This window comes from Bombina bombina, chromosome 1, assembly GCF_027579735.1.
Source record: "Bombina bombina isolate aBomBom1 chromosome 1, aBomBom1.pri, whole genome shotgun sequence".
Lineage (NCBI taxonomy): Eukaryota > Metazoa > Chordata > Amphibia > Anura > Bombinatoridae > Bombina > Bombina bombina.
The window spans coordinates 1,554,746,432-1,554,873,900 of NC_069499.1; the positions used below are offsets into that span (position 1 = coordinate 1,554,746,432).

A 127,469-nucleotide genomic window follows, 5' to 3' on the forward strand; every position below is an offset into this window, starting at 1 on the left:
GCTATCCGATAGCGATACATACAGACGACTACCGGGCAATCCAAAAGGATCATTCAAGAATAGAATTGACAACTATCTTGAATTTTTACACCAACAAGGCATCATTGACAAAGTCCTGAGGGATTATCTACAGATTGATCATCCAATTGTCCCTGTGATCTACACGTTGCCTAAGGTGCATAAAAACCCCACCACCCCTCCAGGAAGACCAATTGTGTCAGCTAGGGGATCTATTTTACAACCCCTGGCTACTTTTGTGGACACTATCTTACAACCAATTGTGAGGCACACTACCTCTTTTCTCTTGGACTCAATTGAGCTCATTCAGCTGCTGAAGAACTGCCAATCATGTGGTGAAAATGACATTCTGGTCACATTGGATGTGACCAGTTTATATACCGTGATTCCCCATGAACAAGGGATGGCTGCGGTTCTCTATCACCTTTTAAGGTACCCCTATATTGGCCCGCCTGTTGATGTGATGACCGAATTATTGGATTTCTGTTTGAGGTGCAATTATTTTAAATTCGAGAGGGACTTTTTTCTACAGATATCAGGAACAGCGATGGGGTCCAATGTGGCCCCATCTTATGCGAATCTTTTTATGGCTCATTTTGAAACCATCGCTACCACTGCCTTCTATGACCACAGGGTCAAGATGTACCGACGGTACATAGATGACCTTTTTCTCATCTGGGGTGGTACAGTGGATGAACTGTTGGTGTGGTATACCGAATTGAATGGTGTAAATCCACAAGTGCAATTTAAGATGACCTACAATGCAAGCACCATTGATTTCCTGGACCTAAGGATTTACAGAGAGGGTACAGGTATCAGCACTACCCTGTACTATAAAGAAACCGACAGAAATTCGCTACTGGACGCCACAAGCTGTCACCCTCCAAGCTTGAAGAAATCACTATCGAGGTCACAGTTTAAGAGAGTGGTACGTAATAACAGCAATCAGGAGAAGAAGGAACAGCAATTACATGATATATATAAGAAATTTAAAGATCGTGGGTATGGATCTAAATATCTTGATCAGGTCATTATTGGAGGCATCGGGACTTACTCAGGAACAAGCACTCACTAAGGTGGAGAGGGATAAGAGTGAGAAGAAAATGATTTTTACCACCACTTTCTCACCTGAAAAATTACAATTCTCTCAGATCTTGAAGGAACATTGGGACATTCTTGAGAGTGATAAATCCTTACCCTTTGCATACTGTGTGACACCACTTGTTGGCTTCAAACGTGGGAGATCACTTAAGGATATGCTGTTAAGACCTGATAATACTGAGAGTTACATGCCAAGTACATAGTTAAGCACCACCAAAAAGGGTTGCTTCTGCTGCAGTGGATGTACTACCTGTGGTGGTTTAACCCAGAGCAATACATTTCTACATCCATGGTCTAACAAAAAGTACTACATTCAACATAGGGTTACTTGCACAACCCCGTACATTGTCTATTTATTGCACTGTCCGTGTGGCAGGTTTTACGTGGGCAAGACCCAGGATGATCTCAGGACGAGGATGGCGAACCACCGGTCAGCAATTCGACTGGCAATTAAGAATGGTGATTCGGACCAACCGGTGGCTCGCCATTTTTGTACCAGTGGCCATGCTGTGTCTGATCTTCGTTACATTATCATAGATCATATACCAAAAAACTCTAGAGGTGGCGACAGGGGCAGACGTCTACTACAACGGGAGTCCCAGTGGATTTTTAATTTGGATACCATGTATCCAAAGGGACTCAATGTCCAGTTGGACTATCAGTGTTTTCTATAAGGGTTGTGGTGGATATATGCTCTCTGACTCCTATCTTTTAGTCCAGATGATAGGGATATTGTTTATTTAGTATTTGTGGGCACATTTTTAGTGGGCCATTTCTTTTATTGAGTTTCTGACACTATTTGGGGTACTCTTCAACCTAGGGCTCCTAACAGTAATGTTTATGTCAATCTAAGGAGCAGGGTATCAGGTATCAAGTATTGAATATGTCTAACCAAGTAGTGTTGATGGTCTGAGTGTAGGTCTCAAAAGAGGACATATCAGGTCTGCCTGTTCTAACTATGTGTTTAACTTCGTATGATGCTTACTTGTATGACAGCTTTAACTATGTGCTTAATTTCAGACTGTGGTAAAAGAATATTACATATGTAGTTATTTGAATACATGTGGTCAACCCCTTTAAAACATTTTGGCTAACAGGATGAAGTTTAGGTAATTGTTAGACATATATTATATTAGCCAGTGCAGGGGTCTAATGACGATTAGTATAATTTACAGTGTGTTTAGCCTAAGGCAGGAAAACTAATATGTAGATCAGCACTGGCATTAGTTCTATAGTTATGTATCAATGTCTGCATTGTTTTACTTGTATGTGATTAGGATTACTATTTTCACTTTTGCTTTTTAGTTTGTCCCCGTTGGCTCTCCCTATTTCCGGGCGCGCATGCGCAGTTGCGCTACACGGAGGCTGGGAGACTGATGGCGGTATCTCACGGTGGGGGTAAGTAGTTATTTAAGGTGATGTGTTAATGTTTGTAAGTGGTCTGAGGACGGGGGAGACCCCGAAAATGTTTACCATTAAACTGTTTTGTAAACGGAGAGTGCCTTCTTTGGTATTATTGGTATTTGATTGTTTGGAAGCGCACCCCGGCAGCTGAATGAGAAAGTGTGCTGGTTCCCTGCTTGTGCCTGAGTTTAATTAATCAGTAATTAAGATGTGTCCTAACTTACTTTTTAATGTTGCGCTGAAATTCTAATACCCTGCTCTCCTGGTATGTGAGCCAATGGTTTGAACTGTTCTCCAATCCACGTTCTAGCAGTACGGCACTCGCACAATTTATTTTTTTGTAGCTATAGCGCCAGTTAGAAAACAGTTCAAAACCGTTGACTCAAAAAATATAATTTATGCTTACCTGATAAATTCATTTCTCCTGTAGTGTAGTCAGTCCACGGGTCATCCATTACTTATGGGATTATAACTCCTCCCTAACAGGAAGTGCAAGAGGATCACCCAAGCAGAGCTGCTATATAGCTCCTCCCCTCTACGTCATATCCAGTCATTCGAACGAAACCATACGAGAAAGGAGAAACTATAGGGTGCAGTGGTGACTGGAGTTTAATTAAAATTTAGACCTGCCGTAAAAACAGGGCGGGCCGTGGACTGACTACACTAAAGGAGAAATGAATTTATCAGGAAAATGATATTTTCTCCTGTTAAGTGTAGTCAGTCCACGGGTCATCCATTACTTATGGGATACCAATACCAAAGCTAAAAGTACACGGATGACGGGAGGGACAGGCAGGATCTTTACACTGAAGGAACCACTGCCTGTAGAACCTTTCTCCCAAAAACAGCCTCCGAAGAAGCAAAAGTGTCAAATTTGTAAAATTTTGAAAAAGTGTGAAGTGAAGACCAAGTTGCAGCCTTGCAAATCTGTTCAACAGAGGCCTCATTCTTAAAGGCCCAAGTGGAAGCCACAGCTCTAGTAGAATGAGCTGTAATCCTTTCAGGAGGCTGCTGTCCAGCAGTCTCATAGGCTAAACGTATTATGCTACGAAGCCAAAAAGAGAGAGGTAGCCGAAGCTTTTTGACCTCTCCTCTGTCCAGAATAAACGACAAACAGGGAAGAAGTTTGACGAAAATCTTTAGTTGCCTGCAAATAAAATTTCAGGGCACAGACGACGTCCAGATTGTGCAAAAGTCGTTCCTTCTTTGAAGAAGGGTTAGGGCACAATGATGGAACAACAATCTCTTGATTGATATTCTTGTTAGTGACTACCTTAGGTAAGAACCCAGGTTTAGTACGCAGAACTACCTTGTCTGAATGAAAAATCAGATAAGGAGAATCACAATGTAAGGCCGATAACTCAGAGACTCTTCGAGCCGAGGAAATAGCCATTAAAAACAGAACTTTCCAAGATAACAGCTTGATATCGATGGAATGAAGGGGTTCAAACGGAACACCTTGCAGAACGTTAAGAACTAAGTTTAAGCTCCACGGCGGAGCAACAGTCTTAAACACAGGCTTAATCCTAGCCAAAGCCTGACAAAAAGCCTGAACGTCTAGAACTTCTGCCAGACGTTTGTGTAAAAGGATAGACAGAGCTGAAATCTGTCCCTTTAATGAACTAGCAGATAAACCCTTTTCTAAACCCTCTTGTAGAAAAGACAATATCCTAGGAATCCTAACCTTACTCCATGAGTAACTCTTGAATTAGCACCAATATAAGTATTTACGCCATATTTTATGGTAAATTTTCCTGGTAACAGGTTTCCTAACCTGTATTAAGGTATCAATCACTGACTCCGAGAATCCACGCTTTGATAGAATCAAGCGTTCAATCTCCATGCAGTCAGCCTCAGAGAAATTAGATTTGGATGTTTGAAAGGACCCTGAATCAGAAGGTCCTGTCTCAGAGGCAGAGACCATGGTGGACAGGACGACATGTCCACTAGATCTGCATACCAGGTCCTGCGTGGCCACGCAGGCGCTATTAGAATCACCGATGCTCTCTCCTGTTTGATCCTGGCAATCAATCGAGGAAGCATCGGGAAAGGTGGAAACACATAAGCCATGTTGAAGACCCAAGGTGCTGTCAGAGCATCTATCAGCACCGCTCCCGGGTCCCTGGACCTGGATCTGTAACAAGGAAGCTTGGCGTTCTGGCGAGATCCGCCTCCCAGTTCTCCACGCCTGGGATGTGGATCGCTGACAGGTGGCAAGAGTGAGACTCTGCCCAGCGAATTATCTTTGAGACTTCCATCATCGCTAGGGAACTCCTTGTTCCTCCTTGATGGTTGATGTAAGCCACAGTCGTGATGTTGTCCGACTGAAACCTGATGAACCTCAGAGTTGCTAACTGAGGCCAAGCCAGAAGAGCATTGAAAATTGCTCTTAATTCCAGAATGTTTATTGGAAGGAGTCTCTCCTCCTGAGTCCATGATCCCTGAGCCTTCAGGGAATTCCAGACTGCGCCCCAACCTAAAAGGCTGGCGTCTGTTGTTACAATCGTCCAATCTGGCCTGCGGAAGGGCATCCCCTTGGACAGATGTGGCCGAGAAAGCCACCATAGAAGAGAATCTCTGGTCTCTTGATCCAGATTTAGCAGAGGGGACAAATCTGAGTAATCCCCATTCCACTGACTTAGCATGCACAATTGCAGCGGTCTGAGATGCAGGCGCGCAAATGGTACTATGTCCATTGCCGCTACCATTAAGCCGATTACCTCCATGCACTGAGCCACTGACGGGTGTTGAATGGAATGAAGGACACGGCAAGCATTTAGAAGTTTTGATAACCTGTCCTCCCGTCAGGTAAATTTTCATTTCTACAGAATCTATAAGAGTCCCTAGAAAGGGAACTCTTGTGAGTGGCAATAGAGAACTCTTTTCTACGTTCACCTTCCACCCATGCGACCTTAGAAATGCCAGAACTAACTCTGTATGCGACTTGGCAGTTTGGAAACTTGACGCTTGTATCAAAATGTCGTCTAGGTACGGAGCTACCGCTATGCCTCGCGGTCTTAGTACCGCCAGAAGAGAGCCCAGAACCTTTGTAAAGATTCTTGGAGCCGTAGCTAACCCGAAGGGAAGAGCTACAAACTGGTAATGCCTGTTTAGGAAGGCAAATCTTAGATACCGGTAATGATCCTTGTGAATCGGTATGTGAAGGTAAGCATCCTTTAAATCCACTGTGGTCATGTACTGACCCTCTTGGGTCATGGGTAAGATGGTTCGAATAGTTTCCATTTTGAACGATGGAACTCTTAGGAATTTGTTTAGGATCTTTAAGTCCAAGATTGGTCTGAAGGTTCCCTCTTTTTTGGGAACCACAGATTTGAATAGAATCCTTGCCCGTGTTCCGACCGCAGAACTGGGTGGATCACTCCCATTAGTAAGAGGTCTTGTACACAGCGTAGAAACGCCTCTTTCTTTATCTGGTTTGCTGATAACCTTGAAAGATGAAATCTCCCTTGTGGAGGAGAAGCTTTGAAGTCCAGAAGATATCCCTGAGATATGATTTCCAACGCCCAGGGATCCTGGACATCTCTTGCCCAATCCTGGGCAAAGAGAGAAAGTCTGCCCCCCACTATATCCGTTTCCGGATCGGGGGCCCTCACTTCATGCTGTCTTAGGGGCAGCAGCAGGTTTTCTGGCCTGCTTGCCCTTGTTCCAGGACTGGTTAGGTTTCCAGCCCTGTCTGTAGCGAGCAACAGTTCCTTCCTGTCTTGGAGCGGAGGAAGTTGATGCTGCTCCTGCCTTGAAGTTACGAAAGGCACGAAAATTAGACTGTTTAGTCTTTGGTTTGGCCCTGTCTTGAGGCAGGGCATGGCCCTTACCTCCAGTAATGTCAGCGATAATTTCTTTCAAGCCGGTCCCGAATAATGTCTGCCCTTTGAAAGGAATATTAAGCAATTTAGATTTAGAAGTCACATCAGCTGACCAGGATTTAAGCCACAGCGCTCTGCGCGCTTGAATGTCGAATCCGGAGTTCTTAGCCGTAAGTTTGGTTAAGTGTACTACGGCATCAGAAATAAATGAATTAGCTAGCTTAAGGGCTTTAAGCTTGTTCATAATCTCATCCAATGGAGCTGTGCTAAGGGTCTCTTCCAGAGACTCAAACCAGAATGCCGCCGCAGCAGTGACAGGCGCGATGCATGCAAGGGGTTGTAATATAAAACCTTGTTGAACAAACATTTTCTTAAGGTAACCCTCTAACTTTTTATCCATTGGATCTGAAAAAGCACAGCTATCCTCCACCGGGATAGTGGTGCGCTTAGCCAGAGTAGAAACTGCTCCCTCCCCCTTAGGGACCGTCTGCCATAGGTCCCGTGTGGTGGCGTCTATTGGAAACATTTTTCTAAATATAGGAGGGGGTGAAAAGGGCACACCGGGTCTATCCCACTCCTTATTAACAATTTCTGTAAGCCTTTTAGGTATAGGAAAAACGTCAGTACACGCCGGTACCGCAAAATATTTATCCAGCCTACATACTTTCTCTGGAATTGCAACCGTGTTACAATCATTCAGAGCCGCTAATACCTCCCCTAGTAATACACGGAGGTTCTCAAGCTTAAATTTAAAAATTTGAAATCTCTGAATCCAGTTTACTTGGATCAGATCCGTCACCCACAGAATGAAGCTCTCCGTCCTCATGTTCTGCAAATTGTGACGCAGTATCAGACATGGCTCTACTATTATCAGCGCACTCTGTTCTTACCCCAGAGTGATCGCGTTTACCTCTTAATTCTGGCAATTTAGATAGTACTTCAGTCATAACATTAGCCATGTCTTGCAAAGCGATTTGTATGGGCCGCCCTGATGTACTTGGCGCCACAATATCACGCACCTCCTGAGCGGGAGGCGAAGGTACTGACACGTGAGGAGAGTTAGTCGGCATAACTTGCCCCTCGTTGTCTGGTGATATTCTTTTAACATATAAAGTTTGACTTTTATTCAAAGTAACATCTATACATTGAGTGCACAAATTTCTATTGGGCTCCACATTGGCCTTTAAACATAGTGAACAAACAGATTCATCTGTGTCAGACATGTTTAAACAGACTAGCAATAACACTATCAAGCTTGGAAAAAACTTTTAAATAAATTTACAAGCTATATAAAAAACGCTACTGCGCCTTTAAGAAACATAAAAATGTGACAGTTGAATTAACAATGAACCAAATATGTTAAAACAACCAAATTTTAACAGAAAATGTATAAAGTTAGCAGAGGATTGCACCCACCAGCAAAAGGATGATTAACCCCTTAATACCCAAAACGGATAACAGTTGAAATAATAAACGTTTTTATCACAGTCAAACACACTGTCACAGGTCTGCTGTGACTGATTACCTCCCTCAAAACTAGTTTTGGAGACCCCTGGGCTCTGTAGAGACGTCCTGGATCATGGAGGAAGAAATAGGAAGACTGTGACTAAATTTTTACTGCGCAATAAAGCGCTAAAATAGGCCCCTCCCACTCATATTACAACAGTGGGGAAGCTCAGTAAACTGTTTTTATGCAGAAAAAAACGACAGCCATGTGGTAAAAATCATGCCCATAAAGTTTTATCACCAAGTACCTCAGAAAAAACGATTAACATGCCAGTAAACGTTTTAAAATTGAAAATTATGAAGTGTTATTAATAAGCCTGCTGCTAGTCGCTTTCACTGCAGTGCAGGCTCAAATATTACTTTAATATTGACAGTATTTTCTTAGTGAAATTCCATTCCCCAGAAATACCTCAGAGTATACATACATACTTATCAGCCTGATACCAGTCGCTACTACTGAATTTAAGGCTGCACTTACATTACATCGGTATTAGCAGTATTTTCTCAGTCAATTCCATTCCTTAGAAAATAATTTACTGCACATACCTCCTTGCAGGTGGGCCCTGCATGCTATCCCCTGTTCTGAAGTTACCTCACTCCTCAGAATGGCCGAGAACAGCAAGTGGATCTTAGTTACAACCGCTAAGATCATAGAAAACTCAGGCAGATTCTTCTTCTAATGCTGCCTGAGAACAAACACACTCCGGTGCCGTTTAAAATAACAAACTTTTGATTGAAGAAATAAAAACATAATTTATGCTTACCTGATAAATTCCTTTCTTCTGTTGTGTGATCAGTCCACGGGTCATCATTACTTCTGGGATATAACTCCTCCCCAACAGGAAATGCAAGAGGATTCACCCAGCAGAGCTGCATATAGCTCCTCCCCTCTACGTCAGTCCCAGTCATTCGACCAAGAAACAACGAGAAAGGAGTAACCAAGGGTGAAGTGGTGACTGGAGTATAATTTAAAAGATATTTACCTGCCTTAAAACAGGGCGGGCCGTGGACTGATCACACAACAGAAGAAAGGAATTTATCAGGTAAGCATAAATTATGTTTTCTTCTGTTATGTGTGATCAGTCCACGGGTCATCATTACTTCTGGGATACCAATACCAAAGCAAAAGTACACGGATGACGGGAGGGATAGGCAGGCTCATTATACAGAAGGAACCACTGCCTGAAGAACCTTTCTCCCAAAAATAGCCTCCGAAGAAGCAAAAGTGTCAAATTTGTAAAATTTGGAAAAAGTATGAAGCGAAGACCAAGTTGCAGCCTTGCAAATCTGTTCAACAGAGGCCTCATTCTTAAAGGCCCAAGTGGAAGCCACAGCTCTAGTGGAGTGAGCTGTAATTCTTTCAGGAGGCTGCTGTCCAGCAGTCTCATAGGCTAAACGTATTATGCTACGAAGCCAAAAAGAGAGAGAGGTAGCAGAAGCTTTTTGACCTCTCCTCTGTCCAGAGTAAACGACAAACAAGGAAGAAGTTTGGCGAAAATCTTTAGTTGCCTGCAAGTAGAACTTGAGGGCACGAACTACATCCAGATTGTGTAAAAGACGTTCCTTCTTTGAAGAAGGATTTGGACACAAGGATGGGACAACAATCTCTTGATTGATGTTCCTGTTAGTGACTACCTTAGGTAAGAACCCAGGTTTAGTACGCAGAACTACCTTGTCTGAGTGAAAAATCAGATAAGGGGAATCACAATGTAAGGCTGATAACTCAGAGACTCTTCGAGCCGAGGAAATAGCCATTAAAAACAGAACTTTCCAAGATAACATTTTTATATCAATGGAATGAAGGGGTTCAAACGGAACACCCTGTAAAACGTTAAGAACTAAGTTTAAACTCCATGGTGGAGCAACAGCTTTAAACACAGGCTTGATCCTAGCTAAAGCCTGACAAAAGGACTGGACGTCTGGATTTTCTGACAGACGTCTGTGTAACAAGATGGACAGAGCTGAAATCTGTCCCTTTAATGAACTAGCTGATAAACCCTTTTCTAAACCTTCTTGTAGAAAAGACAATATCCTAGCGATCCTAACCTTACTCCAGGAGTAACCTTTGGATTCGCACCAGTATAGGTATTTCCGCCATATTTTATGGTAAATCCTTCTGGTAACAGGCTTCCTAGCCTGAATCAGGGTATCAATAACCGACTCAGAAAAACCACGTTTTGATAAAATCAAGCGTTCAATTTCCAAGCAGTCAGCTTCAGAGAAGTTAGATTTTGATGTTTGAATGGACCCTGTATCAGAAGGTCCTGTCTTAGAGGTAGAGACCAAGGCGGACAGGATGACATGTCCACTAGATCTGCATACCAAGTCCTGCGTGGCCAAGCAGGTGCTATTAGAATTACTGATGCTCTCTCCTGTTTGATTTTGGCAATCAATCGAGGAAGCAGCGGGAAGGGTGGAAACACATAAGCCATCCTGAAGTTCCAAGGTGCTGTCAAAGCATCTATCAGAACTGCTCCCGGATCCCTGGATCTGGACCCGTAGCGAGGAAGTTTGGCGTTCTGGCGAGACGCCATGAGATCTATCTCTGGTTTGCCCCAACGTCGAAGTATTTGGGCAAAGACCTCCGGATGAAGTTCCCACTCCCCCGGATGAAGAGTCTGGCGACTCAAGAAATCCGCCTCCCAGTTCTCCACTCCCGGGATGTGGATTGCTGACAGGTGGCAAGAGTGAGACTCTGCCCAGCGAATTATCTTTGATACTTCCATCATTGCTAGGGAGCTTCTTGTCCCTCCCTGATGGTTGATGTAAGCTACAGTCGTGATGTTGTCCGACTGAAACCTGATGAACCCCCGAGTTATTAACTGGGGCCAAGCCAGAAGGGCATTGAGAACTGCTCTCAATTCCAGAATGTTTATTGGAAGGAGACTCTCCTCCTGATTCCATAGTCCCTGAGCCTTCAGAGAATTCCAGACAGCGCCCCAACCTAGTAGGCTGGCGTCTGTTGTTACAATTGTCCAGTCTGGCCTGCTGAATGGCATTCCCCTGGACAGGTGTGGCCGATGAAGCCACCATAGAAGAGAATTTCTGGTCTCTTGATTCAGATTCAGAGTAGGGGACAAATCTGAGTAATCCCCATTCCACTGACTTAGCATGCATAATTGCAGCGGTCTGAGGTGTAGGCGTGCAAAAGGTACTATGTCCATTGCCGCTACCATTAAGCCGATCACCTCCATGCATTGAGCTACTGACGGGTGTTGAATGGAATGAAGGACGCGGCATGCATTTTGAAGTTTTGTTAACCTGTCTTCTGTCAGGTAAATCTTCATTTCTACAGAATCTATAAGAGTCCCCAAGAATGGAACTCTTGTGAGAGGAAAGAGAGAACTCTTCTTTTCGTTCACTTTCCATCCATGCGACCTTAGAAATGCCAGAACTAATTCTGTATGAGACTTGGCAGTTTGAAAGCTTGAAGCTTGTATTAGAATGTCGTCTAGGTACGGAGCTACCGAAATCCCTCGCGGTCTTAGTACCGCTAGAAGGGCACCCAGAACCTTTGTGAAGATTCTTGGAGCCGTAGCCAATCCGAATGGAAGAGCTACAAACTGGTAGTGCCTGTCTAAGAAGGCAAACCTTAGATACCGGTGATGATCTTTGTGGATCGGTATGTGAAGGTAAGCATCCTTTAAATCCACTGTGGTCATGTACTGACCCTCTTGGATCATGGGTAAGATTGTCCGAATAGTTTCCATTTTGAACGATGGAACTCTTAGGAATTTGTTTAGAGTCTTTAAATCTAAGATTGGCCTGAAAGTTCCCTCTTTTTTGGGAACCACAAACAGGTTTGAGTAGAACCCTTGTCCTTGTTCCGACCACGGAACCGGATGGATCACTCCCATTGTTAACAGATCTTGTACGCAGCGTAGAAACGCTTCTTTCTTTATCTGGTTTGTTGACAACCTTGACAGATGAAATCTCCCTCTTGGGGGAGATAATTTGAAGTCTAGAAGGTATCCCTGAGATATGATCTCTAGTGCCCAGGGATCCTGAACATCTCTTGCCCAGGCCTGGGCGAAGAGAGAGAGTCTGCCCCCTACTAGATCCGGTCCCGGATCGGGGGCTCTCGGTTCATGCTGTCTTTGGGGCAGCAGCAGGTTTCCTGGCCTGCTTGCTTTTGTTCCAGGACTGGTTAGGCTTCCAGCCTTGCCTGTAACGAGCAACAGCTCCTTCCTGTTTTGGTGCAGTGGAGGTTGATGCTGCTCCTGTTTTGAAATTCCGAAAGGGACGAAAATTAGACTGTCTAGCCTTAGCTTTGGCCTTGTCTTGAGGTAGGGCGTGGCCCTTACCTCCCGTAATGTCAGCGATAATTTCTTTCAAACCGGGCCCGAATAAGGACTGCCCCTTGAAAGGTATATTAAGTAATTTGGACTTAGAAGTAACATCAGCTGACCAGGATTTTAGCCACAGTGCCCTGCGTGCCTGTATGGCGAATCCTGAGTTCTTAGCCGTAAGTTTGGTTAAATGTACTACGGCCTCCGAAATGAAAGAATTAGCTAGTTTAAGGACTCTAAGCCTGTCCGTAATGTCGTCTAGCGTAGAGGAACTAAGGTTCTCTTCAAGCGACTCAATCCAAAATGCTGCCGCAGCCGTAATCGGCGCGATACATGCAAGGGGTTGTAATATAAAACCTTGTTGAACAAACATTTTCTTAAGGTAACCCTCTAATTTTTTATCCATTGGATCTGAGAAAGCACAGCTATCCTCCACCGGGATAGTGGTACGCTTAGCTAAAGTAGAAACTGCTCCCTCCACCTTGGGGACCGTTTGCCATAAGTCCCGAGTGGTGGCGTCTATTGGAAACATCTTTCTAAATATTGGAGGGGGTGAGAACGGCACACCGGGTCTATCCCACTCCTTAGTAACAATTTCAGTTAGTCTCTTAGGTATAGGAAAAACGTCAGTACTCGCCGGTACCGCAAAGTATTTATCCAACCTACACAGTTTCTCTGGTATTGCAACAGTGTTACAATCGTTGAGAGCTGCTAAGACCTCCCCTAGTAGTACACGGAGGTTCTCCAATTTAAATTTAAAATTTGAAATATCTGAGTCCAATCTGTTTGGATCAGAACCGTCACCCACAGAATGAAGCTCTCCGTCCTCATGCTCTGCGAGCTGTGACGCAGTATCAGACATGGCCCTAGCATTGTCAGCGCACTCTGTTCTCACCCCAGAGTGATCACGCTTGCCTCTTAGTTCAGGTAATTTAGACAAAACTTCAGTCATAACAGTAGCCATATCTTGTAATGTTATCTGTAATGGCCGCCCAGATGTACTAGGCGCCAAAATATCACGCACCTCCCGGGCGGGAGATGCAGGTACTGTCGCGTGAGGCGAGTTAGTCGGCATAACTCTCCCCTCGCTGTTTGGTGAAATTTGTTCACATTGTACAGATTGACTTTTATTTAAAGTAGCATCAATACAGTTAGTACATAAATTTCTATTGGGCTCCACCTTGGCATTGGAACAAATGACACAGATATCTTCCTCTGAGTCAGACATGTTTAACACACTAGCAAAAAACTTACAACTTGGTTATAATCTTTTTTAGCAAAAAACGTACTGTGCCTCAAAGAGGTACTAACGATTAAATGACAGTTGAAATAATGAACTGAAAAACAGTTATTGCATCAAATTTTAAAACAACACAACTTTTAGCAAAGGTTTGTTCCCATTAGTAAAAAACAACACTAATTAAATTTGTACATAAGAAAACAAAACAACGTTTTTTTATACACAGTCACTATAAGAATTCTCACAGCTCTGCTGAGAGAATTTACCTCCCTTCAAAGAAGTTTGAAGACCCCTGAGATCTGTCAGAGATGAACCGGATCATGCAGGACATATAAAAGTAGCTGACTGGAATTTTTTGATGCGTAGCAAAGAGCGCCAAAAACGGCCCCTCCCTCTCCCACACAGCAGTGAAGAGAAACGAAACTGTCACAATTAAAGCAAAAAACTGCCAAGTGGAAAATAATGCCCAAACATTTATTCACACAGTACCTCAGCAATGTAAACGATTCTACATTCCAGCAAAAACGTTTAACATGAGAATAGTTATTAAAAGGATTAGTGACCTTAACACAGTAGTTCCGGTGAAATACCATCCCCAGAATACTGAAGTGTATACATACATGTCATTTTAACGGTATGGCAGGCTTTTCTCATCAATTCCATTCAGAAAACAAAAACTGCCACATACCTCAATGCAGATTCATCTGCCCGCTGTCCCCTGATCTGAAGCCTTTACCTCCCTCAGATGGTCGAGAACAGCAATATGATCTTAACGACTCCGGTTAAAATCATAGTAAAAAAATCTCTGTCAGATTCTTCCTCAAACTCTGCCAGAGAAGTAATAACACGCTCCGGTGCTATTTTAAAATAACAAACTTTTGATTGAAGTCATAAAAACTAAGTATAATCACCATAGTCCTCTCACACATCCTATCTAGTCGTTGGGTGCAAGAGAATGACTGGGACTGACGTAGAGGGGAGGAGCTATATGCAGCTCTGCTGGGTGAATCCTCTTGCATTTCCTGTTGGGGAGGAGTTATATCCCAGAAGTAATGATGACCCGTGGACTGATCACACATAACAGAAGAAAACTAAGTTTAACACACCACAGTCCTCTCACGCGTCCTATCTTTAGTTAGGTGCAAGAGAATGACTGGATATGACGTAGAGGGGAGGAGCTATATAGCAGCTCTGCTTGGGTGATCCTCTTGCACTTCCTGTTAGGGAGGAGTTATAATCCCATAAGTAATGGATGACCCGTGGACTGACTACACTTAACAGGAGAAATAATAATACATTGTTTTTATATATATGTGAGCGGCCAGAGCGCAGGGTATTAGACTGTCACGGCTACAGTATAGCGCATCTGCATTACAACTGATGAATTAAACTCATCTAAACTATCAATAACATTACAAATTTGTTTATACAAAGAAGAAATGGGGGACCTACAGGAATAATATGCTTAAAGGGACATGAAACACATTTTCTCTTAAGATTCAGAAATCACATGCAATGTTAAACAATTTACTTCTATTATCTGGTTTGTTTTGATATCTTGGAATCCTGTGTTTAAAAGCTATCCTAGGTAGGCTCAGGAGCTTCTGATTGGTGGCTGCATATAAATGCCTCATGTTATTGGCTCACCCATTTGCATTGCTGTTTCTTCAACAAAGGTTACCAATAGGATGAAGCAAATTAGATAATAGCAATAAACTGAAAAGTTGTTTCAAAAATTGCATTCTCTATCTGAACCATGAAATAAACATTTGGGTTTTTATATCCCTTTAAAAGGGATACAAAACCCAATTTTTTTTCTTTCATGATTTAGATAGAACATGTGATTATAAACAACTTTAATTTATTTCTGTTCTCTTGGTATCTTTTGTTAAAAAGCAGTGATGTAAGCTCAGGAGCCAGCCCATTTCTGGAGCACTATTCGGCACAATTTAGCAAGATTGTAATCCATTTGCAAGAACACTAGAGGGCAGCACTATTTCCTGTCATGTAGTGCTCCAGATACTATCTAGGTATCTCATCAACACAGAATATCATGGGAACAAAATTTTATTTTATAATAGATGTAAAATTGGAAACTTTTTTTTAAATTGTATGCGCTAAACCACGAAAGAAAAGGTTTGTGTTTTAGATTTCTAAGTCATTCCAATACCAAACTTGATATATACATCTTGCTTACGATTTCAACTTTGATTTCATAAATGTTTCCATGAAATTTAAGGACTATTTTTAATGGAATAATATAAATTAACAATTTGCAGTAAGTTTTTAAGACACCCATTTGGATATGAACAGTTTATACAAATTTTTATGCGTAATATGAATCCGGTTTTAACAGCGTACATTAAATAGGTTTTGAAAATGCTTAGTTTATCGAGTTTTTTCCTGCTTGTATATATCTTGCTATTGCACAGCTCAAAGTATAAAATGTGTCTTTAGATCATAGTGTCAGACTTTATAGCACTCACTGATTATTTTTAGATCATATTGAGCAGAGAGCATTCTATCATCCAGTCCAATGACCTGCACTCACCTTATTGCTAAGAGCGCCACCAAATACGATGTTAACTAAAGGTCTAACGCCAAAAAAATAAACCCACAACTCTTTTATATGAGAAAAACAAAATTTATGTTTACCTGATGAATTTCTTTCCGGATATGGAGAGTCCACGACGTCATTCCAATTACTAGTGGGAATATTACGCCTGGCTAGCAGGAGGAGGCAAAGAGCACCACAGCAAAGCTGGTAGGTGTCACTCCCCTACCCATAGTCCCCAGTCATGCGACCGAAGGTAAATGGAAAAACAATTTATGTAAGAACTTACCTGATAAATTAATTTCTTTCATATTAGCAAGAGTCCATGAGCTAGTGACGTATGGGATATACATTCCTACCAGGAGGGGCAAAGTTTCCCAAACCTCAAAATGCCTATAAATACACCCCTCACCACACCCACAAATCAGTTTAACGAATAGCCAAGAAGTGGGGTGATAAGAAAAAAGTGCGAAGCATAAATATAAGGAATTGGAATAATTGTGCTTTATACAAAAAAATCATAACCACCACAAAAAAAGGGTGGGCCTCATGGACTCTTGCTAATATGAAAGAAATGAATTTATCAGGTAAGTTCTTACATAAATTATGTTTTCTTTCATGTAATTAGCAAGAGTCCATGAGCTAGTGATGTATGGGATAATGACTACCCAAGATGTGGATCTTCCACGCAAGAGTCACTAGAGAGGGAGGGATAAAATAAAGACAGCCAATTCCGCTGAAAATAATCCACACCCAAAACAAAGTTTAAATCTTATAATGAAAAAAACTGAAATTATAAGCAGAAGAATCAAACTGAAACAGCTGCCTGAAGTACTTTTCTACCAAAAACTGCTTCAGAAGAAGAAAACACATCAAAATGGTAGAATTTAGTAAAAGTATGCAAAGAAGACCAAGTTGCTGCTTTGCAAATCTGATCAACCGAAGCTTCATTCCTAAACGCCCAGGAAGTAGAAACTGACCTAGTAGAATGAGCTGTAATCCTTTGAGGCGGAGTCTTACCCGACTCGACATAAGCATGATGAATTAAAGATTTCAACCAAGATGCCAAAGAAATGGCAGAAGCCTTCTGACCTTTCCAAGAACCGGAAAAGATAACAAATAGACTAGAAGTCTTTCGGAAATTCTTAGTAGCTTCAACATAATATTTCAAAGCTCTAACTACATCCAAAGAATGCAATGATTTCTCCTTAGAATTCTTAGGATTAGGACATAATGAAGGAACCACAATTTCTCTACTAATGTTGTTAGAATTCACAACCTTAGGTAAAAATTTAAAAGAAGTTTGCAACACCGCCTTATCCTGATGAAAAATCAGAAAAGGAGACTCACAAGAAAGAGCAGATAATTCAGAAACTCTTCTGGCAGAAGAGATGGCCAAAAGGAACAAAACTTTCCAAGAAAGTAATTTAATGTCCAAAGAATGCATAGGTTCAAACGGAGGAGCTTGAAGAGCCCCCAGAACCAAATTCAAACTCCAAGGAGGAGAAATTGACTTAATGACAGGTTTTATACGAACCAAAGCTTGAACAAAACAATGAATATCAGGAAGATTAGCAATCTTTCTGTGAAAAAGAACAGAAAGAGCAGAGATTTGTCCTTTCAAGGAACTTGCAGACAAACCTTTGTCCAAACCATCCTGAAGAAACTGTAAAATTCTCGGAATTCTAAAAGAATGCCAGGAAAAATGATGAGAAAGACACCAAGAAATATAAGTCTTCCAGACTCTATAATATATCTCCCTAGATACAGATTTAAGAGCCTGTAACATAGTATTAATCACAGAGTCAGAGAAACCTCTTTGACTAAGAATAAAGTGTTCAATCTCCATACCTTTAAATTTAAGGATTTGAGATCCTGATGGAAAAAAGGACCTTGAGACAGAAGGTCTGGTCTTAACGGAAAAGTCCACGGTTGGCAAGAGACCATCCGGACAAGATCCGCATAAAAAAACCTGTGAGGCCATGCTGGAGCCACCAGCAGAACAAACGAGCATTCCTTCAGAATCTTGGAGATTACTCTTGGAAGAAGAACTAGAGGCGGAAAGATATAGGCAGGATGATACTTCCAAGGAAGTGACAACGCATCCACTGCTTCCGCTTGAGGATCCCTGGATCTGGACAGATACCTGGGAAGTTTCTTGTTTAGATGAGAAGCCATCAGATCTATTTCTGGAAGACCCCACATTTGAACAATCTGAAGAAATACCTCTGGGTGAAGAGACCATTCGCCCGGATGTAACGTTTGGCGACTGAGATAATCCGCTTCCCAATTGTCTATACCTGGGATATGAACCGCAGAAACTAGACAGGAGCTGGATTCCGCCCATACCAGAATTCGAGATACTTCTTTCATAGCCAGAGGACTGTGAGTCCCTCCTTGATGATTGATGTATGCCACAGTTGTGACATTGTCTGTCTGAAAACAAATGAACGATTCTCTCTTTAGAAGAGGCCAAGACTGAAGAGCTCTGAAAATTGCACGGAGTTCCAAAATATTGATCGGTAATCTCACCTCCTGAGATTCCCAAACCCCTTGGGCTGTCAGAGACCCCCACACAGCTCCCCAACCGGTAAGACTTGCATCTGTTGAAATTACAGTCCAGGTCGGAAGAACAAAAGAAGCCCCCTGAACTAAACGATGGTGATCTGTCCACCACGTCAGAGAGTGTCGTACAATCGGTTTTAAAGATATTAATTGAGATATCTTTGTGTAATCCCTGCACCACTGGTTCAGCATACAGAGCTGAAGAGGCCGCATGTGATAACGAGCAAAGGGGATCGCGTTCGATGCAGCAGTCATAAGACCTAGAATTTCCATGCATAAGGCTACCGAAGGGAATGATTGTGACTGAAGGTTTTGACAAGCTGATATCAATTTTAGACGTCTCTTGTCTGTCAAAGATAGAGTCATGGACACTGAATCTATCTGGAAACCTAAAAAGGTTACTTGAGTCTGAGGAATCAAAGAACTTTTTGGTAAATTGATCCTCCAACCATGATGTTGAAGAAACAACACAAGTCGATTCGTATGAGATTCTGCTAAATGTGAAGACTGAGCAAGTACCAAGATATCGTCCAAATAAGGAAATACCACAATACCCTGTTCTCTGATTACAGACAGAAGGGAACCGAGAACCTTCGTAAAAATTCTTGGAGCTGTAGCTAGGCCAAACGGCAGAGTCACAAACTGGTAATGCTTGTCTAGGAAAGAGAATCTCAGAAACTGATAGTGATCTGGATGAATCGGAATATGCAGATATGCATCCTGTAAATCTATTGTAGACATATAATGCCCTTGCTGAACAAAAGGCAGGATAGTCCTTACAGTTACCATTTTGAATGTTGGTATCCTTACAAAACGATTCAATATTTTTAGATCCAGAACTGGTCTGAAGGAATTCTCCTTCTTTGGTACAATGAAGAGATTTGAATAAAACCCCAGTCCCTGTTCCAGAACTGGAACTGGCATAATTACTCCAGCCAACTCTAGATCTGAAACACATTTCAGAAATGCTTGAGCCTTCACTGGGTTTACTGGGACACGGGAAAGAAAAAATCTCTTTGCAGGAGGCCTTATCTTGAAGCCAATTCTGTACCCTTCTGAAACAATGTTCTGAATCCAAAGATTGTGAACGGAATTGATCCAAATTTCTTTGAAAAAACGTAATCTGCCCCCTACCAGCTGAGCTGGAATGAGGGCCGCACCTTCATGTGGACTTAGGAGCTGGCTTTGATTTTCTAAAAGTCTTGGATTTATTCCAGACTGGAGATGGTTTCCAAACTGATACCGCTCCTGAGGATGAAGGATCAGGTTTTTGTTCCTTGTTGTGACGAAAGGAACGAAAACGATTATTAGACCTAAATTTACCTTTAGATTTTTTATCCTGTGGTAAAAAAGTTCCTTTCCCTCCAGTAACAGTTGAGATAATAGAATCCAACTGAGAACCAAACAATTTATTACCATGGAAAGAAAGGGAAAGCAGAGTAGACTTAGAAGACATATCAGCATTCCAAGTTTTAAGCCATAAAGCTCTTCTAGCTAAAATAGCTAGAGACATATACCTGACATCAACTCTAATGATATCAAAGATGGCATCACAAATAAAATTATTAGCATGTTGAAGAATAATAATGCTATGAGAATTATGAACTGTTACTTGTTGCGCTAAAGCTTCTAACCAAAAAGTTGAAGCTGCCGCAACATCCGCTAAAGATATAGCAGGTCTAAGAAGATTACCTGAACACAAGTAAGCTTTTCTTAGAAAGGATTCAATTTTCCTATCTAAAGGATCCTTAAAGGAAGTACCATCTGCCGTAGGAATAGTAGTACGCTTAGCAAGAGTAGAGACAGCCCCATCAACCTTAGGGATTTTGTCCCAAAACTCTAATCTGTCAGATGGCACAGGATATAATTGCTTAAAACGTTTAGAAGGAGTAAATGAATTACCCAAATTATTCCATTCCCTGGAAATTACTTCAGAAATAGCACTAGGGACAGGAAAAACTTCTGGAATAACTACAGGAGATTTAAAAACCTTATCTAAACGTTTAGATTTAGTATCAAGAGGACCAAAATCCTCAATTTCTAATGCAATTAGGACTTCTTTAAGTAAAGAATAAATAAATTCCATTTTAAATAAATATGAAGATTTATCAGCATCAACCTCTGAGACAGAATCCTCTGAACCAGAAGAACCATTATCAGAATCAGAATGATGATGTTCATTTAAAAATTCATCTGAAAAATGAGAAGTTTTAAAAGACTTTTTACGTTTACTAGAAGGAGGAATAACAGACATAGCCTTCTTAATGGATTTAGAAACAAAATCTCTTATGTTATCAGGAACACTCTGAGTATTAGATGTTGACGGAACAGCAACAGGTAATGTAACAGTACTAAAGGAAATTTTATCTGCATTAACAAGTTTGTCATGACAAACAGTACAAACAACAGCTGGAGGAACAGATACCATAAGTTTACAGCAGATACACTTAGCTTGGTAGCTCCAGCACCAGGCAGCGATTTTCCAGAAGTATCTTCTGACTCAGTTTCAACGTGGGACATCTTGCAATATGTAATAGAAAAAACAACATATAAAGCAAAATTGATCAAATTCCTTAAATGACAGTTTCAGGAATGGGAAAAAAATGCCAGTGAACAAGCTTCTAGCAACCAGAAGCAATAAATAATGAGACTTAAATAATGTGGAGACAATAGTGATGCCCATATTTTTTAGCGCCAAAAATGCCGCCCACATTATTTGGCGCCTAAATGCTTTTGGCGCCAAAAATGACGCCACATCCGGAACGCCGACACTTTTGGCGCAAAAGAACGTCAAAAATGACGCAACTTCCGGCGACACGTATGATGCCGGAAACAGAAAAAAAATTTGCGCCAAAAAAGTCAGCGCCAAGAATGACGCAATAAAATGAAGCATTTTCAGCCCCCGCGAGCCTAATAGCCCACAGGTGAAAAAGTCAAATTTTAAGGTAAGAAAAAAATGGATTTATTCATATGCATTATCCCAAATATGAAACTGACTGTCTGAAATAAGGAATGTTGAACATCCTGAGTCAAGGCAAATAAATGTTTGAATACATATATTTAGAACTTTATAAAAAAAAGTGCCCAACCATAGCTTAGAGTGTCACAGAAAATAAGACTTACTTACCCCAGGACACTCATGTACATGTTGTAGAAAGCCAAACCAGTACTGAAACGAAAATCAGCAGAGGTAATGGTATATAAATAAGAGTATATCGTCGATCTGAAAAGGGAGGTAAGAGATGAATCTCTACGACCGATAACAGAGAACCTATGAAATAGACCCCGTAGAAGGAGATCATTGAATTCAAATAGGCAATACTCTCCTCACATCCCTCTGACATTCACTGCACGCTGAGAGGAAAACCGGGCTCCAACCTGCTGCGGAGCGCATATAAACGTAGAATCTAGCACAAACTTACTTCACCAGTTTGTAAAACTGATTTGTGGGTGTGGTGAGGGGTGTATTTATAGGCATTTTGAGGTTTGGGAAACTTTGCCCCTCCTGGTAGGAATGTTTATCCCATACGTCACTAGCTCATGGACTCTTGCTAATTAAATGAAAGAAAAGTAATAACAAGGTGTAGAGGTGCCTTAGGTTTAGTCAAAAATAACGGTCTTAATTAAGGGTGGGGTCGTGGACTCTCCATATCCGGAAAGAAATGTATCAGGTAAGCATTAATTTTGTTTTCTTTCCTAAGATATGGAGAGTCCACAACGTCATTCCAAATACTAAAGGGAACCAATACCCAAGTTAGAGGACACAATGAACAGGGAGGGAGAACAAGACAGGCAGACGTAAACAGAAGGCACCACCGCTTGAAGAACCTTTCTCCCAAAAGAATCCTCAGCTGAGGCAAAAGTATCAAATTTGGAAAAAAGTATGCAGAGGACCAAGTTGCAGCCTTGCAAATCTGTTCCACAGAAGCTTCATTTTTGAAAGCCCAAGAAGGAGACAGCCCTTGTGGAATGAGCTGTAATTTTCTCAGGAGGCTGCTGACCAGCAGTCTCATAAGCAAAACGAATTATACTTCTCAACCAGAATGAAAGAAGTAGCAGTAGCCTTCTGACCTTTATACTTTCCTGAGAAACAAACAAACAGGGCAGAAGACTGGCGAAAACCCTTAGTCGCCTGTAGGTAGAATTTAAGAGCATGCACAACATCCAAGTTATGCAACAGACGTTCCTTATGAGAAGGAGGATTAGGACAGAAAGAAGGAACAATAATTTCCTGATTAATATTTTTATCCAAAACAACTTTAGGGAGAAACCCCAATTTAGTATGAAGAACCGCCTTATCCACATGAATGATAAGGTAAGGCGAATCACACTGCAAAAGTGGAGAGTTCCGAAACTCTCTGAACAAAGGAGATAGCAATAAGAAACAAAACCTTTCAAGATAGCAACTTAATTTCTATGGAATGCATTGGCTCAAACAGAGCCTGCTGCAAAACTTTAGGAACAAGATTAAGGCTCCAAGGAGGAGCAACAGGTTTAAACACAGGCCTGATTCTGACCAGGGCTTGACAAAAAGATTGCACATCTGGCACATCCGTCAGACGCTTATGTAAAAGAATAGATAATGCAGAAATCTGACCTTTCAGAGAACAGACTGACAATTTCTCCAGACCTTCCTGGAGAGAAGACAAAATTCTAGGAATCCTGACCCTACCCCAAGAGAAGCCCTTTGAGTTACACCAATAAAGGTATTTATGCCATACCTTATGGTAAATGTTACGAGTTACAGGCTTGCGAGCCTGCAGCATGGTCTTAATGACTGACTCAGAAAACTCACACTTAGCCAGAACTAATGGTTAAATCTCCAAGCAGTCAGCTTCAGAGAAACAAGATTTGGATGGAGGAATGGACCCTAAGTTAGAAGGTCCTTCCTCAGAGGTAACCTCCAAGGTGGTAGAGATGACATCTTCACTAGGTCTGCATACCAGATCCTGCGAGGCCATGCAGGAGCTATTAGAATCACCTATGCTCTCTCCTGTTTGATACGAGCAATGACTCGTGGAAGGAGCGCAAACAAATATGCTAGACCCAAATACCCAAGGAACCGTCAGAGCATCTATCAAAGCGGCCTGCGGATCTCTTGACCTTGAACCGTACCTTGGCATTCTGCTGAGACGCCATCAGATCCAACTCCAGTACCCCCCCCCCCACTTGAGGGTTAACCAAAAGAACACCTCCGGATGGAGAGCCCACTCTCTGGGATGAAGCGTCTGTCTGCTCAGGAAATCTGCTTCCCAGTTGTCCACTCCTGGAATGTGGATGGCAAAAAGATAATTGTGAGCTTCCGCCCACTGAGTAATCCGAGTCACCTCCTTCATGGCTAAAGAACTTCTTCTCTGGTGGTTGATGTAAGCCACTGAGGTGATGTTGTCCGACTGGAACCTGATAAACCGGGCTAAGGACAATTGAGGCCAATCCATCAAAGCATTGTAAATCGCTTTCAACTCCAAGATATTTATGGAGAGAGCAGACTCCTCCCGAGTCCATAGTCCCTGCACCTTTAACGAGTCCCAGACTGCTCCCCAGCCAAGCCTGCTGGCGTCCGTGGTCACAATCACCCAGAAAGGTCTCCGGAAACATGTGCCCCGAGACAGATGGTCCTGAGTAAGCCACTACGGGAGAGTCTGTCGACTGGTCTAGATCTATCCTCAGACAGATCCGAATGGTCTCCGTTCCATTGTCTGAGCATGCATAACTGCAGAGCACTCAAATGAAATCGAGCAAAAGGAATGATGCCCATGGAAGCGACAATCAGACCAATTATCTTTATACTTTGAGCCACTGATGGCCGAACAGTAGACTGTAGAGATAGGCAAGAGGAGAGAATTTTGGATATTCTGACCTGCATCCAAATTTTTTTTTATAGATATGGAGTCTATTATGGTCCCTAAAAAATACCCTTGTAGCTGAAACAAGGGAACTCTGTTTCCAGATTCACTTTCCATCCGTGGGAATGTAGAAAAGTCCTGGTAGGGCGCCACTGCCATACCCAGAAACCTGATCACTGTCAAAAGAGCCCCCAGAACCTTTGAGAAAATTCTGGGAGCTGTGGCAAGGCCAAACGGAAAGTGCTTGCCTAGAAAAGCAAATCTCAGGAATTTGTGATGATCCCTGTGGATGGGAACATGAAGATATGCGTCCTTCGGGTCTATAGTCATCATGAACTGACCCTCTTGGACCAAAGGAAGAATGGAACGAATGGTTTCCATTTTGATGAACGGTAGGTACCCTGAGAATTTTGTTGACACACTTCAGGTCTAAAATGGGTCGAAAAGTTGCCTCTCTTTTGGGAACCACAAACAGATATGAATAAAATCCAAGACCCTGTTTCCTTACTGGAACAATCACTCCCAGGGAGGAAAGGTCCTGAACGCAGTTCAAGAATGCCTCTCTTTTTACCTGATCTGCAGATAGTCTTGAGAGGTGGAATCTGCCCCTGGGAGGGAAAGATTTGAATTCTATTTTGTAACCCTGAGATACTATGTCCACAGCCTAAGGATCTGGGACATCTCGTATCCACGCTTGACAAAACAGGGAAACTCTGCCCCCCACTTAAACCGATCCTGGAACGGGGGAAGATCCTTCATGCTGACTTAGATTCAGCTGAGGGTTTCTTTGGTTGCTTCCCCTTGTTCCAAGACTGATTGGGCTTCCAAGAAGACTTGGACTGCTCCTGGAAGAGGAAGACTTTTGTCCTTTGAAGTTACGAAAGGAATGAAAATGTCCTTTAGGTCTGTTCTTCTTGTCTTGAGGTAAAAAGACCCTTTTCTACCCGTAATATCAGAAATTATTTCTGCCAGACCAGGTCCAAACAAGGTTTTACCTTTGTAAGGAAGAGCAAGAAGCCTGGACTTGGAGGTAACAACAGCTGACGAAGACATTAGCCACAATGCCCGGCGGGCTAGGACAGTGAAACCAGACATCTTGGCTCCCAGTCTAATAACTTGCATGTTGGCATCAGAAATAAAGGAATTGGCTAGTTTGAGAGCCTTAATCCTATCGCTCTCAACTCCAAGATGTTTATGGGGAGAGCAGACTCGTCCATAGTCCCTGGCCCTTTAACAAGTCCCAGACTGCGATAACAAGATCTCTGTATGAGATTTTGCTTGTTGAAAAGATGGCACCTGAACCATTATGTCGTCCAGGGAGGGCGTCACTGCAATACCCTGAGAACTGATCACTGTCAAAAGAGCCCCCAAAACCTTTGAGAAAATTCTGGGAGCTGTGGCAACATCAGCTGACCAAGACTTTAGCCACAATGCCCAATGGGCTAGGACAGTGAAACCAGACATCTTGGCTCCCAGTCTAATAACTTGCATGTTAGCATCAGAAAAAAGGAATTGGCTAGTTTGAGAGCCTTAATCCTATCTTGGATCTCCAATAAACGGAGTCTCTACTAAAATAGATTCAGAAAAGGCATCGCCCCAATAAGATGCAGCACTTGCTACTGTGGCAATACAAACTGCAGGTTGCCACTTTAGACCCTGATGAACATACATCTTTTTCAAATAAGCCTCCAGCTTCTTGTCCATGGGATCCTTAAAGGAGCAGCTATCCTCTATAGGGATCGTAGTTATCTTAGCCAGAGTAGAAATAGCCCCTTCTATTTTAGGCATTGTGCGCCATGAATCTTTATTGCAGTCAGTAACAGGAAAGATCTTTTTAAAAACGGGAGAAGGGGAGAAAGGTATCCCTGGCTTCTCCCATTCCTGTGAAATAATCTCCGTCACACGGTCTGGAACAGGAAATACTTCCACAGAGGAAGGAACATCATAGTATTTATTAAGTTTACTAGATTTCTTAGGGTTGACAACAACAGTATCGGAGTAGTCCAAAGTAGCCAATACCTCCTTTAACAATACACAAAGGTGTTTAAGTTTAAATCTGAAGTTTACTTCTTCAGTATGAGATGAAGGAATTATGCTGTTCGAATCTGAAATTTCACCCTCAGAGACTTATGAGGGAGGACAAGCTGCGTAGCAGCAGACGGAACACCTTACACTCTGAATTTTTTTTAGATTTCCTCTTGCGCTTCCCCAACATGGGAAAAGCAGATAATGCCGCAGATATCGCAGAAGATATCTGTGCTGCAAAATCTGATGGCACAAAAACTTCTCCAGGAGGCTGAGAGAATTGCAGGGCACTATATGGTGTAACCATTGAGGCTTGGGACGTTTGTTGAGAAAGCTGTGGCATTGCCTGAACAGCATCATCCTGAGAAACATGAGGCTCAATAAGTTTATCTTTACATTTTAAAGTCTTTTGTAAACACGAGGAACAAAATTGCATAGGGAAAACAATTTGGGCCTCAAGAAACAATAAGCATTTATCCATAGGAGCAGTCAACTGATACATGTCCATGAGAAAAATAATGCCCAATTAATTGGAATAACCAGAAACTAAAATGACACTGCATCTTTAATCTTTTTTTTTTTTTTTTAACTTCCTCAGAAAAAGATCACAGAAAATTGATTAGTTTATTTGTTATCTTACAGATAAAACAGTACCTCTACACCTCAGATTGACTGAGGTGCCCTACTTGACCCTTTGATCTTAACATAGACCTCTCACCACCAAGAAAGAGCTGAATAAATGATCCGACATTCAGAAGCAGCTTAAAATGGCGACGCTCCGTTCAGGAACTAAGCCGGGTGAAAGGGCAGGGTCACGTGACCGGCAAAAATTTTTTTTTAAAAAATGCACAGTTGACAGAGCTAAATATAACGATCTTGCCCAAATAACGGTCCCAAAGTTTAAAAGTCTTATTTTTAATTCCTCAGACTAATTAAAACTTATATAGACAGCCTCAGGGGAAATATCCCAAAACGTATATGAAAATGAACCCCTTAGTCTCACACATATACCAAGTGCCTGCACACAGCCAATTATAAAATCCTTTCTAAAGGATTTATACGTCTTAATAAATACTGTAGTAAAACTTCTCAGTGCAAGTCTCCATTGACACCTAGAAGACAAAAGGCACTTACCTGCAGGAAGACAGCTCACAACCTGTGAAAGGACACATACTCCTCCTTACAGAGACCTGTAGAAAAAATAAAGAACAGAGTATCCAACTCTGGCTTTTTATAACTAGGGCAGCGATATGTTAGGAAGTTGTGAGGTGGTCCTTACTTTGTTTCCTAACTGCTTAAAAGCCACCACTATTCTACTGAAGACATTGACGTGGACTAAGCTAATCCCAAATCCTTGCTTGCAGGAAAAAGAACCCAAAAAAGGAATACATTTCTTCCGACATCAATTGTCACCTCCTCCATTGACAGAGGCAAAGACAATGACTGGGGATTATGGGGTAGCTTTGCCTCCTCCTGCTAGCCAGGAGTGATATTCCCACTAGTAATTGGAATGACGTTGTGGACTCTCCATATCTTAGGAAAGAAATATTCAACTAAAATATTTAAGATTAAAATCAGAGGATTTACAGCAGGAAAAGTGAAGATTGGTGTGGTGGTCAGTGGCTTACTGTTAGTTTTAAGTAACAAGTTTCATATAAATTGAGCAGAGACATAATTTTAATTTATCAAGCCTGCAAAATTGTTTAAACATTAAATTAGCAGAAAAAAAAATATATATATAAAAAAAAAAAATATATATAAATTCACATAGCACTATACACATTTCAAAAGCACCACAATTTTACAGCATTTTGGTTCAGAAAGATTCATTCCCAGCAGTTAAATACTGTACAAATCTGCCAGGCAATGACCATGTATATGGTTCATGCCTTGCTTTTAACCCCTTCTGCCCTGAGAAATTTCATGGAGATTAGCAAGGGTATAAGAAGAGGGAAATTAAGCACAAAATAACTACAGTTTTTCTAACTTCTGGAGCAGATAATGCACTTAAATAATTTGGTATAGGAGGGGGCAGGAGGGGAAATATTATCCATCAATATAATAACGTCCAGCTGCAGAGACATATCATCAGAATGTGCTGCAGAGGATTCTGTTACTTGCATAAAGGGAGTTTGGTGGTGGCAAGTTATTAATACCAAATATCTAATGATGTTCACATAGGAAAGTTAATTTTATTTTTTGTTTCCATGAAATTAACACAGGCCTGGATAGGTCGCAATATCAGGGGGAAAGGGGTTAAATATTTTTTTTCTTTAATAAATAAAAAGAGAAATCAGAGCATTTTATACATAGTTTAACCTCTTGAATGCCAAATCAATCACTCCATAACATCTGGTTCTCATAAGCATTTATAGTCACACAGCCTAGTCTAAAGGCCCACTCATGCGCTCATCTCTGCACCTTTTGTAAATAGTTTATTATGCATTATTTAAATATTACATACAGAAGAGATACAACAGGGATAGTAAGGGGGCAGGTCATAACCCTCCTCCTGTATTTATTTCACATTATTGATGAGGAGGAGGTGGGGATGGAAGTAAATTGTAAACATGCCTAAGTGTAAGGCAGCGTGTGGTGCGGTGATGGCAGGAAAGGGTTAAGTAACAAGGCTTGGATACATGTAGCCTTGAGGTCCTGCATCTGCATGGCAGTGTGTCGCCTATACACATTATACAGTCATGTACACAAGTATGTGTGTAAGGTTGCGTAAGGATGATGCAAGTGACGCGATAGGTTCTGCTTAAATCAATGCACTAATATTCAGGATATGAAGATGTACCACTGTACGCTGTCCCTTTATGTCAGTGTATTCACATAAAAATAAAGAGGTATAGCTGTCCACAGATCTGTAATCATTGTTGCCGATAGTAACCTGCATTTCACAGCACTCCTGGAAAAGAGACTGTTCTTTAACACAAGGACCTAAAAAACATAATTATAGCTAGTATGTGCCAAGGCTACGCTTATAAGCGGCTCATCCTTTTATGTGGAACACTTTCTTTTGAAAGCCCATATAAATTAACATGTCTGCAAAGTTCCGATTGAGACAAGGGTCAGATCTACTAAATTATGCTAAACTTCATTTAACGAGTGAGGGGTTAAAATTAGAGCCTATATGCTTTTTAAAAAGGGACATTCTAATGTAAAAATAAAATTGCTCTAATTAAATCACACTGAGTTTACTCACCAGCTTCAAAGCATGACACAGCTGGAAAGCCAATTAGGAATAGCATATGCACGTATCTACTAATCACAGAACTTTAGTGTGCTCTAACAAATGAAATAGTATGTTTTTATTAGAATGTCCATTTAAAGTGACAGTCCCCAGAATGAGCTTAAGATAACATTACGATAAACTGGTAGAAGGGTTTGGAGTTTACTAATTGGTGGTTCAGACATTTAGTATTTTTATTGGAGGCTTTTACATAGCTACACTATATTGCCTTTAACCACAAAAAAAGCCAAATAAACTGCTTTTAGTAATAAAATGAAAAACCTTTATGGTCGGGCCAAAAGCAGTGACTAAATCGTGAATTCAGGCTAAGTTAAATTTAATGCAGGTACTTAACAGACCTTAAACTGTTCCAATTTGTGTGTGGGTGGGGGGGTTTCCTTACAGAAACTGCCCAATTTAACAGTAGCTTGTAGTGATTACATATTTTGTTATCTTTTCTTGCACTTTGCGTTACAACTAAAGAAGCACTTCATGATCCGTTCCCCTGCATCATACTGTGACGCAGTATAACAGACTTGCAGTAAAGGTTAAAGGGAGTTGCTCTACAGAACATCGCAGACCCCTTTAATTGAAAAAGGTACACAGGAATTCCTAGATCACTAGGAAGGGCAATGCAAAGCAAAACACTCCATCCCATAGCAGCAAGGCACGCTCCAAACCAAGATATTAGGAGCCAGGAAACCAAAAGGGAATAGCACAATAGGGATTTGGGGGACATTTCAGCCCTGATTACTAACAGAATTACAATCTTGTTCTGTCTCATTATCTACCGAAGAGGCTAAGTTTTGCAGGTCCATTTGTACTAGACCCTATTTTGTCGGACCCTCCTGGCAGCTGAAAAGTTCAGGAGGTTTGTATAATATGCATGAGCTGGGGCAGATGGGTATGGAATGCAGCACATGCCCCAAGCTGCTCTTTTCTTGTCCTTACAATGGAAGTGATAGTTTCCCTTCACGGGGCTCCAAGATGCCAGCTTCTAGCAGTGAGGCCCTGTAATGCCGTAGTACACCATGCATGCTTTTTATAAAGCCTTTCGACAAAGGAAAAAGGGGGAAGCCAATGTCAGGGTAGCCCCTTTTGTCAGGCAGGAAGCTACGATAGCTCTTTCTGCGTTTCTTTGGTTTAACGCTGGGCTGTCCTCCCCCTACCGCTCCCCTGTGCTCCTCCACAGGGCTGCTTACAGCCATCATTCCCTTGCCTGTGCTCTCAGAGTCAGAGTATTGCTGGGTATCCCCAGGTGCCAGGGTTGAAGCACCACATCCTGAATCATCCAAGTCCTTAGAATCCAGAGTTGGATCCGGCGTGCAATCTGGCTCAGTGGGGCTGTAGGGTACAATGCATGGGTGGTCCTGGCCATTGGACAGCTCACCTCCCTTCTCTACTATCGAATTAGTCTCCAACCATGTTTCTATACGATGTACCAGACGCCAGCCATTAGCTTGGAAGTGTTCCCGGATCTCTTGTTCAAAGACCTCAACTGGCTTTCGCAGCAATTGTGTCATGGACTGAACTACACGGATCAATGCCATCTCATTGTAGCAGCGGCTATTCTCGTAGCCTTCCTGTAGGCCTCTGTCACTGTCGAAACCAGCTTCATTATAGTACGGTTCATTTACCAAAATCAGACCTGAGTAGGGGTGGAAAGAAGAGAATTTGATCAAGATAAAAGTGAACAACAACTGCACAATTCCAAACTGTGCAGCAGGTACCACTGAGAAAAGGGTAAAGTGATTGGGTCAAAAGTTAAACTAACCTTGAATAGAAATCAACACTTGGAGCAGACTGGACTTGCTGGTCCATCTTTCAGTGCCCTAAATGAGAAAAAAAATATTACATTAGATGAGGCCTCTGATTAAATATGCACTTACGATAACATATTACATTCTGGAACATGCACAAGTATCTAATTCTGAAACAAAGCACACATATGTGAATTTAGCACATATCAAGTGGAGTCCTCCTGTAGTCAGGTCAATTAATCCCATACACCTCCCACTATCAAAAAAAAACTCTCAACACTTAGTACTGTAGTGCTAAAGCTGCGGACATTGTTATTCACAAACCGCAGCCCTGCAGAACACAGCAATCTCATCCCAAGCTTCAGAGACCAATATAAAAAGGTCAATTTAAAATGCAGCCCTTATTAAGACTGGGATTTGTTTGGTCAGTATAAAATGAACCTGCTTTGGGTCTCTTGGTAAAGACAAAATGGGCAGTCTCATGACAGACGATCAGAGAAAGAGAGGCCAGTAGAGTAAATATTGCTTGCAAATGTATAATTTCTGAGTGATGAAGAAGTGGTTAAAAGGGCTCTTTCCACCTAAAGTTTTTAGTGGAGATTTCAATGAGTGACTATGTCTACACAAAACCAATGTTCACCAAAAGCTGCATGAGATTACCAAGGAGGATAACCACAACAATTTGAATGGCACAAGTCTAACAGTAACATTTACAATCAAGAGCACAAACCTCATTCCCCATTATAGAGATGCCATTCAATATGATAGGTGAAGCACCAGAAGTTAGTAGAGAAATTGCATTTTATTCTTACCAAGTTCTCCTCCTGTACAGTAAACTTGATAAACAACCTTGTGTGACAGAAAAGGGATCTAGGATCTAACATTGTGCTCACTTTTGCTGAGAATGATAATGGTTTTGCAAGAACTGGCACTGATTGGTTCATATGAAAGTTTGTAAAAAGCAAAGAGATAAGGGGCAGTCTGCAGTGGCTTAGACAAAGCTAATTAGAAGTACAAAGTATATGAATATAACAGTGTTGGTTATGCAAAACTGGGGAATGTTTAATAAAAAGAGATTATCTTTTTAAACAATAAAAAAAATCAAGCAGACTGTCCCTTTAATTTGAAGCTGCTGTACATTACTTGTTTGCTGTACATAATTAATTACTTTCATGATCTATTACTTTAGTACAATTATTCTGGACCATGTTAGAGATATTCCCAGTTGAGAAATATGGCTTTGTTAATAATGACTAACATTTGCCACAACATCACCAGCAACTGGCATCCAAGTAATAAGTGGCACTGAAGGCTGAATGGCATCTTACCTTGCCTATCCAGGTGCCCAGCAGGCTAACGCACACTTTGCCATTGTCATAGAGGTTGGGATTGAGCCTCCCGCTGCACTGGGACAAGTAACGGAAGAGAGGAGGCACCGCAGGGTAGATGTTAGGGAGCTGGATGTCAAAGAGGAACAGTCCATCTTCATAAGGAGTTCTTGTGGACCCTTTAATGAACGCAGAGAAGAGATCCTAAAAAATTGGAGAGGGGAGATAAAAGATGCCCCCTATTATAGATGACTTGCCGATGTGGTGCAGGAAAATGGCTACTTAAAAGCTTTGATTCAACATATCTGTTCAATGCATATTGAAAAAATAAAAATGAAATAGTGTACTAAATGAATATATTACAATACAACGATAGGATTATCATAAGTTTGTCATTAGTTTTGTTCACATCTACACAAGAGGCAGATAAAATATAGAAAATGGAAGTTACCATACGGTCTTCAAAAGTCTTCACCATGATCCCGTCGGGCAGGGATGTCGCTAGCAGGGCCATTTCCTTGCGCACAGTGCTGAAGAACTTTTTGGCCTCTGGCGGCTGGAACTCCAGCTTCTTGAAGGCATGGCTCTCTAAGTAAGAAAACGGAGAGGTCAGGAACCTTGACCATGGCTGCAGGAATATGAAAACCACCTACCCAGTGTTTACATTTCCCCAAATGTGTTAAAAAATCCAAAGCATAACGTATATCTGCCTTGGGCGAGTGTTTAAAGCTACTTTTATCACAAGCATGTATAAAATCATTTGTATGCTTTTATAGTACCGGTAATTTGTTTTCTTCTGTGCCCCAGATTCTTTAACTTATAAATAGTTAGGACCCCCCCAAGGTCAGTATTCATTTTGAAACCCCAAAGGGAATGTGCAAGTGGCTTGTATGTAGTGAAGTATACTGTAAGGTACTCTGGGTAAAGCTAAAAGAAGGCCGACTCTGCAAAGCTATTTCTGTAGGGCATGCAAAAATAGCGCAATCTCACTATTTTGAGCAAGATCGCGGCAGAAAGAAGCCCAGGACTGCAGCGACGTACAAGAGCACTGGATGGCAGCATTATTTCCTGTCATGTAGTGCTTCAGGCATGTGCATGCTACCTACCTAAGTATCTCTTCAACAAAGAATAACATGAGAATTAAATAAATTTGAAAATAGAAGTTGGAAACTTTTTTTAAAAATTGTATTCTCTATTTGAATTATGAAAGAAAAAATTTGGGTTTAATGTCCCTTTAAGCACTAGAGGCACTGTGCCAGTGTTAAAGGGACATAATACTCATATGCTAAATCAATTGAAACTGATGCAGTGTAACTGTAAAAAGCTGACAGGAAAATATCACCTGAGCATCTGTCAGTTTACCTCACAATTTCCTCAGCTCACCAGAGTAATCTCTGTGTAAAAAGTTATACTTCACCTGCTCCCAGCTGCAGGTAAAAAAAAAAAATGAAGACATGAACAGCAGCCAATCAGCATCAGCAGTGCTGAGGTCATGAACTCTTACTGTGATCTCATGAGATTTCATAGTAAGCTTCCTTTACCTGATTGGTGAAATAATATGAGAGTGCACGATGCTCATCCCTTCAGATGTCCCAGGACAGACACACTAAAATGCTGCTTAGAAATCCTTTACAATGGGAGGTGGCTACTGAGGAACTTTTGAGGTAAAATATCTTTCTTTTTTACATAGAGATGTTCAGGAGATATTTTCTAGTCAGCTTTTTACAGCTATGCTGCATCACTTTCAAGTGTTTAAACATTTGGGTATTATGGCCCTTTAATGTAATTCAAGTTAAGGAATTAAAAACTTTATAAATATTGAAAGCAAACAAATATCAAAGCAGGTTGTGAAGAGAGGGCTATGTAGATCTGGGGCTAACTGGACAAATCATTTCTTCAGAAGAGATTTGCCTGGCATTTTTGTCTTTTTGGGTGGGATCAATAGTAATATACTAGAGGAAAGATTTCTTATGTGAAAGGCATACGTGAGCTAGACAGTAGCATGAGTGGGTACCTACCATAGGGCAAGCTGTTTTCAACCCCAGCTGAGTGCTTCCCTTTACTAGTTGTGATCTCTAGATAAAGCAGACTTCGCAACAGAGGAGACAATCATCTCCTGCCATTTTAGATTTGCCTCCTTTAAGATGATTCAGGTACAATTCTTTTTATATTCCAGTATTTATAAAAATAAGAGAATAAAGATTAACAAAAGGACACACAGACTCACCGGGTGCGGAGTCCAACACAGAGAAAACTTCCCCTTTGGCGCTTGTGAAGATGACCCCAGGTTTGCCCCCGCTCTGCTGGCACAGCACAGGTGTATCACTTGGCCACTCAGATCGCGCTTGAGCTTGTGATTCTGCCTTATCCTCTCTCTCTGCTTCAGGAGCAGATTCCATCTTTTCTTCTTCAACAATGGCTACGTTATCCAGAGTTTTCTTCAAATTTTCCTGCAGCTTTTTGATGTCATCAAGGAACTTTTTCTCCCGTGTGAATTTCTCTGGTTCAACAGTAGGGGAGGTTGGTGAACCAGTAAGCAGCTGCTCAACTGTCATGTTCTTAAGACTTTCCAGTATCTTGATAGCTTCTTTTAGCTCCTTGAAGCTCTTTGCAATTCCTTCTTTCCCAGCCACTTTCTCTGCTAATCCTGGAAGGGACAAGACCACAGCTGCTGCCGCTGTGGCATTCTGCTCTGCCTCATCTTCGGCTGGTTTCTGCGCCTGTTCTGCTGTGGTCGACTCACTTTGTGCCGCTGAGGCTTCATCCACTGAGGACTTCAGGAGTTCATCCTCTGTTAAAGCATTGTCCGTCTCCCAGCTGTCACTGTCATCCTCCCACTCATCTGAGGATGCGCCACTGGAGCTGCTGTCCACAGAGTCATAAAATGATTCTTCTAGTTCTGATTCCACATTGTACAGATGCTGAATGTGAAGAGAACACATGAAAACATCTGAGCGTGGGTAGGTGTGAGGTGCAAGCAATGATATAAAGCCAGGGTTCACAAAGGAGGTAAAGATCACAACATACTGCAATAATGAACACTACAGTCAACATATCTAAAGAAAGAAAAAAAACGCACAACAAGTGGGAGAACACAACAGTATTAAAGTATATTACAGCTATAAAGAGACAACAAAATAAAAAAAGTGTATATAAAATACTTTTCTAAACCAATTTATTTAAAGGGACACTCAAGTCAAAATTAAACTTTCATGACTCAGAGAGAGCACACAATTTAAAAAATATATTAAAATTCACTTCCATTATCTAATTTTGCACAATTTATTTATATTCACCTTTGAGGCACCAGCTCCTACTGAGCATGTGCACAAGCACACAGGGTGTATGTATACTAGTCTGTGATTGGCTGTCACATGGTACAGAGGGCTGGCAAATGGGAGGGAAACAAATTGCCAGAAAAAATAAATCAGCGTTATTGAATAGTCTTTTTATAATGCACTTGTTAATTATGAAATTCTACTTTAATTTAGTGGTCCTTTAATAAGGGTAAAGAGATCTACGCCTTAAAGGGACATGAAACCCAAAAAATGTATTTCATGATTCAGATAGAGAATACAATTTTAAACAACTTTCCAATTTACTTTCATTATTTCATTTCCTTCCTTCTCTTGTTATCATTTGCTGAAATGTTTATCTAGACAAGCTCAGGAGCAGCAGAGAACCTAAATTCTAGCTGTTGATTGGTGGCTGCATATACATATTGAATGTGATTGGCTCACCCATGTGTTCAGTTAGAAACCATTAGTGCACTGCTGCTCCTTCAACACATGATACCAAGAGAATGAAGCAGATTAGATAATAGAAGTAAATTAGCCACCATAAAGTCAGATATTCTGAAAGCTCCTGATCAATATGCTTTTTGCATTACAGAGTCAAATCTACTGTTAATAATGAACGTTTTGTCCTGCTCCGTTACTTGATGAAATGTAGCCTCTCTTACCGTTTTTCTATTTGGCTTATTTGACTGGCAGGTCTTTCAGCCAATCAGAGCCCCAAGTATGCATAATAAGTATTCACAGCACGGTCCCGTGCTTGTAACACTGTCTGCAAGAAGAACTGCGCATGCGCAACTCACTACGCTATTTACGCAACAGAAACAGTGAGGCTGCTTACAATTAACAGTTGCGCAAAAAGCATATCAATATGCTAGTTAGGACAGGAGCTTTCAGAATATGTGACTTTAAGGTGGCAAATTTACCATCACTTTTATGATCAATAGCAGCTGTGTCAGTTCCCCAACACTATCTAAAACCATGGAGCAACTAATTGTTTATGTTGCATCATGAAGAAAATACAGTCTAATAGCGAACCTTGGCACTCCAGATGTTTCAGAACTACATTTCCCATAATGCTTAGGCACTATGATGTCAAGTATCGTGGGAAATGTAGTTCTGAAACATCTGGAGAGCCAAGTTTCGCCATCATTGCACTATTATATATATATATATATATATATATATATATATATATATATATATATATATATATATATATATATATATATATATATATATATATATATATATATATATATATATATATATATATATATATATATATATATATAATGAATAAAGAAAGGCACTCTCCGTATTAATCACCAAACTTTTACTTAGGTGAACGTTTTTGGTGTTGCCACCGTCCTCAGACCTTACACAGCAAAAAGTGAACAAACAATTTATGTGAATTACCTGGTGCTGATCCTGCTAGTGCGTGTGGCGTCTCCTCTGCGCAACTGCGCATGCGCAAGAGACTTTACAGAGGCCCTAGAGGGTCAAAAAGTTAACAAGTGCAAAACATAAGTTAAAACGTACAAAAACCTCAACTTCCCCAGCGTATAATGTCATATTAAAAAATAGCAGAGTATTGTATGTATGTTGTATAGACCTGCATAGTGGTCTGTGTTTGTCACATTATTCTCACATAGTTTTTACCTTGTAATTATGTGATACGCATCATTGTGTCAGTGTGCTTGCCGCTACTGCAGCAGAGATCAATGCTAGATACGGACCCACAGGATCAATTCCTTAACACTTATACCGGTCCAGATATAGCCAAAAATTGGCACATATCTCTCAAATATATTGCTCATATATTTTACTCATATATTTCACTCATGTATACTATTCAAGTGGAGTCCCACTAAAGAGAGTTTACACTTGGTCGCCTAGCAAGCAAATTTATAACAAAATTCAAAACAATATTTTAAACAAATGGGGACAAATCCGGAATCGCCAGTTTAGTGGGTACTGCAACCATAAGGCTTAGTATATACTGACAGTGACATCCCTGCTATTATTGGCTTGATAATGTAGTGACCCTTTGCAAAAAAACCAGATGTATAAAAACCAGATGTGTAAAAACTAATTAGAGATAGTACATACCATATCGAATCTCAAATGTAAAGACTTCCTGTCTCATATTGATCAACGATATCATTCAGCCTATCTTTAGCTGCTAATGAGCATACTCACATCAAAATAGAACCAACCACTAAAATAATATACAAATATACACAGATATATGTACACGGATATATGTACACACATAGAAATAGGCCATAATTATCCAATAATATTAGTATTCAAATTTATATTCATATTTGTATAGTATTGCAACTACCCATTTAGGATTGTAGAGTAGCCAAGGATAACAACATACAGTACTAAATATGACAGTGTGATACCGTCACTGTGGAGCAGTCTAATCAACAACAAACCATATCAAGCCTCAGCCTATCCTTAATTGTTCATAAGAACTCGACCTATGAATCCAATGTGTATATCAACAGACCATGAACCTCCATAGTTGTAAGTAGAATCTAGAATAGAGCCAGTAATAAGTAAAAAGTAATAAGTAAACCCAACCGGCTTAAAAAGCCAGTGTCTCACAGTGTGAGCAAAAAACCATATTGGATAACATTATGTCCGGTGTGCCATAGATGGATAATTATGTATGTGACAAATATCAGATATTAAGCATACCCAATCCTTTGAACAACCATTATAGGAAACATTGCATATCCAGATTAACATTCAGTCCCTTAGGAACCAACGTATCCAATGTGAAGATCCATCTGCTTTCTCTCTGCAGTAACAGCCTACCCCTATCACGTCCTCTGGAGAGTGGCGGAATGTGATCTATAATGATGAATCTTAAATCAGTGTTTTTGTGTTGTGCCTGAAGGAAGTGTCTGGCAACCGGCTGATCCGATTTACCGCTACTGAGGGCTGCCCTGATGGCTGACCTGTGATTAGCCATCCTAGTGCGGGCATCATCCTGTGTCTTACCGACATAGAATTTGCCACAGGGGCTTCAGATGTAGTGGATGCACCACATGCAGTGGGATGACCCAGAGCAAATTTTTCACACATCCTTGGACTAATAAAAGATTTGATATTAGGCATAGGGTCACATGCACCGCAAATTACATTGTGTACATGATACATTGCCCCTGTGGCAAATTCTATGTCGGTAAGACACAGGATGATGCCCGCACTAGGATGGCTAATCACAGGTCAGCCATCAGGGCAGCCCTCAGTAGCGGTAAATCGGATCAGCCGGTTGCCAGACACTTCCTTCAGGTACAACACAAAAACACTGATTTAAGATTCATCATTATAGATCACATTCCGCCACTCTCCAGAGGAGGTGATAGGGGTAGGCTGCTACTGCAGAGAGAAAGCAGATGGATCTTCACATTGGATACGTTGGTTCCTAAGGGACTAAATGTTAATCTGGATATGCAATGTTTGCTATAATGGTAGTTCAAAGGATTGGGTATGCTTAATATCTGATATTTGTCACATACATAATTATCCATCTATGGCACACCGGACATAATGTTATCCAATATGTTTTTTTGCTCACACTGTGAGACACTGGCTTTTTAAGCTGGTTGGGTTTACTTTTAACTTATTACTTTTTACTTATTACTGGCTCTATTCTAGATTCTAATTACGACTATGGAGGTTCATGGTCTGTTGATATACACATTGGATTCATAGGTCGAGTTCTTATGAACAATTAAGGATAGGCTGAGGCTTGATATGGTTTGTTGTTGATTAGACTGCTCCACAGTGACAGTATCACTCTGTCATATTTAGTACTGTATGTTGTTATCCTTGGCTACTCTACAATCCTAAATGGGTAGTTGCAATACTATACAAATATGAATATAAATTTGAATACTAATATTATTGGATAATTATGGCCTATTTCTATGTGTGTACATATATCCGTGTACATATATCTGTGTATATTTGTATATTATTTTAGTGGTTGGTTCTATTTTGATGTGAGTATGCTCATTAGCAGCTAAAGATAGGCTGAATGATATCGTTGATCAATATGGGACAGGAAGTCTTTACATTTGAGATTCGATATGGTATGTACTATCTCTAATTAGTTTTTACACATCTGGTTTTTATACATCTGGTTTTTTTGCAAAGGGTCACTACATTATCAAGCCAATAATAGCAGGGATGTCACTGTCAGTATATACTAAGCCTTATGGTTGCAGTACCCACTAAACTGGCGATTCCGGATTTGTCCCCATTAGTTTAAAATATTGTTTTGAATTTTGTTATAAATTTGCTTGCTAGGCGACCAAGTGTAAACTCTCTTTAGTGGGACTCCACTTGAATAGTATACATGAGTGAAATATAAGAGTAAAATATATGAGCAATATATTTGAGAGATATATGTGCCAATTTTTGGCTATATCTGGACCGGTATAAGTGTTAAGGGATTGATCCTGTGGGTCCGTATCTAGCATTGATCTCTGCTGCAGTAGCGGCAAGCACACTGACACAATGATGCGTATCACATAATTACAAGGTAAAAACTACGTGAGAATAATGTGACAAACACAGACCACTATGCAGGTCTATACAACATACATACAATACTCTGCTATTTTTGGATATGATATTATACGCTGGGGAAGTTGAGGTTTTTGTACGTTTTAACTTATGTTTTGCACTTGTTAACTTTTTGACCCTCTAGGGCCTCTGTAAAGTCTCTTGCGCATGCGCAGTTGCGCAGAGGAGACGCCACACGCACTAGCAGGATCAGCACCAGGTAATTCACATAAATTGTTTGTTCACTTTTTGCTGTGTAAGGTCTGAGGACGGTGGCAACACCGAAAATGTTCACTTAAGTAAAAGTTTGGTGATTAATACGGAGAGTGCCTTTCTTTATTAATTTTCTATATTATACATTTAAAGTGCACCCCGGAGGCTGCATGCTAATAGTGAGTGTGGGATCCCTTCTGAGTATTATATATATCCATCCAAGCTAAGGTTACAAAAAATAAAAAAAATTACAGAAAAAAACAAAAAGGTATCCAAAATAAAAAATGTAAACCTAAACAAAAATACCTAAAATAAAACTATAAAATACCCCTATAAAAAAAATAAACCCTAATCTAATACTATAACTACCAATAGCCCTTTAAAATGGCCTTTTGTAGGGCATTGCCCCAAGTTGCCCAACAGCTCTTTTACCTCTAAAAAATACTAAATAACCCCTAACAGTAAAATCCCCCACCCACCAAAGCCCCCAAAATAAAACTAACACTAACCCCCCCCCCCCCCACAAAACTACTTATTGCCTCTAAAGGGGCATTTGAATGGGCATTGCCCTTAAAAGGGCAATCAGCTCTTTTTCAAACTCAAAAAAAGCCTAATCTAAAACAAAAACCACCCCAAAAATTGAAATAAAGCCTAAACCTAAGCCCCAAATAGGTACTCACTGTTTCTGAAGTCCGGCAGAGAAGGTTTTCTTCCAGATGGATCTATCATCTATCTTCATCCGGAGCAAAGGTAGTGCGGAGCTGTCTTCCCGATGCCTGGATCCTCAGTGGCGGTCCTTGGCGGCATTGAGGCTCAACTTCATCCGATGTCAGTCGTAGACTGAAGATTGAATGCAAGGTACCGCAATCAGTTTAGGGTACCTTGCATTCCTATTGGCTGACATTTTGAAATCAGCCAATAGGATTAGAGCTACTGAAATCCTATTGGCTGTTCAAATCAGTCAAGCTTTCATTAGCTCTCATTCTATTGGCCGATTTTAAAATATAGCCAATAGGAATGTAAGATACCCCAAAAAATATGGGGTACCTTGCATTCAATCTTCAATGTGCGGCGGATGATCTCATGAAAAGGAGCCTCCACGCCACTGAGGAGCACCGCCGCCGAGGAACGCCATATCTGGGAAGACTGCTCCGCACCTCCTTTGCTGTGGATGAAGATAGAAGATGATGGACCCGCCTGGAAGAAGACCTTCGTCGACAAACTTCAGGAACCGGGAGTACCTATTTGGGGCTTAGTGTTAGGGTTTTTTAAAAAAAAAAAAAAAAAAAAAAAAAAAATAGGGATTTGGGCGCTGTAAAAGAGCTGAATGCTTTTTGTTAAGGGCAATGCCCATACAAATGCCCCTTTAGGGACAATGGGTAGTTTATGTTTTTTTAGCGTTAGGTTTTTTTTTTTATTTTGGGGGGAGTTTGGTTTATTTTTAATATAAAAGAGCCGATTTCTAAAGCCAATGCCTTACAAAAAGCCCTTTAAGGGCTATTGGTAGTTTATTCTTAGATTAGGGGGTGTTTTTTTTCATGGGGATTAGGTTTAATTTTTTTATTTTGGATAATGTGGTTTATTATTGTGTAATGTTTATTTTTTGTGATTTTAGATTAGTTTAAACTTAGTTTTCTTTATTTTTAAAGTAGTTAGGTTTTTATTTTAATTTAGGATTATTTTAATTTATGTAATGGGGTTAATTTAGGGGGTGTTCGGTTAGGGGGCTTAGCGATTAGTTATTTGTGTTGTGGGTTTGGTGGTTTAGGGGTTAATAGATGTATTATGTTAATTGTGATGTGGATTAATGTCGGTTTAGGGGTTAATAGATGTATTAGGTAGTTTGCGATGTTTGCTGGGTGATTACATATACCTTTGTGCACCCATCCCTTGTTCCCAGTTTGTCTGGCTTTGAGAGCCTGCATTGTGTGACTGTGTTAGGGACTCAGGTGTTGGAAAGGACCTTGACTTGGTGCCTGAGCTTGTCCCATTTGGCCAGATGTGGTGAATAACCTTTCCATTTTAAATCTTAGCTGTGAGCTAGCTGGTGAGTGCTGGGTTTCCTTTGTGTGTTGTATTTGTTTTGTAACCCCCCCATGGTTCTTGCACCCACTCCTGTCTGGGGTTAACTGCCTACGACTCTGGTGACGGCACAACTTCCTGTGAGTACCCGTGAGCACCCAGGGGTGAGCATGTTGCAGGGTCATGGGATGTGTACCCGGTCCGGTATGAGTGTGCAGTCCCCTTCCGTGTTTTGTATTTGTCTAGGGTGATTACATAAGCCTGTGCACCCTTCCCTTGTTCCAAGCTTGCATTGTGTGGCTGTTTTAGGGTCCCAGGTATTGGAAAGGACCTTGACGTGGTACCTGGGCTTGTCCCATTTGGTCAGATGCGGTAACTAACCTTTCCATTTTTGCTTTTAAATCTTAGACAGATAGAGATATATATATATATATATATATATATATATTTATTTATTATTATCAGGTATTTGTAGAGCGCCAACAGATTCTGCAGCGCTGTAAACATAGTCGGTGTACAGGATAGCTTTTGTAGGGGTCTAGTGGGTAGAGGGCCCTGCCGAGAGTTTCACTGTTGTAGTCGGTTCTTATGAAGAGGGCCCATAGGCTTACAACCTAAGGGGTCCAAGGGGAAAGCAATGGTGTTAGGTTAGTGTTGGTTGTAAGCATCCCTGAATAGTAAAGTTTTTAGGGAGTGCTTGAAGCTGTTAAAACTATGGGAGAGTCTTATGGAGCGAGGCAGGGAATTCCACAAGATGGGGGCCAGTATGGAGAAGTCCTGTAAACGTGAATGTGAGGAAGTAACAAGAGAGGAGGAGATCTTGAGCTGATCGAAGGGGACGGGAGGGAGAGTATCTAGAGACAAGTTCTGAGATGTAGGGGGGAGCAGTGCAGTTGGGAGCTTTATATGTCAGGGTGAGGATTTTATGTTTAATCCTAGAGGCAAGAGGAAGCCAGTGAAGGGATTGGCAGAGAGGTGCAGCAGATGAAGAGTGACGAGTAAGGAAGATGAGTCTGGCAGAGGCATTCATAATGGATTGTAAAGGAGCTAATTTTAGCAATGTTTTTAAAGTTGGAAGCGGCAGGCTTTAGCCAAGGACTGGATGTGAGGAGTGAAGGAAAGATCTGAGTCAAGTGTGACCCCAAGATATCGGGCGAGCGGGGTAGGGGTAATGATGGAATAATCAACAGTTATAGATATTTTGGGGGTGGAGACATTGGAAGAATGGGGAAAAATAAGGAGTTCAGTTTTGGAGAGATTTAGCTTAAGGTAGTGAGAGGACATCCATGATGAGATGTGAGAAAAACAGTTAGTGACACGGGTTAATAAGGAAGGAGGTAGATTTGGGTGTCATCGGCATACAAATGGTATTGAAACCCATGGGACTTTATTAAGGAACCTAGTGACGACGTGTAGATTGAGAAGAGAAGGGGACCAAGGACAGAGCCTTGAGGTACCCCAACAGAAAGTGGTAACGGGGCAGAGGATGCTCCGGAGAAAGCTACACAAAATGTACGGTTAGTCAGATAGGAAGAGAACCACAGGAGAGCTGTGTCACAGATGCCGAAGGATTGGAGGGTTTGGAGCAGAAGAGGGTGGTCTACAGTGTCAAAAGCTGCAGACAGGTCAAGGAGGATAAGCAGAGAGAAGTGGCCTTTAGAGAGATATAGATAGAGATATATATATATATATATATATATCTATATCTCTCTATCTATATCTCTCTATCTATATCTCTCTATCTATATCTCTCTATCTATATCTCTCTATCTATATCTCTCTATCTATATCTCTCTCTCTCTATCTATATCTCTCTCTCTCTATCTATATCTCTCTCTATCTATATCTCTCTCTATCTCTCTCTATATCTCTCTCTCTCTATCTATCTATATCTATCTATATCTCTCTCTCTATCTATCTATATCTCTCTCTCTATCTATCTATATCTCTCTCTCTATCTCTCTATCTCTCTATCTCTCTATCTATCTATCTCTATCTATCTATCTATCTATCTATCTCTATCTATCTCTATCTATCTCTATCTATCTCTATCTATCTCTATCTATCTCTATCTATCTATCTCTATCTATCTATCTATCTCTATCTATCTCTATCTATCTCTATCTATCTCTATCTATCTATCTCTATCTATCTCTATCTATCTCTATCTATCTATCTCTATCTATCTCTATCTATCTCTATCTATCTCTATCTATCTCTATCTATCTCTATCTATCTCTATCTATCTCTATCTATCTCTATCTATCTCTATCTATCTCTATCTATATACACACACACACAGCAGTTGTCTTTGTAAGGTGAGAGTGCAAATCCATTTTGTGACATACATACATATTTATATTTCTCAGAGTGAATCCACCCTCCTGGGCCAACTGTCTGGGTGCAGATATGGAGTGTATACGAAGCGAAGAAGATGCACTCACAAGACTTATTCAAACAGTGTGTCAAAAATGTATTGACGTTTCGGGGATTAAACCATCCCCTTCTCTGATGGAGGGGATGGTTAAATCCCTGAAACGTCAATACATTTTTGACACACTGTTTATTACATTAGATCTAGTATATCTATCTCTCAATTGCGATTGGCTCACCCATGTGTTCAGTAAGAAACCATTAACGCATTGCTGCTCATTCAAACGATACCAAGAGAATGAAACAAATTAGATAATAGAAGTAAATTAGAAAGTTGTTTAAAAATTGTATTCTCTATCTGAATCATGAAAGAAATTTTTTTTTACTACAAAAATCATCAGGTAAACTGCTCTAAAAGGATTGTGATCAACCCCAAAGTCAGGAAACGGAACCCAATCTTTTGATGTATTCTTGCTGTATAGATTTTATTACAGATGCTCAAGGCATGAATTATGTTCTGCTATATGGTACCTGTGGAAGGACTATGGACCTAGAGTTATCTGCCCAGATAACCTCCACCTTGCTGCTGACATCGACACGAGCAACTTGTCCCACAGACGGCTGGAAAACAGGTAAACAGATTAGATTTAAAGGGCTTTGCACCAAACCTCTAGATTTAATGACTTTGGTGTAATAAGGTTCCTACAGTGAGCTGACGGTACTCACCCGGCTGTCAGAATTAGCTGTAGGTTCTGAGCTCCCAATGCATATTACAATGTCTGTTGATCTGAAGCGGAAATCTGGGTGGTCTGCTATATCATACACACTGACATCTTCCTCCTCTCCTATAACCTGAACGGGTGAAGCAAACATGGTTAGCTGGAGTAAGCTAAGGAAGATTTACACATGTATACCTAGCACAACCATCAAATGTGCACATTCTGCTTATCACTCAGTTATCTTACAAATCCTCGCCTATACCCTGGGTCTGGGACAGCACGTGGAAGGGGTTACACTGCAGGTATCTCAAGGAGAGTTGCGGCACATGTACAAACACATCACTAGAATGCAATATTCCTATATAACTAATAACATTCTTGAGAATAACATGACCTACCCTTACTTACCAGTTTCTCTAATTCATTGTGAGAACTAGGATTGTGTAGGATTGTCCAGCTATTAGATTTGGAGAAATCCACAATTAAGACATTTAGTACACTGAGGCAGGAATTTAAAACTAGAGAATAAAGATTTCTATGCATACTTACAAACTAGACACTATGTTTATACACTTATTAAGGATTATGAGTGGAGTTGGAATTGGGGAGATCTGGAGAACTGGATTGCGATGGTTAAAAATGGATTCTTTTCAATATCCACGGGATATCAAATAATTTCTAGATTGAATGATTCCAACTTTAGAGATATATCTCAGCAGTGGAGTAAGTTAACTTCGGGTGTAGAGATAAGTATTCCTCATATAAAAAGATCCATAGAATTGGTAAACCAAAGCACATTATCCTCCACTTGGATTGAATCCCATGTGAAATTGCTATACAGAACTTATTATACCCCAGAAAAGGGGTAACTTAGCATTTCAGTTGTGTCCAAAATCTTCCTACCTAAGGGCCAACTTGATACATATGATATGGAAGTGTCCTAAAATGTATCAGATTTGGCAGAAAGTTGCTTTCTGGGCATCTAAATCTTTGAAGCTTCCCATTGGGAACCTTAATATAAGACAGATAGTTTGTCTTTGGGATGAGGCACAAAACCTTCAACATAGGAAGTTAATTAATGCAATTATTCTGGCCGTCGGAAATCTGATATTTAGGAAATGGAAGGCAACAGATACTCCTAGTTTAGCAGAAGTTAAAAACTATTTGAAAAAACAATATGTACTTGAACAATATAATGTAGATATGAACAGTGAGCGAGATATTTGTGCGTTTTTAAAAAATGGGCATCGTTTAAAAAAGGGTTTTCCTGTGAATGAGAGAGAATATCTTATTTTTCCCTTTAGAAATACTGAGATAGTTTTATTAGGGATTTGGTAGGTAGGGAGAAGTGGGCCAGAAGAGAGATGGTTATATCTCAGATTCTTCTTCTTTTTTTTTCTCTCCCTCCTTCCCCCCTCCCACCCACTATAGAGTAAAAGTCTGAGGTATAGGCCCCAAAGGTTTGGGCCTATAGGCAATAATGAAGTAACACAATTTAATTTAAAAATGGCATCATGAGTAAATGTTTTGGGTACATTTTTCAACATGACATAATAGTATTGTATAGATGCCAGGCGCCCTGTACGCCTCAGCTCGCCTGTGGCGGGGCGATATTACCCGCAGGTATTTGGTATTACACACGAGCGCAATTTTGCGTTCGCGTGCAATCCCGCCCCCTGCCCGCGCACAGCCAATCACGCGCAGGCAGGAGCTGTCAATCTCCTCAGTCGACTCGACAGAGGAGATTGAATTTCGCCAGTTTAGAGGTGGCGAAGAGTTTAGGGAAGCAGCGGTCTGATGACCGCTGCTTGATAAATCACGGTCAGCAAGTTCTTGTGAGAACTTGCTGCCGTAGGGGCTTGATAAATCTAGCCCTTTTTGGGTTGTCTTATAAAAAATAAAAATAAATAATATATACATATACACACACACACACATGTCAAGGGATATTCAGGGATACCTCACAAATATCAGTGTTCTAATGTAACTATCGCAAATTTTGAAAAAATAAATGGTTTGGAAATAGCAAAGTGCTACTTGTATTTATTGCCCTATAACTTGCAAAAAAAAAAAGCAAAGAACATGTAAACATTGGGTATTTCTAAATTCAGAACAAAATTTAGAAACTATTTAGCATGGGTGTTTTTTGGTGGTTGTAGATGTGTAACAGATTTTGGGGGTCAAAGTTAGAAAAGGTGTGTTTTTTTTCCCAGTTTTTTTCCATCATATTTTATCATTTTTTTATGGTAAATTATAAGATATGATGAAAATAATGGTATCTCTAGAAAGTCCATTTAATGGTGAGAAACACAGTATATAATATATGTGGGTACAGTAAATGAGTAAGAGGAAAATTACAGCTAAACAAAGACACAGCAGAAATGTAAAAATAGCCCTGGTCTTTAAGGGAAAGAAATTGAAAAATGGCCTTGTCCTTAAGGGGTTAAGGTATAAAAGAGAACCAAGTGTGTATATGTGGAGACATGACTAAGGGCTGATTGTAGGCCCGAAACGTTGTCTGTTATACTTTGGACCCTGCCATGAAACTAAGCTCTATTTTTAATAAAATTTGGCACCTGGAACGCATTTATTTTCTTGTGTACAATCTCAAGGTGGCTGAACCAGGGTTCCGTGCTCTACACAAAGTGCTGTTTTCCAAACCATTTGAATTTGACTGGTAATTATTTGCCAGACACTGTATAAGGCCTTAATACACATAAGAGCCACTCACCTCAACATCATCCCCTTCAGCATTCAGCTTTATCCACTTCACTACGCAAGTGCGACCTAAGTGATCACCAGACTGCACCACCCCATATATGTTGGGGTCCTGCACTGCGTGGGCTAAGGACAGACAGAGTCAGGTGACTGTGCAACAGTACAGATGATATATGCATCATGTAAATTTACAGATACATGCTTGAAACAAAAGCACAGATTTAAATGCACGCCATCACAGGTAAAACAACTGTCTGGTGTAATAGCAGATCATTATCTCAGGTTTAATAGGCAAGTGACACAGAAGGTCACAGGTTTTAGTAAGGAGCTTATGAGGAGTACTCACCTCTCTTGTCAACAACAAAGTCCCCAGGACAGAATTCATTGTTATCCAGGTGCTGGATGGGCAGCAGCTCATTGGAACGGATGTTTGACTCTACACTCCCATCCTGCCACATGACATCTGCTGTTGTCACAGTAGTGATGACTTCCACGGCCACCCTGCATAAAGGCAGACGGTACAAAGTACAAGTCACAACATATAAGCAAAAGCATAAAGACCTTTTTATTGCACCAACAAAGTATATGTAGTGGCAGATCAATATCAAGGTGCTACGGAGCCGAGCAGTAAGGGGCCAACAGGTTACCACCCTGCCACCCTTGAGGTTTTACTGAAATCATTTACAATGTGGATCCGTTCTCTGGGCCCCTAGAGTGGGTTGTTATGAAATGACCGGGCAGTAAACCTAGAAGTATTTACTCTTATAAGTAACATGGGAGCATAAGCCCTATTAAAAACACCAAAACCAGAGAATAATTTATTACAACATAGTTAATCGTGAAATATTATATTATGAATAGAAGGGGATACACATCTAAAAACCACAGCTGGTAGAAATAATAAAAAATAAAATCTATAATGCCTATGAAAAGCATGACTTAAAAAGGTTAATATATACAATAAAGAAGAGGTGCGAGTCATGAGCCCTGGGAGCCAGACATCTACGCACTATGCCCTGGCTCTCTGCTCCTGCTGCAATAACGCGCTTCACGGCCTAGTGGCTGAGACTACAGAATCTGTGTGCCTTGCAGGAGAGAAAGCCCAGGAATGAGAGGGAAATGTAGCGTAGACGTTTTTTGAGTATGTCAAGCTCTGGACTGTATATATAAAAACATAGCTGCATTTTCTAATGCTGGAAATCTATACTAAAAACATAATTTATGCTTACCTGATAAATGTATTTCTCTTGTAGTGTATCCAGTCCACGGATCATCCATTACTTGTGGGATATTCTCCTTCCCAACAGGAAGTTGCAAGAGGATCACCCACAGCAGAGCTGCTATATAGCTCCTCCCCTAACTGCCATATCCAGTCATTCGACCGAAACAAGCCGAGAAAGGAGAAACCATAGGGTGCAGTGGTGACTGAAGTTTAATAAAAATTTAGACCTGCCTTAAAAAGGACAGGGCGGGCCGTGGACTGGATACACTACAAGAGAAATAAATTTATCAGGTAAGCATAAATTATGTTTTCTCTTGTTAAGTGTATCCAGTCCACGGATCATCCATTACTTGTGGGATACCAATACCAAAGCTTAAGAACACGGATGATGGGAGGGGCAAGGCAGGAACCACTGCCTGTAGAACCTTTCTCCCAAAAACAGCCTCCGAAGAAGCAAAAGTATCAAATTTGTAAAACTTTGAAAAGGTATGAAGCGAAGACCAAGTCGCAGCCTTGCAAATCTGTTCAACAGAGGCCTCATTTTTAAAGGCCCAGGTGGAAGCCACAGCTCTAGTAGAATGAGCTGTAATTCTTTCAGGGGGCTGCTGTCCAGCAGTCTCATATGCTAAACGGATTATACTCCGAAGCCAAAAAGAAAGAGAGGTTGCTGAGGCCTTTTGACCTCTCCTCTGTCCAGAGTAAATAACAAACAAGTGAGATTTTGGCGAAAATCTTTAGTAGCCTGCAAGTAAAACTTCAATGCATGGACTACGTCTAGATTATGCAAAAGACGTTCCTTCTTTGAAGAAGGATTAGGGCATAATAATGGAACAACAATCTCTTGATTGAAACCACCTTAGGTAAAAACCTTGGATGATGTAAGCCACAGTCGTGATGTTGTCCGACTGAAATTGATGAACCTCAGTGTTGCTAACTGAGGCCAAGCTAGAAGAGCATTGAATATTGCTCTTAACTCCAGAATATTTATTGGGAGGAGTTTCTCCTCCTGAGTCCATGAACCCTGAGCCTTCAGGGAGTTCCAGACTGCACCCCAACCTAGAAGGCTGGCGTCTGTTGTTACAATGGTCCAATCTGGCCTGCGAAAGGTCATACCTTTGGACAGATGGACCCGAGATAACCACCAGAGAAGAGAATCTCTGGTTTCCTGATCCAGATTTAGTAGAGGGGGACAAATCTGTGTAATCCCCATTCCACTGACTGAGCATGCATAATTGCAGCGGTCTGTGGTGCAGGCACGCAAATGGCACTATGTCCATGCGGAATGGAGTGAAGAACACGGCAAGCATTTAGAAGTTTTGATAACCTGGACTCCGTCAGGTAAATTTTCATTTCTATAGAATCTATCAGAGTCCCTAGGAAGGAAACCCTTGTGAGAGTAGATGGAGAACTCTTTTCTTCTTTCACTTTCCACCCATGCGACCTCAGAAATGCCAAAACTATCTCTGTATGAGACTTGGCAATTTGAAAGCTTGACGCCTGTATCAGGATGTCGTCTAGGTAAGGAGCCACCGCTATGCCTCGCAGTCTTAGAACCGCCAGAAGTGAGCCCAGAACCTTTGTAAAAATTCTTGGGGCTGTAGCCAACCCGAATGGAAGAGCTACAAACTGGTAATGCCTGTCTAGAAAGGCAAACCTCAGGAACCGATGATGATTCTTGTGGATCGGAATGTGAAGGTAGGCATCCTTTAAGTCCACTGTGGTCATGTACAAAATGGTTCGAATAGTTTCCATCTTGAATGATGGAACTCTGAGGAATTTGTTTAGGATCTTTAGATCCAAAATTGGTCTGAAGGTTCCCTCTTTTTTGGGAACCACAGATTTGAATAAAACCCCTGTCCTTGTTCCGTCCGCGGAACTGGATGGATCACTCCCATTACAAGGAGGTCTTGCACGCAGCTTAGGAATGCCTCTTTCTTTATCTGGTTTGCAGATAATCTTGAAAGGTGAAATCTCCCTTGTGGGGGAGAAGCTTTGAAGTCCAGAAGATATCCCTGAGATATGATCTCCAACGCCCAGGGATCCTGAACATCTCTTGCCCACGCCTGGGCAAAGAGAGAGAGTCTGCCCCCTACTAGATCCGTTGTCGGATAGGGGGCCGCTCCTTCATGCTGTCTTGGAGGCAGCAGCAGGCTTTCGGCCTGCTTGCCCTTGTTCCAGGACTGGGTAGGTTTCCAGGCCTGCTTAGATTGAGGAAAAGTTCCCTCTTGTTTTGAAGTAGAGGGAGCTGATCCTGCACCTGCCTTGAAATTTCGAAAGGCACGAAAATTAGACTGTTTGGCCCTTGATTTGGCCCTGTCCTGAGGAAGGGTATGACCCTTACCTCCAGTAATGTCAGCAATAATTTCTTTCAAACCAGGCCCGAATAAGGTCTGCCCCTTGAAAGGAAGGATGGCGAATCCGGAATTCTTAGCCGTTAGTTTAGTCAAATGAACAATGGCATCAGAAACAAATGAGTTAGCTAGTTTAAGTGTTCTAAGCTTGTCAATAATTTCAGTCAATGGAGCTGTATGGATGGCCTCTTCCAGGGCCTCAAACCAGAACGCCGCCGCAGCAGTGACAGGCGCAATGCATGCAAGGGGCTGTAAAATAAAACCTTGTTGAATAAACATTTTCTTAAGGTAACCCTCTAATTTTTTATCCATTGGATCTGAAAAAGCACAACTGTCCTCAACCGGGATAGTGGTACGCTTTGCTAAAGTAGAAACTGCTCCCTCCACCTTAGGGACTGTCTGCCATAAGTCCCGTGTAGTGGCATCTATTGGAAACATTTTTCTAAATATAGGAGGTGGGGAAAAGGGCACACCGGGTCTATCCCACTCCTTACTAATAATTTCTGTAAGCCTTTTAGGTATTGGAAAAACATCAGTACTCACCGGCACTGCATAGTATTTATCCAGCCTACACAATTTCTCTGGCACTGCAATTGTGTCACAGTCATTCAGAGCAGCTAATACCTCCCCAAGTAACACACGGAGGTTCTCAAGCTTAAATTTAAAATTAGAAATCTCTGAATCAGGTCTCCCCGATTCAGAGACGTCACCCACAGACTGAAGCTCTCCGTCCTCAGGTTCTGCATATTGTGACGCAGTATCAGACATGGCTCTTACAGCATCTACGCGCTCTGTATCTCGTCTAACCCCAGAGCTATCGCGCTTGCCTCTCAATTCAGGCAATCTGGCTAATACCTGTGACAGGGTATTATTCATGATTGCAGCCATGTCCTGCAAAGTAATCGCTATGGGCATCCCTGATGTACTTGGCGCCATATTAGCGTGAGTCCCTCGAGCGGGAGGCGAAGGGTCCGACACGTGGGGAGAGTTAGTCGGCATAACTTCCCCCTCGACAGACCCCTCTGGTGACAATTCTTTTATAGATAAAGACTGATCTTTACTGTTTAACGTGAAATCAATACATTTAGTACACATTCTCCTATGGGGCTCCACCATGGCTTTTAAACATAATGAACAAGTAGTTTCCTCTGTGTCAGACATGTTTGTACAGACTAGCAATGAGACTAGCAAGCTTGGAAAACACTTTAAACAAAGTTAACAAGCAATATAAAAAACGTTACTGTGCCTTTAAGAGAAACAAATTTTGGCAAAATTTGAAATAACAGTGAAAAAAGGCAGTTACACTAACGAAGTTTTTACAGTGTATGTAACAAGTTAGCAGAGCATTGCACCCACTTGCAAATGGATGATTAACCCCTTAATACAAAAAACAGATTAACAAAACGAAAAATATGTTTTTTAAACAGTCGTAACAACTGCCACAGCTCCTACTTTTGAAGCCTTTTGAGCCCATAAGAGATGTCCTATAGCATGCAGGGGACTGCTGAGGGAAGCTGAATGTCAGTTTGTAATTTTAACTGCACCAACTGTAACTTTTATACTATAACAGTGGAAAGCCTCTGTTTCTAGGCAAAAATAAAGCCAGCCATGTGGAAAAAACTAGGCCCCAATAAGTTTTATCACCAAAGCATATATAAAAACGATTAAACATGCCAGCAAACGTTTTATATTACACTTTTATAAGAGTATGTATCTCTGTTAATAAGCCTGATACCAGTCGCTATTATATCACTGCATTTAGGCATAACTTTCATTAATCCGGTATCAGCAGCATTTTTCTAGCAAGTTCCATCCCTAGAAATATGTTTACTGCACATACCTTATTGCAGGAAAACCTGCACGCCATTCCCTCTCTGAAGTTACCTCACTCCTCAGAATATGTGAGAACGGCAATGGATCTTAGTTACTTCTGCTAAGATCATAGAAATCACAGGCAGATTCTTCTTCTAATGCTGCCTTTGATAAAACAGTACACTCCGGTACCATTTAAAAATAACAAACTTTTGATTGAAGTTAAGAAACTAACTATAATACACCACTCTCCTCTTACTACGTCCATCTTTGTTGAGAGTTGCAAGAGAATGACTGGATATGGCAGTTAGGGGAGGAGCTATATAGCAGCTCTGCTGTGGGTGATCCTCTTGCAACTTCCTGTTGGGAAGGAGAATATCCCACAAGTAATGGATGATCCGTGGACTGGATACACTTAACAAGAGAAAATGCTATGAATCTTGCAGCAATGTGGTCATCTTCAGTTGATCCCTTTCTACATCATTAGTAATGTAAGGGAACAAATGTAGCTTGCACAAGCTGTTCTCTATTAATAATTAATGGGAAGCTATAAAGCAACACAGCAAATCTCATCCAATGAAAACGCATGCATTACAGAACTTAAACAAAGACGAACTCCATGGAAATGTGGTTGAAAACCACAATCATTACGTAGGTAAAAATGCAACGATTATGACCAACACATACTTATAATTTGGGGATTTATCCATGGGGCAGATGCAACAAAGCTTACTGGGGCATCAAGCGAGCAGCTTGTAGGTCCCTCTGATGGGACGCAGTAATAGTAAACTATGAAAGTCATTTCCCAAATGAAACTTGGCAACACCCGGCACTCTAGGTATAAAACGAATGCAACACAAAATAATGTTGGTGCAGTTTAACACAGAATTACTTTTTTGTGCAAACTTTAATTTGCCAATTCAGACATTTTGGATCATGTTAAAAAGCAGCCCTGCAAACACAGCAATTACAAACCTAAGACTAAAAAACACAATTTATGCTTACCTGATAAATTTCTCTCTTTCCGGGCATGGAGAGTCCACAACATTATTCCAATTACAAGTCAGATATTCAACTCCTGGCCAGCAGGAGGAGGCAAAGAGCACCCCAGCAAAGCTGCCAAAATGGAAAAAGAAGAAACTCAAGTGTATAGAGGTGCATGAGGTTTACTAAAAAAAAAACTGCTGAATTATAATTTAAAGAGAGGGCAGTGGCGTTGACTCTCCATGCCCGGAAAGAAAGAAATGTATCAGGTAAGCATACATTTTGTTTTCTTTCCTATAATATAGTCCACAACGTCATTCCAATTACTAGTGGGAACCAATACCAAAGTTAGAGGTAAAGCAGTCTCATAAGCAAAAAGGAAATGTATGCTTACCTGATAAATGTATTTTTTTTTATGATATGACGAGTCCACGGATTTCATCCTTACTTATGGGATAACGCCTCCTGGTTAGCAGGAAGTGGCAAAGAGCACCACAGCAGAGCTGTATATATATATATATATATATATATATAGCTCCTTCCTTCCCTCCCACTCCAGTCATTCGACCGAAGTTAGGAAGAGAAAGGAAAAGCCAAAGGTGCAGAGGTGACTGAAGTTTAACAAAAATAAATACCTGTCTTAGAAATGACAGGGTGGGCCGTGGACTCGTCATATCTTAAAAGAAGTAAATTTATCAGGTAAGCATAAATTTCCTTTTACAAAATATGAAGAGTCCACGGATTTCATCCTTACTTATGGGATACAATACCAAAGCTATAGGACACGGATGAAAGGGAGGGATAAGACAGGAACCTAAACGGAAAGCACCACTGCTTGAAGAACCTTTCTCCCAAAACCAGCTTCAGATTAAGCAAAAAAGTGCCAAATTTTTAAAATTTGGAAATAGTGTGAAGAGACGACCAAGTTGCAGCCTTGCAAATCTGTTCAACAGAAGCATCGTTTTTAAATTTTAAATGCCCATGAGGAAGCCACAGCCCTAGTGGAATGAGCCGTAATTCTCTCAGGAGGCTGCTGTCCAGCAGTCTCATATGCCAGAAGGATGATACTCTTCAGCAAAAAAGAAAGAGGTAGCCGTAGCTTTCTGACCCCTACGCTTTCCAGAACAAATAAGGAAGATGATTGACGAAATTCTTTAGTCGCCTGCAAGTAAAACTTCAGGGTACAAACCACGTCCAAGTTATGCAACAAACGCTCCTTCTTAGAAGGATTAGGACACAAAGAAGGAACAACAATTTCCCGATTAATATTCTTATTAGAAACAACCTTAGGAAGAAAACCAGGTTTGGTACGTAAAACCACCTTATCAGAATGAAAAATAAGATAAGGAGAGTCACATTGTAACGTTGAAAGCTCAGAAACTCTACGAGCAGAAGAAATAGCAACCAAAAATAAAACCTTCCAAGATAGAAGCTTAATATCTATGGAATGCATGGGTTCAAACGGAACCCCTTGAAGAACATTACAAACTAAATTCAAACTCCAGGGTGGAGCAATTGGTCTAAACACCGGCTTGATTCTGGTCAGAGCCTGACAAAAAAAGACTGAACGTCTGGAACATCTGCCAAACGCTTGTGTAGTAAAATCGACAAAGCAGAAATTTGACCTTTTAAGGAACTTGCTGATAACCCCTTCTCCAATCCTTCTTGGAGAAAAGATAAAATCCTGGGAATCCTAACTCTACTCCATGAGTAGCCCTTGGATTCGCACCAATAAAGATATTTACGCCATATCTTATGGTAGATCTTTCTACTGACAGGCTTACGTGCATGAGTCAAAGTATTAATGACTGAATCAGAGAATCCCCGCTTAGATAAAATAAAATGTTCAATCTCCAAGCAGTCAGCTGCAGAGAAACTATATTCGGATGTTGGAAGGAACCCTGAATGAGAAGGTCCTGCCTCAATGGAAGCTTCCACGGCGGCAGAGAGGACATGTCCACTAGATCAGCATACCAAGTCCTGCGAGGCCACGCAGGCTCGATTAGAATCACCGAAGCCCTCTCCTATTTGATCCGTGCAATCACCCGGGGAAGAAGAGCAAACGGTGAAAACACATAAGCTAGGTTGAATGACCAAGGCACTGCCAAGGCATCTATCAGTTCGGCCTGAGGATCCCTTGACCTAGATCCGTATCTTGGGAGCTTGGCATTCTGACGAGACGCCATCAGATCCAATTCCGGTATACCCCATCTGAGAATCAGAGTGGCAAAGACCTTCGGATGGAGTTCCCACACCCCCGGATGAAACGTCTGTCTGCTTAAAAAGTCCGCTTCCCAGTTGTCCGCTCCTGGGATGTAGATTGCTGACAGATAACAAGAGTGAGCCTCCGCCCATCGAAATATCTTGGATACTTCTGTCATTGCTAAGGAACTCCTTGTTCCTCCCTGCTGATTGATGTAAGCCACAGTCACGATGTTGACCGACTGAAAACGGATGAATTTGGCCGAAGCCAACTGAGGCCAAGCCTGAAGCGCATTGAATATTGCTCTCAATTCCAGAATATTGATTGGAAGTAGAGACTCCGACTGAGTCCACAAACCCTGAGCCTTCAGGGAATTCCAGACTGCACCCCAACCTAGTAGACTGGCGTCCGTTGTCACTATCACCCATGAGGGTCTGCGGAAGCACGTCCCTTGGGGCAGATGATCCGGCGACAACCACCAAAGAAGAGAGAGTCTCTTGTCTCCTGATCCAGATCTATCTGAGGAGACAAATTTGAATAATCTCCATTCCACTGCCTGAGCATGCTCAGTTGTAGCGGTCTGAGATGAAAACGAGCAAATTGAATGATGTCCATTGCCGCCACCATCAATCCAATTACCTCCATGCACTGAGCCACTGATGGCCAAGGATTGGACTGAAAGGCTCAGCATGTATTCAGAATCTTTAACTTTCTGACCTCCGTCAAGAAAATTTTCATGGATAAGGAATCTATTAGAGTTCCCAAGAAGGGAACCCATGTCTGTGGAAGTAATGAACTCTTTTCTAGATTCACCTTCCACCCGTGAGTCCTCAGAAAGGACAGAACCATGTCTTTATGAGATTTTGTCAGATGGTAAGACGCCTGGATCAGAATATCCAGATAAGGCGCCACTACAATGCCCCGCGGCCTGAGAACCGCCAGAAGTGACCCTAGAACCTTTGTGAAGATCCTGGGTGCTGTGGCCAACCCGAAGGGAAGAGCCACAAACTGAAAATGTTTGTCCAGGAAGGCAAACCTTAGGAACTGGTGATGATCCTTGTGGATAGGAATATGAAGATATGCATCCTTCAAGTCCACGGTAGTCATATATTGACCCTCCTGGATCAATGGAAGAATTTTGTTTGAATAGTCTCCATCTTGAAGGATGGGACTCTGAGAAACTTGTTTAGACGTTTTAGATCTAAAATAGGTCGAAACGTGCCCTCTTTATTGGGGACCACGAAAAGATTTGAGTAAAACCCCTGCACCTGTTCTAGTATTGGAACGGGACAAATTACTCCCATAGTAGAGAGGTCTTTTACACAACGTAAGAACGCCTCTCTTTTTATCTGGTCTACAGACAATTGTGAAAGAAGAAACCGATTTCTTTCAAGTCAGGCTCGAATAGGGTTTTTACTTTGAAAGGAATAGCCAAAAGCTTTGACTTAGATGACACATCAGCAGACCAAGATTTTAACCAGAACGCTCTACGCGCTAAAATGACAAAACCTGGCATTCTTAGCCACCAATTTGGCAATCTGAAAGGCGGCATCCGTAATAAAAGAATTAGCCAGCTTAAGAGCCTTAATTCTATCTAAAATTTCCTCTAAAGGAGTATCAGTCTTAAGAGACTCTTCTAAGGCGTCAAACCAGAAGGCCGCCGCAGTGGTAACTGGTACAATGCAGGCCGTCTGTTGTAAAAGGAAACCCTGATGAATAAATAACATTTTTAGAAGACCTTTCAATTTCTTATCCATAGGGTCTTTGAAAGCACAACTGTCCTCAATAGGAATAGTTGTACGCTTAGCCAGGGTAGATATAGCTCCCTCCACCTTAGGGACTGTTTGCCAAGAGTCCCGAACAGTGTCAGATATGGGATACATTTTCTTAAAATTAGGAGAAGGTGAGAACAGGATACCCGGTCTTTCCCATTCCCGCATAATTTCCGAGATTCTCTTAGGAACCGGAAAAAACAGGCACCTCTAAGTATTTGTCCATCTTACACAATTTCTCTGGTGGTACTACAATAGAGTCACAGTCATCCAGAGTCGCTAAAACCTCCCGAAGTAACAGGCAGAGGTGTTCAAGCTTAAATCTAAAGGACATGACATCCAAACCCGTCTGAGGTAACACTTCCCGAATCGGAAAGTTCCCCCTCAGACAGAAGTTCCCTGACCACAAATTCAGATACCTGTGAGGGTACATCGGAAATAGCCAACAAAGCATCAGAGGTTGCAGTATTCAAATTGACTTCTGTCCTGCTGTGTTTGCCCTGTAACACTGGCAATTTAGCTAAAACCTCTGTAAGGGTAGATGACATAACTGCAGCCATATCCTGCAGAGTAAATGAAATAGACGCGGTTGAAGAACCCGGCGTCGCTTTGGTGGGCGTTAAAGGTTGACACGCTTGGGGAGAAAGTAGCGGCATACCCTGATTTTCATCAGACTGAGAAGCATCCTTAGACACACTTTCCTTAAAGAAAATCTGCTCTTTACATTGTAAGGCCATTTCAGTACATGAGGGACAAAATGTAAGAGGGGGTTCCACAATGGCATCTAAATACATAGAACAAGTAGTTTCCTCAAGTTCAGACATGTTAAACAGACTAGCAATAGCAAGTCATTCTTTACTTGATATATTGAACTCTGAAGTAAAAAAATTATACTCAAAAACTTAGAACTAAAAAGTGTACTGCGCCTTTAAATAATAAAAGCGCAACAATTTTTCTGTTATTATTCAAAACATCTGCGGCAATAAAAAATGCCCTTATGTGCCCAAATTAGCTTAACAATGTATCAGTTTTATCAATTTTTATCAATTCAGGCCCCTGCACCTCGCCACAGCTCTGCTGCGGCGCCTACCTGCCACCAGATCACACTGATAAGAAGCGCTCCTAAGTCTCTTCCTTCGTGTACAAAACAACTTAGGCCCCACCGGAGCCCAGGACCTTACTGCCGATCTGGATGAGTACTGCGCGGCTGAGCGCGCAAGATTAGGCCCTGCCCACCATGGGCGTAACTCGAGCCGTACCGAGACCCGCATGGGAAGTAAACCAACATGTCGGTTTTCAACATAAAATGTTAAAAGCCATGTGCCCCTCTATACATACACTTGAATAATAAAGCTCACTTCATTAAAAACTGCACTCTCTCATGCCAGCTATAGTGACATAACGATAGCCCTTAGACAGCAAACCGCATCTCCCAGCGTCAGCCCACACCGAATACACATAAGTGAAACATACTGATAAGTAATCAACATAAAAGGGAATTCCAAGTACACCATTTCCATAATATTGTGCATACTGATTACCCCTCCCCAGATAGGGAATAATGTCAGCCTGTTGATGTATCAAGTCTCCCCAGAAACAAATGTCTGAACATACCTCAATGCTGCTTGTAGAATGACACAGTTCTCCACACTACCTTCAACTGCTCTGTGGAAACCAGCAGGATCTTAGATAATGTTTGCAAAGATCATCATCAGGGCAGAAAAATAAGATGTCTCCACTCCTCTTAGGAATAAGTGATTGACGAATTCTCCCTGAGAAAAATAGTACTCACTGGCACCATTTTAAAATAAAAAAAAAACCTTCTTGATTGAAGAATCTAAACTAACACCTCACTTTACCTCTTCCTATCACTAACACAGGCAAAGAGAATGACTGGGGTGGGAGGGAAGGGAGGAGCTATATATATATATATATATACACAGCTCTGCTGTGGTGCTCTTTGCCACTTCCTGCTAACCAGGAGGCGCTATCCCATAAGTAAGGATGAAATCAGTGGACTCGTCATATCTTGTAAAAGAAAAGAATCATACTTCTTAACCAGAGGGAAAGAGTAGAAGAGGCATTCTGACCCTTACACTTTCCAGAGAAAACAACAAACAGGGCAGGAGATGAAAAATAAGGTATGGAGAATCTCACTGCACAGCTTGTGTGCGAGCAGGGGGCGTGTTAAGGAGGCTATATCTGTGTGTGCAGCATGAGCATGTGAGCGGTTCATTCACTAATCTCTCTCAAACCCAGTGTTCTCCTATGGCTCTGGTTCACTGAGGTATCAGGGAGCTCTTTGCCCAGTGCCTAGTCAAAGCTCTCTATCCAGTGCCTTGTCTCAGAAAACAGAATTTATGCTTACCTGATAAATTACTTTCTCCAACGGTGTGTCCGGTCCACGGCGTCATCCATTACTTGTGGGAATATTCTCTTCCCCAACAGGAAATGGCAAAGAGCACAGCAAAAGCTGTCCATATAGCCCCTCCTCAGGCTCCGCCCCCCAGTCATTCGACCGACGGTTAGGAGAAAAAAAGGAGTAACTATAGGGTGCCGTGGTGACTGTAGTGTGTAGAGAAAGAAATTTTTCAAACATGATTAAAAAACCAGGGCGGGCCGTGGACCGGACACACCGTTGGAGAAAGTAATTTATCAGGTAAGCATAAATTCTGTTTTCTCCAACATTGGTGTGTCCGGTCCACGGCGTCATCCATTACTTGTGGGAACCAATACCAAAGCTTTAGGACACGGATGAAGGGAGGGAGCAAATCAGGTTACCTAAACGGAAGGCACCACGGCTTGCAAAACCTTTCTCCCAAAAATAGCCTCCGAAGAAGCATAAGTATCAAATTTGTAGAATTTGGCAAAAGTGTGCAGAGAAGACCAAGTCGCTGCCTTACATATCTGATCAACAGAAGCCTCGTTCTTGAAGGCCCATGTGGAAGCCACAGCCCTAGTAGAGTGAGCTGTGATTCGTTCAGGAGGCTGCCGTCCGGCAGTCTCATAAGCCAATCGGATGATGCTTTTCAGCCAGAAAGAGAGAGAGGTAGCAGTAGCTTTTTGTCCTCTCCTCTTACCAGAATAAACAACAAACAAAGATGAAGTTTGTCTGAAATCCTTTGTTGCGTCTAAATAAAACTTTAAAGCACGGACTACATCTAAATTGTGTAACAAACGTTCCTTCTTTGAAACTGGATTCGGACACAGAGAAGGAACAACTATTTCCTGGTTAATATTCTTGTTGGAAACTACTTTTGGAAGAAAACCAGGTTTAGTACGCAAAACAAGCTTATCTGAATGGAACACTAGATAAGGTGGATCACACTGCAAAGCAGATAACTCAGAAACTCTTCTAGCAGAAGAAATAGCAACCAAAAACAGAACTTTCCAAGATAGTAACTTGATATCTATGGAATGTAAAGGTTCAAACGGAACCCCTTGAAGAACTGAAAGAACTAAATTTAGACTCAAAGGAGGAGTCATGGGTCTGTAAACAGGCTTGATTCTGACCAAAGCCTGTACAAAAGCTTGTACATCTGGCACAGCTGCCAGTCGTTTGTGTAACAAGACAGATAAAGCAGAAATCTGTCCTTTTAGAGAACTCGCTGACAACCCTTTAGCCAAACCTTCTTGGAGAAAGGAGAGAATCTTAGGAATTTTAATCTTACTCCAGGAGAATCCTTTGGATTCACACCAACAGATATATTTTTTCCATATTTTATGGTAAATCTTTCTAGTCACAGGTTTTCTGGCTTGAACCAGAGTATCTATCACTGAATTTGAAAACCCACGCTTGGATAAAATAAAGCGTTCAATTTCCAAGCAGTCAGCTGCAGAGAGACTAGATTTGGATGTTCGAATTGGCCTTGTATTAGAAGATCCTGTCTCAAAGGTAGCTTCCATGGTGGAGCCGATGACATATTCACCAGGTCTGCATACCAAGTCCTGCGCAGCCACGCAGGAGCTATCAGAATCACAGAGGCCTTCTCCTGTTTGATCCTGGCTACAAGGGAACGGTGGAAACGCATAAGCTAGGTTGAACGACCAAGGCGCCACTAATGCATCCACTAGAGTCGCCTTGGGATCCCTGGATCTGGACCCGTAGCAAGGAACCTTGAAGTTCTGACGAGACGCCATCAGATCCATGTCTGGAATGCCCCATAATTGAGTCAACTGGGCAAAAACCTCCGGGTGGAGTTCCCACTCCCCCGGATGGAAAGTCTGACGACTCAGATAATCCGCCTCCCAGTTGTCTACTCCTGGGATGTGAATTGCAGATAGATGGCAGGAGTGATCCTCCGCCCATTTGATGATTTTGGATACCTCTCTCATCGCCAAGGAACTCTTTGTTCCTCCCTGATGGTTGATGTAAGCTACAGTCGTCATGTTGTCTGACTGGAATCTTATGAATCCGGCCTTCGCTAGTTGAGGCAAAGCCCGGAGAGCATTGAATATCGCTCTCAGTTCCAGGATGTTTATCGGAAGAAGAGACTCTTCCCGAGACCATTGACCCTGAGCTTTCAGGGAATCCCAGACCGCGCCCCAGCCTAATAGACTGGCGTCGGTCGTGACAATGACCCACTCTGGTCTGCGGAAACTCATTCCCTGAGACAGGTGATCCTGAGTCAACCACCAAAGGAGTGAGTCTCTGGTTACCTGGTCTACTTGAATCTGCAAGTCTGCATAGTCCCCATTCCACTGATTGAGCATGCACAGTTGCAATGGTCTTAGATGAATTCAAGCAAAAGGAACTATGTCCATTGCTGCAACCATCAATCCTACTACTTCCATGCACTGAGCTATGGAAGGCTGCAGAATAGAGTGAAGAACTTGACAAGCGTTTAGAAGCTTTGACTTTCTGACTTCTGTCAGGAAGATCTTCATTTCTAAAGAATCTATGATTGTTCCCAAAAAGGGAACTCTTGTTGACGGAGACAGGGAACTCTTTTCTACGTTCACCTTCCACTCGTGAGATCTGAGAAAGGCTAGAACAATGTCTGTATGAGCCTTTGCCTTGGAAAGAGACGACGCTTGAATTAGAATGTAGTCTAGATAAGGTGCCACTGCAATGCCCCTCGGTCTTAGAACCGCCAGAAGGGACCCTAGCACCTTTGTGAAAATTCTGGGAGCAGTGGCTAATATGTAGGTACGCATCCTTTAAATCCACGGTAGTCATATATTGACCCTCCTGGATTGTAGGTAAAATTGTTCGAATGGTTTCCATTTTGAACGATGGAACTCTGAGAAATTTGTTTAGAATCTTTAAATCCAGAATAGGTCTGAAAGTTCCCTCTTTTTTGGGAACTGCAAACAGGTTTGAGTAAAACTCCTGACCTTGTTCCACAGTTGGAACTGGGTGTATCACTCCCATCTTTAACAGGTCTTATACACAATGTAAGAATGCCTGTCTCTTTATCTGGTCTGAAGATAAGCGAGACATGTGGAACCTTCCCCTCGGAGGAAGTTCCTTGAATTCTAGAAGATAACCCTGAGAGACTATTTCTAGTGCCCAGGGATCCGGAACATCTCTTGCCCAAGCCTGAGCAAAGAGAGAGAGTCTGCCCCCTACTAGATCCGGTCCCGGATCGGGGGCTACCCCTTCATGCTGTCTTGGTAGCAGCAGCAGGCTTCTTGGCCTGTTTACCCTTGTTCCAGCCTTGCATTGATTTCCAAGCTGGTTTAGCCTGGGAAGAGTTACCCTCTTGTCTAGAGGCTGCAGAGTTAGAAGCCGGTCCGTTCCTGAAATTGCGAAAGGAACGAAAATTGGACTTATTCTTAGCCTTGAAAGGCCTATCCTGTGGGAGGGCATGGCCCTTCCCCCCAGTGATATCTGAAATAATTTCTTTCAATTCTGGCCCAAAAAGGGTCTTACCTTTGAAAGGGATATTAAGCAATTTTGTCTTGGAAGATACATCCGCCGACCAAGACTTTAGCCAGAGCGCTCTGCGCGCCACATTTGCAATCCCTGAATTTTTCGCCGCTAATCTCGCTAATTGCAAAGCGGCATCTAAAATAAAGGAATTAGCTAACTTAAGTGCGTGAATTCTGTCCATGACTTTCTCATATGGAGTTTCCATATTAAGCGACTTTTCTAGTTCATCGAACCAGAAACACGCCGCCGTAGTGACAGGAATAATGCACGAAATTGGTTGGAGGAGGAAACCTTGCTGAACAAAAATCTTTTTAAGCAAACCCTCCAATTTTTTATCCATAGGATCTTTGAAAGCACAATTGTCCTCAAAGGGAATAGTCGTGCGTTTGGCTAGGGTAGAAACTGCCCCCTCAACCTTAGGGACTGTTTGCCATGTGTCCTTCCTTGGGTCGACCATGGGGAACAATTTCTTAAATATAGGAGGTAGGACAAAGGGTATGCCTGGTTTCTCACACTCCTTATTCACTATGTCCGCCACCCTTTTAGGGATCGGAAAGGCATCAGGGTGCACCGGGACCTCTAAGAATTTGTCCATCTTGCACAATTTTTCTGGAATGACCAAAGAGTCACAATCATCCAGTGTAGTTAGCACCTCCTTAAGTAATGCGCGGAGATGCTCTAACTTAAATTTAAACGTCACAACATCAGGTTCTGCCTGTTGAGAAATTCTTCCTGAATCTGAAAGTTCTCCCTCCGACAAACCCTCCCTCACTGCCACTTCTGACTGGTATGAGGGTATGATAGATAAACTATTGTCAGTGCCTTCTTGCTCCACTGTATTTAAAACTGAGCAATCACGCTTTCTTTGAAATGCTGGCATTTTGGATAAAATATTAGCTATGGAATTATCCATTACTGCCGTTTATTGTTGCATAGTAACAAGCATTGGCGCGCTAGATGTACTAGGGGTCGCCTGCGCGGGCATAACTGGTGTTGACACAGAAGGAGAGGATGATGAACTATCCCCACTACCCTCATTTGAGGAATCATCTTGGGCAACCTTTTTAAATGTGACAGTACTGTCCTTACTTTGTCTGGACGCCATGGCACAATTATCACATACATTTGAAGGGGGGACCACCTTGGCCTCCATACATACAGAACATGATCTATCTGAAGGTACAGACATGTTAGACAGGCTTAAACAGGCTAATAATGCAAAAAAACACATTTTAAAACAAAACCGTTACTGTCTCTTTAAATGTTAAACAGAGCACACTTTATTTCTGAATGTGTGAAAAACTATGAAGGAAATATCCAAACTTTACCAAATTGTCTTAATGCTTTAAAAGTATTGCACCCCAATTTTCAAGCTTTTAACCCCTTAAATGAGGAAATCGGAGCCGTTTAATCAAGTAACAATTTTTAACCCCATTACAGTCCCAGCCACAGCGTTTGCTGCGACTTCACCTGTCCTTAGGAGTTATACGATACCAATTTAAGCCTTCCAGGAACGTTTTCAATGATCACCAGACCCTCTCACATGCAGCTGCATGCACTGCATCCAAAAGAAACTGCGCAATTATGGCGCGAAAATGAGGCTCTGCCTACTATAGTGAAAGGCCCTTCCTGACTGGAAAGGTGTCTAAAAGACTGCCTGGCGTCTAAAAACGTTCCCCCACAATAAAGTTTTATAAATCACTTCAAATTTCATAAAAAACTTAAATAAAGCAATCGATTTAGCCCACAAGAGTGTCAACCAGTGTATAGCCCATAATAAGCCTTCATTCTGATAAGAGTCTAAGAAAATGGCTTACCGATCCCCAAGAGGGAAAATGACAGTCTTCTAGCATTACACAGTCTTGTTAGAAAATGGACTAGTCATACCTTGAGCAGAAAAGTCTGCTAACTGTTCCCCCCAACTGAAGTTCTCTGGGCTCAACAGTCCTGCGTGTGAACAGCAATTGATTTTAGTTACTGCTGCTAAAATCATACTCCTCTTTTAAACAGAACTCTTCATCCCTTTCTGTTTTAGAGTAAATAGTACAAACCGGCACTATTTTAAAATAACAAACTCTTGATAGCAGAATAAAAAACTACAACTAAACACCACATACTCTTCACCATCTCCGTGGAGATGCTACTTGTTCAGAGCGGCAAAGAGAATGACTGGGGGGCGGAGCCTGAGGAGGGGCTATATGGACAGCTTTTGCTGTGCTCTTTGCCATTTCCTGTTGGGGAAGAGAATATTCCCACAAGTAATGGATGACGCCGTGGACCGGACACACCAATGTTGGAGAAATATGTTTTGCTATAATAAATTCCCTAAACCATTTGTGTCTTATGCTCTGAAAGGGTTCCACTTTATAATGTTTTTCACATCTTAATTGTAGGTATGTATCATAGTCTTACCCAAAAATTGTACCCGGTGCCCATGTCAGAGCTACAGACAAGATATGCACAGCGTGTACCCACCAATCAGCATCTCTGTATGCTTGCCCATGGGCATCTGGTGTGTGCCAATCTCTGTGATGCCCAAACATTCTGCATGTTCCAGGTGCCCATGTCAAAGCTATATAGAAGCTGTGCAGTAACCACTTTTTTTTCCCCCTTTAAAAAAAATTGTCAAAAAAAGTATCAAAATAATAAAACGGAGCCTGCTGCAGAACTTTAAGAACTAGGTTAAGACTCCAAGGAGGAGCAACAGGTTTAAACACAGGCCTGATTCTGACCAAGGCCTGAACAAAAAGCTTGAGTATCTGGAAGATCTGCCAGATGTTTGTGCAAAATAATAGGTAGTGCAGAAGTCTGACCCTTCAGTGTACTGACTGACAAACCTTTCGCCAGGCCATCCTGAAGAAAAAAAACAAAATGCGGAGAATCCTCACCTGGCGCCAGGGAACTCTTTCCAACCGTGGGAACATAGAATAGACCATTACAACTTACAAAAAGAAAGTAAGGCATCTGAACCAAGATATAGTCCAGGACAGATACCACCGTAATTCTTTTACATCTGGCTAGTGCCAGAAGAGCCCCATCGAACCCAGTAAAATTCGAGGAGTAGAGGCCAAGTCCAAAATTTAGGGCTACAAATCGGAAGTGTTTGTCCAAAAGACAAAACTGAGAATGGCACGATTAAAAAGAGAATAGAATAATATATAAGGTAAGCCGGGAAAGGCTTATAACATAACCTCTAATCATCTACCGTAGGAAAAGGACAAAAAAAAGGTTAAGAATCCCTAGAGCATACATTTAAAAAAAAAAAAAAAAAATGTATTGAGTAATTATGTTGCTTATAACAATAAGATTCATTTAATACCTACCTATACTGAATCATAATGAATCAGGAAAGAGACAAATCAAATAAATGTTTATAATCCCTAAACCCATACTATAAATGAGATAATCATAATGACTCACTTATATACTATAGCCTACTTATGTAGACTTCCCCTAAATGCCATAGCATTGCTGAAGGATAGCTAGGGTTTAACAGGAATCCAGCTGGTAGATTGGAGACTTACCCACTGAATAACAGATGAGGGGAGAAACCCTTCAAATGTGGTCACTGCTATCTAGCATCTTACTAATAAAGGAGCATGCATTAGCCAGCGCCGTATTACGCAAGCGCCATAACCGAGTGATGCGTCAGGAGTGTAATATAAGACTTGCAGGTTTAGTCAGTGTATTGGTGCTTATTGCGATTGCCTAAAATAGCACTGCCAGAGAATATTTTGTAAAAAAGGCCGGCGGTAGCCTCCTCTCATCTAGCAGGAGAAGCAGATAATGGCGTGCATCGATTTTATAAAAATATAAGCATAACAGTCAGCCGTAGCCTTCTCTACTGAAGCCTGAGGTGCCGCTGCTATAAATGAGGAACATACCAGTTAAAGGAGCTAGAGTGTAGATGCTACATTATAAACAATCCACACAAATAAATAAAAGCCTCAACCTCGTGTGTCATTTTTAACTGTAAACAAAACTATGAGTTTAGTTGAGTTATGTCAGAGGGAAACACAGAAGAATGAGTGAACCGGAGCCTGTTTAAGGTAGATTCAAGCTGCTCAAATAACTGATATCCCCAGCCGGGGATATAACTAAGGTTTCCAGACCCATCTAAGAGGGCAATGGAGGTGCCAGTTGGTCACACTTCAAAGTCCTCCCTTTCCCTGATGACAGTAACCGTTATAACTGCCAAGGGAAGGGTTTAAATAAGGATATAAAAACAGACTTACCCTCCAGGATCTTCTGCTGTGGAGCAGACACAGTACTTCCCAGTCTGTCAGCCTCAAATCGACCACTGGCAGGGACATAGAGAAAAAAGAAAAAAAGAAGAGTAACCAACCCTGGTTTTATATATGAGTAGCATAAATGTTAGAAGGAAAGCAAAGACTACCTTTCCGCCTTCTAATTGCTAAAAGCCTCCACTACTCTTACTAAAGAGATTGATGTGGACATAGCTAGACCCCAAACCTTACTTGGAGGGAAAAGTACCCATTAAAAGGATTAAATTCTTCAGACACCGACTTCGTATATCCTCCATTGACAAAGGCAAAGAGAATGACTGGGTATTATGGGTAAGGGAAGATACACTTAACAGCTTTGTTGGGGTGCTCTTTGCCTCCTCCTGCTGGCCAGGATTTGAATATCCCACTAGTAATTGGAATGACATTGTGGACTCTTCATGCCATAGGAAAAAATAATAAATTCTCTATTGATTAGGATTTACCCATTACAAAATGGACTCCGCATTACAAACCATATGTTGCTAGATGGGAAGACAACATATGAAATCATTGTGATTACAGGTTCTTGCACAGCCTCCCCATATGACCATTAAAGTAACAAGCCTACAAATACTCACTCTATTACTTCAGGGTTTATTAGTTCCAGCCCTCAGCAGGTACTCATTAGCTGTGCATCATTCTTTTGCAGCCTTCTATAGTTCTTGTGAGAGCATAAGTCAGTACTCTACTAGTATTATATTACTCTGTACTTTACATGCAGGAAACAAAAGCTATAGATGGGCCTCAGTTATACTGGAGCATATAAATAATAGAGGGATAGGGCTGCACCTCACTGACAAGGCCCACAGAAGCCAGAAACGATCATCTGGGGCTTTTTTAAAAATGCAAAATAAATTTTTTTAGCAAGTGTTATTAGAACTCGTTCATGATTGATAAAAATTGGAGCTTAAAGGGCGGCTGCAACGCATTGCTACAAAAGCTTAACACCTTAGTCAGGAAGATCAGGTTTAAGAAAACATTGGATCATGCAGGTACAATTTAACCTCTATTACTGACCTGTCCCCGGGTTTGAATTCTCGATAAACCTTGTTTTTTTTCTTCTTTTTGTGCTTTCTCTTTAAGTTCCGGATGGAAAGAGGGATGCTCTTCTTGCGTCCAGCACCACTGCCACTTTGTGAGGATGCTGTGGAGCTGGCAGAGGAGGTCACAGAACTGGTGTCATCTGTATCCCCAGTGGCCTCATCATCTGCATCCTGCTCAGTATGCAACTGGAAGTCTCTAAACATCTCCCGAAAATTACTAAATGTCTGATCAGTGGCAGGAACATCCTCAGGGGTTGCAGGGACCCTCTGCGCTCCATCCTGTTCATCCGTCATTGTTTCTACCTCTGCGTCTCTCTCAGGGAGGGACCCTGGGACTGGGGTCGAATTCCTTTTCAGCACCTCTGCCGGGTTAGAGATATCACGGGTACAAATCTTCACTATCTGTTTCTCTCGTAATTTTTCAATCTGCTGAGATTTAAACAAGAAATACTAAGGATCATATGTTTTATCTCACACCATTTAGAAATATACAGTAAAAGTGTGCCCATTTCCCAGAAAGTGTAAAGCATTTTAATACACTGTCACTTATACAGATACTGCTAATCAGGGTTCAGCCCTTACATCAGTCTGAGACTCTCTAACACTCCTAGAGAATATGTCTCACCTTCTTAGTGATGGCGACCTCCCCGAGCAGACAGTTTTTCTCCAAGCTTTCACATAAGACTTTTGTGTGTTCTACTTTACTGGGAAATATGCACAAGCACCGCTCTCCAAGGTGTCTCTGCGTGTGATCAAAGGATCCCAGACGCTTTACCCTAAGGGGTGGTGTGAACAGCAGGAAGCAAGATGTTTACTACAGACATGACATTTGTGGAGTAAATTATTAAAAAAAGACAGAAGAAACTCATTCTCAGCTTTCCCTCCTACATGTCAAGCTGAAGTATATTAAAAAATAATCTGCTCTATAACGCTTTATTTTGCACACCCCCTCATCTCCTAACCAACAGCTTCTGAGCAGAGAATCCATGGGTATGTCAATGGGATGTAATATTTTTATTATTTGCACATAATAACTTATTACAGGGGAATAGACATTATCTAATGGATTTATATAGTAGATTCTTATTTTACTACAATTAACCTTTAAAAATAAAGATGGGGGGCGGAGCCTGGATGAGCATGGTGGCAGACATGTAAAGTGTGAGCTCCTGCTGTAGTTTCAAGAGAAAGTGGGATTATAATTCTCAAAAGCTTGCAGGTCTGTTAAAAGGACATTAAATACACTTTACAATAGCAGACAGCAACCAAAAATGTGATCAGAAAACTGCAGATAAAGGAATTCAAGCTGGAAAAAGATTTTACAAGCTGCAGGGAAACAAGAAAAAGGAGCTACTCAGAAATGGAGACAGAAAAATCATCTCAGCATCAACAATAACCTGATACATCTCCACTAGAAGTCTGGTAAGCCTATAAACAATATACATTCTTAAGGATGATAAGAATATAAGAGTTATAAAACTTTATATAGCCATGTGGGAATAAACAAAGATGGCCACCAGACAGGACTCCTAGCTAGCTGCTGAATATCACACAATGCCTAACAATCTATTTTAAACAGTGCAAAGGGAAATCAATACACAAATAAACCAGGGAGGTTTTAGCACTACATATAGTGATACTTAAGACTGAGGGAAATAAATATTAAGATAAAGCAAGTGTGGAGAAGTCAGTTCATAATCTTAACACAGCAGAGAAATGAAACAGTGACAGTTTGCACTTTTCCCAAGCTACAATATAAGCTAAAGGCAACAGAGATTACAACTGGTCTATGTATAAACTTTTTTAAATTAAGGAGGGAAAAAAAAAGCTGCAGCATTTAAATTTTAATGAAGATACAGTTTGAGATAACAGCTGCATTTGCCCTCATTAACTAAAGACTTTAAAGGCTGCTTTCTGCATTGTTTGAACTCTGATGGCTCTGCATTAACATACAAAAGCAAAGGCAGCACAGTTTCTCTAGCACTAGCCATCTTTATTGCAACATGGCAACTAAAAGACAAAATAAATTATCTACACCATGTAAATCTGCTGCAGCAAATCTTTTCTTCAAATCATCTAAAAGTGATAAAATAAAGGAAATGGAACCTAACACACAAGATGAGGAGTTAGAACATGAATTGGAACCTCAGCAACATGATGGTGACATTCCTGCTACTAAAGGGGACTTAAGGCACCTAGTCTCCAAAAAAGATATCAATGCAAACTTTAATAAGATGTGGGAAAAAATTGATTCATTTCAAAATACAATAATAAGCAGTCTTGCAGAAATTAAACAAGATATATTGGAGCTTGGAACAAGAGTGGAAACACTAGAAGAAAAGGATGAATCCATAGAAGAAGATATCACTAACATTACACATCAACTGACAGATCAACAACAGGATATAGAAGATATTCTTGAAAAGATGGAAGACATAGAAAATAGAAGCAGGAGGTGCAACATACGCCTAAATGGTGTTCCAGAATCAATAACTGCAACAGAACTAAATGAGTATTTAAAACATCTATTTCAAGCCATCACAGGGACATCTGAAGACGGAAAATTTCAAATGGAAAGAGCTCATAGAGCTTAGAGCAAAACCAAAGGAGGGGGAACCTCCAAGAGATATAATATCTAAATTATCCCACTTTCAAGAAAAGGAGGAGATAATGGCGGCAGCTAGGAAGAATCCGACTTTTAAATTCAAAGGATCTGTAATACAATTCTACCAAGACTTATGTCTCAGAACTTTACAGAAACGCTCAGCACTACGTCCCCTAACACAATTGCTACGGAAGAATCAAATAGCGTATCGATGGGGATTCCCCTTCGCACTTCATATATTCCAGGATAGTAAAACAACCACAGTGAAAGTCAAAGAGGATATCTCAGAGGCCTGCCAACTTCTCAAATTAGAATGTCCAGAAATGCGGGAAAGTCAGCCAGACACCAGAAGAAGACCACGCGGACAACAACAAAGCATCTCTCAAACAGAGAAGTGGTCTAACGTTCCAAAGAATAAACAAAGACCCTGAATCATGGAGTAGACAGTGACCGAGGCTGGGATTTTTTTTTCTTTGCCTTCTTTTGGTGCATCCTTAGAAGAGCGCTACTCCCTGATCTCTTGGACTATACCCTACATGTGTCCCTCATAATATTGGCAGAGGATACTGGATACAGATGAGTATATAAATGTCAATCTACAAAACTAACTTTGCTTGGGATATATTGATGGATATAAAGATGTAAAATTTATGTTATATATAGTCATTGGTTACTTGTGATGGAGGATAAGCAGATTAAGTCCAACATTCACATAAAATCTGGGCAATATCTTTGCCGTATGCCACTACAACCCGCTCCTTAGACCATATATATAATTCCCACTTTCAATAAATTTAAGTTGTTAGTAACTCTATATATTAAGAAACTACTATCCCGACATTATGGTTAGAACTATGCAAATATGCTACAGGGAAAAACAATGTTATAAGATTCAAATGTTTATTGTTGTTTGTTCTTTGTTTATTTCAATTTATTTTATGTACCGTCAAGCAGGTGAGACGAAAGTTTCTCCATCAGGAAAAGTTATACAGGAGAGCAGAGGATTTCATAACATTGCAAGTGGAGATATTGGTCAGCTACAGGTAGAGAAGGGGAGGGGAACTGACTCATGACTCCCAAGATAAGAATAATCTCACATAATGTAAGGGGGTTAAATACGGATAATAAAAGAAAAACAGCAATTACACAGTATCACAACCTAAATGCTAATATTATATTCTTGCAAGAAACCCATTTTACAAATAATCAAATACCCAAATATTGGAGTAGATATTTCACGCAACAATACCACTCCACGACTGACAAAAAAAAAAGAGAGGAGTGTCAATACTTATACATGATGCACTTAACTTTATCAAAGAAGAAGTGCTGACAGATAAAGAGGGCAGGTATCTTATAGTGAGAGGACGTATGCACGACACCTCGCTTACACTTTGCAATATATACGCACCCAATGAACAACAACACAACTTTTTTCACCACTTGTCACACCTACTGACACAATGGTCACAATCAAAAATCATATTAGCCGGAGACTTTAATATTAATCTGAAAACACACAAAGTAGATACGCCCCACAAACTCACTAATAAACAAACCAGACATAATTCCATCTCTAAAAATATTAAGAATATCTTAGAATCTCATAATGTGATAGATACCTGGGTAACGTTATATGGGCAGACGAATGACCATACTTACTACTCCCCAGCACACAAAATTTATACCAAATTAGATTATATATTTATTAGTCAGATTCTACTCCCCAGTTTACACAGCTCCACAATTCATGCATGCGTTTGGTCAGACCATTCTATTATCCAGATACAATTAGAGGGACTGGTCAATGTGGACAGACAAAGGTCATGGACTTATGATCCAAATTTATTGAAAAAACCTGAATTATATGACAAAATTATGCATAACTTGACAGAATACTGGAAGATAAACACAACCCCAGAAACCACCCCAACAATCACGTGGGCTGCTCACAAACCATTCATAAGAGGTTTATTGATAAAGGAAAAAGCTCTATACACAAAAAAAGTTAAGGCTCACATAGAGATACTCCAACAGGAAATAGAAACGCTTGAAATCCAACATAGAAGCACACTAACCTCAGATATTTTCAATAAACTTACACATAAGCGACAAACACTAGCTAAGATTTTAAATGAGAACTCCCTCAGAGCTATGCATAAGTTGAAGGCACATTACTTTATATATGCTAATAAGCCAGATAGATTTCTAGCTCACAAACTAAGGGAAAGGACGAAAAATCTAACTATACAACAACTACAAAAAGAAGACGGGACGCTAATATATCACCCTCAAGACATAACGGACTGCTTTGCACAATATTATGAATCTCTTTATGACGGGAAAAAAGTTCAACATACTACTCAGACGAAAACACTTAGACACCATTTTCTGCAAAAGGCTAAACTCCCGAAACTTAATGCTACAGACATGGAAGCCTTAAACACAGAAATAACAATAAACGAAATCGCCCTAGCAATAAAAGATCTTAAAATAGGCAAGGCGGCGGGTCCTGACGGGTTCTCAGGTGAATATTATAAAGTATTTAAAAAATGTCTGGTCCCCCACTTGCACAAATTCTGCAATGACATCATGCAGGGTACCCGTATCCCACAGGATATATTGCAGGCCAAAATAGTGGTTATACCCAAACCAGGAAGGAATCCCAAAAAATACCAAAACTATAGGCCGATCTCATTGATTAACCAAGATTTAAAAATTTTTACAAAAATTTTAGCAAATAGACTCAAATTATATCTACCCTCATTGATACATCCCGACCAGGTAGGATTCATAAAAAAAAGGGAAGCCCCAGATAATGTGAGACGAACGGTGTCTCTGGTGGAGTACTTGGTGGGGACAAAAACGCCTTCTCTGCTCCTATCTCTGGACGCAGAGAAGGCGTTTGATAGGGTCGACTGGGAATATATGTTTGAGACACTAACATTCATGGGTTTCAAAGGACAATTCATGATGGCTATTAAAAACCTGTATTCAGACCCAACAGCAACTATCAGAGCAACGGGCCATCAGTCTAGGCCAATTAAAATATTAAATGGGACACGTCAGGGCTGCCCGCTATCTCCTCTATTATTTGCACTAAGCATAGAACCTTTAGCGGCCTACATCAGGGGAGCAAAAGACATTACCGGAGTAAAAATTAACAAAAAAGAATATAAACTCACCTTATTTGCGGATGACATTTTGCTTACATTGACGAAACCTTTAAGATCACTCCCTCATCTATATCAAGTCATTGATGAATTTTCAAAAATCTCAGGCTTCAAAATAAATTCAGATAAGTGTGAGGCTATACCACTGACACTACCACTACATACTCGTAAGTTGATAGAAGCGAATTTTGACTTTAAGTGGGCTAAAAAATATATCAAATACTTGGGAGTTAACATAACAAACACACTAGAGGGACTCTATAAGGCAAACTATACTGAGATCTTTAAGACCGTAAGAAGGGATTTGGGTAGATGGAGGAGGGGGTGTTTCTCCTGGTATGGCAGATTATCGATTATAAAGATGAATATTCTACCGAGAATATTATATCTCTTCAGAGCATTACCAATCAAAGTACCGCAAAGAGAGCTAGCAGATTTCCAGATGGACCTAATTAGGTTCCTACGAGGACCCAAAACAGCTAGAATAGCCTCCCAACTATTAAAACAACACAAACAGCTGGGGGGAGTGGGGGTGCCCAATTTGTTAGACTACTATCAGGCAGCTAGGTTGTCACAAATTACGCTGATAAGCAAAAACTGTCGAGAAATAACTTGGACTAGACTAGAGGCAGACTTAGCTGGGGTGAATGATCCAGCCACGATTGTTTGGAACACCTCAAACACTACAAACAAAACACTATACAAACTCAAGGTGACAGAGGAGTCCAAACATATGTGGAAATACCTCACATCTTCTCTAGGCCTCATACCCAAGGGTACTAAGATAATACCACTGGGTGCTATACTTCCTGCAGAATTTCAAACACTAATATGTAAGTGGGAAAATAAGGGCCTCTACAGAGTTGCAGACTTTTTAGATAAAGGTAAAATGCTCACATACACCCAACTGAAAGATAAACTTCAGCCGGACACCTTACATTGGTTCCTATATCTTCAGATATCCACCACAATATACAAAACATAATTTATGCTTACCTGATAAATTTATTTCTCTTGTAGTGTATCCAGTCCACGGATCATCCATTACTTATGGGATATTAACTCCTCCCCAACAGGAAGTGCAAGAGGATTCACCCAGCAGAGCTGCTATATAGCTCCTCCCCTAACTGCCATTACCAGTCATTCGACCGAAAACATGCAGAGAAAGGAAAACCATAGGGTGCAGTGGTGACTGTAGTTTAATGGAAAAATTACCTGCCTTAAAGTGACAGGGCGGGCCGTGGACTGGATACACTACAAGAGAAATAAATTTATCAGGTAAGCATAAATTATGTTTTCTCTTGTTAAGTGTAGTCCACGGATCATCCATTACTTATGGGATACCAATACCAAAGCTAAAGTACACGGATGACGGGAGGGACAGGCAGGCTCTTTATACGGAAGGAACCACTGCCTGAAGAACCTTTCTCCCAAAAACAGCCTCCGAAGAAGCAAAAGTGTCAAATTTGTAAAATTTGGAAAAAGTATGAAGAGAAGACCAAGTTGCAGCCTTGCAAATCTGTTCAACAGAAGCCTCATTCTTAAAGGCCCAAGTGGAAGCCACAGCTCTAGTAGAATGTGCTGTAATTCTTTCAGGAGGCTGCTGTCCAGCAGTCTCATAGGCTAACCGTATTATGCTACGAAGCCAAAAGGAGAGAGAGGTAGCCGAAGCTTTTTGACCTCTCCTCTGACCAGAATAAACGACAAACAGGGAAGACGTTTGTCGAAAATCCTTAGTTGCCTGTAGATAAAATTTCAGGGCACGGACTACATCTAGATTGTGTAGCAGACGTTCCTTTTTTGAAGAAGGATTAGGACACAAAGATGGAACCACAATCTCTTGATTGATATTCCTGTTAGTGACCACCTTAGGTAGGAACCCAGGTTTAGTACGCAGAACTACCTTGTCTGAATGAAAAATCAGATAAGGAGAATCACAATGTAAGGCAGATAACTCAGAGACTCTTCGAGCCGAGGAAATCGCCATTAAAAACAGAACTTTCCAAGATAACAACTTGATATCAATGGAATGAAGGGGTTCAAACGGAACCCCCTGTAAAACATTAAGAACTAAGTTCAAACTCCATGGTGGAGCAACAGTTTTAAACACAGGCTTGATCCTAGCTAAAGCCTGACAAAAAGCTTGAACGTCCGGAACTTCTGACAGACGTTTGTGTAAAAGAATGGACAGAGCTGAAATCTGTCCCTTTAAGGAACTAGCGGATAAACCCTTTTCTAAACCTTCTTGTAGAAAAGACAATATCCTCGGAATCCTAACCTTACTCCATGAGTAACTCTTGGATTCGCACCAATATAAGTATTTGCGCCATATCTTATGGTAAATCTTTCTGGTAACAGGCTTCCTAGCCTGTATTAAGGTATCAATAACTGACTCAGAAAAACCACGTTTTGATAAAATCAAGCGTTCAATTTCCAAGCAGTCAGCTTCAGAGAAATTAGATTTTGATGTTTGAAGGGACCCTGGATCAGAAGGTCCTGTTTCAGAGGTAGCGACCAAGGTGGACAGGATGACATGTCCACTAGATCTGCATACCAAGTCCTGCGTGGCCATGCAGGCGCTATTAGAATCACTGATGCTCTCTCCTGTTTGATTCTGGCAATCAATCGAGGAAGCATCGGGAAGGGTGGAAACACATAAGCCATCCCGAAGGTCCAAGGTGCTGTCAAAGCATCTATCAGAACCGCTCCCGGATCCCTGGATCTGGACCCGTAACGAGGAAGCTTGGCGTTCTGTCGAGACGCCATGAGATCTATCTCTGGTTTGCCCCAACGTCGAAGTATTTGGGCAAAGACCTCCGGATGAAGTTCCCACTCCCCCGGATGAAAAGTCTGATGACTTAAGAAATCCGCCTCCCAGTTCTCCACTCCCGGGATGTGGATTGCTGACAGGTGGCAAGAGTGAGACTCTGCCCAGCGAATTATCTTTGATACTTCCATCATTGCTAGGGAGCTTCTTGTCCCTCCCTGATGGTTGATGTAAGCTACAGTCGTGATGTTGTCCGACTGAAACCTGATGAACCCCCGAGTTGTTAACTGGGGCCAAGCCAGAAGGGCATTGAGAACTGCTCTCAATTCCAGAATGTTTATTGGTAGGAGACTCTCCTCCTGATTCCATTGTCCCTGAGCCTTCAGAGAATTCCAGACAGCGCCCCAACCTAGTAGGCTGGCATCTGTTGTTACAATTGTCCAGTCCGGCCTGCTGAATGGCATCCCCCTGGACAGATGTGGCCGAGAAAGCCACCATAGAAGAGAATTTCTGGTCTCTTGATCCAGATTCAGAGTAGGGGACAAGTCTGAGTAATCCCCATTCCACTGACTTAGCATGCACAATTGCAGCGGTCTGAGATGTAGGCGTGCAAAGGGTACTATGTCCATTGCTGCTACCATTAAGCCGATCACCTCCATGCATTGAGCTACTGACGGGTGTTGAATGGAATGAAGGACACGGCATGCATTTTGAAGCTTTGTTAACCTGTCTTCTGTCAGGTAAATCTTCATTTCTACAGAATCTATAAGAGTCCCCAAGAAGGGAACTCTTGTGAGTGGAAAGAGAGAACTCTTCTTTTCGTTCACCTTCCATCCATGCGACCTTAGAAATGCCAGTACTAACTCTGTATGAGACTTGGCAGTTTGAAAGCTTGAAGCTTGTATCAGAATGTCGTCTAGGTACGGAGCTACCGCAATTCCTTGCGGTCTTAGTACCGCCAGAAGAGCACCCAGAACCTTTGTGAAGATTCTCGGAGCCGTAGCCAATCCAAATGGAAGAGCTACAAACTGGTAATGCCTGTCTAGAAAGGCAAACCTTAGATACCAGTAATGATCTTTGTGAATCGGTATGTGAAGGTAAGCATCCTTTAAATCCACTGTGGTCATGTACTGACCCTTTTGGATCATGGGTAAAATTGTCCGAATAGTTTCCATTTTGAACGATGGAACTCTTAGGAATTTGTTTAGGATCTTTAAATCCAAGATTGGCCTGAAAGTTCCCTCTTTTTTGGGAACCACAAACAGATTTGAGTAAAACCCTTGTCCTTGTTCCGACCGCGGAACCGGATGGATCACTCCCATTAATAAAAGATCTTGTACGCAGCGTAGAAACGCCTCTTTCTTTATTTGGTTTGTTGACAACCTTGACAGATGAAATCTCCCTCTTGGGGGAGAGAATTTGAAGTCTAGAAGGTATCCCTGAGATATGATCTCTAACGCCCAGGGATCCTGGACATCTCTTGCCCAAGCCTGGGCGAAGAGAGAAAGTCTGCCCCCCACTAGATCCGTTCCCGGATCGGGGGCCCTCGATTCATGCTGTCTTAGGGGCAGCAGCAGGTTTCCTGGCCTGCTTGCCCTTGTTCCAGGACTGGTTAGGTCTCCAGCCTTGTCTGTAGCGAGCAACAGCTCCTTCCTGTTTTGGTGCAGAGGAAGTTGATGCTGCTCCTGCTTTGAAATTACGAAAGGAACGAAAATTAGACTGTCTAGCCTTAGGTTTGGCTCTGTCTTGAGGCAGGGCATGGCCTTTACCTCCTGTAATGTCAGCGATAATTTCTTTCAACCCGGGCCCGAATAAGGTCTGCCCTTTGAAAGGTATATTAAGCAATTTAGATTTAGAAGTAACGTCAGCTGACCAGGATTTTAGCCACAGTGCTCTGCGTGCCTGAATGGCGAATCCAGAATTCTTAGCCGTAAGTTTAGTTAAATGTACTACGGCATCTGAAATAAATGAGTTAGCTAACTTAAGGGCTTTAAGCTTGTGTGTAATCTCATCTAATGGAGCTGATTCAAGTGTCTCTTCCAGAGACTCAAACCAAAATGCTGCTGCAGCCGTGACAGGCGCAATGCATGCAAGAGGTTGCAATATAAAACCTTGTTGAACAAACATTTTCTTAAGGTAACCCTCTAACTTTTTATCCATTGGATCTGAAAAGGCACAGCTATCCTCCACCGGGATAGTGGTACGCTTAGCTAAAGTAGAAACTGCTCCCTCCACCTTAGGGACCGTTTGCCATAAGTCCCGTGTGGTGGCGTCTATTGGAAACATCTTTCTAAATATCGGAGGGGGTGAGAACGGCACACCGGGTCTATCCCACTCCTTAGTAACAATTTCAGTAAGTCTCTTAGGTATAGGAAAAACGTCAGTACTCGCCGGTACCGCAAAATATTTATCCAACCTACACATTTTCTCTGGTATTGCAACTGTGTTACAATCATTCAGAGCCGCTAACACCTCCCCTAGTAATACATGGAGGTTTTCCAGCTTAAATTTAAAATTTGAAATATCTGAATCCAGTTTGTTTGGATCAGAACCGTCACCCGCAGAATGAAGCTCTCCGTCCTCATGTTCTGCAAATTGTGACGCAGTGACTGACATGGCCCTAATATTATCAGCGCACTCTGTTCTCACCCCAGAGTGATCACGCTTACCTCTTAGTTCTGGTAATTTAGCCAAAACTTCAGTCATAACAGTAGCCATATCCTGTAATGTGATTTGTAATGGCCGCCCAGATGTACTCGGCGCTACAATATCACGCACCTCCCGAGCGGGAGATGCAGGTACTGACACGTGAGGCGAGTTAGTCGGCATAACTCTCCCCTCGTTGTTTGGTGAAATATGTTCAATTTGTACAGATTGACTTTTATTTAAAGTAGCATCAATACAGTTAGTACATAAATTTCTATTGGGCTCCACTTTGGCTTTAGCACATATAGCACAGATATCTTCCTCTGAATCAGACATGTTTAACACACTAGCAAATAAACTAGCAACTTGGAAATACTTTTCAAGTAATTTACTATAATATGAAAACGTACTGTGCCTATAAGAAGCACAGAAAAAGTTATGACAGTTGAAAATTAATAAACTGAAAAGTTATAGCATCAAATCTTTGTAAAAAACACAATTTTAGCAAAGGATTGCTCCCATTAGCAAAGGATAACTAACCCTGATAGCAGAAAAAAAAAAAAAATACAGAAATAAACGTTTTTTTATCACAGTCAACTACAATCTCACAGCTCTGCTGTGATTGATTACCTCCCTCAAAACAAGTTTTGAAGACCCCTGAGTTCTGTAGAGATGAACCGGATCATGCAGGGAAGACAATAAACTTCTGACTGAATTTTTTGATGCGTAGCAAAAGCGCCAAAAAAGGCCCCTCCCCCTCACACATAACAGTGAGAGAGATCAGTAAACTGTCATAAATTAAATAAAACGACTGCCAAGTGGAAAAAAATAGTGCCCAAAACATTTTTTCACCCAGTACTTCAGAAAATTAAACGATTTTACATGCCAGCAAAAAACGTTTAACATTAATAAATTGAGTGTTATTAAAAAGCCTGTTGCTAGTCCCTGCAAATTAGGCTAAAGTTTTATGCATACAGTATAATTCCAGTGAAGTGCCATTCCCCAGAATACTGAAGTGTAAAATATACATACATGACAGCCTGATACCAGTTGCTGCTACTGCATTTAAGGCTGAGTTTACATTATATCGGTATGGCAGAATTTTCTCATCAATTCCATTGTCAGAAAATAATAAGCTGCTACATACCTCTTTGCAGATTAATCTGCCCGCTGTCCCCTGATCTGAAGTTTACCTCTCCTCAGATGGCCGAGAAACAGCAATATGATCTTAACTACTCCGGCTAAAATCATAGAAAAACTCAGGTAGATTCTTCTTCAAATTCTACCAGAGAAGGAATAACACACTCCGGTGCTATTATAAAATAACAAACTTTTGATTGAAGGTATGAAACTAAGTATAATCACCACAGTCCTCTCACACATCCTATCTATTCGTTGGGTGCAAGAGAATGACTGGTAATGGCAGTTAGGGGAGGAGCTATATAGCAGCTCTGCTGGGTGAATCCTCTTGCACTTCCTGTTGGGGAGGAGTTAATATCCCATAAGTAATGGATGATCCGTGGACTGGATACACTTAACAAGAGAAATACAGACAAAACAAACCATTAAACCCATACACTACAACGGAACGCATTATTGCAACCCCAGGTAGAAATAAAAAACTAATATCATAACTGTACTTGGCAATACAAGATGCAAAAAAAGGCTCCAAATTGCTGCTTCATGAGAATTGGGAAAGAGACTTAGGTGAAACATATGATGATGACAGATGGACACAAATACTTTCTAGGATTAGCAAGGGGCTGATATGCGCAGACCTTATTGAAAATTCTATTAAAACATCTTACAGGTGGTATCTTACACCCATAAGAACTGCACATTATACATTGCAGAAAAGTAGACTCTGTTACAGAGGCTGTGCAGAAATTGGAAATTATATGCATATGTGGTGGGAATGTGGGGAGATTAAACAAATTTGGAACAAACTTTCTAAATTGATAAGTATCCTATTAGATAAATCTATGACGCTAACGGCGGCGCAGGCCCTCTTGCATGTTTCAGATGAATCCTTAAACTTAGCTACCAATATATTCATAAATATACTTTGTACAACCACGAGGATATGTATAGCCAAACACTGGAGAACAGGTTCACCAACGTGGTCAGAAGTGATTGACAGGTTAGATAATATATATGCTATGACAGAATCTGCCTCTTGGTTGCAGGATACAACAACACATTTCCAAAAGATTTGGGTCCACTGGATCATGAACAGAGATAGAAGTGAGATAAGGGAAATTTAAGTCTTTCAAGAGTTATAACACGATAGGGGATCTCTCCTAAACTTATTGCCACTAAGTCTTTTATGGGGAACTTATATACATCTTAGATACAATTTGATGGTTCTCTCTCTGCTCGACGGGAAAGGTTATACAGTTATGAGTTTATTGTTTTACAGTTTCAAAAGTTTATGTTTAATGTTTATAATTATTAAAATAAAAGGAAAACACATTAGAAAAGGGAGGGGAAGGAAGACTATAGATAATTTCGTTCCTACTTCAGGAAAATAAACAGGACCTCATATATTTCCTATGCCTGAAGGCAACTTCAGTAGGTGGGAGCTTTTCCTAGGACTCTATGGACTTTCAGAGATTTCAGTAATGATGGAGATACATTGGGAAAGCCGGATGGATATACTAATTGCTGAGAGAAGTTGTTTCATCCTCCAACTCTTTTTCATGTTGTTTGAGACAGATATATGGAATTATAAAACTTTATCGAACATGATAAGAGGTCCTGAGACTGTAACAATGAATATAAATATGTTTATCTGAACTAAGGGCATGATGTATTAGATATGTCTCTTGTCTTCCTTTTTGACAATAAAGATTATTTCAACTAAAAATAAAGATGGTAGAGCATAGAATTAATTAGGGATGAAGAATTTTCAGATTAAAGTGTAAATTGCAAAGAGGCCGCAAAATAATTAATAGTTTAATAAACTATCAATCAATTTATGAGAATGTAACATCCATTTAAAGGCTTCTCAGTAAGTGGGGCTACAGGCGTCAACTATTTGGAAAGAGAGAGTCTCTTCTAAACGTTTGTGAAAACTTTAAATATCCAGCATATTTTTGTGTTACCGCAGCGCCACAACTGCAACAATCATCCCTGTGCAACCAGTAACAAATGCCCAGTACACTGTGTCACGCCCTTTACAATAGGTAGAACTCACTCTCCTATAACCACTATGACAAGCTTCCTGTTCAGACTCACCTAGGAAGGCTCTCCTGGGTTATAACAGATGATGGTGGATCCATAGAGTCTGTGCCACCCAAACAAAAACTTTTTGTTATCCACGTCACTCGAAGTTCAGTTACTTGCACCTGTGAATAGAGCAGACATTAAAGGGACAGTATACACTCAGTTTCATATAACTGCATGTAATAGACACTACTATAAAGAATAACATGCACAGATACTGACATAAAAATCCAGTATAAAACTGTTTAAAAACTAACTTAGAAGCTCTCAGTTTAGCTCTGTTGAAAAGGTAGCTGGAAAGCCCATTGCAAGTGGCAAACAAGACACTCCCCCCTCCCCCTTCTTTTGCATATGAAAATACCCTTTACACAAACAGGATCAAGCTGGAGAAGGTATCTGACGGTATTATCCTAAAATTTGGGGCCTGGTTAGGAGTCTGAAAATCAGAGCAATGTTATTTAAAAATAAGCAAAACTATACATATCTTTCTAATGACACGGATCATCATCAATTACTGTTGGGAATATCACTCCTGGCCAGCAGGAGGAGACAAAGAGCACCACAGCAAAGCTGTTAAATATCACTCCCCTTACACACAATCCCCCAGTCATTCTCTTTGCCTGTAGTGTAAGGAGGAGGTGAAGTTTAGGTGTCTGATGAGAAGTTTTCTTCAATCAAGATTTTATTATATATTTTTAGCACAGTAAGCTTACCCTGTTCCTTTCTGGGGTCTAGCCAAGTCCACATCAGTCTCTTCAGTAGGGCAGTGGTGGCTTTTGAGCACTTGTGAGGTACAATCCTCACTGCATTTTCTCAAGAATCTGCTGCCCTAACTAGAAAACCTGAGTAGGTTTACTCAGTTTTTCTCTCTTCACAGGTCCATGTGAGGTGCTGTACCCTCTCAAACAAGGTGAGCTGTCCTGCTGCCGGACAGCACTTTCAGCCAAGTGCCATTTTAATTTTCTTTTGCAAGGAGATTGCTGGCACTTGTTACAGCTAAAAGCTGTCTTATTTAATATGGGACTTTATTAAACCTTCATGTTTGGGGTTTCTTTTTGGCAGTTTGGGCATTGAGACTGAGGTGATTTATGGTGGCTCAGTGTGTTATAGTAGTTTTTAGACTAACTTTTTGTCATGGAGATTACTGTTGTAAGCCTTTTTTTTGGCAGTTAGGGTTCTGTAACCGCTCTGTATTTGAAAAGGGGATGGTTTCTTCTGTGAGGGAAGTCACTCTATGAGCTGCAGGACAGGTAGGCACCTTAGTAAAGCTAATGAGGTGTATAGGTAGCCTGAGGTCTATTTGGTTTGTTGTGTTACCACACATTTCTATTTAAAGACACAGTACACATTTTTTTTATTTACAAATAAATAATTTTTACACGTTATCCTTATTTATTACATAAGATGGATCAAGAGGCTTTTCAAACCATTATCGCAGGCAAAGTTGCTGCTTGTCAGTTAGGTTTTAATGCTCAGGTGGAACCCCCAGTTCTTTTTTGTTGCTTATACATTGAGAAAACTTTAAGTTATAGAGATAACATATTTGATCATGAGCCACCATTATCCCAGGCAAATGCTGTTCAGGTGTCTCCTGTTGCAGATATGCCGCAGCTTTCTCCTCAAGCGTCCCAACTTTTTCAGTCTCCACATACAGTGCCCTGTGTTTCCTCTTGCAATCCTGTAGGATTTTCTCTACAAGACATTGCTTCCCAGGTATCCCTTGTGGTATCTGAGGCCTTGTCAGCTTTCCCCATGTTGCAGGGAAGGCGTAAAAGGAAATTTAAGGAAACAGTAATGTTTCTGATCAAGTTCTGGCTATCCAGAGTGTCCCTTCCCATAAGCCTGAGGAAGAAGACATGTCGGTAGCATCTGAGGGGAAAATCTCAGACAGAGTAATTCCTTTTTCTGATGCTGAAGTGGTAGCCTTTAAATTTAAGCTAGAACACCTTTGCTTATTACTTAAGGAGGTTTTGGCTACTTTGGACGACTCAGACACAATTATCGTAGTCAATCCTAAAAAGTCTAGTAAATTGAACAAATACTTTGATGTTCCCTCCACGGTAGAGGTATTTCCGGTTCCCGACCGTGCTGCAGAGATTATTGCTCGAGAATGGGAAAGACCTGTTATTCCTTTTTCTCTATCTCCTATTTTTTTATTATTGAGGTGGAAAACAGGATACAACATACATGCTATGTTTAAAAAAAATGCGCAAATACAGGAGAAAAAATAAATAAATCATATCCAATATACTTTTGATGGTATAGAGTCATATCCATTGTATCACAGAAACATTTAAACATACATAAGAGATACCTCACATGTTCAAATTTTGTCCATCTCCTATTTAAAAGAAGATGTTTCCTATAGCGGATTCTATTAAGGAGTCGTGGCAGACGGTTTCTAAGGTTGAAGGAGCAATCTCCACTTTTAGCCAAGAGGATTACCATTCCCATAGAGGATAGTTCTTTTAAAGATCCAATGGATAAAAAATTGGAGGCTTTACCAAAAAAGATGTATGTCCACCAGGGTCTACAATGGCAACCTGTGTGTATCGCCACTGTCACCAGTGCAGCGGCTTACTGGTTTGATGCGTTGTCTGAATCTCTTCAGAAGGATACCCCTTTTGATGAGATCCAAGTCAGGATTAAGGCTCTCAAGTTAGCCAATTCCTTCATTACAGATGCTTCCTTACAGGTTATTAAACTGGGAGTCAAAATTTCTGGATTTGTGGTCCTAGCCCGCAGGGCCTTGTGGTTGAAGTCCTGGTTTGCGGATGTTTCATCTAAATCTAAGCTCATGGCTATTGCTGACAAGGGTAAGACCTTGTTTGGACTTGGTTTGGCAGAAATTATCTCAGATATTACTGGAGGGAAGGGTTCTTTTCTTCCTCGAGATAAAAAGAATAAGCAGAAGGGACGTCAGAGTAATTTTCGTTCTTTTCATAACTTTAAAAAGCCAAGTCTTCCTCCCTTTCCTCTAAGCAAAATCAAGCCATGCCTTCCTGGAAGCCCAACCAGTCCTGGAATAAGGGAAAGCAATCAAAAAAGCCTTCAGCTGATTCCAAGTCAGCATAAAGGGTTAGCCCACGATCCGGGAGCAGACTCTCTTTTTTCCCCGGGCATGGATAAGATATGTACCGAATCCCTGGGCGGTGGACATGGTCTCCCAGGAACACAAAATAGACTTTAAATCTTTTCCGCCCAGAGACAGGTTTCTCCTCTCCAGATTATCTGTAGACCAGATAAAAAGAAGCGTTCTTACATTGTGTCAAGGACCTTGCCGCCCTGGGGGTAATAGTTGCAGTTCCCTTTCAGGAAAGGGGTCTAGGATTTTACTAAAATCTGTTTGTAGTTTCCAAAAAGGAGGAGGAAACTTTGACCAATCCTTGATCTAAAATGTTTAAACAAGGTTTCTCAGAGTGCCATCCTTCAAGATGGAGACTATACGCTTCATTCTTCCCTTGGAAGAAGAGGGTCAGTTCATGACAACCATAGACCTAAAGGATGCATACCTTCATGTTCCCATTCACAGGGACCATCACAAGTTTCTGAGATTCGCCTTTTTGGACAATCATTTCCAGTTTGTTGCACTTCCATTAGGCCTTGCCACAGTTCCCAGAATTTTTTTCAAAGGTTCTGGGGGCTCTTTTAGCTGTGCTTCGATCTCGGGGCATTGCAGTGACACCTTATCTGGACGACATTCTGGTTCAGGCGTCATCTTTTCAACAAGCAGAATCTCATACTGAGATCTTGTTGTCTTTTCTTCAATCCCACGGATGGAAGGTGAATCGAAAAAAAAAAAAAAAAAAGAAAAAAAAAGTTCTCTGGTTCCAGCTACAAGGGTCTTATTTTTGGGGACCATAACAGACTCCCTGTTATTGAAAAAATTTCTGACAGAGGTCAGAAAAAAAGATTTTTGACTCTTGTCTTGCCCTTAAGTGGCTCAATGTATGGAGGGTAATCGGTCTGATGGTGGCTTCCATGGACATCATTCCGTTTGTTCGGTTCCATCTCAGACCTCTGCAGTTATGCATGCTCAGACAATGGAATGGGGACTATACGGACCTGTCTCCGCGTGTAGATCTAGATCAGGCATCAATAGTCTCTTCCGTGGTGGCTCTCTCAGGATCATCTCTCCCAGGGTACTTGCTTCCGCAGACCCTCCTGGGTTATTGTGACCATGGATGCCAGCCTTCTAGGTTGGGGAGCAGTATGGGGCTCGTTGAAGGTCAGGGCTTATGGACCCAGGAGGAGTCAGTCCTGCCCATAAACATCTTGGAGCTGAAAGCAATCTTCAATGCTCTTCTGGCCTGGCCTCAGTTAGCCCCTGCGTGGCATCGCAGGATTTGGTATGCAGACCTAGTGGAAATGTCATGCTTTCCACCTTGGAGACAGCCTCTGAGGAAGGACCTTCTACTTCAGGGTCCCTTCCTTCATCCAAAACTCGTTTCTCTGAAGCTGACTGCTTGGAGATTGAATGCTTATTTTTATCCAAAAGTGGATTTTCAGAGTCGGTCATTGAGACCTTGAGTCAGACTTGTAAGCCTGTGACTCGCAGGATTTACTATAAGATCTGGCGTAATTACTTGTATTGGTGAATCCAAAGGATACTCTGAGTAGAGTAAGGATTCCTAGGATTTTGTCCTTTCTCCTGGATGGTCTGGAGAAGGATTTGTCGGCAAGTACTCTTAAGGGTCTGATTTCGGCATTGTCTATTTTGTTACATAAGCGCTTGGCGGATGTGCCAGACGTGCAATGATTTTGTTAGGCCTTGGTTAGAATTCGGCCTGTGTTTAAACCTGTTACTCCTCCATGGAATCTTAACCTTGTTCTTAAAGTTTTACAACAGGCTCCGCTTGAGAAAAGGTTTTTTTTAGATATAAAGAGGTTATCTTGGAAAGTTTTGTGTTTCTTGTTGCCATTTCCTCTGCTGGGAGAGTTTCTGAACTCTCTGCTTTACAGTGTGATTCCCCTTATCTTACACTCTGGTAAGGTGGTTCTGCGTACTAAGTTTTGTTTCCTGCCCAAGGTTGTTTCGGTCAAGAATATTAATCAGGAAATCGTTGTACCTTCTTTGTGTCCTAATCCTTCTTCTCACAAAGGACACTTGTTACATAATCTGGATGTTGTGCGAGCGCTAAAATTTTATTTGCAGGCAACTAAGGACTTTCGTCAGTCTTCTGCATTGTTTGTTTGCTTTTCTGGGAAACACAAGAGTCAGAAAGCTATGGCTACTTCACTTTCCTTTTGGCTAAAGAGCGTTATTCACTTGGCATATGAGACTGCTGTACAGCAACCTCCTGAGAAAATCACAACTCATTCCACAAGGGCGGTTTCTTCTTCCTGGGCCTTCAAAAATGAAGCTTCTGTGGAACAGATTTGCAAGGCAAATTTGCAAGAAAGGATGTAATTGACACTAATGGCAACTTGTCCCACAAAAAAATCTCAGGTGACATATATATGCAGAACAGCTAAGAGAGTGAGGAATGGAAGGATGGTAAGGTACACATACTCTCAATAACACAACACACATGCACTAACATACAGTCATAGAGGTTGGTGTTTGGAATCTATATTTCAATATAACTATGCTTTAAGACTGAGTGAAAAAGGTGTGAACCACTACACTAGAAAAGGAAGAAGGGGGTTCGGTGCACACACACTCTAACAGATAGGACACGTGTTTTTGCAAGTGAAAACCTTTCCTTCTTAGCTGATGAGAGTCCATAGCTTCTTAACATGTGGGAAATATTCCAGCCTATCAGGAGGAGGTCAAGAACCCTTAAAGAGCTTTAGCCTTTTCCACCTCCTCTCCCTTTCCAGTTTGTTCTTGGCCTCAGAGGAGAGAGTTTTAAGATTTCAGAGGCGCTCTGCTATCAAGAGTTTATAATTTTTTCATACCATTTGTGGGCTCAGTCCTGGCCTGGGACCCAGTACCACTAGGCAACTTCACTCCAAGTAGCTTTAAGTAGACTGAGTGAAAGAGTTATCCCAGTTATCTCAGTTTGACAAATGCTTAGACCTAAAGATCAGGGGCTTCTCTGACTCGTATATCTATACTTTGCTTTATGCGAGTAAGCCAGTTAAGCATATAATTTATCATAGCATCTGAAAAGCTTACTTTCTTTAATGTTCTTCTTGAGGGTTTTTTTCTTTGAAATCCTTTAAAACAATTCCAAGAATACTTCAGTTCCCTCAGGATGGACTAGATAAGGGCCTATCAGCTAGTACTCTAAAGGGTTAGATATCAAATAAACTGTTCTGTTTCACAAAAAGTTAGATAAGTTGTCAAAACTTTTGTTCAAGCCCTGGTGAGAATTTGTCCTGTTAGACCAATTTCTCCTCCATGGAACTTGAATTTAGTTCTCTCTGTTCTGCAAGGGTCTCATTTTTAACCTATGCATATTTTAGACTTTAAACTGGTGCCCTAGAAGTTCATTTCTTCTTCCTGTGGACCAAATATATGATTTTCTTCCGAAGTTGGAATCTTCGGATAAAAATCATGAATTGGGTGTTTGTTATTTTTGTCCAAAGCCTTTTAATCCAAAGGGAAAGATTACTTCACAACCTAGATGTTGTACTATATTCAGGCTACTTAAAGACTTTAGACAAACTTCCAGTATATGTTTCTACTACTCTGGTCCTAGGAAGGGTCAGAAAGCTATGGTGGTGGCCCTGGCATCCTGACTCACGCAGATTAGTCGTAACACTTACTTGGTTGTGGTAAATCCCCCAACGAAAAGGGTAACTGATCACCCTACAATATAAATGATCTACTTTCAGGGATTTTTTTTTATTATTTTTTTTAATATTTTTTTTTATTGAGGTGATAAAAAAAAAACTTATAAAGCAAAAACCATGTTACAATGTAATTAAGGACATAAACATATGTCTACACATTGGTAGGTCTGTCAATAGGTTCACAGGATAGTCATGCAGAGCTACATCAGAACAGCACTAGTAAATTATAGTAAATAAATACATTTAGACATAGACTACCAATTTGAAAATAAATAACTATCAAAGTCAATGTCCAACCTCCTTTGTAGGTATAGTAGAAAGGTATCTTGCCCTCCTCAAGCTGGAGAGACCACTCTTGGGTCTCATTAGACTAGACAAAAAATATATGTAGGAGGGAATTCTAGCTCATCATACCAAAATGCTAGATTTAACAAGATATATTCTCTTCACTTGGAGCTTGAACTGAAATGTGTTTACCTAGCTGAGAACATAGAACATTTATATTTTACAATGGACTGAAAAGGGATATTATAAAAGTAATTTGCTCACCTCAAGCTGGAGAGACCACTCTTGGATCTCAGACTAGACAATGTTTACATATATGAGGGAAGACTTTCCAATCATGGCAAAACATAACATTTAACAGGTTAAGATGCTTTCACTTGGAGCTTGGACTGAAACCTATGTGACTATCACATGTCTGGCAAATGAAAGTGTGCTGTAGAGTCAGCTATACATAGATACCTATCCCAATATTGCCCAAACTATCATCCAACGATATATAAAATAATTAACTGTTTTTATCCCTTCTACTCCAGCTATTTATGGTCACTCTCAATGTATAGGCAGCAAAGGTACTTACATCACAAGTGGGCTGGTATTCTATAGTGCTACTGGGAGCTATTTCTGCAATCTAATTCCTTCTCTGAAAAACGTATCACCAAAAGGATAGAGACCTTCCTGGCATACTAAGCAGAAATGTGGTTTTACTCCCCTCTAGTGGACAGAGCTGGTATATATGTAAAAGAGATAACTTAGAACTCTACCATCGGCACAGGTGCATAAGTTGTACCACTTAGAAAAGTAAGGATAGGTATATAATATGTCACGATCTATTAAGGTTTTATATACTTATGAGCTGAATTCCCATACTTGAGCATGAATATACCCTTGGATCTAATTGCACTTATCATGGGAAACATATAGATGGGAATTAGCACTAATTTAAGCAGCAGAGTTAGATTTGTGTTTGCATGAAATCTGGCCGCAAATCTTAATGTCTACACAAGCAGTTCTTATTAGTGAGCAGAATCGTCCAAATGATTAAGTGGAGTGACCGATTGACAGATTAATGCAGTCCCTTTGAAAATGGATGCAGCATAATATCTCACCCTATACCGGAGCTCAGGAACTCCTGCCACGAAAGTAGTCTGTTCTTAATAAATTAGATAGTACAGGGTAGGAGGCTCTGAACCAAAAGCCAGTGGTGCTAGTTAACAGAGACTCATTTCTAAGTTATGTACATCAATAATTATCCGGTGTCCATGTAACGTACTCTCAAGCACACTGCTGTCATAATGTTTAGGACATCGCTACTTCACTAAAGTTCATGAGCTCCCACCTTAAGTAATCGGTTGTGGTGATGCAGCATCTATTCAGCCTATTCCTCTTTTGCCAAGGGCCAGTGCAGGGTCAATAGAATTTATGTAGAGGAGCACGTACATAATGTTGTACTCAGGTGACTGTTGTGGCATCTTAACATCCAGCTGCACGAGACAAACTTTCTCACTGCCGCTTGCCATGTTCACTGTGTCGCTGCTCAGAAGCCGTTGCTGCGATAGTCTGCCAGATGGCGTTGTTTGTAGATGGGCAGCTCCCTGGTATGTCAAGGCTAGTGCCTTTACGTAGCTCGCCGCCTTAGGAGTGATCCAATCCCCAAGTTGCATATATCCGATAGCGGGGACAGCCTCCCTGAAATTCAGCAACGTTGGGGCATCTATGGCGTCCGGAAAGACCATAACCTCCGCTGCTGCATCCCCTGAAGTCCCGGTGTGGCCTCCAGCAGAGTTCTCTTTCTCCAGCTTTGGGTCATGGGGGATCTCCAACACCCCAGTTAGCTGCTCCTCTCCCCGTGGCTGGCCAGCATGTGTCAACATTTTCAGGTTAGTGGTGCCACCGAAGCCCCTTTTAATTAATAGGTGAAGGTTATGAAAATGTTCCTCAAGCATGCATAGCAGGGTTTTCACAGGTATCTGCAACTCCATTGCAGAAGGGGATAACTCAGCTCTTAGTGGTTGCGTGAGTGAGAATAGCTCACTCTGTACCCGCGTGAACGGGGTGGGTGTTGAGGCCTTCCCTATTCGGGCCGCCCAAGTCTCAACGGTCTGGACTAGACTGCAGGCAATACAGAAATAGAGGCATCAAACGATGCAGTGATCTTGATAGAATCTAAGCAAAATGAAATAGGTACAGGTTGTCAGATAATACTCTTAATACACGGCGGATAGTATTGTTCCAATGCTCAGCAGCTAGTATTGCGACCGATCATGGCCGCTGCCCGGACATGCCCCCTACTTTCAGGGATTTTAAGGATGATGCCTCCTTGGAATAGATTTGCAAGGTGGCATCTTGGTCTTCCCTTCAAACTTTTTCAAAATGTTATAATTTTGACATTTATGCTTCTTCTGCAGCTTTTGGCAGTAAAGTCCTTCAGGCCGCAGTGTTCAGCAAATAGGAACTGCCTACTTATGTCCCACCCTTTCTTAACATGGACTCTCAGCTTGGGTATTGCATCCCACGTTATAAAGCTATGGACTTATCAGCTAAGAAGGAAAACAGAATGTATGCTTACAGATAAATGTATTTCCTTCGGGCTGATGAGAGTCCATAGCCCCTAACCTTTTTTTCTGTCTCTCCTCCGCTTGGCTATATGTAAACTGGAGAGGAGGTGGGAGGGGCTAAAGCTGAGGGTTCTTGACCTCCTCCTGATAGGCTGGAATATATCCCACGTTATGAAGCTATGGCCTCTCATCAGCCCGAAGGAAATACATTTATCGGTAAGTATAAATTCTGTTTTTTGTAACTCTGTAAACTCTTTATTTGGGCAGATTTTAATTAAAGCTCTCTCTGGTAAAGAAACAAATGTCTGGTAAATCATTAGCCTGGAATTACTATTAGGAAAAGTCTCAGAGATATTGCCACTATACTAAAGGAGCACTACATATAATATTAAGCTGGGAATAGTGGTAATGAGTTAATTGTGTACAAGTGTGTGGTGAGTTGACACTAGCGGTTATTACATTCATTACACAATGCAGGAGGGTATTATCCCTAGCATATCTAAAGTGTATTTATTGAAAGTCATCCTGGTGGACTTGGAGAAATACTTGTACAAACTTGAGCTATTTGTGCTTTGTTGAAAGTTTATTTAACCCTTTAACAACCTCTGATGTACAGGGTACAGTTGATATAGCCCCTTATGTGGCCTCAGAAATAGCCCAGGTTTTGCCGATGGCGGCAAGACCACACTATAGCTGCATGCAGTACTAGCGCAGTTTCACTGCTGTCGGCAAAGTTGAACCAGTCACAAGACCGTGAGTTGGTTGTTAAGGGTTTAAAAGTTTGATTTCTAAACTAAATGCAGGACAAAAAATATTTTGATATCCTTCATATACCAAAGATAAGTCAGAACGATGGTAAATAATTTAAAGCATATTAGCTAAGGCCAGAAATGTCATGTATGCAAAAAATAAGACAGCTGGTGGTAGATTATGGGCAGTACTAACCTCTTCAACCATCACCCTGAATTTGCTCTTGGTACTCAGTACCGGCTTCACCCCAGACAGCCACTGGACATTTGAGAAGACCTTGGCAGGTCCGATCAGTTCTTGACCAGGATAGAATCCATAAGAGTCATCAAAAAACAGACCCTGAGAGGAGAATAAATACATTAGTCAACCTTATTTTTTAAAATGATTAGGTTTAAATAGTTATGATACCCAAACATTTTCTTTTGTGATTCAGACATATACAGGTTCAGAGTATACACTTTTTAAACAAAGTTTCCAATTTACTCGATATTCTTTGTTGAAGAGATATCTAGGTAGGTGTCTCGAGCACTACATGACAGGAAATAGTGCTGCCATATAGTACATATATGATCCAAACACGTGCATGCTACTGAGCTTACGTCCCTGCTTTTCAACAAAAGATAAGAGAACAAAGAAAATTTGAACATAGAAGTGAAACAGGAAGTTGTTTAAAAGTGTATGTTCTATCTGGATCATGAAAGAAAAAAAAGTTGGGTTTCATGTCCCTTTAAGAACTAATAGCAATGGCAACAGAGTGATAAACATTAAACAGAGTATTGGGACAAGGCCATTTCCTAAGGTTTAAAAAGCAGGCATTACCGAATCACTGGCATGGGGACAGACATCATACAGTTTAGATGCATCCTCTGTGCTCATGGAACACCTGAAAAAAAAAGAAAGGAAGCAATGAGCACCAAATTAATCCTGGTCTCTAAAATGTTTCCCACAAAGAAAAAGGAATTCAATACGTTATTAGCAGTGTTCTCTCTAGGACCAATTTAAAAGGTACAATAACATTAAACTTTCTGGATTCAGGAGCATGCAATTTTCCAATTTACTTCTATTGTTCAATAGGCTTCATTCTCTTGGTGTCCTTGTTGAAAAGTATAGGTAGGCTCATGAGCAGCGATGTTCTACTGGGAGCTATTTGCTGATTGATGGCTGCACATATATGCCACTCGTCATTAGCTCCTCAGATAGCTCTCAGTAGTGTTGTACTACTTTAAAAAAAAAAACAATAAAATGCTTTTTGGTGGGGCCCATAATTATCCTTTGTGCTGAAAAGATGGCGGCAGAGCAACGGCTGGAAAACCGGGATGGATGAGAATAAGACAAGAACGAGTGTCCGGTTGCAGGAGTAAAGCAGGGGCTGGAAATAACCCAGATTATTAAGGAATTGTAGCAGCTAAATGGACAGTTTCATTGGGATTTCCAATGGTAAAAGGGATATTGCTCATGCTGCCTGAGACTTAAAGGGAAAGGAAAGTCAAAATTTAAATGTGCAAGATTCAGATAGAGCAGGTCATTTTAAGACACTTTTAAATTCACTTCTATTTACAAATGTGCTTTGTTCTCTTAGTACCCCTTGTTTTAAAATGAATACGCACATATCATACACTAGTGGGAGCTGCTGCTAATTGGTGCCTGCACAAATTTGTCTCTTGTGATTGGCTAACTAGATATTTTCAGCTTCCTGTCAGTAGTGCAATGCTGTCCCTTCAGCAATGGATAACAACAGAATGAAGAAAAATTTATAATAGAAGTAAATTGGAAAGTTGTTTAAAATTGTATGTTCTATCTGAATCATAAAAGAAAATGTTGGGGTTTACTATCCCTTTAAGAAAAACATTGAATTTCAATATGGGAAATAGGCATAAGTTTACTGTGGAAAAAGTAACAGTTGAGATGCTAGTGCCTGTGAGGCTCCACCCACATGGTGACTTCTTAATCTTGTGTCGGCGTTATGTTGAACATGGGACTATTTTACCTCATGAATGAATGACAAGGACATGTAACATGACGTGGTATCATGTGATGAATGCATAATTATGGTCACCACGTGGGAACAATGCGTATCTCATATTAGGCTACTGAGTGAATGTAGGTTAGAATTACTAAGACGATTGGTGGTTTAACCTGATTTATACTCGACAGATCTGGGAGCGTCTCGCCTTTGATAAAGCTTCAGCAAAACGTACATCAGGCATTTCAGAGCTGCTTCCTGATGTTAAAGTGAATGTGCTAAGGGCTACTTTGCCCCTACATTGAGGTTTGATTGATCTTATGAACTATAAGTGTTATGCATACATGTCATTTTTTTTTTTAGGAGGCTTATGTCACGGATACCAGACAGCTAAGGCTACCCCCCCACCCCCCTACAACCTGTTTCTCAGTGGTTTTGGGCTCCTCAGAGCAGCCACAATCTCTGGAAGCTTTTGTTTGCTTGTTTTGTGAAGTGTGTATAAAAGGTCAAGAGCTGTGGCAACTATCAGAGGGGAGCTCCTTTAGGAACCGGGGGTTTTGGACACCCCTAACCCCATAACTTCAACAGACCAACTCCAGTCCCCAGTAACAAATCATGCTGATTTTTGGCATCTGGGCACCAAGAGCTTTAAAATTACACCCTGGAAGTGCCGCCGCTCCACCGGGATCACCCCGAAACCGCCACCCCTATGTATTGGGATTATGTGAGACTGTGGCTCCTATGGAGGTGCCGGGTTGTCTGGAGGGGCAGGAATGGCGGGAAAATAGTGGGATTGTCCAGGGTCTTATCAATATGAGCTGTCTGTATAAAAGGAGTGTGTGTTTTCAATAAAATCAGTTCTATTTTTCACCTGAATGCTAGTCTGTCTAGTTATTTGGGTGGGCTCCTGCTAGAATCACTTTCCTGTGCTACATAGCCACTTGTTCTAGGCAGAGGAAGGACCCGGTCGACGGTGCTACCCAGTCGGGGTAGCGGGGTATCCGTCACAGCTTAGTACAGGGACACCCAGTTCTTTTTAAATAATTGGTGCAGCTGTACAGCATGAGGGTAGATAGTGCCCGTCCTCATTTGCTCCTTTGGGGGGTTTAAAGCAATTTCTACAGACATTTATAGGGATCTTTTTATTTTGCTGTACGTACACCAATGGGGATAGTTCCCATTTTGTACAGGGCTCGGATTAACTTCACAGGGAGTAGAATTACTTTTACTTACGTTTTTTTGTTCCCTTTTAATTCAGGTTAATAAATGTGAAGTTTTAGCATTATACCCAGATGGTTGAGTAGTAGATTGGGGTGTGATATATGTAGATTTGTATAAGTGCTGTGGAGTCTGTTGGCGCTCAAATAACTAATACTAATAAGCACCTGGGGTCAACCGTTTCTTTTCTTTATCATGAAAAAAAAAAAATAGAGGTTCTGATCACCCAGACAAGTGCCAAGCAGGCTGCTACGATGAGCGAGATTGAGTGGAGAGGACATACTATGCTTGTTAAGATAGACCGTGTGCGGATTTTCCTGCATGGGTTGGCAGATACCAAGGCTGCCTTTGCAAAGGCTGAGAATGCAGAGACCAAGGAACACTTGTCTGTGTTAAGTGAATGCAGAGATCACTAAGGCATGCGTGAATAGCTTAAAAGCAGAGCAGATGGAGAGAGATGCAATTATAGATGGAGAGATCAGGAGTGTGTCCAACTTACAGTACCGGCAAGAACAGCTTAAAGGGACACTAAACCCAAATATTTTCTTTCATGATTCAGATAGAGCATGCAATTTTAAGCAACTTTTGAATTTACTCCTATTAATTTTTTTCGTTCTCTTGCTATATTTATTTGAAAAAGCTGGACTCTAAGCTAAGGAGCTGGCCCATTTTTGGTTCAGCACCCTGGATAGCGCTTGCTGACTGGTGGGTACATTTAGCCACCAATCAGCAAGCGCAACCCAGGCTCCTAAGCTTACAATCTTGCTTTATCAGATAAAGATAGCAAGCGAACAAAGAAAAATGAATAGGAGTAAATTAGAAAGTTGCTTAAAATTGCTGCTCTGAATCTTGAAAGAAAAAAAAAATAGGGTTTAGTATCGCTTTAAAGGAGCCGCCAGATGTTCAGAAATGTATCATGCAGGTGAAATAATTTTCTGTACCATAGGGAACCCTCCCATTCCTCCCTCTCTAGCGATGGGCTAACCACCTGACTCCCTCTCTCCCCCACGGCACCACCATAGCAGATACAGACAGTGACAAAGTGATCTGGCTTCATATGGTGAAAGAAGCATGATCAGTACCCCCTTTCCCTATGAAGGCAGATGCCTTCTGCCCCCGGCTGCAATCTCGGCTGTCTAAACTGACCATGTTGGATGTAGGTACTATATCACACAGTTATTTGCCCAGTGTGTACTGTTGAAAAAGTACCTACGTCCATATGGCACTGAAGGGGAAGAGAAATAAAATTAAAAAAAATTCTAAAAGATAGTTTTATATTTAAGATATATTAAAAGCCAAAAGGTTATTCCCCCTGAAATAAGGATTTATGTTTATGTAGCAACAGGGCTGCAATTATTTTTTTGGTAAATTAATTCAATTAGCCCATTCACAATGCCGCCTCCCCCAGAGGAGCATTTTGTTTTCGGTCTAGAAGATATCACATATTCTTTGTTTTGTAGTACGTAAAACTGAGTATGTGTCTGCAGAGATAACGCGCCTCTTCTTCACAGCAAAACATACAGAGTTGAGAAATAGATCTTAAAGGATCTCAAAAACCCCAAATGTTTCCATTATGATTTAGATAGAGAAAAACAGGTTTTCAGATTTAGTTCTGTTATTAAATGAGCTTCATTGCCTTGGCATCCTTTGGGCGAGCCAACAACAAGAGGCATATATCAGCAGCCACCAATCAGCAGCTAGATTATAGTGGTACATAGCTGCTCCTGAGCCTACCTGTGTGTGCATTTCAGCAAAAGAATACTAAGAGAATGAAGCATATGATAGAAGTAAATTGTTAAGTAATTTTTATGCCATTGCTCCCCTGCAAACCTTTGTACACAGCATAAACCTTTAGTAAGTTTCAAGAAGCTCAATGAATACAATTTTGAATGGAGTGGAACTGATCTGCACAAGGACCTAAGTGTGAGGAGGGAGGGGCAAGCATTAAAGGGACACTGAACCCAAATTATTTCTTTTGTGATTCAGATAGAGCATGCAATTTTAAGTAACTTTCTAATTTACTCCTATTATCAATTTTTCTTCGTTCTCTTGCTATTTTTTTATTTTAAAAAGAAGGCATTTAAGCTTTTTTATTAGTTCAGACCTCTGGACAGCACTTTTTTATTGGTGGATGAATTTATCCACCAATCAGCAATAATAACCGAGGTTGCTAACCAAAAATGGGCCGGCATCTAAACTTACATTCTTGCATTTCAAATAAAGATACCAAGAGAATGAAGAAAATTTGATAGGAGTAAATTAGAAAGTTTCTTAAAATTTCATGCTCTATCTGAATCACAAAAGAAAAAATATGAGTTCAGTGTCCCTTTAAAATGAAAGTAAAAACTATAATATTGTTTTAGTTAAATAATGGATTGCTGTTAATAATTTGATTATTTTTCTTTAGTTAAATAAAACTAGTTCAATTATAATTTAAAAAGTAATGATTTTTTTTCTCCAATTAATAAAGAATGATTAACCTATTAAACTGGAGAAAGTTCAACTCCCAATAACGTCATTCATTCCAATGTACCAGGCAGTCCATTAAGTACAAGATGGGTTCTGTAGGTTTGTTCTTAAATTGAATTTGTTTGTAATTTGGAACAGGCACTTTTTTTTTTTTTTTTTAGGTGAAACTGTCTAGCCAAACATTTTTTTACTTTTGGATATCATAGGGAAAAGTTTGTTTTGCTATCTGTGCCCCTGTTCAGAAAATGTCACATCACTTTCTTTCCTTGTGACAATTGGATTTTGAATATTTTGGGTTATCGTGAAAAGGATTGGCGATAAAACTCTATTTTATTTGTAAGTATGAGTTGTACTTAAAGGGACAGTCAACACCAGAAATGTTGTTGTTTAAAAAGAAAGATAATCCCTTTATTACCCATTCCCCAGTTTTGCATAACTAACACAGTTATATTAATATACTTTTTACCTCTGTGATTACCTTTTATCTAAGCCTCAGCAGACTGCCCCCTTATTTCAGTTCTTTTGACAGACTTGAATTTTAGCCAATCAGTGGTCACTCCAGGGTAACGTCACATGCATGAGCTCAATGTTATCTATATGAAACACATGAACTAATGCCCTATGGTGGTCAAAATGCATTCAGATTAGAGGCAGTCTTCAAAGTCTAAGAAATTAGCATATGAACCTCCTAGGTTTAGCTTTCAACTAAGAATACCAAGAGAACAAAGCAAAATTGGTGATAAAAGTAAATGGGAAAGTTGTTTAAAATTACATGCCCTATCTGAATCATGAAAGTTTATTTTTGGACTTGACTGTCCCTTAAAATGGACAGTCAAGTCCAAAAAAACATAATTTATGCTTACCTGATAAATTCCTTTCTTCTGTAGTGTGATCAGTCCACGGGTCATCATTACTTCTGGGATATTACTCCTCCCCAACAGGAAGTGCAAGAGGATTCACCCAGCAGAGCTGCATATAGCTCCTCCCCTCTACGTCACTCCCAGTCATTCGACCAACGAGAAAGGAAAAGCCAAGGGTGAAGTGGTGACTGGAGTAAAAATTAAAAAATATTTACCTGCCTTAAAAACAGGGCGGGCCGTGGACTGATCACACTACAGAAGAAAGGAATTTATCAGGTAAGCATAAATTATGTTTTCTTCTGTTAAGTGTGATCAGTCCACGGGTCATCATTACTTCTGGGATACCAATACCAAAGCAAAAGTACACGGATGACGGGAGGGATAGGCAGGCTCTTTATACAGAAGGAACCACTGCCTGAAGAACCTTTCTCCCAAAAATAGCCTCCAATGAAGCAAAAGTGTCAAATTTGTAAAATTTGGAAAAAGTATGAAGCGAAGACCAAGTTGCAGCCTTGCAAATCTGCTCAACAGAGGCCTCATTCTTGAAGGCCCAAGTGGAAGCCACAGCTCTAGTAGAATGAGCTGTAATTCTTTCAGGAGGCTGCTGACCAGCAGTCTCATAAGCTAAACGAATTATGCTACGAAGCCAAAAAGAAAGAGGTAGCAGAAGCTTTTTGACCTCTCCTCTGCCCAGAGTAAACGACAAATAGAGAAGACGTTTGTCGAAATTCCTTAGTTGCCTCTAAGTAAAATTTTAGAGCACGGACTACATCCAGGTTGTGCAGTAGACGTTCCTTCTTCGAAGAAGGATTTGGGCATAAAGAAGGAACAACAATCTCTTGATTGATATTCCTGTTAGTAACTACCTTAGGTAAGAACCCAGGTTTAGTACGCAGAACTACCTTATCCGAATGAAAAATCAAATAAGGAGAATCACAATGTAAGGCTGATAATTCAGAGACTCTTCGAGCCGAGGAAATAGCCATTAAAAATAGAACTTTCCAAGATAACAACTTTATATCAATGGAATGAAGGGGTTCAAACGGAACGCCCTGTAAAACATTAAGAACAAGGTTTAAACTCCATGGTGGAGCAACAGTTTTAAACACAGGCTTAATCCTGGCCAAAGCCTGGCAAAAAGCCTGGACGTCAGGAACTTCTGACAGACGTTTGTGTAACAGAATGGACAGAGCTGAGATCTGTCCCTTTAATGAACTAGCAGATAAACCCTTTTCTAAACCTTCTTGTAGAAAAGACAATATCCTAGGAATCCTAACCTTACTCCAAGAGTAACCTTTGGATTCACACCAATATAGGTATTTACGCCATATCTTATGGTAAATCTTTCTGGTAACAGGTTTCCTAGCCTGTATTAAGGTATCAATAACTGACTCAGAAAACCCACGTCTTGATAAAATCAAGCGTTCAATTTCCAAGCAGTCAGCTTCAGAGAAGTTAGATTTTGATGTTTGAAGGGACCCTGTATCAGAAGGTCCTGTTTCAGAGGTAGAGACCAAGGTGGACAGGATGACATGTCCACCAGGTCTGCATACCAAGTCCTGCGTGGCCACGCAGGTGCTATTAGAATCACTGATGCGCTCTCTTGTTTGATTCTGGCAATCAATCGAGGAAGCATCGGGAAGGGTGGAAACACGTAAGCCATCCTGAAGTCCCAAGGTGCTGTCAGGGCATCTATCAGGACTGCTCCTGGATCCCTGGATCTGGACCCGTAACGAGGAAGCTTGGCGTTCTGTCGAGACGCCATGAGATCTATCTCTGGTTTGCCCCAACGTCGAAGTATTTGGGCAAAGACCTCCGGATGGAGTTCCCACTCCCCCGGATGAAAAGTCTGACGACTTAAGAAATCCGCCTCCCAGTTCTCCACTCCCGGGATGTGGATTGCTGACAGGTGGCAAGAGTGAGACTCTGCCCAGCGAATTATCTTTGATACTTCCATCATAGCTAGGGAGCTTCTTGTCCCTCCCTGATGGTTGATGTAAGCTACAGTCGTGATGTTGTCCAACTGAAACCTGATGAACCCCCGAGTTGTCAACTGGGGCCAAGTCAGGAGGGCATTGAGAACTGCTCTCAATTCCAGAATGTTTATTGGCAGGAGACTCTCCTCCTGACTCCATTGTCCCTGAGCCTTCAGAGAATTCCAGACGGCACCCCAACCTAGAAGGCTGGCGTCTGTTGTTACAATTGTCCAGTCTGGTCTGCTGAATGGCATCCCCCTGGACAGATGTGGCCGAGAAAGCCACCATAGAAGAGAATTTCTGGTCTCTTGATCCAGATTCATAGAAGGGGATAAGTCTGAGTAATCCCCATTCCACTGACTTAGCATGCACAGTTGCAGTGGTCTGAGGTGTAAGCGTGCAAAGGGTACTATGTCCATTGCCGCTACCATTAAGCCGATTACCTCCATGCATTGAGCCACTGACGGGTGTTGAATGGAATGAAGGGTGCGGCAAGCACTTTGAAGTCTTGTTAGCCTGTCCTCTGTCAGGTAAATCTTCATTTCTACAGAATCTATAAGAGTCCCCAGGAAGGGAACTCTTGTGAGTGGAACGAGTGAACTTTTCTTTTCGTTCACCTTCCATCCATGTGACCTTAGAAATGCCAGTACTAACTCTGTATGAGACTTGGCAGTTTGAAAGCTTGAAGCTTGTATCAGAATGTCGTCTAAGTATGGAGCTACCGAGATTCCCCGCGGTCTTAGTACCGCCAGAAGAGCACCCAGAACCTTTGTGAAGATTCTTGGAGCTGTAGCCAATCCGAATGGAAGAGCCACAAACTGGTAATGCCTGTCTAGGAAGGCAAACCTTAGGTACCGGTAATGATCTTTGTGAATCGGTATGTGAAGGTAAGCATCTTTTAAATCTACCGTGGTCATGTACTGACCCTCTTGGATCATAGGTAAAATTGTCCGAATAGTCTCCATCTTGAACGATGGAACTCTTAGGAATTTGTTTAGGATCTTTAAGTCCAGGATTGGTCTGAAAGTTCCCTCTTTTTTGGGAACCACAAACAGATTTGAGTAAAACCCCTGTCCCTGTTCCGATCGTGGAACTGGATGGATTACTCCCATTAACAAGAGCTCTTGTACGCAGCGTAGAAACGCCTCTTTCTTTGTCTGGATTGTTGACAACCTTGACAGATGAAATCTCTCTCTTGGAGGAGAGTATTTTAAGTCCAGAAGGTATCCCTGAGATATTATCTCTAGCGCCCAGGGATCCTGGACATCTCTTGCCCAAGCCTGGGCGAAGAGAGAAAGTCTGCCCCCCACTAGATCCGATCCCGGATCGGGGGCCCTCAATTCATGCTGTTTTAGGGGCAGCAGCAGGTTTCCTGGTCTGCTTGCCCTTGTTCCAGGACTGGTTAGGTTTCCAGCCTTGTCTGTAGCGAGCAACAGCTCCTTCCTGTTTTGGTGCAGAGGAAGTTGATGCTGCTCCTGCTTTGAAATTACGAAAGGAACGAAAAATTAGACTGTCTAGCCTTAGGTTTGGCTTTGTCCTGAGGCAGGGCATGGCCTTTACCTCCTGTAATGTCAGCGATAATCTCTTTCAACCCGGGCCCGAATAAGGTCTGCCCTTTGAAAGGTATATTAAGCAATTTAGACTTAGAAGTAACATCAGCTGACCAGGATTTTAGCCACAGCGCCCTGCGTGCCTGAATGGCGAATCCTGAATTCTTCGCCGTAAGTTTAGTAAGATGTACTACGGCCTCCGAAATGAATGAATTAGCTAGTTTAAGGACTCTAAGCCTGTCCGTAATGTCGTCCAGAGTAGCTGAACTAATGTTCTCTTCCAGAGACTCAATCCAGAATGCCGCTGCAGCCGTGATCGGCGCAATGCATGCAAGGGGTTGCAATATAAAACCTTGTTGAACAAACATTTTCTTAAGGTAACCCTCTAATTTTTTATCCATTGGATCTGAAAAAGCACAGCTATCCTCCACCGGGATAGTGGTACGCTTAGCTAAAGTAGAAACTGCTCCCTCCACCTTGGGGACCGTTTGCCATAAGTCCCGTGTGGTGGCGTCTATTGGAAACATTTTTCTAAATATCGGAGGGGGTGAGAACGGTACACCGGGTCTATCCCACTCCTTAGTAACAATTTCAGTAAGTCTCTTAGCTATAGGAAAAAACCTCAGTACTCGCCGTTACCGCAAAATATTTATCCAACGTACACATTTTCTCTGGTATTGCAACTGTCTTACAATCATTCAGAGCTGCTAACACCTCCCCTAGTAATACACGGAGGTTTTCCAGTTTAAATTTAAAATTTGAAATATCTGAATCCAGTCTGTTTGGATCAGAACCGTCACCCACAGAATGAAGTTCTCCGTCCTCATGTTCTGCCACCTGTGACGCAGTGTCTGACATAGCCCTAATATTATCAGCGCACTCTGTTCTCACCCCAGAGTGATCACGCTTACCTCTTAGTTCTGGTAATTTAGCCAAAACTTCAGTCATAACAGTAGCCATATCCTGTAATGTGATTTGTAATGGCCGCCCAGATGTACTCGGCGCTACAATATCACGCACCTCCCGAGCGGGAGATGCAGGTACTGACACGTGAGGCGAGTTAGTCGGCATAACTCTCCCCTCGTTGTTTGGTGAAATTTGTTCAATTTGTACAGATTGACTTTTATTTAAAGTAGCATCAATACAGTTAGTACATAAATTTCTATTGGGCTCCACTTTGGCATTGCAACAAATGACACAGGAATCTTCCTCTGAATCAGACATGTTTAACACACTAGCAAATAAACTTGCAACTTGGAATACAATTCAATTAGAATAATATTAAAAACGTACTGTGCCTTTAAGAAGCACAGAAGATCTATGACAGTTGAAAATTAATAAATTGAAACAGTTATAGCCTCAATCCTTATAAACAACACAACTTTAGCAAAGGTTTAATCCCATTAGCAAAGATAACAAATTCTGAAAGCAGGAAACAAATTACAGAATAAACGTTTTTTATCTCAGTCAACTATAATTCTCACAGCTCTGCTGAGAGAAATTACCTCCCTCAAAATAAGTTTTGAAGACCCCTGAGCTCTGTAGAGATGAACCGGATCATGCAGGAAATACAATGAGCTGCTGACTGAAATATCTGATGCGTAGCAAAAGCGCCAAAAAAACGGCCCCTCCCCCTCACACACAGCAGTGAGAGAGAACAGAAACTGTCAGAAAAAAGATTAAGCAACTGTCAAGTGGAAAAATAGTGCCCAAACATTTATTCACTCAGTACCTCAGCAAATGAAAACGATTTTACATTCCAGCAAAAACGTTAAACATAATTTCTAGTTATTAAACAGCTTTATGTACTTCTTACAGTGTAATTCTAGTGAAGTACCATTCCCCAGAATACTGAAGTGTAAAGTATACATACATTACATTATATCGGTATGGCAGGATTTTCTCATCAATTCCATTGTCAGAAAATAAAAACTGCTACATACCTCTATGCAGATTCATCTGCCCGCTGTCCCCTGATCTGAAGTTTACCTCTCCTCAGATGGCCGAGAAACAGCAATATGATCTTAACTACTCCGGTTAAAATCATAGCAAAAACTCTGGTAGATTCTTCTTCAAACTCTGCCAGAGAGGTAATAACACACTCCGGTGCTATTTTAAAATAACAAACTTTTGATTGAAGATATAAAACTAAGTATAATCACCATAGTCCTCTCACACATCCTATCTAGTCGTTGGGTGCAAGAGAATGACTGGGAGTGACGTAGAGGGGAGGAGCTATATGCAGCTCTGCTGGGTGAATCCTCTTGCACTTCCTGTTGGGGAGGAGTAATATCCCAGAAGTAATGATGACCCGTGGACTGATCACACTTAACAGAAGAAAACCTCATCTTTCCAATAGGGCATGTAATTTTAAACAACTTTCCAATTTAATTTTATCACCAATTTTGCTTTGTTCTCTTGGTATTCTTAGTTGAAAGTTAAACCTAGGAGGTTCATATGCCAATTTCTTAGACCTTGAAATGCATTTTGATAGTTTTTCACCACTAGAGGTCATTAGTTCACGTGTTTCATATAGATAACAATGAGTTCATGCACGTGAATTTACAATGGAGACAGCTCTGATTGGCTAAAATGCAAGTCTGTCAAAAGAACTGAAATAAGGGGGCAGTCTGCTGAGGCTTAGATACAAGGTAATTACAGAGGTAAAACGTGTAAACTTATAACTGTGTTGGTTATGCAACACTGGGGAATTGATAATTAAGGGATTTATCTATATTTTAAAACAACAAAAATTCTGGTGTTGACTGTCCCTTTAAGTCTTTTTTAAATTATATTTATTTTGGTTATTACCATGTCTGTAACCTGGGGACTGCCTGTATTTCGAATGGTAATAACCAAATAAATTAATTGTCTGGCATAACTGGAAAACTAATATAAAAAGTTATAATATTAAAAATGAAACCTTTATGTAGAAAACCATTATTTAAATTGAGTCTTACGGATTAGTGATTTAAAGGGACAGTCAACACCAGAATTTGTGTTTAAAAGGATAGATAATCCCTTAATTACCCATTCCCCAGTTTTGCATAACCAACAGTTATATTAATACACTTTTTACCTCTGTAATTACCTCTGCAGACTGCCCCCTTATCACATGACATTTTATTTATTATCTATTGACTTGCATTTTAGCCAATGAGTGCAGTATCTGCAACAAGCCACGGGCGTGATCACAATGTTATCTATATGGCTCACATGAACTAGCTCTCCCCTGTTGTGAAAAGCAAATAAAAAAGCATGTGATAAGAGGCTGCCTTTAAGGGCTTAGAAATCATGAGAGCCTTCCTAGGTTTAGCTTTCAACAAAGAATACCAAGAGAACAAAGCAAAATTGGTGATAAAAGTAAATTGTAAAGTTGATTAAAATTACATGTCCTATTTGAAACATGAAAGTTTTTTTTGGACTTGACTGTACCTTTAAATAGTAATTTAAATCAATTTGACTTAAACTAAATCCACCCTGCTGCTGATCAATCAATTTAAAAAGAAGGGAAAAGGTACCTGGAACCATTAGACAGCTTGAGGATAACTTGGTTCTTGAGGTCATACACCTTGCCCAGCCAGCAGTCGTATGCAACATAATCTCCATACATTATGGGCTAAATAGATAATAAGCATTAAGTCAGTATGTACAGGAACAAATCAGCCAGAGATGAGAAATGTTTCTCATCCCGCCGTCACACGCACAGCCCAGATCCCCCACACCTAGATATGGCACGGCAGCCCGCCGTCACACGCACAGCTCATATCCCCCACACCTAGATATGGCACGACAGCCCGCCGTCACACGCACAGCCCAGATCCCCCACACCTAGATATGGCACGGCAGCCCGCCGTCACACGCACAGCCCAGATCCCCCACACCTAGATATGGCACGGCAGCCCGCCGTCACACGCACAGCCCAGATCCCCCACACCTAGATATGGCACGGCAGCCCGCCGTCACACGCACAGCCCAGATCCCCCACACCTAGATATGGCAAGGCAGCCCGCCGTCACACGCACAGCTCATATCCCCCACACCTAGATATGGCACGGCAGCCCGCCGTCACACGCACAGCCCAGATCCCCCACACCTAGATATGGCAAGGCAGCCCGCCGTCACACGCACAGCCCAGATCCCCCACACCTAGATATGGCAAGGCAGCCCGCCGTCACACGCACAGCCCAGATCCCCCACACCTAGATATGGCAAGGCAGCCCGCCGTCACACGCACAGCCCAGATCCCCCACACCTAGATATGGCACGGCAGCCCGCCGTCACACGCACAGCCCAGATCCCCCACACCTAGATATGGCAAGGCAGCCCGCCGTCACACGCACAGCCCAGATCCCCCACCCCTAGATATGGCAAGGCAGCCCGCCGTCACACGCACAGCCCAGATCCCCCACACCTAGATATGGCAAGGCAGCCCGCCGTCACACGCACAGCCCAGATCCCCCACACCTAGATATGGCACGGCAGCCCGCCGTCACACGCACAGCCCAGATCCCCCACCCCTAGATATGGCACGGCAGCCCGCCGTCACACGCACAGCCCAGATCCCCCACCCCTAGATATGGCACGGCAGCCCGCCGTCACACGCACAGCCCAGATCCCCCACACCTAGATATGGCACGGCAGCCCGCCGTCACACGCACAGCCCAGATCCCCCACCCCTAGATATGGCACGGCAGCCCGCCGTCACACGCACAGCCCAGATCCCCCACACCTAGATATGGCAAGGCAGCCCGCCGTCACACGCACAGCCCAGATCCCCCACCCCTAGATATGGCAAGGCAGCCCAGATCCCCCACCCCTAGATATGGCACGGCAGCCCGCCGTCACACGCACAGCCCAGATCCCCAACACCTAGATATGGCAAGGCAGCCCGCCGTCACACGCACAGCCCAGATCCCCCACCCCTAGATATGGCACGGCAGCCCGCCGTCACACGCACAGCCCAGATCCCCCACCCCTAGATATGGCAAGGCAGCCCGCCGTCACACGCACAGCCCAGATCCCCCACCCCTAGATATGGCAAGGCAGCCCGCCGTCACACGCACAGCCCAGATCCCCCACACCTAGATATGGCAAGGCAGCCTGCCGTCACATGCACAGCACGGTGCCCTCACACACAGCGCAAGATAAGCCACAGCATGGTTCCCTCACAAATGCCAGGATGTACTGCAGCCTGTACAACACCACAACCCATCTTTACACCCACACAGAGTGCAGATATGAGCCATCACACACACACAGTGCAGATATGAGCCATCACACACACACAGTGCAGATATGAGCCATCACACACACACAGTGCAGATATGAGCCATCACACACACAGAGTGCAGATATGAGCCATCACACACACACAGTGCAGATATGAGCCATCACACACACACAGTGCAGATATGAGCCATCACACACACACAGTGCAGATATGAGCCATCACACACACACACAGTGCAGATAAGAGCCATCACACACACACACAGTGCAGATATGAGCCATCACACACACACACAGTGCAGATATGAGCCATCACACACACACACAGTGCAGATATGAGCCATCACACACACACACTGCAGATATGAGCCATCACACACACACACAGTGCAGATATGAGCCATCACACACACACACAGTGCAGATATGAGCCATCACACACACACACTGCAGATATGAGCCATCACACACACACACACAGTGCAGATATGAGCCATCACACACACACACACAGTGCAGATATGAGCCATCACACACACACACACACACAGTGCAGATATGAGCCATTACACACACACACACACACAGTGCAGATATGAGCCATCACACACACACACAGTGCAGATATGAGCCATCACACACACACACTGCAGATATGAGCCATCACACACACACACACCAGATATGAGCCATCACACACACACACACACTGCAGATATGAGCCATCACACACACACACACACACTGCAGATATGAGCCATCACACACACACACACACACTGCAGATATGAGCCATCACACACACACACACACACTGCAGATATGAGCCATCACACACACACAGTGCAGATATGAGCCATCACACACACACAGTGCAGATATGAGCCATCACACACACACAGTGCAGATATGAGCCATCACACACACACAGTGCAGATATGAGCCATCACACACACACACAGTGCAGATATGAGCCATCACACACACACACAGTGCAGATATGAGCCATCACACACACACACACACAGTGCAGATATGAGCCATCACACACACACACAGTGCAGATATGAGCCATCACACACACACACACACACACAGTGCAGATATGAGCCATCACACACACACACACACACACAGTGCAGATATGAGCCATCACACACACACAGTGCAGATATGAGCCATCACACACACACACACAGTGCAGATATGAGCCATCACACACACACACACAGTGCAGATATGAGCCATCACACACACACACAGTGCAGATATGAGCCATCACACACACACACAGAGTGCAGATATGAGCCATCACACACACACAGAGTGCAGATATGAGCCATCACACACACACAGAGTGCAGATATGAGCCATCACACACACACAGAGTGCAGATATGAGCCATCACACACACACAGTGCAGATATGAGCCATCACACACACACACAGTGCAGATATGAGCCATCACACACACACAGTGCAGATATGAGCCATCACACACACACACAGTGCAGATATGAGCCATCACACACACACAGTGCAGATATGAGCCATCACACACACACAGTGCAGATATGAGCCATCACACACACACACACACAGTGCAGATATGAGCCAACACACACACACACAGTGCAGATATGAGCCATCACACACACACACAGTGCAGATATGAGCCATCACACACACACACAGTGCAGATATGAGCCATCACACACACACACAGTGCAGATATGAGCCATCACACACACACACACAGTGCAGATATGAGCCATCACACACACACACAGTGCAGATATGAGCCATCACACACACACACAGTGCAGATATGAGCCATCACACACACACAGTGCAGATATGAGCCATCACACACACAGTGCAGATATGAGCCATCACACACACACACACACACAGTGCAGATATGAGCCATCACACACACACACACACACAGTGCAGATATGAGCCATCACACACACACACACAGTGCAGATATGAGCCATCACACACACACACAGTGCAGATATGAGCCATCACACACACACACACAGTGCAGATATGAGCCATCACACACACACACACACACAGTGCAGATATGAGCCATCACACACACACACAGTGCAGATATGAGCCATCACACACACACACAGTGCAGATATGAGCCATCACACACACACACAGTGCAGATATGAGCCATATCACACACACACACAGTGCAGATATGAGCCATATCACACACACACACAGTGCAGATATGAGCCATATCACACACACACACAGTGCAGATATGAGCCATATCACACACACACACACAGAGTGCAGATATGAGCCATCACACACAGTGCAGATATGAGCCATCACACACACACAGTGCAGATATGAGCCATCACACACACAGTGCAGATATGAGCCATCACACACACACACACACACAGTGCAGATATGAGCCATCACACACACACACACACACAGTGCAGATATGAGCCATCACACACACACACACACAGTGCAGATATGAGCCATCACACACACACACACACACAGTGCAGATATGAGCCATCACACACACACACACACAGTGCAGATATGAGCCATCACACACACACACACACACAGTGCAGATATGAGCCATCACACACACACACACACACACAGTGCAGATATGAGCCATCACACACACACAGAGTGCAGATATGAACCATCACACACACACAGTGCAGATATGAGCCATCACACACACACAGTGCAGATATGAGCCATCACACACACACAGTGCAGATATGAGCCATCACACACACACACACACACAGTGCAGATATGAGCCATCACACACACACACACAGTGCAGATATGAGCCATCACACACACACACAGTGCAGATATGAGCCATCACACACACACACAGTGCAGATATGAGCCATCACACACACACACACACACAGTGCAGATATGAGCCATCACACACACACAGTGCAGATATGAGCCATCACACACACACAGTGCAGATATGAGCCATCACACACACACACACACAGTGCAGATATGAGCCATCACACACACACAGTGCAGATATGAGCCATCACACACACACAGTGCAGATATGAGCCATCACACACACACAGAGTGCAGATATGAGCCATCACACACACACACACACACAGTGCAGATATGAGCCATCACACACACACACACACAGTGCAGATATGAGCCATCACACACACACACACACACAGAGTGCAGATATGAGCCATCACACACACACAAACACAGTGCAGATATGAGCCATCACACACACACACACACACACACGGTGCAGATATGAGCCATCACACACACACACACACACAGTGCAGATATGAGCCATCACACACACACAAACACAGTGCAGATATGAGCCATCACACACACACAAACACAGTGCAGATATGAGCCATCACACACACACAAACACAGTGCAGATATGAGCCATCACACACACACAAACACAGTGCAGATATGAGCCATCACACACACACAGTGCAGATATGAGCCATCACACACACACACAGTGCAGATATGAGCCATCACACACACACACAGTGCAGATATGAGCCATCACACACACACACAGTGCAGATATGAGCCATCACACACACACAAACACAGTGCAGATATGAGCCATCACACACACACAGTGCAGATATGAGCCATCACACACACACAGTGCAGATATGAGCCATCACACACACACACAGTGCAGATATGAGCCATCACACACACACACAGTGCAGATATGAGCCATCACACACACACAGTGCAGATATGAACCATCACACACACACAGTGCAGATATGAGCCATCACACACACACACACACAGTGCAGATATGAGCCATCACACACACAGTGCAGATATGAGCCATCACACACACACACACACAGTGCAGATATGAGCCATCACACACACACACACACAGTGCAGATATGAGCCATCACACACACAGTGCAGATATGAGCCATCACACACACACAGAGTGCAGATATGAGCCATCACACACACAGAGTGCAGATATGAGCCATCACACACACACAGTGCAGATATGAGCCATCACACGCACACACAGTGCAGATATGAGCCATCACACGCACACACAGTGCAGATATGAGCCATCACACGCACACACAGTGCAGATATGAGCCATCACACGCACACACAGTGCAGATATGAGCCATCACACACACAGTGCAGATATGAGCCATCACACACACACACACACAGTGCAGATATGAGCCATCACACACACACAGTGCAGATATGAGCCATCACACACACAGTGCAGATATGAGCCATCGCACACACACACACACACACAGTGCAGATATGAGCCATCGCACACACACAGTGCAGATATGAGCCATCGCACACACACAGTGCAGATATGAGCCATCGCACACACACAGTGCAGATATGAGCCATCACACACACACAGTGCAGATATGAGCCATCACACACACACACACAGTGCAGATATGAGCCATCACACACACACACAGTGCAGATATGAGCCATCACACACACACAGTGCAGATATGAGCCATCACACACACACACACACAGTGCAGATATGAGCCATCACACACACACACACACAGTGCAGATATGAGCCATCACACACACACACACAGTGCAGATATGAGCCATCACACACACACACACACACAGTGCAGATATGAGCCATCACACACACACACACACAGTGCAGATATGAGCCATCACACACACACAGTGCAGATATGAGCCATCACACACACACACACACACACACACAGTGCAGATATGAGCCATCACACACACACACACAGTGCAGATATGAGCCATCACACACACACACAGTGCAGATATGAGCCATCACACACACACACAGTGCAGATATGAGCCATCACACACACACAGTGCAGATATGAACCATCACACACACACAGTGCAGATATGAACCATCACACACACACACAGTGCAGATATGAGCCATCACACACACAGAGTGCAGATATGAGCCATCACACACACACAGTGCAGATATGAGCCATCACACACACACACAGAGTGCAGATATGAGCCATCACACACACACACAGAGTGCAGATATGAGCCATCACACACACACACAGAGTGCAGATATGAGCCATCACACACACACACACACACAGATATGAGCCATCACACACACACACACACACAGTGCAGATATGAGCCATCACACACACACACACACAGTGCAGATATGAGCCATCACACACACAGAGTGCAGATATGAGCCATCACACACAGAGTGCAGATATGAGCCATCACACACACACACAGAGTGCAGATATGAGCCATCACACACACACACAGAGTGCAGATATGAGCCATCACACACACACACACACAGTGCAGATATGAGCCATCACACACACACACACACAGTGCAGATATGAGCCATCACACACACACAGAGTGCAGATATGAGCCATCACACACACACACACACAGAGTGCAGATATGAGCCATCACACACACACACAGTGCAGATATGAGCCATCGCACACACACAGTGCAGATATGAGCCATCGCACACACAGAGTGCAGATATGAACCATCACACACACACACAGTGCAGATATGAGCCATCACACACACACAAAGTGCAGATATGAGCCATCACACACACACACACAGTGCAGATATGAGCCATCACACACACACACACAGAGTGCAGATATGAACCATCACACACACACAGAGTGCAGATATGAGCCATCACACACACACAGTGCAGATATGAGCCATCACACACACACACACACAGAGTGCAGATATGAGCCATCACACACACACACAGAGTGCAGATATGAGCCATCACACACACACACAGAGTGCAGATATGAGCCATCACACACACACAGTGCAGATATGAGCCATCACACACACACACACAGTGCAGATATGAGCCATCACACACACACACAGAGTGCAGATATGAACCATCACACACACAGTGCAGATATGAGCCATCACACACACACACACACACAGTGCAGATATGAGCCATCACACACACACACAGTGCAGATATGAGCCATCACACACACACACAGTGCAGATATGAGCCATCACACACACACACAGTGCAGATATGAGCCATCACACACACACACAGTGCAGATATGAGCCATCACACACACACACACAGTGCAGATATGAGCCATCACACACACACACACAGTGCAGATATGAGCCATCACACACACACAGTGCAGATATGAGCCATCACACACACACACACAGTGCAGATATGAGCCATCACACACACACAGTGCAGATATGAGCCATCACACACACACACACAGTGCAGATATGAGCCATCACACACACACACACAGTGCAGATATGAGCCATCACACACACACACACACACAGTGCAGATATGAGCCATCACACACACACAGTGCAGATATGAGCCATCACACACACAGTGCAGATATGAGCCATCACACGCACACACAGTGCAGATATGAGCCATCACACGCACACACACAGTGCAGATATGAGCCATCACACACACACACACAGTGCAGATATGAGCCATCACACACAGTGCAGATATGAGCCATCACACACACACACAGTGCAGATATGAGCCATCACACACACAGTGCAGATATGAGCCATCACACACACAGTGCAGATATGAGCCATCACACACACACACACACAGTGCAGATAAGAGCCATCACACACACACACACACACACAGTGCAGATATGAGCCATCACACACACACACCACACAGTGGCAGATATGAGCCATCACACACACACACACAGTGCAGATATGAGCATCACAACACACACACAGTGCAGATATGAGCCATCACACCACACACACACACAGTGCAGATATGAGCCATCACACACACACACACACACACAGTGCAGATATGAGCCATCACACACACACACAGTGCAGATATGAACCATCACACACACACGAGTGCAGATATGAGCCACTCACACACACACAGTGCAGATATGAGCCATCACACACACACACACGTGCAGATATGAGCCATCACACACACACACACAGTGCAGATATGAGCCATCACACACACACACACACACAGTGCAGATATGAGCCATCACACACACACAGTGCAGATATTGAGCCATCACACACACAGTGCAGATATGAGCCATCACACACACACACACACACAGTGCAGATATGAGCCATCACACACACACACACACAGTGCAGATATGAGCCATCACACACACACACAGTGCAGATATGAGCCATCACACCACACACAACACACAGTGCAGATATGAGCCATCACACACACACACACACACAGTGCAGATATGAGCCATCACACACACACACACAGTGCAGATATGAGCCATCACACACACACACACACACAAGTGCAGATATGAGCCATCACACACACACACAGTGCAGATATGAGCCATCACACACACACACACACACAGGTGCAGATATGAGCCAATCACACACACACACACACACAGAGCAGATATGAGCCATCACACAACACACACACACAGTGCAGATATGAGCCATCACACACACACAGTGCATATATGAGCCATCACACACACACACACAGTGCAGATATGAGACATCACACACACACACAGTGCTGATATGAGCCATCACACACACACACACACAGTGCAGATATGAGCCATCACACCACCCACAGTGCAGTATGAGCCACACACCACACACAGTGCAGATATGAGCCATCACAACACACACACACACAGTGCAGATATGAGCCATACACACCACACACAGTGCAGATATGAGCCATCACACACACACACAGTGCAGATATGAGCCATCACACACACACACAGTGCAGATATGAGCCATCACAACACACACACACACACAGTGCAGATATGAGCCATCACACACACACAGTGCAGATATGAACCATCACACACACACAGTGCAGATATGAGCCATCACACACACACACAGTGCAGATATGAGCCATCACACACACACAGTGCAGATATGAGCCATCACACACACACACACAGTGCAGATATGAGCCATCACACACACACACACACAGTGCAGATATGAGCCATCACACACACACAGTGCAGATATGAGCCATCACACACACAGAGTGCAGATATGAGCCATCACACACACAGAGTGCAGATATGAGCCATCACACACACACAGTGCAGATATGAGCCATCACACGCACACACAGTGCAGATATGAGCCATCACACGCACACACAGTGCAGATATGAGCCATCACACGCACACACAGTGCAGATATGAGCCATCACACGCACACACAGTGCAGATATGAGCCATCACACACACAGTGCAGATATGAGCCATCACACACACACACACACAGTGCAGATATGAGCCATCACACACACACAGTGCAGATATGAGCCATCACACACACAGTGCAGATATGAGCCATCGCACACACACACACACACACACAGTGCAGATATGAGCCATCGCACACACACAGTGCAGATATGAGCCATCACACACACACAGTGCAGATATGAGCCATCACACACACACAGTGCAGATATGAGCCATCACACACACACACACAGTGCAGATATGAGCCATCACACACACACACAGTGCAGATATGAGCCATCACACACACACACAGTGCAGATATGAGCCATCACAACAACAGTGCAGATATGAGCCATCACACACACACACAGTGCAGATATGAGCCATCACACACACACACACACAGTGCAGATATGAGCCATCACACACACACACACAGTGCAGATATGAGCCATCACACACACACACACACACAGTGCAGATATGAGCCATCACACACACACACACACACACAGTGCAGATATGAGCCATCACACACACACAGTGCAGATATGAGCCATCACACACACACACACACACACACACACAGTGCAGATATGAGCCATCACACACACACACACAGTGCAGATATGAGCCATCACACACACACACAGTGCAGATATGAGCCATCACACACACACACAGTGCAGATATGAGCCATCACACACACACAGTGCAGATATGAACCATCACACACACACAGTGCAGATATGAACCATCACACACACACACAGTGCAGATATGAACCATCACACACACACAGAGTGCAGATATGAGCCATCACACACACACAGTGCAGATATGAGCATCACAACACACACAGAGTGCAGATATGAGCCAATCACACACACACACAGAGTGCAGATATGAGCATCACCACACACACAGAGTGCAGATATGAGCCATCCACACACACACACACACACAGATATGAGCCATCACACAACACACACAGTGCAGATATGAGCCATCACACCACACAACACACACAGTGCAGATATGAGCCATCACACACACACACACAGAGTGCAGATATGAGCCATCACACACACACACAGAGTGCAGATTGAGCCATCACACACACACACAGAGTGCAGATATGAGCCATCACACACACACACACAGTGCAGATATGAGCCATCACACACACACACACACAGTGCAGATATGAGCCATCACACACACACACACACAGTGCAGATATGAGCCATCACTCACACACACACAGAGTGCAGATATGAGCCATCACACACAGATGTGCAGATATGAGCCATCACACACACACACAGTGCAGATATGAGCCATCGCACACAACAGAGTGCAGATATGAGCCAATCAGCACCCCACACAGCAGTGCAGAAATGACCATCACACACACCACACAGTGCAGATATGAGCATCACACACACACACAGTGCAGATATGAGCCATCACACACAACACAGTGCAGATATGAGCCATCACACACACACACAGAGTGCAGATATGAACCATCACACACACACACACAGAGTGCAGATATGAGCCATCACACACACACAGTGCAGATATGAGCCATCACACACACACACAGAGTGCAGATATGAGCCATCACACACACACACAGAGTGCAGATATGAGCCATCACACACACACACAGAGTGCAGATATGAGCCATCACACACACACAGTGCAGATATGAGCCATCACACACACACACACAGTGCAGATATGAGCCATCACACACACACACAGAGTGCAGATATGAACCATCACACACCACAGTGCAGATATGAGCCATCACACACACACACAGTGCAGAAAGAGCCATCACACACACACCACAGTGCAGATATGAGCCATCACACCACACACACAGTGCAGATATGAGCCATCACACACACACACAGTGCAGATTGAGCCAATCACACACACCACACACAGTGCAGATATGAGCCATCACACACACACACACAGTGCAGATATGAGCCATCACACACACACACACAGTGCAGATATGAGCCATCACACACACACAGTGCAGATATGAGCCATCACACACACACACACAGTGCAGATATGAGCCATCACACACACACAGTGCAGATATGAGCATCACACACACACACACAGTGCAGATATGAGCCATCACACACACCACACCACAGTGCAGATATGGAGCCATCACACACACACACACACACAGTGCAGATATGAGCCATCACACACACACAGTGCAGATATGAGCCATCACAAACACAGTGCAGATATGAGCCATCACACGCACACACAGTGCAGATATGAGCCATCACACGCACACACAGTGCAGATATGAGCCATCACACGCACACACACAGAGCAGATATGAGCCATCACACACACACACACACAGTGAGATATGAGCATCACACAGTGCAGATATGAGCCATCACACACAGTGCAGATATGAGCCATCACACACAGTGCAGATATGAGCCATCACACACAGTGCAGATATGAGCCATACACACACACACACACACAGTGCAGATATGAGCCATCACACACACACACACACAGTGCAGATATGAGCCATCACACACACAGTGCAGATATGAGCCATCACACACACAGTGCAGATATGAGCCATCACACACAGTGCAGATATGAGCCATCACACACACACACAGTGCAGATATGAGCCATTACACACACACACACACAGTGCAGATATGAGCCATCACACACACACACACACAGTGCAGATATGAGCCATCACACACACACACACACAGTGCAGATATGAGCCACACACACACACACACACAGTGCAGATATGAGCCATCACACACACACACACACAGTGCAGATATGAGCCATCACACACACACACACACACACAGTGCAGATATGAGCCATCACACACACAGTGCAGATATGAGCCATCACACACACACAGTGCAGATATGAGCCATCACACACACACACACACACAGTGCAGATATGAGCCATCACACACACACACACAGTGCAGATATGAGCCATCACACACACACACACAGTGCAGATATGAGCCATCACACACACACACACACACAGTGCAGATATGAGCCATCACACACACACACAGTGCAGATATGAGCCATCACACACACACACAGTGCAGATATGAGCCATCACACACACACACACACACAGTGCAGATATGAGCCATCACACACACACACACAGTGCAGATATGAGCCATCACACACACACACAGTGCAGATATGAGCCATCACACACACACACACACACACACACAGTGCAGATATGAGCCATCACACACACACACAGTGCAGATATGAGCCATCACACACACAGTGCAGATATGAGCCATCACACACACAGTGCAGATATGAGCCATCACACACACACACACAGTGCAGTCACACACACACACACACAGTGCAGATATGAGCCATCACACACACACACACACAGTGCAGATATGAGCCATCACACACACACACACAGTGCAGATATGAGCCATCACACACACACACACAGTGCAGATATGAGCCATCACACACACACACACACACACAGTGCAGATATGAGCCATCACACACACACACACACACAGTGCAGATATGAGCCATCACACACACACACAGTGCAGATATGAGCCATCACACACACACAGTGCAGATATGAGCCATCACACACACACAGTGCAGATATGAGCCATCACACACACACAGTGCAGATATGAGCCATCACACACACACACACAGTGCAGATATGAGCCATCACACACACACACAGTGCAGATATGAGCCATCACACACACACAGTGCAGATATGAGCCATCACACACACACAGTGCAGATATGAGCCATCACACACACACACACACAGTGCAGATATGAGCCATCACACACACACACAGTGCAGATATGAGCCATCACACACACACAGTGCAGATATGAGCCATCACACACACACAGTGCAGATATGAGCCATCACACACACACACAGTGCAGATATGAGCCATCACACACACACACACAGTGCAGATATGAGCCATCACACACACACACACAGTGCAGATATGAGCCATCACACACACACACACACACAGTGCAGATATGAGCCATCACACACACAGTGCAGATATGAGCCATCACACACACACACACACACAGTGCAGATATGAGCCATCACACACACACACACACAGTGCAGATATGAGCCATCACACACACACACACACACAGTGCAGATATGAGCCATCACACACACACACACACAGTGCAGATATGAGCCATCACACACACACACACAGTGCAGATATGAGCCATCACACACACACACACACAGTGCAGATATGAGCCATCACACACACACACAGTGCAGATATGAGCCATCACACACACACACACACACACAGTGCAGATATGAGCCATCACACACACACACAGTGCAGATATGAGCCATCACACACACACAGTGCAGATATGAACCATCACACACACACAGTGCAGATATGAGCCATCACACACACACACAGTGCAGATATGAGCCATCACACACACACACAGTGCAGATATGAGCCATCACACACACACAGTGCAGATATGAACCATCACACACACACAGTGCAGTTATGAGCCTTCACACACACACACACACAGTGCAGATATGAGCCATCACACACAGTGCAGATATGAGCCATCACACACACACACACAGTGCAGATATGAGCCATCACACACACACACACAGTGCAGATATGAGCCATCACACACACAGTGCAGATATGAGCCATCACACACACACAGTGCAGATATGAGCCATCACACACACACAGTGCAGATATGAGCCATCACCACACACACAGTGCAGATATGAGCCATCACACCACACACAGTGCAGATATGAGCCATCACACACACACACAGTGCAGATATGAGCCATCACACCACACACAGTGCAGATATGAGCCACACACCACACACAGTGCAGATATGAGCCATCACACACACACAGTGCAGATATGAGCCATCACACACACACACACAGTGCAGATATGAGCCATCACACACACACAGTGCAGATATGAGCCATCACACACACAGTGCAGATATGAGCCATCACACACACACACACACACACAGTGCAGATATGAGCCATCACACACAACAGTGCAGATATGAGCCATCACACACACACAGTGCAGATATGAGCCATCACACACACACAGTGCAGATATGAGCCATCACACACACACACAGTGCAGATATGAGCCATCACACACACACACACAGTGCAGATATGAGCCATCAACACACACACAGTGCAGATATGAGCCATCACACACACACAGTGCAGATATGAGCCATCACACACACACACAGTGCAGATATGAGCCATCACACACACACACACACAGTGCAGATATGAGCCATCACACACACACACAGTGCAGATATGAGCCATCACACACACACACACAGTGCAGATATGAGCCATCACACACACACACACAGAGCATATATGACCATCACACACACACAGTGCAGATATGAGCCATCACACACACACACACACACAGTGCAGATATGAGCCATCACACACACACACACAGTGCAGATATGAGCATCACACACAACACAGTGCAGATATGAGCCATCACACACACACACAGTGCAGATATGAGCCATCACACACACCACAGTGCAGATATGACCATCACACACACACAGTGCAGATATGACATCACACACACACACAGTGCAGATATGAGCCATCACACACACACAGTGCAGATATGAGCCATCACACACACACAGTGCAGATATGAGCCATCACACACACACAGAGTGCAGATATGAGCCATCACACACACACAGAGTGCAGATATGAGCCATCACACACACACACAGTGCAGATATGAGCCATCACACACACACACACACAGATATGAGCCATCACACACACACACAGTGCAGATATGAGCCATCACACACACACACACAGTGCAGATATGAGCCATCACACACACACACACAGAGTGCAGATATGAGCCATCACACACACACAGAGTGCAGATATGAGCCATCACACACACACACAGTGCAGATATGAGCCATCAACACACACACCACAGTGCAGATATGAGCATCACACACACACACACACAGTGCAGATATGAGCCATCACACACACACACACAGTGCAGATATGAGCCATCACACACACACACAGAGTGCAGATATGAGCCATCACACACACAGTGCAGATATGAGCCATCACACACACACACAGTGCAGATATGAGCCATCGCACACACACAGTGCAGATATGAGCCATCACACACACACAGTGCAGATATGACCATCACACACACACACAGTGCAGATATGAGCCATCACACACACACACAGTGCAGATATGAGCCATCACACACAACACACACAGTGCAGATATGAGCCATCACACACACACTGTGCAGATATGAGCCATCACAACACACACACACAGTGCAGATATGAGCCATCACACACACACAGTGCAGATATGAGCCATCACACACACACAGAGTGCAGATATGAGCCATCACACACACACACAGTGCAGATATGAGCCATCACACACACACACAGTGCAGATATGAGCCATCACACACACACAGTGCAGATATGAGCCATCACACACACACACAGTGCAGATATGAGCCATCACACACACACACAGTGCAGATATGAGCCATCACACACACAGTGCAGATATGAGCCATCACACACACACAGTGCAGATATGAGCCATCACACACACACACAGTGCAGATATGAGCCATCACACACACACACACAGTGCAGATATGAGCCATCACACACACACACAGTGCAGATATGAGCCATCACACACACACACACAGTGCAGATATGAGCCATCACACACACACACACAGTGCAGATATGAGCCATCACACACACACACACAGTGCAGATATGAGCCATCACACACACCACGTGCAGATATGAGCCATCACACACACACACAGTGCAGATATGAGCCATCACACACACACAGTGCAGATATGAGCATCACACACACACACAGTGCAGATATGAGCCATCACACACACACACACAGTGCAGATATGAGCCATCACACACACACACACACAGTGCAGATATGAGCCATCACACACACACAGTGCAGATATGAGCCATCACACAACACAGTGCAGATATGAGCCATCACACGCACAACAGTGCAGTATGAGCCATCACACGCACACACGTGCAGATATGAGCCATCACAACACACACACAGTGCAGATATGAGCCTCAACACACACACACACAGTGCAGATATGAGCCATCACACACAGTGCAGATATGAGCCACACACACAGTGCAGATATGACCATCACACACAGTGCAGATATGAGCCATCACACACAGTGCAGATATGAGCTTCACACACACACACACACACAGTGCAGATATGAGCCATCACACACACACACACACACACAGTGCAGATATGAGCCATCACACACACAGTGCAGATATGAGCCATCACACACACAGTGCAGATATGAGCCATCACACACACAGTGCAGATATGAGCCATCACACACACACAGTGCAGATATGAGCCATCACACACACACACACACACAGTGCAGATATGAGCCATCACACACACACACACAGTGCAGATATGAGCCATCACACACACACACACACAGTGCAGATATGAGCCATCACACACACACACACACAGTGCAGATATGAGCCATCACACCACACCACAACACCAGTGCAGATATGAGCCATCTCACACACACACACACACATCACAGTGCAGATATGAGCCATCACACACACAGTGCAGATATGAGCCATCACACACACAGTGCAGATATGAGCCATCACACACACACACACACAGTGCAGATATGAGCCATCACACACACACACACAGTGCAGATATGAGCCATCACACACACACAGTGCAGATATGAGCCATCACACACACACACAGTGCAGATATGAGCCATCACACACACACACACACAGTGCAGATATGAGCCATCACACACACACACACAGTGCAGATATGAGCCATCACACACACACACACTGCAGTATGAGCCATCACACACACACACACACACAGTGCAGATATGAGCCATCACACACACACAGTGCAGATATGAGCATCACACACACACACACACACAGTGCAGATATGAGCCATTCCACACACACACACACAGTGCAGATATGAGCCATCACCACACACACACACACACAGTGCAGATATGAGCCATCACACACACACACACACAGTGCAGATATGAGCCAATCACACACACACACACAGTGCAGATATGAGCCATCACACCCACACACACACACAGTGCAGATATGAGCCATCACACACACACACAGTGCAGATATGAGCCATCACACACACAGTAAGCCACACACCCACACACCAGTGCCAGATATGAGCATCACACACACACACAGTGCAGATATGAGCACACACACACACAGTGCAGATATGAGCCATCACAACACACACACAGTGCAGATATGAGCCATCAACACACACACACAGTGCAGATATGAGCCATCACACACACACACAGTGCAGATATGAGCCATCACAACACACACACAGTGCAGATATGAGCCATCACACACACACACACAGTGCAGATATGAGCCATCACACACACACAGTGCAGATATGAGCCATCACACACACACAGTGCAGATATGAGCCATCACACACACACAGTGCAGATATGAGCACTCACACACACACAGTGCAGATATGAGCCATACACACACACAAAGTGCAGATATGAGCCATCACACGCACA

General features: G+C 42.4%; 1 protein-coding gene across 2 annotated transcripts; it reads right to left on the bottom strand.

Annotated features, from left to right (window-relative positions):
- Positions 1–28,031: 28,031 nt before the first annotated feature.
- On the bottom strand, positions 28,032–108,573 carry LOC128655660 ((E3-independent) E2 ubiquitin-conjugating enzyme). Of its 2 annotated transcripts, none has more exons than XM_053709254.1 (15): positions 108,476–108,573; positions 95,738–95,801; positions 95,114–95,257; positions 84,600–84,709; positions 70,797–70,947; positions 70,146–70,597; positions 48,970–49,124; positions 48,637–48,749; positions 45,913–46,038; positions 45,718–45,807; positions 34,923–35,616; positions 33,147–33,283; positions 32,696–32,899; positions 31,382–31,439; positions 28,032–31,255 (listed from the first exon to the last, which is right to left on the bottom strand). In XM_053709254.1, exons 1-15 carry the CDS (start codon positions 108,565–108,567, stop codon positions 30,555–30,557), a joined length of 3,291 nt encoding a protein of 1,096 aa, XP_053565229.1. In that variant the 5' UTR covers positions 108,568–108,573; the 3' UTR covers positions 28,032–30,554. The 2 variants fall into 2 exon arrangements, with proteins under 2 accessions (XP_053565229.1, XP_053565222.1); XM_053709247.1 differs by having other exon boundaries at positions 70,146–70,600.
- Positions 108,574–127,469: the final 18,896 nt, after the last annotated feature.

Bases quoted from the DNA above. Each gene is read 5' to 3' on its own strand.
- LOC128655660 (XM_053709247.1), bottom strand. From the start codon at position 108,567: ATGTATGGAGATTATGTTGCATACGACTGCTGGCTGGGCAAGGTGTAT. The intron at 49,125-70,145 runs GTCAGTAATAGA...GCCTTTATGCAG, and splicing joins GAATTCAAACCCGGGGACAG to GGTGGCCGTGGAAGTCATCA. The intron at 32,900-33,146 runs GTAACTTCCATT...CCAATTTTTTAG, and splicing joins AGACTTTTGAAGACCGTATG to GATCTCTTCTCTGCGTTCAT.